The sequence below is a fragment of the Eleutherodactylus coqui genome, chromosome 10 (genome assembly GCF_035609145.1).
Source record: "Eleutherodactylus coqui strain aEleCoq1 chromosome 10, aEleCoq1.hap1, whole genome shotgun sequence".
NCBI classification, from domain to species: domain Eukaryota; kingdom Metazoa; phylum Chordata; class Amphibia; order Anura; family Eleutherodactylidae; genus Eleutherodactylus; species Eleutherodactylus coqui.
Genome location: NC_089846.1, coordinates 128,814,302 through 128,958,480, shown reverse-complemented (window position 1 = coordinate 128,958,480; position 144,179 = coordinate 128,814,302). Strand labels below are relative to the sequence as shown.

The following is a 144,179-nucleotide window of genomic DNA, read 5'->3' as shown; positions in this document are numbered from 1 at the left end:
CAAGCCCCAGGCCTGGCTAAATAGCCCTGACAAAATACCCACAGGTGAGATCAAGCAAGTCTGATCTAATACCACTTCCACCAGAGCCAGAAGACAGAAACACACCCCAACCTGCAATAGACTATCTAGCAGGAAAGCAATCTCAGGACCACCGCAACACCCTGGTTGGTGCTCAGCTGTTTTTGCAGTGAAAAGTTGCATCTTGCATGCATTTCTCCTGCAGGGCTTCTTCACATATGCGCAATTGTGCATGTCTCAGAATAACTTATTTGCGCCGCAGACAAGGCTTTTTTGCATGCATATTGGTGGATTTAACTTTACTTTTTCCGCCCGCAGGACACAAACACGCCCCAATTTAAATGGCTATTTATCCTAATGAGTTCCTGAAGTATTTTCCAGCGGAATTGCACATCTCCTAGTGTATTGCATGCACATTTGCGCCCCCACTACAGACTTCTATGGGGACCTTGCTGCTTTTTATTCGTGTGCGCAAAGAATACGAGCATGTGAACAAACCCATTGAAATCAATGGGCTCTATTCTCTGTGTATCGCACATGCAAATACATCCATATGAAGGAGCCTTTAGGCTAGCTGCAGACAGGCGTATTTTAACATATCCGCAAAACGGATCCCCAGTACAGACATGTTACAGATAACATTATAACAGTCACCGGTATTTCATCAGCATTTGATCCATATTTGCCCAATAGAAAATAATACCAATATGGGGCAAAAATGGGAAAAAAAGGTTTAGCTGTGTTTTTAAAAATCAGCCCTGAAAAATATGTGAACAGATACATAGAATTACATTAGATCCGTATCGTGGTCCGCAAAACAGGGACCAATTATGGAGGTAAAATATGATAGTCTCATAGCCGCTTTAGGGTGGATTCAGACGACCGTATATTGGCTCGATTTTCACGCCGAGCCGATATACGTCGTCCTCATCTGCAGGGGGGGAGGATGGAAGAGCCAGGAGCAGGAACTGAGCTCCTGCCCCCTCTCTGCCTCCTCTCCACTGCCTCTCCACCCCTCTGCACTATTTGCAATGAAAGGAGGCGGGACGGGGGCGGGGCTAAGTCCCCCAAATTAGGCCCGCCCTACTCCCGCCTCTCCTCATTGCAAATAGTTCAGAGGGGTGGAGTGGAGGCAGAGAGGGGGCGGGAGCTCAGTTCCTGCTCCTGACTCTTCCATCCTCCTCCCCCTGCAGAGAGAAATGACGTATATCGGCTCGGCGTGAAAACCCAGCCGATATACGGTGGTCTGAATCTAGCCTTAGGTGGTTTCATACATGTTGTTTAGAGCAGAAATGACGTTTTGCATTGTTTTATCCTAATGTTTCAACTTTTTTCCCCCCAAATATACTGCACCCAGATGATATGTAAAATTCAATAGTGAAATATCACATGCACAATAAAAAATGCTATTTTTTGTTTGTGGTGTTTTTTCCTCACTTTTGAGGTGATTTTTTTTCGGTCAATGGCAATTAAAAAAAACAAAAAACACAGAATACTCAAGATGTGGCTTTTTTCCTCAAACTTCTTTCCATAGACTTTTCAATAAAACTTGAAGAAAAATGAATATTAAAATGTTTGACTAAACAAAACTGTAAATGCATGAATATCACAATAATGTTTACAACTGAACCAGTATTCAGCTAGCGAGCAGCGACCGCACAGATCAGTGGGGTCTCAGCAGCCAGACCACCACTGATGAAAATTTCTAACATGTCCTTATTCCAACAAGGCAAATAGGAGAAGATGATTTTGGTAAACCTTGGCCACATTTTATCTTGTTTTGTGGCCACAAAAAAAGTTAGTTTACTTGTATGATAAAAGGGAGCTATTTGGCCTTTAGGGCTTATTTATACAAGCGTATATTGGCCGGCTCTGCTAAGCTGACTCCCCCTTGCCGGCTCCCCTCCTCTCTTCTTCCCTCCAGCTGTTTGCAATGGTAAGGGTCAGGACAGGGTGGAGCTAAGCTCCCACCCCCTCCCCCTGTCCTCAGCCAGCAATGGGAGGGGTGTGACAGTGTGGAGCTTAGCTCCGCCCCCTCCCATTGCAAACAGCGGCAAGGAGAAAAGAAGGGGGAGGAAGTTTAGCAGTCACACTGCTAAACCCCCTCCCACCTCCCTTCTCCGCCCGCTGTCATTAGCTCCCATAGGAGTCTATGGTAGTGGCTGTAGTCAGGCCAGGAAGATAGTTCCAGGACTATCCTTCCTGCCCGGTATAAAATCGCCTAGCCAGGCGCTTTTACACCGTGGGAATATGCCTGTGTGATCTGATGTATTGGAATCCAGTGCATCAGATGGTAACGTATATCGGCCGACCGTGAAAACGCCGGCCGATACTCACTTGTGTGAATAAGCCCTTTGGATGCCTTCACACGAGCCGCAGAATTCCATACATGTTATCTGGACCAAGAGTCACATGTCTAATACATGGATTGTGATGCGGATTTGCGGCCGAATCTCTGTGGATCAGCAGTTTTTAGCGCTGATGCAATAAATGGGACCTGATTCTATACGCCGTTTAATATATTCTGCGTTCTCTTTTCTTCTTCAGACTGGAGCAGACTTAGCAATGCGGATACAAAACATAACGGGCGCATAAACCTGACACCGTCCGACTCGTACCAGTCAACGAGATCCAACAACACCGCCTCTACGTCTAATGCATCCAGTCTATCAAGCTTCTCACCCGTTGAGGTTTATGAGAAGAGCTATGTAAATGGTGAGTAGGCAGCGATATTGGCATCTGTGCTGAATCCTTGCACAAGGCATTCCGAAGATGTGACTAGCGTCTTAGAAATCATATGTATCCTGTATGCGGGCCTGCAATATTACATTGTAGATAGGAAAGGGTTAAGGATGAATAATCGCTGATGTGTGCCATACATGTATGGTGTCTGTGTATGAAGCTGGCTCGGGGGCTAAGCCTGCTACATACACGGTGGGTGTGAGCTGTCTTTGACAGCTGACACCCGCCGGTAACAGCTGTGATCAGCGTTTACGCCGATTGTGGCTACTGACTCTTTAAATGCCACTGTAGTTGTCATGGCAGCCTGTGGCCTCCTGAAGGCCCTAGGATTGTTGTGAATGATTGCCTATGAATGCGTGCTCGTGGCACGTCTTGATAGACTAAGTGTAGAACAAGGGTTTTTTTTTATGTTGGCACTGTTTCAATTTAGCCTTTTAATTAAAATGGATCTGCACTTTCGGTGGTCCGCATAGATCCATTGACATCCACAGACCACAGGAAAGTTATTTGTGGCACTCACTGATACTTTAAATCACTTTATTGACTCTGTTGACTCAGGGGACCCCTTGAGAAAGCAGGTGGTGAAACGCGCATCAGGGTGCAGGAACGCACTGCTGGGATATTTGTAGTTCTTCTTATTTCCTTTACGCACATTGGGATTGAATAATTACACATACAATAAGCATTGGCTACTTCTATATATTTTATGCCAATGTATTGGCTTTCCCCGAAAATAAGACACTGTCTCAAATTATTTTTTGCCCCCCAAAAGGGCACAATTTCTTATTTTCAGGGGGGCGTATACTTACCTGGTCCACGGTGTCCTTATGGTCCGCGGCATCACGATGGTCTCCGGCAAGTGTCCACCCCGTCTGCCTGCTCAACTTCTTTCTGGCGACGGGGCTTTAAATACCCCGCCTCCAGCAAAGTGAGCGCTGTGATTGTCTAATCTCAGCGCCAGCAGCCAATCACAGCCGGCGCTTGATGAGCCAAACACAGCCATTCAGTGATGTCATTCACTGAATGGCTGTGATTGGCTCTTCAAGTGCTGGCTGTAATTGGCAAATGGAGCTGAGATTAGCCAATCACAGGGCTCGCTTTGCTGGAGGCGGGGTATTCAAATCCCCGTCACCAGCAGCAGCTGAGCAGGCAGATGGGGAGGACTCAGCCGTTTGCCGCAGTGCCGCCGGAGACCATCGGAACGCCGCAGACCAGGTGAGTATTAATTTTCTTTCTTTTTGGGGCACCTGAGATAGGTCCTATTTTGGGGGGGGGGGGCTTATATTTCAAGTTTCCCCCCAAACCCGATAGGTTTTACTATCGGGGTAGGACCTATTTTCAGGGAAACACGGTATTAACAGATTGTGTGAACCTGCTCATATGGACACTGTATACTAGGTTTTTAAAAACTTTTTTAGCAATCTTGAGTCCTACTAACATTCTATTTCTTATGCTTCTGTGTCTTGTGTGTTGGACTTGGTTTGATGTTCTCCATAGAAATGTATTTTTCAGTTCTTCTACTGCCTTGAGAAAGATAAACATCCTGAATAATTGGATTTTTTGCTTGCTTTGTGTAGGAGGAGGAATATTCATCAGCTCAGCTCATACAGCACCTTCATATCACACAACTGTCTACCCCAACAACAGGAGAATATTAACGTTCCTGGATTCAGACACTCGCTGAAACAGACTGAAAGAACGAGGTCTTTTAGAGCTTCAAGACAGCCTGATGATTTGAATTTTATAGAACAATATAATCTATCATTCATGTATATGTGGGTAGAAAACAGCGGTATAATATTCTGGAATCCTTTATAACATAAGCTAACTGCCAATTATTTATTATACCGTATAGTGCACTAAATAATTTCAGAAGCTACAGTAGTTACAGGTGTTGTCTACAGGCCCTTATACATGCAAAGATAATCGCTCAAACTGCCGAAAGAGTGAAAGATTTAGCGATGTATTTGCATAAAGTTTTAATGGCTTTAATGGCCATTAATACTTTATCATCTTCATTTGCATGTAAATGGTTCTCCAGGGGCTGTTTGCCCAGCCCAGCTGTGTAAACAGCTGCTGCACATTCCATTGTTCTCCTCGCAGCTGCCGGCAGGGAGAACATCCTGCAGTTTTTTGAAAGATGAGCAAAATGCATTCAAATGGAATGTATGTGCTCAGTCTTTCAGCGGCTGAAGGATGGATTTAATGCTGAGCTAGAATCCATCGTTCAAACGAAAAGTGCACGATGCCCGCATTTACATGTAACGATTATCGCTCATTTTTGGCTCATTACTATAGACAGTCCCTATCTGTCTTCTGACGAATAAGCTAATTCTGCTGCTGAAACTCCCACCAATCAGGTATAATCAGTGGAACTAACAGTAAGTGATCAATTTCCCTGCAGTGCCATCACCGGGAAAAATATGGGTTGGGAAGGGTATAGTTTATGCTTACAAAGAGCATCTAGAAGGTGTGTGAGGAGACCTATAAGGCCATCCATGCTCCGCTGGGAAATATGCACATGGGAAGATGGAACAATACCTTTGCAGCGCCACAGAGGCGTAACGTGAAGCTTCTGAGCCCCAATGCAAAGTCTGTAACAGGGCCCCCAAATATAATGCTTTATCCATAGTACTGGGCTTCTTATATGGAGGAAAGTGGCCTTATGGGCCCTTAAGGCTCCTGGGCCCGGGTGCAACCACATCCTCTGCAATCCCCTAAAGGTACGCCCCTGGCTCCACCTATTGGAAGACAGCATTCCTGCAAGTCAATGTTAAGCCTTTTTAAACAAGTCTTGTAACAATGACTGCAGAGGTATTGTTCCACCTTACCATTTGCATATTTCCCAGAGAAGCATAGATGGGTATATAAGTCTCCTTGTACACCTTCTAGGTGCTCTTCTTAAGAAGAAACAATACCCTCCTGACCCATGTCTATAGGCTTCTCACTAGCCAAGCCAGAAACCAGCTGCACACTAATGAGGGGCAATCACCCTGAAACAGCTGTCTGTGTATGGTTTCTGGCTTTGGCTTACAATTCCCAGTCATTGATACAAGACTTGTTTTAAAAAGTCCAACATTGACTTGCAGGAATGCTTCCTTCCAATAAGTGGCGCTGCAGAAGTATTGTTGCATCTTTAATTTGCATATTTCCCAGAGGAGCATGGATGACCTTATAAGTCTTCTCACACAACTTCTAGGTCCTCTCCTTAAGGAGAAACGATATGCTTCCCATTTAAAGGGGAAAATATTACACAGTGCTCACCGAAATCAAAATAGTGCATAGATATTCTAGGTCCTAGGTGAGAAATGTTCTTTGTAGTTACTCTCCGCTCTGGCTTACACATGAAGTTCCTAAATGGAGCACAACTACGACTGCCGCTGCCTTCAACGCAGGACTCTCTGGATCCTGTTTCTTGGGATTGGTGTGACTCCCGGTGGTGGGACCCACCAATTTACTAGTAAGTTATCCTCTATCCTGTGGATGAGGGATAAGTTGTTTTTTGTGGGACAACCTGTTAAAGTATGTAGTTAAAGGGAACCTGTCACACCAGATAAGCACCATAAACTAAGTTATGGCGCTCATAGGACAAAGGTGCTTATACTTGACAAAGACTGGAGTGCCCAGTCGAAACGTTGCAGGTGACGCAGTGGACTGATGTCTAGAATAAAGTTTGTATCATGAAGGATTGGATGTATCGTCATCCTCTTTTGCTTGCACCTCAGTTGTTGCTCTATACCACGTATGTATTTGGGACTGTAGCTCATAGGACAGGGAAGATGGAGTTTAGAAGTGTACTTTTAATACTTACGTGGCTCCCCGTTCCCTCGCTGGCACCCCTCCTACAAGTTGGCGTTCTTTCTATGAGCGCAATTCTTTTTTTTAGACAGTTGACATGCACTTTAGAGATGAGCGAGCACGCTCGGTAAGGTGAGTTACTTGAGCGAGCCTCGCTCATCTCGAGTAACTGCCTTCTCCTCCAAGCGTGCTCGGGGGTGCAGCGGGAGGCGGGTGAGAGCGGAGCAGATCTCTCTTCCCCCCCGCTACCCTCCACTGCCCGCCGCTCACCCCCATGGCCCCCCGAGCACGCTCAGAGGAGAAGACAGTTACTCGAGATGAGCAAGGCTCGCTTGAGTAACTCACCTTACTGAGCGTGCTCGCTCATCTCTAATGCACTTCCATTGAGAACATTGTGTGCGTGCGCTAAGTGAAGAAAAGAATCGCACTCACGGACTGACTTCCAGAGGTGTCAACGAGGAGCTGGGTAAAGATACCTTCACACAAGACAAGTGTCGGCCACATGAGCCCCCTACAGACATTCCACAGACGATCGCTCCTTGCTTTCACACAGGAGCGATAATAATTCCGAGAAGGCATCCGGAGTGGCCAGAGATCTCTTCCGGCTACGCACCTTCATTCACTGTGAGCAGGCAGTTGTTCAATCAGTGCGGGTCGGAAGGATTTTAAACAATTATATTGGAATTACTTTATTCAGTCCAACTAAAATAAAAATAAGATATTGAAATGGTCTCATTTTTCATCTAATCTCCCCTTTTTGTATTCTTTATGGATCTTATCGATGTAATGACTTGGAGTTTTCCTTTAAGTTCAGTTTGGTTGTTTTCTATACTTCTACAAAGGATTAAAAATACAACTTGTTTAGCAAATGTCAAGTTGCAAAGTCCCATAATGCTGCGTCTTTTGGAGGCTGATAAGCCCTTCGTATTTACGCTTAAGCGCCTTACAGATCGAACTGGCAGCAAACTGTTTGGCACAAATCGCAGGTCTGTGAGGACTTTGCCAAATATTCTCTTATCTGGCATAATGTCTTAAAAGCTACAAGTAAATCCATAACAGATTTTATGAAAGAAGTCATCCCAAGTTCTGTTGCCATGGCGATATATCCAATTATTAATCTTGCATCAGTGAAAGTAACATTTGCTTCTTACTACACTGAAGCTGCTGTCATTGCGCCATTTCTTCAGAGGACATCTGGTCAAGGAAGATGCTCAAACTGGGATAAAAACACAAACCTATTCCAGACGTCATTCTAATACTAAACCATAGGCATTTTCGGAGCAAACGAGTGTAAAATATGCTCCTGTTCTACGTGAAATCTAAAAATCAGTTTCTGGAAGAAGACGGGTTGCTGTAATCCTTGCTTTTAAGTTGACCAATGTCACAATGAAGAAAAAAACTCATTGATATTGACAGATTGCTGGAAAACTAACAAGAACTGAGATGCCATTGTTCTAAAGGGTCCAGGTCTGTGTTCCAAGCTGTTGCTGCCCGCGGCACTATGGGTAAGGGTGGCTATACACATTAGATAGCTATCGGCTCAACCTTGTTTGGCCGAAAGCTTTCTTTCCCCAAATCCCTATACAAATGCATCTTCAGCTCCACTGGGTTGTTGGTGTACTTAATGTAGAGAGGGGAGAAAGCCACTTATCTCCCAGAGAACAAAGGGATTGGGTAGTTGAAATCTAACTGTCCACTCCTTACCTCCCCTGACATCTGTCATTACGGGACAATTGAGAGACTCACATACAAATCAGCTGATGAAATCAACGCATTTGGCAGATATACATCTATTGTATATGGCCATACTAAAGGCCCATTTACACGCAACCATTATTGCTCAAAATTCGCTCAAAAGCCATCATAATCATTGTGTGTAAATGCTCCCATTTTTCACTCCTCGGCTGAACAATGATTTTTAGGTGAGAGAAGATTACACAGGTTGCATGCTGTGTTTGCTGTCCAAGTTGCTCTACAGGAGCTGCTGATTACATTGTATTCAGTAAAAAGCCATCAACAACCCCTTGGTAGAGCAAAGGAGCTGAATTCAGAGATTGGACCACCTGCTGTTTTCTGCATACAGCTCCTGGAGGCTCATTTACATGCAAATGAAGGTGATAAGCTTCTAAAGGACATTAGTGTCTACTAGCAGTTAATGCAAAACAATCGCACCAAATCTATCTTTTGTACGATTATCTTTGCGTGTAAATGGGCCCTAAAGGGGTTCTATTATTAAAAAAAAAAAAAGAAAAATTCTGGGGCATGGCTAAGCAGCCAAACCGGCCAGAAACATGTAGCAGGAGCTCCTGCTCTAGACTGCCAATAATAGCATCCTCATCTAATCCTGTAACTAGTGGTGACCATCTGCTGCCAGAGGAGAGGGAGAAGAAACTCCTGGAACGTCCTTGTAACTGCTACTGAGGCTGGAAGATTACTGGAAAGTGCCATGAGGTGAGCGCCGCCATATTGCGGGAAAGTGCTGACTGACCTGCCGGCATCTGGGACCTGGAGAGGAGCCCTGATAAGCCCTGCCAGGGCGGAGGAAGAGGCGGAGGGTCCGGCAGCAGCAGAGAGAATCGCTGGAGCAGAAATCTACCTGTGAAGAGAGCAGTTGTTGCTGACATAGCGAGGGGGAAAGACACAGCAGGATGATCCTTCATTGCATAGCCGTCAGGGTGGTGTGTAGCACCCAGCGGTCCCAAAGAGCCAGCCAGAACAGTGTATAGCACCCAGCAGGCCCATGTAACAGCTGATGGCACAGTGCACGCCAGGACTTTGTAATGCATCCTGAGGCTGCTGCACTGGGGGGCACACGGGGACTCTCTTGCATGCTGACCACCCATACTGTGAAATACACAACTGGTCCCCTATATTCATACAGTGACTCTTGCATGCTGATCAGCAATACTGTGAAACACACAGCAGTCCTCCTATATTGCTAACCGTGTGCACAGTGTGATGACCAACAACCACTCCATACTCCCACCAGGATGCCGTACCCCTGGCGGCCATTAGATAGTGTGACACCGGACAGCCTTCCTGTGCATGCACAGCTGGACGCAGTCTGATATTTACTATAGTTTTGGGACATCTTCAGGCCTCCTTAGGGAGCTTTTATACAATCTGCAAAATCCCCCCAAAGGCAAAAAGCACAGGGGTGGATCCATTATAGGTCCCACCAGACAGAATCCTGCAATTGATAAACTTAAGGCGTTCAGTAGAGAGGAAACCCACAGTGACCCTGAACCGGAATCTGCCTCATCCACACCGGGAAAATGTCTTCTGCGTTGGCTGCCAGCTCGGGATCGCCCGCTGGGTCAGTTCAAACTTTACAACTATCAGAGCAGCTATTATCAGCGATTCAAATATCCACCGCTATCTTTACGGGTAAAATTGGTGAGATCAAGGTGGACGTGAGCCTGCTGAGACAAGACCTCCAAAATGTACGGGCGCGGGTCACTAATACAGAGGCCAAGGTCTCCGTGCTGGATGAGCCATCTCTCCAATAGCAGCTACTGTGTGAGAGCTCATGCGGAAGGCAGCATTGTGGAAGCAAAAGGCGGACGATTTGGAAAATCGTTCACGGTGTAATAATCACCATGTTGTGGGCCTACCAGAAGCACTGAGGGGTAGAGGCCGGAGGAGTTTATGGAACCCTGGCTACGCGAACTTTTCCCAGATGCTTCCCTGTCGCAGGTCTTTGTGGTAGAGCGAGCCCACTGAGTACCCATGAAGCCGCCTATACCGGGCTCCCCTCCTAGACCCCTGCTGGCAAAGCTGCTCAACTCCTGGGATAGAGATGTGATCCTGCAAGCTGCTAGGAAAGAAGGTCTTCTTCGCTATGATAATGCTGCAATATCCATCTTCCCGGACTTTTCAGCAGATCTCCAAAAACAGAGATCATCTTTCTTTGGGATTAAAAGGCAACTCCGAGATCTCCAGCTGCCATACTCCATGGCGTATCCGGCACGTCTGCGAGTGGTGGATGGGGACCGCACACGTTTCTTCTCCTCTCCATCTGAAGCATGGCTGTCCACCAGGCGTCAACCAGAGAGACTGTAAAGTATACTTAACACTTCACTTTTTTTCAGCGACAGGGACATTCGTGTGGTATGCAGTCAGGCGCCCGAACCGCCATGTTGTACCCTAGAGACTTGATGCTTAAAATACTTGCTCTGCATTCATATACAGGACCGTACGCCCAGGATATATAGTCAAATGTTAATTGCTGTGCTATTGTGTGTTGGAGCTGCTGTCCTCAATTTTCTTCTTACTCCCTCTCCTCTTGCCTTTCCCTTCTCCTCTACCCCACTACCACTAGAAATTCTTGATTGTACAAGCTAGGGGGCCCTAGTTAATACTTTGTAGGTTAATGTTGGCCTTTACCTTTGTAACACTAAATATATACTACCTCAGGTATAGCTGAAGTATGGCAAAATATTGCTTTAATGTTACTAAATTGCATAAGTCAAATGTCTTATTATTATTTTAAGGATGCACAGAGATGTTACTATTAGAGATGAGCGAGCCTGCTCGGATAAGGCAGTTACTCGAGTGAGCATCGCTCTTTTCGAGTAACTGCATTCTCGTCCTAGCACGCTCAGGGGCGGCGGGGGGGAGAGTGAGAGAAACCTCTCGCTCCCCTCCCCCCCGCTACCGCCGCCGCCCTCCGAGCCTGCTCGGACGAGAATGCAGTTACTCGAGAAGAGCGATGCTCGCTCGAGTAACTGCCTTATCCGAGCAGGCTCGCTCATCTCTAGTTACTCTATGGTACACTGTAATTATGTTATTGGGAACCACGATGAGGCATGGGATCATCGGCATACTGCTTGTGGCCCTTTCCTGACAATACTTATCTGCATCCCCTTATGGCAGAGGTAGTCCTTGTGTCCTGGAATGCCAGGGGCATGGGATCGACCAGGAAACAGTCTATGATTGTTTTCCCTCCTGCGCTCATGGAGGCCGCACGTGGTATGCTTGCAAGAGACCCACCTTACACCCGACACTGTAAGAGCCCTGCGGAAGCCATGGGTTCAGTGGTCCGCTCACTCCTACCACACGTCATATTCCAGGGGTGTGCCCCTGTTAATAGGATGGTCCATTTTTGTACAGGCTAAAATCAATAATGATCCTTACGTTCTACTATGTTTTTATAACCCACCGCCTGAATCAACGGCCCCATTGGCTGATGGTATTGCATTTGCCTCCTTCTCACCAGAAGCTACAGTTCTTTGCATGGGAGATATATGATAATGGACCCGTCCCTGAACAGATTTGGGGGGATTGCTCGAGGGGAAGGAGATGCGGGCATGGCCCGGTTGGCCTCGATAATCTTGGTGACAGGGTGGTTAGATCTGTGGCGTGTATTTCATCCTAGACAACAAGAATTTTCCTGCCACGCTGCCCAGAATCACGCTCTTAGCCGTACTGATTATATATTTGGGTCCCCTTCCTTATTCCCAAAAAGTAGCTCCATAGAATTTCTCCCTAGAGGAGCATCGGACCACTCGCCGATTCCAATGGTTCTGAAAAACCATGGTCTGGAAGCCCCTAGGAGGTGGAAAATACATCCGTTGTGGCTCTCACTGTTTGGCCCTAATAATCGTTTACCGGACCAGATCCAGGTGTATTATGATGTGCATGAGGCATGCCCTGATGCTATTCTGGTATGGGAGGCTACAAGCCCGACCTTAGAGACTGCTTTAGGTCCTCAATTTCTTTTATTAAAAAAGCTACGGCGCAAGACGGAGAACTATTGGCAGAGCAGTGTCAGTCGTTGGAAAGAGACTTTATAGCTAACCCCTCTGACGATAATAGAAAAACATGGTTGCAGATTGGCAGGGATTATTTGTTATATTTAAGAGAAAAAGCCCAAAGGAATCTCTTTTTTTCCTGGCAGCCTTTTTTTTGAGCTGGGCAATCAATCACACAAGTTACCGGCCTTCATGGCCCGTCAGGAGACTGCCCCCCCTCTAGATACTGAGGGTTAAATCGGCTGAGGGAGTCGCACTCTCGGACCCAGCAGATATTCTGGATAGATTTCAACATTTTTATAGCACCCTGTATCAATCTCAGGTTGACTATTCCTCTACTGAACTTAGTTAACTATTTAGCAGACATAGCATTCCCTTAACTACAAGATATTCATAAATCTCTATTAGACTCCCCTATTACGATGGAAGAAGTTGTGGAGGCAATGACGGCCATGACCAAGGACCAGATGGTCTGCCGTTGGAGGTCTACTTACAGTACCAAGACGAAATTTGCCACAGTTGCTTTCTTTATACCAGCGGGTGTTTGAGAAGGGATGTCTACCGGAATTCATGTCAGAGGCCAGCATAGTCCAAATTTTAAAGCCGGATAACGATCTGGAAGAGTCTGGGTCATATAGGCCCATTTCTCTATTAAATACAGATTATAAGATCCTTACTAAAATATTGGCCTGTCATCTGAATCAAGCTATAAAAGAGATCATACACGGTGATCAGACTGGGTTTATCCTGGGAATGTCTACCTCAGACAATATTAGAAGGACACAGGTAGTCACGCAGGTGGGCTAGAGGTGGGAGTCGGACTGGGCCTTGGCTTCTTTGGACGCAGCTAAGGCATATGATTCTGTCGAATAGCCATACTTGCTAGTGGTACTCAGGAGATTTAGAGACTCATTTATTAAGTGGATCTCTATTCTGGATAGATCTCCGGTAGCCATGGTTGTGGTAAACGGTCTGACTTCCACCTCCTTCTCCCTACACAGGGGCACCCGACAGGGTTGTCCGCTCTCCCCCCTCTTGTTTGCTATTGCCATAGAGCCTCTGGCTCTAATGATTCGGCAACATGTATCCTACAAGGGTGTAAAGATTGATTCTAGAGATGATAGAATAGGCTTGTATGCAGATGACTTAATATCATACATGTCAGAACCTCGGAACACCATGCCATTGGCTATTTTCCTGATCGATGGGTTTGGGAGGTTTTCAGGCTTGCGCATTGATTGGCAGAAGTCAGCTTTTATGCCTCTGAGGCTCGAGGGTTGGCAGTTGGGGGGGGGGGTATTCCACAAATACAGGTTACTTCCCAATTTAAATACCTTGGAATTTATATAACTAGGGATGCTCTGAGCTTTAATCTGAATATTGCTCCTCTATTGACATCACTACAACATAAGCTCAAAACCTGGAGTGTCTTGCCGTTATCTGTGGCCGGTAGAATAAACCTTATTAAAATGATTGTACTCCCCTAATATTTATACTGCTTAGAGCACGCAGACACAATCATACCACAGGATTTTTTCAATAAGACCAATTCAGCGGTAGTGACTTTCGTCAGGGGTAAGCTAGAGCCAAGCTTCGCATGGAAACACTACAGCGGCCAAAAGACAGGGCAGGAATGGCGCTACCAGATTTTAAGCTGTACTACTTGGTGGGGCAACTTAGGTATATTCGCGAATGGTTGTCGGATTCTCCCCTCCCAAACTCTGAGTATCACCTTATGGTTTTCCCATCTGAAATGTCCCTCTGGATTGTTCTGGAAAAACCAGAGCTACTTGCCAAACAAATGCTGCCTGTTCATAAACTAGTGGTTAGAGTGTGGCAAACGTGTAAATCACTCACCAAGTATGTTCAGACACCCTTGGAAACCCCCCTGGGATAATAGAGCGCTCCCACACCATGTGAATTTACCAGACAAGCAGTACTGGGTAAACCTGGGAATCACCACAATTGTATATAATGCATCATTGCTAACTAACACCGACTAGACTTTATAAAAAGAACAGGGTGCCTACTAACCAATGTCATCGGTGCCAGACACCGGGCGCAAATTGTAATAATCTAACATGGAGCTGCCCAGAGATCTATGCGTATTGGAGGAAGGTCACAGAATTTCTAAGCCAGCTAATGGAAGGGGCATTTCTACTCGATCTGAGCATATGCTTATTGGGAGTCTTGGACGAGGAGCACTGGCAATTTTATGACCGAATATGTCTCATCAAAGTATTGTTGGCTATGAGATGGATGGATAGGCGGCCCCCAACGTTCTCAGGGTGGCAGAACATTGTTAATTCCACCTTGCCATATGAAAAGATAGTCTACAAAAATAGAAAATGCCCGGAGAAATTTAATAAGGTGTGGGGGAGATGGTGTGGCTCATCAGACGCAAACATTACACAGGATTTGCTTCAAGGCGTGTTGAGTAGGACTGTACTTGAGTCTGCCCAATAAAACGGGTATAAAGTGTCAAGATTCCAGTGTTATGGAAACTAATGTACCAGAGTGCTGTATTTATATATTTGATATGGATATTGTATCTGTGTAACTCTCCCTTAATTTGACGAATTTATGATGTATGCAAAGTTACTTAATTATATACTGTATGGTATATTTCCTGTTCAATAAAAAGAGTTAAAAAAAAAAAAAGAAAAATTCTATACTTACCTACTAAAGATGAGCGAACGCGTTCGTCCGAGCTTGATATTCGTGCGAATATTAGGGTGTTCGGGATGTTCGTTATTCGTAACGAACACCATGCGGTGTTCTGGTTACTTTCACTTACTTCCCTGAGACGTTTGCGCGCTTTTCTGGCCAATTGAAAGACAGGGAAGGCATTACAACTTCCCCCTGTGACGTTCAAGCCCTATACCACCCCCCTGCTGTGAGTGGCTGGGGCGATCAGGTGTCACCCGAACATAAAAGTCGGCCCCTCCCGCGGCTCGCCTCAGATGCCTGGTGAGTTAGATGAGGGACAGTGCTGTTTGTACCGGAGCTGCTGTAGGGAAAGAATTGGTAGTTAGTGTAGGCTTCAAGACCCCCCAAAGGTCCTTATTAGGGCCACTGATAGCTGTGTGTTGGCTGCTGTTAGCAGTGGCAAATTTTTTTTTTCTCAAAATCGGCAGTGCAGAGCATTGCACCCGGCATTAGGGACAGAAGTGCTGCATAGGCAGGGAGAGTGTTAGGAGTGAGTGTAGCCTTCGAGAACCTCAACGGTCCTTTCTAGGGCCATATTTAACCGTGTGCAGTACTGTCCAGGCTGCTGTTAGCTGTGCTGCATTTTTTTTTGCTTCTCAAAATCGCCTCTGCAGAGCATTGCACCCTCCATTGATACTGCAGGGAAAGAATTGTATAGGCAGGGCCACAACACAGTTGTTATTCATTGAATATACGCAGTGCTGCCTTTTGGTGCCAAAAAACGGAAAATAATTAAATTTGTCCTGCCTCTGTCCGTCCTAACGCCGGTGGACACGTGTGAGCTGCGTCTGCAACCTGTAAAAATCAGACGCACCCAGCTACGCTTTACTGCTGGCTTCGCCATTTGCTTTCCTTAATTGGGAAAAAAATACCTGCTCTGCCAGAGTTATAATAACTCTGCTACCCTCACGTTCTGTGACACATAAGCAGGGACACAGCACAGTTATTAAACTTCTCATGTTCATTGAATATACGCAGTGCTGCCTTTTGGTGGAAAAAAACTGAAAACAAATCTATTTGTCCAGCCTCTGTCCGTCCTAAGGGCTGTGGACACGTGTGAGCTGCGTGAACAACATTGCTAAATCAGACGCACCCAGCTACGCTGTACTGCTGGCTTCGCCATTTGCTTTCCTTAATTGGGAAAAAAAATACCTGCTCTGCCAGAGTTATAATAACTCTGCTACCCTCACGTTCTGTGACACATTAGCAGGGACACAGCACAGTTATTAAACTTAGATTATTCATTCACTAGAGGCAGTGGGGCCTTTCGTTTTCCAAAAAGGGAAAAAATTATATTTGGCCTGCAGTCTTGCGCCAATTTATTTCCTGCCTGTGAAATCAAATCACTGGTAATACAGCATGCTGAGGGGTAGGGGTAGGCCTAGAGGACGTGGACGCGGCCGAGGACGCGGAGGGCCAAGTCAGGGTGTGGGCACAGGCCGAGCTCCTGATCCCGGTGTGTCGCAGCCGACTGCTGCGCGATTAGGAGAGAGGCACGTTTCTGGCGTCCCCACATTCATCGCCCAATTAATGGGTCCACGCGGGAGACGGTTATTAGAAAATGAGCAGTGTGAGCAGGTCCTGTCCTGGATGGCAGAAAGTGCTTCGAGCAACCTATCGTCAACACGCAGTTCTGCGCCGTCCACTGCTGCAAATCCGAATCCTCTGTCTGCTGCTCCTCCTTCCTCCCAGCCTCCTCACTCCACTACAATGACACCTGCTCAGGAGCGGGAAGACTCCCAGGAACTGTTCTCGGGCCCCTGCTCAGATTGGGCAGCAGCGGTTCCTCTCCCACCAGAGGAGTTTATAGTCACTGATGCCCAACCATTCGAAAGTTCCCGGGGTCCGGGGGATGAGGCTGGGGACTTCCGCCAACTGTCTCAAGAACTTTCTGTGGGTGAGGAGGACGATGACGATCAGACACAGTTGTCTTGCAGTGAGGTAGTAGTAAGGGCAGTAAGTCCGAGGGAGCAGCGCACAGAGGATTCGGAGGAAGAGCAGCAGGACGATGAGGTGACTGACCCCACCTGGTGTGCAACGCTTACTCAGGAGGACAGGTCTTCAGAGGGGGAGTCAAGGGCATCAGCAGGGCAGGTTGCAAGAGGCAGTGCGGTGGCCAGGGGTAGAGGCAGGGCCAGACCGAATAATCCACCAAGTGTTTCCCAAAGCGCCCCCTCGCGCCATGCCACCCTGCAGAGGCCGAGGTGCTCTAAGGTCTGGCAGTTTTTCACAGAGACGCCTGACGACCGACGAACAGTGGTGTGCAACCTTTGTTGCGCAAAGCTCAGCCGGGGAGCCAACACCAACAGCCTCACCACCACCACCATGCGCAGGCATATGATGGCCAAGCACCCCACAAGGTGGGACGAAGGCCGTTCAGCGCCTCCGGTTTGCACCCCTGCCTCTCCCCCTGTGCCCCAACCTGCCACTGAGATGCAACCCCCCTCTCAGGACACAGGCACTACCGCCTCATGGCCTGCACCCACACCCTCTTCTCCGCTGTCCTCGGCCCCATCCAGCAGTGTAGTTCAGCGCACCGTCCAGCCGTCGCTTGCGCAAGTGTTCGAGCGCAAGCGCAAGTACGCCGCCACGCACCCGCACGCTCAAACGTTAACCGTCCGCATCGCAAAATTCATCAGCCTTGAGATGCTGCCGTATAGGGTTGTGGAAACGGAGTCCTTCAAAAGTATCATGGAGGCGGCGGCCCCGCGCTACTCAGTTCCCAGTCGCCACTACTTTTCCCGATGTGCCGTCCCAGCCCTGCACGACCACGTCTCCCGCAACATTGTACGCGCCCTCACCAACGCAGTTACTGCCACGGTCCACTTAACTACGGACACGTGGACAAGCACAGTCGGGCAGGGCCACTACATCTCCCTGACGGCACATTGGGTGAATTTAGTGGAGGCTGGGACAGAGTCAGAGCCTGGGACCGCTCACGTCCTACCCACCCCCAGAATTGCGGGCCCCAGCTCGGTGCTGGTATCTGCGGAGGTGTATGCTTCCTCCACTAAAGCACCCTCCTCCTCCTCCTCCTCCTCTGTCTCGCAATCAAGATGTGTTAGCAGCAGCATGTCGCCAGCAGTCGGTGTCGCGCGGTGTGGCAGCACAGCGGTGGGCAAGCGTCAGCAGGCCGTGCTGAAACTACTCAGCTTAGGCGATAAGAGGCACACGGCCCACGAACTGCTGCAGGGTCTGACAGAGCAGACCGACCGCTGGCTTGCGCCGCTGAGCCTCCAACCGGGCATGGTCGTGTGTGACAACGGCCGTAACCTGGTGGCGGCTCTGCAGCTCGGCAGCCTCACGCACGTGCCATGCCTGGCCCACGTCTTTAATTTGGTGGTTCAGCGCTTTCTGAAAAGCTACCCACGCTTGTCAGACCTGCTCGTAAAGGCGCGCCAGCTCTGCGCACATTTCCGCAAGTCCCACACGGACGCTGCCACCCTGCGCACCCTGCAACATCACTTTAAGCTGCCAGTGCACCGACTGCTGTGCGACGTGCCCACACGGTGGAACTCTACGCTCCACATGTTGGCCAGGCTCTATGAACAACGTAGAGCTATAGTCGAATACCAACTCCAACATGGGCGGCGCAGTGGGAGTCAGCCTCCTCAATTCCTTTCAGAAGAGTGGGCCTGGTTGGCAGACATCTGCCATGTCCTTGGTAATTTTGAGGAGTCTACCCAGGTGGTGAGCGGCGATGCTACAATCATTAGCGTCACCATTCCTCTGCTATGCATCTTGAGAAATTCCCTGCAAACCATAAAGGCAGCTGCTTTGCGCTCGGAAACGGGGGCGGGGGAAGACAGTATGCCGCTGGATAGTCAGGGCACCCTCCTGTCTATTTCTCAGCGCGTACAGGAGGAGGAGGAGGAGCATGAGGAGGATGAGGAGGAGGGGGAAGAGACAGCTTGGGCCGCTGCTGACGGTACACCGGCTGATTGCCTGTCATCCTTTCAGCGTGTATGGCCTGAGGAGGAGGAGGAGGAGGAGGAGGATCCTGAAAGTGATCTTCCTAGTGAGGACAGCCATGTGTTGCGTACTGGTACCCTGGCACACATGGCTGACTTCATGTTAGGATGCCTTTCTCGTGACCCTCGCGTTGCACGCATTCTGGCCACGACGGATTACTGGGTGTACACACTGCTCGACCCACGCTATAAGGAGAACCTGCCCACTCTGATTCCCGATGAGGAAAGGGGTTCGAGAGTGTTGCTATACCACAGGACCCTTGCGGACAAGCTGATGGTAAAATTCCCAGCCGACAGCGCTAGTGGCAGAAGGCGCAGTACCGAGGGCAAGGTAGCAGGGGATGTGCGTAGATCGAGCAGCATGTACATCCCAGGCAGTGCAACAGTCTTTAAGGGCCTGGCCAGCTTTATGGCTCCCCACCAAGACTGTGTCACCGCTCCCCAGTCACGGCTGAGTCGGCGGGAGCACTGTAAAAGGATGGTGAGGGAGTACGTAGCGGATCGCACGACCATCCTTGGTGACGCCTCTGCCCCCTACAACTACTGGGTGTCGAAGCTGGACACGTGGCCTGAACTAGCGCTGTATGCCCTTGAGGTGCTTGCTTGTCCTGCGGCTAGCGTCTTGTCGGAAAGGGTGTTTAGTGCGGCTGGGGGAATCATCACAGATAAGCGTAGCCGCTTGTCAACCGACAGTGCCGACAGGCTAACACTCATCAAGATGAACAAAGGCTGGATTTCCCCAGACTTCTGTTCTCCACCAGCGGACAGCAGCGATACGTAAGCAATACGTAGGCTGCACCCGCGGATGGAAGCTACGTTCTCTCTCACCATCCAAAACGGGGACATTTCTGCTTCATCAATCTGTGTCTAATATTCCTCCTCCTCCTCCTGCTCCTCCTCCTGAAACCTCACGTAATTACGCTGAACGGGCAATTTTTCTTAGGGCCACAAGGCTCACTCAAATAATTTTTCTGAACAATTTTTATAAGTTTCAATGCGCTTAAAAGCGTTGGAACTTTAACTTGAACCAATTTTTCGTTACACTGGGCTGCCTCCAGGCCTAGTTACCACTTAAGCCACATTAACCAAAGCGATTCACCTGCCATCTTGGTTGGGCATGGCCAATTTTTACTGAGGTACATTAGTACTGTTGGTACACCAATTTTTTGGGGCCCTCACCTACAGTGTAATCATAGTAATTTCTATGTTCTTCGCCTGCACTCATGGTACAGAAAGGTGTGTGGGGTTGGCCTACACTTTAGCTACATAAATGTAACTTGTGCCTTGGCTATACTAAGGCTACTGAAATTGAACTAAGACTGCGCTCCCACTATACTGCTGCTTCAGAATTGTTACTGGGGCCTGTCTTGAGTGCTACTATTGCTGACATGGAACGAAGACTGCGCTCCCGCTATACTGCTGCTTCAGAATTGTTACTGGGGCCTGTCTTGAGTGCTACTATTGCTGACATGGAACGAAGACTGCGCTCCCGCTATACTGCTGCTTCAGAATTGTTAATGGGGCCTGTCTTGAGTGCTACTATTGCTGACATGGAACGGACACGTGGAGAGGACACGTAGTGCCTCAAAAACATCCCCCTCCTCCTCCAACAGGGAAAACATTGTTGGCAAATGCCTTTGCATTGGTTCATCTGGTGGCAGTCCAAGAATTTCACCTTTACCGACACAACAAGAGAGCCCCCACACCATCCCCCCGCCACGGCCCACTTAATCCTGGCCGCATTCCGAAAACCAACAAAATAAAACCGTGCTACTAGGTCCGCAGTCACCACCACATTACCACCAACGCGGTTACTGTTAAGGTGCATATAACCACGGACACGTGGAGAGGACACGTAGTGCCTCAAAAACATCCCCCTCCTCCTCCAACAGGGAAAACATTGTTGGCAAATGCCTTTGCATTGGTTCGTCTGGTGGCAGTCCAAGAATTTCACCTTTACCGACACAACAAGAGAGCCCCCACACCATCCCCCCGCCACGGCCCACTTAATCCTGGCCGCATTCCGAAAACCAACAAAATACAACCGTGCTACTAGGTCCGCAGTCACCACCACATTACCACCAACGCGGTTACTGTTAAGGTGCATATTACCACGGACACGTGGAGAGGACACGTAGTGCCTCAAAAACATCCCCCTCCTCCTCCAACAGGGAAAACATTGTTGGCAAATGCCTTTGCATTGGTTCGTCTGGTGGCAGTCCAAGAATTTCACCTTTACCGACACAACAAGAGAGCCCCCACACCATCCCCCCGCCACGGCCCACTTAATCCTGGCCACATTCCGAAAACCAACAAAATACAACCGTGCTACTAGGTCCGCAGTCACCACCACATTACCACCAACGCGGTTACTGTTAAGGTGCATATTACCAGTCTGACTGGGGCATGCAGACACCTTGACAGAATGAATAGTGTGTGGCACATAGGTTCCCCATTGCTATGCCCACGTGTGCAGCTCCTGATGGCGGTGGCACAGGATTCTATTTCTCATTGCTTCTGTACAGCATTGTGGGCTATCGCCCCGCCCCTATTAAAGAGGGTCGCTGCCTAGCCGTGCCAACCCTCTGCAGTGTGTGCCTGCGGTTCCTCCTCATGGCAGACGCACTTCTAAATAGACATGAGTGTGGCGTGGCATGAGGGCAGCTGAAGGCTGCGCAGGGACACTTTGGTGTGCGCTGTGGGGGGGAGGGGGGGCGGTTGGGCAGCATGTAACCCAGGAGAAGTGGCAGTGGAGTGTCATCCAGGCAGTGATTGTGCTTTGTTGTAGCTAGTGTGGTGCTTAGCAAAGGTATGCCATGCTAATGAGGGCTTTTCAGAAGTAAAAGTTGTTGGGAGGGGGGGGGGCCCACTCTTGCCGCTATTGTGGCTTAATAGTGGGACCTGTGAACTTGAGATGCAGCCCAACATGTAGCCCCTCGCCTGCCCTATCCGTTGCTGTGTTGTTCCCATCACTTTCTTGAATTGCCCAGATTTTCACACATGAAAACCTTAGCGAGCAGTGGCGAAATACAAAAATGTTCTGGTCGCCCATTGACTTCAATGGGGTTCGTTGTTCGAAACGAACCCTCGAACATCGCGGGAAGTTCGTTCCGAATAACGAACACCCGAACATTTTGGTGTTCGCTCATCTCTATTACCTACTCCTTCCCCGTCAGTCTACCTACCAGATTACCAGATCTTCACCTCACCGAACTTTTTCTGTCTCCTGTAGACCGGGGGCGGGGGTAGGGGGGCGGTGTCACTTCACCTCCAGCTGGCTGATCCCTCTCTTTCCTGTGAGGTTACATAAATTGCGGCAGTCTTCTTTCTGCCAGCCAATGTACGTTATGACACAGCTCACAGGCCAGTAGAGACTGCTCATGCACACTGTCTCAGCAATAGATCAGAATTTGTTCCTAGGCATTGAACGCTATAGCACAGAGACATGACCTTTACTGACCCACCCGGAAGAGAATGCGAGGAATGCAGCCTTCATAACAAACCGGCCCCCATGCGGTGAAGTGACCCCAGGGGCACTGTAGAAGCTCAACCAGGAGAAATATAGAGAATAGAATTTTTTTTTTTTTTATGACAAATCTGATCTCCTTTAAGCATAGTCTGAATCCATATTGATTATTACATTGCATCAATATAGATAATAGAAAATGGTCAGCTGGTGAACTGAATTAAGCTGCACATTTAGCCTCTATATTTAAAGGCCATGGAATATTCAAGTTCTCCTACATTCAAGTTTCTGGCTCTGAGTTGTTCCCAACATTTATCACCTGATCTATCTCATGAACATGCACAATCCCAGCTCCTCCTCCTCTCTCCTCTTTCAGAGGCTGTGTAGCATAACCATGCCCACTCAATACTACACAGCTATCTTTCTGTCTATTTCATCTGAGTAGCTGATTGTCATTCCCCCTCATGAGCAGAAAATTCACTCAAAGTGAATTACAGCTCTTTGTAATAGTAGCTTTCTTTGCTCTCTGTCCTCCTGATCTTCTCCACCAGCCCCTGGCATTGTCATACAGCTCTCAGTAATAGCTCAGTGGAAAAGCAGTGAATGCACCTTCACAACAGGGGAGCGGGCTAGGGGAGGAGTCAGCCAGTTTACTTTGACAGAATTTGCTAGGATTTCAGTCCTCCAGTCTGCAGGAACCTTGGAAAATAATGCAAGCACAGAAATCAAACAATCAGAATTTTATAATGAAAAACAATTACAAAAAGTCTTCATTTCCAAAAACACATTGAATAAAAAATAGAGTGCAAAGCTGTACATTGCCTTAAAGAAGCTTCTTTTATGTTATAACTGCTGATTACTATGGCACAGCCAGCCTCGAGCTGACCGGTGTCCCAAAAGGGGTTGTTAAAAACTGCATATACCTTTAATGAAGTACAAGAATTTATAACTAGAGATGAGCGAGTATACTCACTAAGGCACATTACTCGAGCGAGTAGTGCCTTAGCCGAGTATCTCCCCGCTCGTCTCTAAAGATTCGGGGGCCGGCGTGGGTGAGAGGCGAGTTGCGTCGGGGAGCGGGGGGGAGAGAGAGATCTCCCCTCCCTTCCTCTCCGCTCTCCCCCGCCGCTCCCCGCCCCCCAAATGTTTAGAGACGAGCGGGGAGATACTCGGATAAGGCACTACTCGCTCGAGTAATGTGTCCTAGCGAGTATACTCACTCATCTCTACTTATAACCCTTTAATGAAACTATAGGAGAGAATACTGGAAACCAAACCTAAGGATCTATTGTGAGCAACATCGAGTTATGTCTGTTTCAATATTAATTAGCATTTTTTAGAATAATATGTTCAGACAGAACTTTTAATTACAAGCCGTGAGTGTGCCGCAGAAATGGTTCATAGTGTAGTACCTCTAAATGTCCACTAATGGAACATTGCAAAATGACAGGTAAATTGTTCCTTTATTTCAGTTCTTGGTGTAATAGGTATAATGCTCCAATTGGCTTTCTAATTGTAGTCTGCTGTTCCTCCTCTGCACTTCTTTACCACCAAATCAGGGCTGGAGAGCAAAGAGTGCAAATGCATTTGACCATTTTTTTTTCAAGCAAGATGAGTGAAGAAATAGAAACAATCTAACAGATAGAAGATAGGAATGGTCTGGGCACCAGGTAATAATGGTAATGGGCGCCTGCCCAGCCACACCAGTTATAATACACTTCAACAAAAGGGGGGTTTCTGCCCTAGAGTAGGTAATGGGGTTAAAAATAAAATAGTTTTCTGCCCGTTCCACTTTCCTCCAATCCAATGCCTCGACCGGGTCCCCTTGGCTGTTGTTCTCGCTGATACAGGGCATGATAACGTCAGATTCATCGTTCACAGGATCATTGCAGGTAATGGCTGGTTTCAGCAGTCATGTGTGTATGAACAGCTTGTCCAAAACCATGTGACAGCTCAGATGGTAGCATATATTGGCCGGACGTGAAAACGGCAGCCGATATACGCTCCTGTGAATAAGCCCTTAATATCTGAATAAAAATGTATAACTGTTACATACACTAACTACATAAGAAGGCAGGGTTCTTAGCATACATTTTGATCAAAAGAAGTGAGCCCATCCATCACGTCCAGGTGACCATTGTTTTAGATGGGTTACTAGCTCTAACAGACACCTTTCATTCGGTCTAAGCCCGAATGGATTCAGAGAAAGCAATATACCAGGCTATATATATATATATATATATATATATTAATTAAAGGGACTGTGACAGATGGGAGAATGGAGTGCATGACAGAAGTGGAGGCAGCCACTCCTCCACAAATGCAAATTAAACAAAAAAACAAAGTCAGTACCTCCAAGAAATAAATTAAATGTTCAGGTGCATGTAAGCCATAGCTGCAACAATTCCGTACAAGTAAAAACATATAGCAGATGGGTTTTGATCAAAATAAGAACCTTGTATTTTATGAGGTTAGTATATAGCAGTGGTGGCGAACCTACGGCACGCATGCCAAAGGCGGCACGCATGCCACAGGCGGCACACAGAGCCCTCCCTGCTGGCATGCGTTGCCGCTGGCCGCTCACCACATCAGTGAGTGAATAGGTGGCCCCTGCCGGTATTCACTCACTGCGCTGCTAGCGGAGCTGATCCCGGCCACACTGTGAGGTCAGTGTGCAGCCGGGTTCCTCCCTCTCCCCTGACATCTCCTCTTAGGTACCGCGAGAGCAAGGGGAGGAGGCGTCCGGCAGCACACTGACGTCACAGTGTGTACCGTGATGCATATTAACTTTTTTCACACCACTTCTGCCTTATTCAGCAATTCCAGCAACCTGATTGGTTGTTTGGGTTGGCTGATTCATAGTGGGGGCCGCTGGGGGGTGTCATTATCATGCTGGGAGCTGCTGTGGGGGGAGTCACTATTACCGCAGGGGCCGCTGTGTGTGTGTGTGTGTGTGGGGGGGGGGGCGCTATTACTGCTGAGGCTGCTAGGGGTGGGGTCACTATTACCGCTGTGGGGGGTCACTCTTATTGCTGAGGCCGCTGGGGGGGTGTCAATATTACCGCTGGGGGGGTGTCACTATTACCACTGGGGACACTGTGGGATATCATGATTACCGCTGGGGCCACTATGGGATATCACGATTACCACTAGGGACGCTATGGGATGTCACTATTACCGCTGGGGCCGCTATGGGAATGTCACTATAACCCCTGGGGGTTCTGTGGGATGTCACTTTTACCACTGGTAATATATATATCAGGACAGCTTCACTGTGAAAGTGCCCCAGAAATATTAGATTAGATAATCTGTTCTATTATTAAAATATAACTTTTATTATAGGACTTTATTTAAAATACACTAAATCACACCACTAAATGGCCCAGCACACATCAGGAAACTAGACGAACATAAACATACAAACACCCAAAGAACATACAGGACAGGGGGTAGGTATATCACCTTATCATGGTGATCCGCTATACCGATGTTAATTACCGTTCCTTTAATAGATTTCCAGGTACGGTTATATTACTATTTATACAGTGGTAATAACGGTATAAATTTTATTTCAGAAGGCTAAGGATGATAGACAAATAATATTTAATCGACGCGTTTCTTCGGCCCTGATGTAATAAGTGAGCCGATTCATCAGGATCAAGACGAATAGCCTCTGTCTTTTGTACTCAAATACCCCAAATGAAAAATGGTTCGTAGGGCTTATAGCACTTATATGTAGTTAGTTCGTGATTATTTCTATTGTCCTTCTAGAGGTACAGGTGGTCGGCGCCTGCGACCGATAATACCACTGATTTATACTGTATTTAACATGGTGGTATATTTGCCTGGGCACAGAATTGCCTGAAGTGTTTCTAGTACTTGTGATGGAGTAGTTCAGAGGGTTAAGGAGTGTAACTCGAGTATATGGGGATATCCCCTCTTTTTGCGATCAGAGCCGATGTTGGCACTTGCATCAAATATGTGGATGATGTGGTATTTGATGCTTATACACACATCTCCAAAGTGTTTATGCCCAATGGCTAAAGATCGCACTGTTTAATATATCAGTGTAAGAGTGCTCTGCTTTTAGGCTAGGAGGACTGATAGTCATCAGAGCATCCACTTAAGATAGTACAGAAAAAGCCCTGAGAAATTCAGATAGCATATGTCTCAGTTTTGGGCAATCTGTGCTTATGGCCGCCTGCAGACGAGCGGGTCGGATCCAGCAGTGAGAATTCTCGCCGCGGGACCCGACCCAAGAGCCTGCAGGGACGAGCGCGTACTCACCCGCACCTGGCAGCCCCGACTCTTTCATGTGCCGGCTGCGGCGCAGCCGGCGCATGCGCAGACCGGAGCCGGCGGCCGGGTGAGTGCGTGCCCCGCACAAAAATAGGACGTGCCGCGGTTTGTTTGCCGCGCGAGATTTCGCGCGGCCAAACCGCGGCCGTCTGCATAGGAGTGCGTATTGTAATGCACTCCTATGCAAACTTTCAGTGGCAGAAATCCCACGGGAAATACCACCACGGGATTTCCGCCCATGTGCAGGCGGCCTATCTAGTTGAAAGTCCTGACGTGCATTCAAGCCCTCGAGTTGGTAGAAACTATACTTGATTGTAGCCTCCAGCAAGAGCCCTGCACTCCTCAAACACCTCTATGTCTGCACTTCACGGCGTCTTAGCCCTTACTGACATCCCTGATAACCGTACCTGTAAATCTATTAAGGGAACGGTAATGAACATCGGTATAGCGGATCACCACGATAAGGTGATATACCTACCCCCTGTCCTGTATGTTCTTTGGGTGTTTGTATGTTTATGTTCGTCTAGTTTCCTGATGTGTGCTGGGCCATTTAGTGGTGTGATTTAGCGTATTTTAAATAAAGTCCTATAATAAAAGTTATATTTTAATAATAGAACAGATTATCTAATCTAATATTTCTGGGGCACTTTCACAGTGAAATTGTATTTCATTTAAAGGACCCCCCTGTCCCAGTGACGACTATATATCAGGACGGCGCACCACGGCAAATGGAAAGCAACCCAATACGGGCAATAAATCAAAAATGGACTCACCCGGTGTATAGTGGAGCCCGGTCCTGAGCCCCACCTACACCTCCAAGTCCTGGGTAGCCTTAATGTATAATGCCAAACGTCTCCCTGCGTATCCACAACATCCCGATGGGCTATATCAGGAGAGCTGCCAGGAATCTGTGTCACACTGAAGCCCTGTATAGTAAAATGAAAAAGTTCCTGCGCTCTTTTTGGATCCAATCTCACCAGGGAATGGAGTTACCAATATTGTGCTTGAGAAAGTCGCTATATGCGATGAAACGCGTTGCACTTGGTTACATGGAATAAAGGAGGATTTTTATATCTATCTATGCATTGGTAACTCCATTCCCTGGTGAGATTGGATCCAAAAAGGAGCGCAGGAACTTTTTTATTTTACTATACTATTACCGCTGGGGCCGCTGTGGAGGGTCATTATTACTGCTGGGGGTTCTGTAGGATGTCACTATTACCGTTGGGGTATGTTTACATGTGGTGGAAATGGGCAGGGCTGTTTCAAAATAGACAGGGTGCAGATTTTGACTGCTTTTTGGATGCGGAAATGCTGCAGAATTTTTCACAGAAATTTCCGCTGAGGACATTCTGCAGCATTTCCACATCCAAAAAGCAGTCAAAATCTGCACGCTGTCTATTTTCTAACAGCCCTGCCCATTTCCACCACATGTAAACATACCCCAGCGGTATGTGGGATTTTTTTTAGCGCACCTATACATGTGATGAAAAATCGCTCATGTGACCGAGGCCTAATTCTGCACAGTGGACACCGTCTGAAAAAATATGTGCAATGCCAAAATTGTGCTTTTTTTTGGTCCCCATGTGTCCAGGGAAAAATTGAATAAAAAGTGAATCCGAAAGTAGTATCTACCCCAAAATAGTATTAATAAAACTACAAGTCACTGTAAAAATGATCCCTAACACAACACGATCGACAACAAATTAAAAAAGTTAGGGAAGATCAAAAGATGGTGAAAAAAGCAAATTATTATATATTTTTTGTAAAGTCATACTAAGTAAAAATATATATGTTTGGTATCTCTGTAATCGATCTAATCCTCAGAATAAAGTAAACGTGTCATTTTTATTGCGCCTTGAACATCGTAAAAGCAAACGCTTGCCAAATATTTTACGGCTGCATTTTCTTCCATTTCTCCCCAACTTTGACATTTTTGCAAGTTTTCCAGTACATTATATATGTTACTTTTATTGATACCATTGAAAAATACAATTCGTCCTGCAAAAAAAGTCTCATAACTATGTAACCGGGAAAAATAAAAGAGCTATGATTTTTTGAAAGTGGGGAGGGAAAAAAAATGAGAAAACAAAAAAGGACTGCAGCAGGAAGGGGTTAAAATTGGCACATGGAACATCAGTCGTATTAAATTTCCCCTGAGTGTTTAGTTTTTTTGCAGCACCACCACCACAAGAGAGATTAAGCATTATATACTTACCATTCAAATCAATAGGTTGTCCTTTGTGGCAGCTTGGGAGTATTGAGCTGACTGGATCACTATCTTGTGTGGTCGCACCTCGGTAACTCACGTCCAGGCCAGATGTTTGGTAAAAGTCCATAAATCCGTCTTTATTACAGTAACATAACAGATAGCAAAAGTAACTTAATCTTCAGGGCTTATTTACATGAGCGTATTTTTCACGCTTTTTCACGGCCAGACAATATATGCTACTATGTGATGCACGGGCTCGGCGTATATGCCGTCAGGTGGGGGGAGAAAGCTTAGCTCTGCTAAGCTTTCTCCCCCTTTCCTTCCCCTCGCTGGCTCACCTCCTCTCTCCTTCCTTCTGGTTGTTTGCAATGGGAGAGGGTGGGGTGGGGGTGGAGCTAAGCTCCTGCCCCTTCCCTTGTCCACAGCCCCTCCCATTGTAGTCACGCTGCTAAACTCCCTCCCACCTCCCTTCTCCGGCCGCTGTCATGAGCTCCCATAGGAGACAATGGCAACGGCTGTAGTCTGGCCAGGAAGATAGTTCCAGGACTATCTTTCCTGCCCAGGCACTTTTATGCTGCAGGAATACACCTGTGTGGTGTGATGTGATGTATTGGAATCCAATGCATCAGATGGAAGCGTATATTGGCCGACCCTCACACTGTTGTTATAATACATCACAGGACATATGTACATATCAACACATCCCCGATCATCTGGCCTCTACATAACATACCACTTTTGCCCTCTCTAACATAACATAGTAACATAGTTTGTAAGGCTGAATGAAGACAATGTCCATCCAGTCCAGCCTGTCTATCCTACTGTGTTGATCCAGAGGAAGGCAAAAAACCCCAAGGGCAGAAGCCAATTAGCCCTTTTGGGGAAAAAAATTCCTTCCCGACTCCCTAATGGCAATCAGACTGTTCCCTGGATCAACCCCTAATAGTTCCTACCTTCCTATATACCCAAATTAACAATTAACCTAAGATTTATATCCTGTAATATCCTTCCTCTCCAGAAAGACATCAAGTCCCCTTTTAAACTCCTCTATGGATTTTGCCATCACCACATCCTCAGGCAGAGAGTTCCACAGTCTAACTGCTCTTACAGTAAAGAATCCCCTTTCTATGTTGGTGATGAAACCTGCTTTCCTCTAAACGTAGCGGATGCCCTCTTGTTACCGTCACAGTCCTATTGCCTTAAGCACAGAGCAAAAGTCTATCAGCTTTACCCAACCAGGGTGTCAAACTATGGGGCATCCTTCCCTGCCAGACTCATGGTAGTAGCTTGGTCTGAAACACTTTCACAGATTGGGGCACTAAGCTCAGCAAGACAGGAGCTCCTGCCACACCCAGACAGGTGTTCCCTGATTAATGAGCAGGCTACACCTTTTCTCTGCCAAATCTGAAACTGAAAGAGAGGAGACACAGATTAGATATTAGAAAATACTTTCTGACAGCGAGGGTAATCAATGAGTGGAACAGGTTACCACCGGAGGTGGTGAGTTCTCCTTCAATAGAAGTCTTCAAACAAAGGCTGGACGAATATCTGTCTGGGATGATTTAGTGAATTCTGCACTGAGCAGGGGGTTGGACCAGATGACCTTGGAGGTCCCTTCCAACTCTACCATTCTATGAAGTCAACTTTCGAATGACTTGCAGGAGGGCTATGTTCTAATAGGTTGTGCCCTAGAGGCATTGTACTATCTACCATCTGCATACTAAATTTCTCAGAGGAGCATTCATGGTTTTAAAGGTCTCCCCACACCGACTAGACGCTCTCCACAGGTAGAAACTATACCCTTCTGACCCACGTCATAGGCCTCTCACCCAGCAAACTACTGTACACGCACGGGGGGCAAAAACAAAAAAAAATACTGTCTGTGTATGGTTATCTTTTCCTTCTGGGGAAGATTTTGACTTTGGCTTATATTCTCAGTCATTGTTGCAAGGCTTGTTAAAATGTATGACATTGACTTGGAGGAAAGCTACCTTCTACGAGGATCAATAGAAAACAACTATTAGCGCAAAAAACTTTCTGCGCTCAGGGAATTGTAAGTTTCGACAACTGGTTATTGTCAAATAACAGAAAGGAGTCGCACTTACTCGGGAGGAGGGGGGTATGATGACAATAAGCCCCCTCCTTGAAGTGATGTCTCCTCACTGTCCAAACAAACGTCACGTTCCAAGCGTATTAATAAGACGGTATCACCTTTATTCCAATACACGATAAATATAGGCAACGCGTTTCTGTGCTCACAGACACCTTTCTCAAGCCATAATTGTGTTAGTAGTCGCAGCCTCTAACTGTCCTTCTCCTCCCACCAGTACCTCCTGGCGATGGTCCTCATGTACTTCAGGAGAGCCGGACTGCGTACTGAGGAATATTGAAAGAACTTCTTCCCAGCTCTGTAAGTTGCTTTTATTATACCAGATATATAGCCTGGATGTGCCATCAGTATGTGATCGGTGCCTTCAGACCGCTGGGATTCTCACTGATCATGTGTATGAAGGGGCTGCTGTATTTTGGCAGTCACAGCGGTCCTTTAATGGTCACCCAAGCAAGATCTCACCAGTCGCAGCTGCCCACCACAGGCGGCTCCCCTCCTCAGTGCTGGCTGCACGCGGACACTGCAGGGGTGGGGCTTCTCCTCAGCGTGTGGTGAGCCTCCTTTCTGTTATTTGACAATAACCAGTTGTCGAAACTTACAATTCCCTGAGCGCAGAAAGTTTTTTGTGCTAATAGTTGTTTTCTATTGATTTTCCTCTTGGTATTACTCTTTTATGAGAGACCCCAATTATTTCCGCAGCTCTCCCCCTTTGGAGGATTAGAATTGCATAGTTTTGTTCAACTGAATGACGATCCTGAGGCGCTGTCTGGGTACTTTTTTCGTGTGACCTTCTAAGAGGAGGCGCTGTAGAGGCATTGTTTCATCTCCCATTTGCATACTAAATTTCCCAGAGGAGCATGGCATGGTCCTGTGCGTCTCCTCATACCTTGGGAGAAACTATTACCCCTCCCGCCCTGTAACTAAATCACTATTACTCCTACTTTAGCCTCCATGCTAGAGATGCCCTGGCCCCTTATAGCTCTTATGCCCCCATCCTTGTCACGAAGAACTCATTGACTTATATTTCCTAGTTAGTAAGTGACTTTGGAGGAAAGCACTTGTACACCACTAGTGCCATCACCTTGTCTCTTTTATCACTTCATTAACCTTCATACTTCATGCGGCATGAAAGCCTATATTTAAATTGAGCTCCCAAAACCCTATTAATAATAAATGGAAATGACAGCGCACTGCCTTCCTATTCTAGTTGTTTAAAGCCAATTTACATTTTACAGTGTGGTGTATGAAGCCTTATCAGCATGAATGTATTTATCATCTGACATCTTCAATAGCGAGCTCTTGTATAGCAGAATTACATGAGCAGAGCCCACTTTGCACAATTCTTGTATGAAATTCAGTACTAATTTCCAGCACCTCCCACACTGCTCCGAGCTACTGTAACCAGACTACTGTTGGAAGACAATTCTTGAATCAAGGGGAGCATGCACATCGCAAGTCTGCAATAGCATCCAGAGTTATGCAGCTCATCATTTACACATCGCACGGGAGGAAATTATAAAGAAACCATATCATTCTAGGAGAACATGCCTGGAAATTCTCCATCACTTAACCAGACGTTGCCATCTACCACCAACACCATGGCACTGCTGAGGGTAGGGAATGGAAGTGGCACTTTCTACGGAGAAGATAGTGACGATGTCTCCCCTGGTTTGGAAATACTGGCCACAATTTCCATAACGTATGCGCTTATCATTTCCATCGGTCTCCTAGGGAACACAATACTTATCAAAGTATTTTTTAAGATTAAGTCAATGCAGACTGTACCCAACATTTTTATCACCAGTCTTGCTTTTGGGGACTTGCTTCTTCTCTTGACCTGTGTTCCTGTGGACGCCTCTCGCTATATGGTGGACACATGGCTATTCGGGAGGATTGGCTGTAAGGTTATATCTTTCATTCAGCTCACCTCTGTGGGAGTATCGGTATTTACCTTGACTGTGCTCAGTGCTGACAGGTAAGAAAGAGTTTCTATTTTTTCTTGTTCTGTCTAATAACTGGTACTTGTGTCTTAGGATAGATCTGTGTGTATCTCTGGTAGGTTTGGATTCTTTCATTGTCGATTTTTACACAATAGGGGTTGTATCAAAATTTAATTATCCTCTATCCACAGGATAGGGGGTGACTTGCGGATTGCTGGGGGTCTCACTGCTGAGACCTGCACTGATCTGAAGAATGGGGGTCTTGTGGCCCCCTTCACTTTCAATAGGACTGGTAAGATAGCTGAGCAGCACCCACTTGGGTATTTCCATCAGCCCCATTGAAATGCATAGAGTGCTGACCGCACATGTATGGCCAGCGCTCTAATCAGAGTGACGTCACTGTGGGGGTAAGGGGTGGAGAGACCCCTACAGTGACATGAGAGTGGGGCACAGAAGTTGTCCCGTTCTCAAGATCGGCTGGGGTCTCAGTGGTGAGACCCCTACAGCTCAGCAAAATTATCCCCTATCCTGTAGATAGGGAATATCTTGAAATTCTGGTACAATTGCTTTAACAAGCAAACTAATATTTTAGAATATTAATTGTGATGTTCCACACAAGAAGAAACCGAGCAACTTCAAGGGGAAATCGTACCTGGCAATGCAGCTCTGACGGAGCAATGTAGTATAGTACGAAGGACAATCAGATGAAGGGTCAGCTATGTAATACATCGATGGGCCAGGTTCAGCAGAAAACCCCCCTATGATGTCCACATGCCCTAATAGGTCGTGTAGAATAGGGTTGTCTTGATGAGACAACCTCTTTAGATGTCCAGATGTCAACTTGTAAGAGACCCTCATCGTCTAGTAACACATTATGATGATTTGTATCACAGGATTGAGTTTGTGATAATCCCATGCTTTTATCATAAGCACAGCTACAAAGGTCCTCTGTTTAAAAAGGATTCTGTTTTTGAAAAGGGCAATGGTGCTCGGTAATGCTTTCTAACACTTTCTACTACTGGGTGAAGAGTTATGGCACTTGGAATATGAACATAGCACTAACGGGCACTGTGCATGCCCACTGACATAAATAGATCATTGTTCAGAAAATTCTGGCATATTGATATTTTCCATCAGTATTAATGGGACTACCCTTAAAGGGTATAGGGGACAACGCTGTAGGGTATAACGTGTTGATCAGTGGGGTCTGACCAAGAACGGAGGTCCTGTGCATCCAAAAAAGAGCGAAGCGGTGGTCTCACATGCACGCTGCCATTCCACTCATTTCAATAGGACCTCTGGAGATAGCCACGTTTAAGCCCTTGAATAGAAGATTTTGTGGGCAAGCCCTTAGCCTAAAGGGTAAATGTACATGGGATGGATTGCATGCAGATGTTCCATACACGGAAGAATAGAGCAGCAGTAGGGTATGGCTGACCTGTTCACAGATGTTGGTGAACTCATGGACCCAGTAACTAGAAGACGGTCAGACTGGAAAACATAGTATGAACTAAGGAAGGGGATTACCAGATGAAGTGTACAGAGCAAACACAGGAGGGAGCTCACCTTACACTGTCCCTGATTGATTCTGCCTAAAAGCAGGGCTACAACCCTGACAAGAGTAACCCCACGCCTGGAACCTGACTAGACACCCTAAATACCCTGAGATAGAGATGGGGGTAAGGCCTCCTTCACAGGGGCGACAAAGTCGCACGATATTCACACGTTGCAACAATGCTACAAATTGCATGTATGTGAAGCCCATGCTTTCCTGTGGGTTCCATCACATTTACGATGTTTTGTAAAATGCGAAATTGCGAGTCAAAAACCTTGCAGGTTTGGTGATATGCACGCGACTCACGAGGCTTGGTGGCCCATATTTCACTATGGAGCCTTCCTCTCTCTTGCATCGTATTGCACGAAAATGCAGTTTTCGTGCAATTCGATGCAACTTTGACAGCAGGAAATCCTACTGTCAAAGACCTAAACTAAGACCTAGCTGCAAGAAAGAAATAAAAAAAAAAGAATACATCATCTTAAAAGCGCTGTCAGCTCCACCGCGTATTCTTAGCCAATAAAGTCAGCCCTAGATGAATCACTGAATGGCTGTGATTGGTTCATTGAGCGCTGGCTCACAGCTCTCAGCCAATCAGAGGCAGTACTTCCAGGAAGTGGGGATTTTTCAATCCCCGGCCAGGAGAGATGATGAAGAGCAGTGCCGGGGACTGGGGAGAAGATGCAGCGGAGCCGGACAGCGCTACTAAGGTGTATTCTTTTTTTATTTCTTTTTCCTGCAGCTAAGGCTTATTTTCAAGGTAGGGCTTATATTTCAGGAACCCCCTCCCCCAAATAAATCCTCGCAAGTGATGCTACAAAGTCGCGCGACTTTGTAGCACCAATTGCAACTTTGTAGTGCTACAAAATCATGGTATTGCCGTGAGAAAATTGATATCGCACGGGCCCCCGATGCCATTGTGTCACCCATGTAAAGGAGGCCTAAAGAAAAGAGAACAGAAGTGACAAGACAAGACTGAGTGACAAAGGGAAAGCAGCAAAAGTGAATGCACAGAACACTGAACTCTGGCCAGTATACAAATAAGCAGAGTCTGTATAATCCCAGGGCGGGGTTTAAAAAACCCGATAGGATGCCTATTATTCCAACCGGCCTATCTACAGCTAAGATGCTTGTCCCTCAGTGTTACAAACATAATTGTTCTGCACTTGTACCGCCAAGCGCATCACTTGGTCCCGGGGCTGATGCTGTGATGTCGCACCCGTGTCGATTCCTGAAGGGCCGTGACATAAAGTGGATGGGATTTTAACAAATACCATCTACACTGCAGAAAGCTTCCGAGCATAAATTGACCTATTGTGGTAATTTTTAAATCCACAGCATGGTAATTTATGTAGCAAATAGAGATGAGCGAGCACGCTCGGATACAGCAGTCACTCGAGCGTGCATCGCTCTTCATGAGTAACTGCATTCTCATCCGAGCAGGCTCGAGGGAGCGGCGGGGGGAGTGACGGGGAGTGAGAGAGATCTCTCTCCCCCCCCCCACATTCCCGAGCCTGCTCGGACGAGAATGCAGTTATTCGAGAAGAGCGATGCTCGCTCGAGTAACTGCCTTATCCGAGCGTGCTCGCTCATCTCTAGTAGCAAAGTTTTCCCATCGACTTCTATAGGTCAAAATCATCCACAAAAAATGTGCAATGAAATTCATTGTGAATCGGCAGCAAAATTCGCAATTGCGGATCCGTCCCAAGTGATTTTACACTGGAACCGCTGTGATTTAATGTTTTTTTACTGTATTGCCTTTTGAAGTGCTAAAGATGTTACATGACCCCCACGGCGGCTCTAGTGTTAATATGAATTGAATGCCGTCCTCACATTTTAACCCCTACTATCACAGATACATTCTCAGGGTACAAGCGTTAACACGTCCCATTATCTTGTCTTATTGTGCAGATACAGAGCTATTGTGAAGCCCTTGGAGCTGCAGACCTCGGACGCCGTCTTAAAGACCTGTGGGAAAGCGGTTTGCGTCTGGATAATTGCCATGTTGCTCGCGGCTCCGGAAGCCGTGTTTTCAGATCTCTATGAATTCAGCACCCCCGATAAAAATACATCATTTAAAGCCTGCGCCCCGTATCCAGTCGCAGAAAAAATATTGCAGGAGGCTCATTCTCTCATGTGTTTCCTGGTGTTTTACATTGTGCCGCTCTCAATCATTTCTGCATATTATTTTCTTATTGCCAAGACTCTCTACAAAAGTACTTTCAATATGCCAGCTGAAGAGTACACACATGCCCGGAAACAGGTGGGTTACCCTGACTTGGTGACTTGGTGAAAATATATCTTTAATCTTGCAGTTGATGTGTTATCTTTTTAGGCCTCCTTCACACGGGCGACACCGCATCCCTGCGAGAAAATCGCAGCGATGCCGCATCGCTACACCGTGCGATATCACTGCGATTTTCTCGCAGCAATACCGCGATTGTGTAGCGCTACAAAGTCGCATGTGACGCTATAAAATTGCAATACAAAGTCGCACAATTTTGTAGCATCATGTGCAAGGATTTTCGGGGGGGGGGGGGGGGGGCTTGAAATATAAGCCCTACCCCGAAAATAAGCTGTAACTAAAGGAGAAAAAAAATATATATACACATCACCTCTTCCGCGCTATCCGTGGCGCCGCCGCATTTTCTCACCAGGTTCTGGCACTGATCTTCTTCTTCATCTTTTGGCCAGGGATTGAAAAATCACTGGCTGCTGGAAGCGCTGGCTGTGATTGGCTGACACTTAGCCAATCACAGCCAGTGCTGGAAGAATGGCTGTGATTGGTTCAATCACTGCCATTCATCGAGCACTTGCTGTGATTAGCTAAGTGTCAGCCAATCACAACCAGCGCTTCCAGGAGGCGGGATTTTTGAATCCCCAGCCAAAAGAGAAGAAAAAGATCAGTGCCGGGACCTGGGGAGAAGCTGCGGCCGGGCTGACAGCTCGTCTAAGGTGATGTATGTGTGGTTTTTTTCCGGCAGTTAGGGCTTTGATTATAGCTTTGACAGAAGCATGCGCTACTGTCAAAGTTGCATCGCATCGCATGCAAACCGCGTTTTCGTGCGATGCGATACAATAGAGAGGAAGGCTCCATGGGGAAACATGGGCTACAAAACCTCGCGTGTCGCGGGCATATCACCGGACCTGCGAGGTCTGTGTGTCGTTTTGTAGCATGCTACAAAACATCTCATGTGTGAAGGAACCCATAGGAAAGCATGGGCTTCATATACATGCGATTTGTAGCATTGCAGCAATGCTACAAAATCGCGCGACTTTGTCGCCCGTGTGAAGGAGGCCTAAGGTGTCCATGGTTCGTCTTGGTCTCCATTACAGTCAGACCAAAGGGGAAGGTTTTTACTGCAGCAAGCAGCTCCAAAGCTAGAACTCGGTTTCTTTCACATAACCCATCACACATGTCAAACAAAAAGCCCGCAGGTCAAATCTGGTCTGCCTCCTGATTTTATGTGGCCTGCCGGCAGTGCATTGAACCTTTAAGGGGTTATCCAGGCAGCACCTGCCAGCACACACCGGGGTCAGAGCGGAAGTACTGCTCCAATCCCTGTGTAGCAACCAGCGCCCATAATTAAAGGTGCAGCCCTCATTGAAGCTGGTGTTTGGTTTGCGCATTAGACTCATCTCTTCATTCAGTGCATGAACACACTGTCCTCTATGTGTGTGTGCACTGAATGAAGAGATGAATCTGATGCACATGCAGAACCCCAGAGGAGTACCCCGGATACCTGACCTACATGTGGAGTTGGGAGAGTTAAGTGATGTCTTGTCATGGTGGCACTTACCAGGCTCCTTTCCCTGAGGGATGACACACAGCCAAGACCAGAGTGTGCCTGCAGACCACCAAAGACACCCCTAGGATAGGGAATGCCAATAAACAGGAGGATGGGGGCAGTGGTTGTCACGGGTGACGCTCTGGTTCCTACACACCGGAGAATAATCACAGACAGGGATTTCTAGTACCTCGGGTCCCTAGGAACGGTTAGGGCCCGGTATGAACTTTACTTGAAATAACTTATAGCAAACAATTATTACACGGCAATCTTAGATACAATCTTCACAGTGCAAGTAAGCAGAGAGGTCAGAGGTCAGGGAGGAAACACAGGATGAAACCGATCCTACAGTCCACATTATTTGCCGGGGACCGCTCCTGGACAGGGAGCACTCCGGAGGAGGAAGGGGGTAGGGTCACTCCACAGACACTCTGGCAGTATTTAATTTGACTTTTAGCAATGGCACCCCGCACTAGGAGACACGTGGGTGTAACTTGCTAACGTACTTCTACACGGGGATCCCAGCGTAGGCAACTTGTAAACTTGAATTTGTACCTCTGGAGTGGGCTCATCTTACAGAATTACTTACGAATGCTCACTACCAGATCTGGGCTCACTCCACTCACATCCAGAATACAGTCACTATGGGATATCTCACCTCCTCCTCCATCTTCACCACAAGGAAGCTGAAGGTGCTTCCATGTGGCTCTGTGTTAGGTGGCACTCTTGCTACTTCAGAAGATGGAAGACCCTTTTCTCGCTCTCAAGCACTCCTATTTATACCTTCACTCGTACCACATGACATGACAGACTGATACATTTACAGGCAGACTATGATTTCATTGAAGTTAACCTCTCAAGCGCCGGAGCTGTACAACACACACACTGGAAATAACAAGACAGGCTTGCAAAGTGCATCTACATGAAACAAACATGTATGACATTTATGAAGCGGATGTACTGGGTCACCACACACACACACACACACACACACACACACACACACACACACACACAGCGCTGGATTCTCGGATGGACAGCAAAGGAATAGGGAGGGGGCAAGCGAGTATTAAAAGCATGCCACCAGACTCAGCAGCCCCTATCCTATAAGCCTATAAACTTTTATGATGTTCACCTGACAGGCTCCCTTTAATGGATAGAAGAGAGTAAGTTCAACTGAGAGGAGAATATCAGTGACATTTCTTGTTTACTTAATTAAAGGGATCCTCTGATCCTGGACAAACAAAGATGGCCGCACTGCATCTCTGACTACCTGATGCTCAATGTGCATTAGTATGCATCTGTTGTCTAAAGGCCCTTTTACATGAAACAAACATTGTTAAAAAAAAACATTGAGTGAGAATGACTTAACGATTTCTCGTTTGAATCAGCCAGTTATTTATCTGCCTGTATAAACAGGCTGCTTGAGCGAACTCTGACATCACTCGCTCGTTCAAATGAGAAATTGGCAGGTCTTAAAGGACCCTAAGACAAGATGAGCAGCACTGGCCAATCAAAGCAGCTTGCAGCACGTATGATACATATTAATACAAAGTGTGCATCAACTAGTCAAAAAAATAACGTAGTAACATATTATGCAAGGCTGAAAAACGATAAATGTCCATCCAGTTCAGCCTGTTTCCACCTTCCCCTTGTTGATCCAGAGGAACGCAAAAAAAACCCAATGAAACAGAAGCCAATTTACCCCATTTAGGGGAAAGAATTCCTTCCTGACTCCATAATGGCAGTCAGAATAATCGCTTGAGCAACATTTGAAAGTTCTTACCTGACTTCAAGATATTTAATGTCTATATCCTGTAATGTTGTAGTGCTGCAAAAAGACATCTAGTCCCTCTTAAACTCCTCTATGGATTTTGCCATCACTACGTCCTCAGGCAGAGAGTTCCACAGTCTAGCTGCTCTCACAGTAAAGAACCCCTTTCTATGTTGGTGATGAAACCTGCTTTCTTCTAGATGTAGCGGATGCCCTCTTATTACCGTCGCAGTCCTGGGTATAAACAGATCATGGCAGAGATCCTTGTATCGTCCCCTCATGTACTTATACATAGTTATTTGGTCGCCCCTTAACAGTCTTTCCAGGGTAAATAATCTCAACTTTAATAGCCTCTCTGGGTATTCCAGTCCCTTCATTCCGTTTACTAATTTAGTCGCCCTTCTTTGGACCTCCTCAAACACTGTAATGTCTTCCCTGAGCACCGGTGTCCAGAACTGTACACAGTATTCCATGTGGGACCTGACAAGTGCCTTATATAGTGGAAGAATAATGTTCTCGTCCCTCGCCCCTATACCTCTTTTAATGCCCCCCAAGACTTTATTAGCTTTTGCAGCAGCTGACTGGCACTGATTGCTCCAGTTAAGTCTACAGTCCACTAGTACCCCCAGGTCTTTTTCCATATCACGTTTCCCCAGAAGTACCCCATTTAGTGTATATTGGTGACATCCGTCTCTCCTGCCCATGTGCAGAACCTTACATCTATCAATATTGAATTTAATTTACATTTTTTTTGCCCAAGCCCCCAGCTTATCTAGGTCCATTTGTAGCCGTACATTGTCCTCCGTTGTATTAATTGTCTTATATCATTTTGTATCATCTGCAAGTATTGATATTTTACTGTGTAGTCCCTCTATCAAGTCATTAATAAATATATTGAACATAATGGGGCCTAATACTGAACCCTGTGGCACCCCGCTAGCAACGGTGGCCCAATCAGAGTACGAACCATTTATTACCACCCTTTATTTTCTATCTCTGAGCCAGTTCCTTACCCAGATACACACATTTTCACCCAGTCCGAGCTGTCTCATTTTATATATCAGCCTATTATGTGGCACAGTATCAAATGCTTTAGAGAAATCCAGATATACGAGATCAATAGACTCTCCCAGGTCCAGCTTAGAGCTTACTTCATCATAGAAGCTGATCAGATTGGTCTGACCTGATCGACCCCTCATGAACCCATGCTGGTGAGGAGTTATTCCATTGTTCTCCTTATTCTAGAATGGCGTTTTTGGGAAACTCCTCAAATATTTTCCCAACTATTGAAGTAATTATTAAAATAGTGCGGCCATCTTTGTTTGCCGAGGACTGGAAGGTTGCTTTAACTATAATGTCCCTTTAAAGCAGTTAACCAATGACTGCATCAGATGTGCTCACATTCAGTCATGTACAGTAGCTCCTGCTGTAGAATTTCCTTAACAAGAACAAGTCTTTCCATTAAATTCTGATTTTCTAAATCTTGTTTAAATTTGAAATATTGCTCATTCTGCCAAGTCTAGAAATTTCCAAGCTGGAACTAATTATTTTTAATTTGCAACAGCCTAATTAATTATTAAGAGGCTAAAAATTACTGCAGCTCTTCCTATGGCTAATGAGTGGATTTGTTAATTTTCTGTGGAGATCACTTGAATTAATTGGAAAATGATTATCTTATATCTGAGCTGTTCACTGTAGACGATGCAGAGAATTATCAGTCTTTGTCCCCAAGATAAATGCAAAAGTGAGCCCATCTATGACAAAGTTGTTAACATTTTCTGGCATTAAATTGTTAATAAACCAATTTGCTAAAATATTCTATTGCTGTTAAGAGTATATGGTATTTGTGTAACATATGGATATGGAACAAAACATGAACATATGCTAACACAAAGTACGCCCCCACACCATGATTTACAGCTATTCCTGTGTGCTGTCAGAGGAAGCAGGACGTACAAGTTCTCGCTGAGTCTTGGCAGCATTATACTATATCAACAATAATATATATCCACTAGCTGATACACCCGCCTTCGCACGAGTTTAGTTGGTACAGGTGTTTACGTGCTGTTCGCACAGAAAAGTTTATGAAGTGGTGGTTACTTTAGAGGAACCGAGGAATAAAATATGTATACACAAAGAGGAGCGTTAGATTCTCCTCAGACTGCATGTACTGATGTCCCTCTGCAGAATGTGCCCCCCCTCCCACTCTCCTCACTTTTTACCATTAAAGGTAACGCCCCTTTGTATTCAAATTTACTCCAGACTGGAGGTTGCAGCCCCTTCTTAGCCTTAAAGGCATGCTCCATGCCTGCAGTTCATGGCCGCTTTCTTCTGCTCAGTAAATGCACACAGAGGCGACTTAAATTCTTTTTAGTATACGCACATAGAGGAACGTTAGATTATCCTCAGTATATACACATAGTGGTGAGGTAGAGTCTTCTCAGTATACAAATCATTCCTTTAGGCTTTAAGGTTTCTGGGAACAGAACTATGTCATGTATTGTGAATTTTTTCACGCTTAGAATTGAATATTGAAGTTGCTACCCCTTTACTTTTCTTATTTAGGATGTAAAGAATGGTCGTGACAAATTTCATGTTTCTGAGGTTCAGATGTGTGTTATTAGTTAAATTACATAGGGGGTCACTTACTTTTACACTTAGAATTGAATAATTAAGTTGCGAGCCCTAAATAGGACCTAAACAAGGCTCCTGCCAAATTTCATGTTTGCATGACACCGAGAAATTAGAGAATTAGATTAGGTACATTACATGGGTGTGCCAATACTTTTGCAATCAGCATTGAATAATAGAGTTGTGACCCCATTACTGTTCCTAGTTATGACCTAAAGAATGGTCATGCCAAATTTCATGTTTGTACGACACTGCGAAGTTAGAGAATTAGATTAGGTACATTATATAGAGGTGCCAATACTTTTGCAATTAGCATTGAATAATCAAGTTTTGAACCATTTACCTTTCCTATTTAGGACCAAAAGAATTTTCCTGCCAAATTTCATGTTTGTACGGCATCGGGAAGTTAGAGAATTAGTGGCGAGTCAGTCAGTCAGTGAGGGTTTTCCCCTATATATATATATATATATATATATATATATATATATAAATGATCTCAGCGTTGCCCACCATCCTTTGTTGTTCAAATACGGGAACGCAGGAGACCTGATGAATCCACATTTATTCACCCACATTATGGTTGGCATGGGATTGGCCATCTTAAATTACTAAACTCTATGCAGCTAAATGACCAGGACCTCTCTGTTCTCCCACCTGCTTTGTGGAATTCAAATATTTGAGCTGGATAGTGATTGATATTAGTGATTAACCCCTTAAGGAGCGCGCCTTTTTTCATTTTTTTCTCTCCACTTTCAAAAAATCATAACCCTTATTTATCCATCGACGTCGCTGTATGAGGGCTTGTTTTTTGCAGGAAGAGTTTTAATAGTACTATGTAAGGTACCATATAATGTACTGAAAAACTTTCTAAGTGGAAGGAAATGGAAAGAAAAACACAATTCCGCCATCTTTGGGTGTGTCTTGCTTTCACGGTGTACCTACTGCAACTAAACTGACATAACTTTATTGCTATGGGTCAGTATGACTGCGACAATATCACTGCTGTGCTACTTTTAATAAACAGAATATCTTTGGAAAAAAAGTAAATGATTTTCTGCCGCCATCTCCTGACCACCATAACCTTTTTATTTTTCCATTGACGTAGTTGTGTCAGGGCTCGTTGTTTGCGGGACGTCCCGTAGCTTCTGTTGGTACTATTTTGTTGTACATACAACTTTTTGACGGCTTTTTAAACATTTTTTCTTGGAGACGAGGTGCAATTCTGGAGTTGTGCATTTTTTTCTCTGACGATGTTCAACATGTGAGGTAAATAATGTTTTTTCTTTGATTGATCGGATTTACAGATGCAGCAATACCAAATTAGTTTTTTCTTATATAAATATGTGAATCTTTTTTTTTTTAAATTTTACTTTCTTTTATTTTTTAATAATTAATAAAAGTTTTTTGGTTTTTTTACACATTTTTACATTTTTTTAGTCCCACACAGGGGACTTGAACTTGCAATTGTTTGGTTGCTCATGCAGTTTAATGTAATACCATAGTATTACATTATACATTGATCTGACAGGCATTCTACCAAGCCACATCACTGGTATGGCCTGATAGGCAATTGGCCATGGCAGTGCTGTGGGCCTTTAGTAGGTACCAGGCTGCCATGGTAACCAAACGGCACCTTGTAATCGTATTGCCTTGGGGCCATTAGGGCCCCCTGAACTTCGATAAGGGCATTTAAATAGTTAACAGCTGTGATCACCGTTCACACTGAGGCCGGCTTCACACTGGCGATAGGCTATTTTGTGTTTTGCGAGAGTGAGTGAAAACGCATGAAAATGAAACCAATGATTTTTAATGGTTTCATTCTCATTTACGATGCCTTCACTGCACACTCACAGCGCTAAGAAAAAACAGCAGTATCGCCCATTGTTCTCAATGGGGCCGACGGCGGCATTGAAAACATAGGCAGTACATCGTGCTGTGACAGCTATGGCAAAGGACCCTTATCCTATCCATTGCTTTAAATGGGGCTAGAGCTGCTGCAGCCCCACTGAAAGCAGTGGGTTGCAGGTAAGCACCGCAGCGATAATTTTCGGGGAAGGGCTTGAAATATAAGCCCTTCCCTGAAAATCCTCTCTAGCTGTAAAGAAAAGTAAAAAAAAATTTTTAACTCACCCAAAAGAGCCGCCCGACTCTTCTCTCCGGCCCCGGCAGACGTATTCTGTCGCCTGGGGATTGAAATATCCCTGCCTCCAGAAAGCGCTGTCCCACGATTGGCTGAGCGATGTAACCAATCAGGGGCAGCACCCAGCCATCATTGATTGACAGGTGAGTGCTGCCTGTGATTTGCTGAGCGCTGTGACCAATGACAGGCAGCTCTCACCTGTCAATCAATGATGGCTAGGTGCCTCCCCTGATTGGTTACAGTGCTCAGCCAATTAGGGGCAGCGCTTTCTGGAGGCAGGGATTTATCAATCCCTGGCCTCCAGAAAACAGAATGCGTCTGCCAGGGCTGGAGAGAAGAGCCGGACGGCTCTTCTAGGTGAGTTAATTTTTTTTTTTACTTTTCTTTACAGCTAGAGAGGATTTTTAGGGAAGGGCTTATATTTCAAGCCCTTTCCAGAAAATCACCGCTGCGGTGCTTGCCTGCAACCCACTACTTTCAATGGGGCTGCAGCAGCGCCAGCCTCATTGAAAGCAATAGATATCATCGCGGACCTCTGCTACAGTGGGCGATAATGCAGCTTTTTCTTAGCGCTGCAGTGAAGGCTTGCAAATGAGAATGAAACCATTGAAAATCATCGGTTTCATTTTCATGCGTTTTCACTTACACTCGCAACGCAAAATAGCCTATCGCCAGTATGAAGCCGGCCTGATAGGGATGTCAGCTGCAAGAAACAGCCTGCACCCGCATCACATGGAGCGGGATAGGCTCCCAATCCCCCTCCATACAAACCCTGAACACACAGGACGTAACAGTACGTTTTCTGTCGTTAAGGATTTAAAGAGGGTTTTCCCACCGGAAAGGTGATAAATGCATGATCATTGGAATCCATTGCTGGAATGTTCATGATCACTAAGACAAGAGTCCTGAGTCCCCTCTTACACCTCACCACAGGACCAGGCTGAAGAGGAGTTTGCATGGAGCGGAGGTCAAGCATGTATGCTGCCACGCTCTACTAAAAGTATCAGGGGCAGAAACAGCCGTGCATCATGCCACTATCAGCCCACTCTATGGCTAAGTGCATACGCAGCAGAAATGCTGTGCTATAGATTTTCCATGCAGATTACAGAACCAGTCATGTGGATTAAAAATTGACCTGCAATGTGAAATTTAACATTTCTGTTGTGGACTGATTGTGGGTTCATTCTGAATTGTTCCCAGTGAGTTCAATATAGAACAAAACCCAACTGTGAAAGTATTAAGATGACCTGTGTTACACTTGTTACATCTTCATGCGAAGCTCGTGGACACATTGTGTCCTCGGTATCTGGGAGGGGTATGAGCGTTTCCTGGAGTACATATATAGTCATTATATCTGAGTGTTTGTACTTCTTATCAGATAATAAGTGTTATATTATGTATTATTAAACTTTTTATAAGGTTTTGTTCCTTTTAATACTGCGGAGGTGTAATGTGAGGCGTTGTCCGCTTATGAGAGATCTATTATAGACTCCTTTGTTCTAGTAACCTGGTTGATGAGGCTTTGATACCACCTGAGTATCAACTAAATTAAGGGATTACTCCAACACCAACTGATGTGGATTTCGCTGCAGGATAGAGTGGCTTCACACCAATGCCCAGGGCTCCACTTTCTTGCTCCGTTCGGAAAGGGGAATCCCCGTGGGCAAACGGCTCCATCTCAGGATGGTACTGAACAGCCCAAATGGACCCCATTGACTGTAATGAGCTCCGTTCGCTTACCCCTCAGCTACCCAGTCTTTAGTCAGAAACAGCGCTGCATGCAACACGTTTTCTTCCAATATTTTAAGCCAGATCTGCGATGGAGGTTCCAACGCAGAAGTGAAACCACCCCAACACAGATCCGCAAGTGCAGATTATGAAAGCATTGACTTTTTTCCTTTTTAACATAATCTGCAAGAAAAGGTGTACAATTTGATGTAGATTTGCCACTGTGGATTCCATCAGATTTGATGGAATTTGATTCATTCCATGTCAACTTACTCTTAAGGGTTAGGCTGGGCTCACACGGGCGTCCCGCAGCAGATTTTGTCTGTAAGCCCTGCCGGCGACCCTGCGTACTGGTGGCTTGCCGTCGGTCATGCGCAGTACAGGCTTATTTTTTGACTGTTTGTATTTCCTGTGCAATCGCTTAGTGATGATGCGGGTACCTGCGGCCCATACACAATGTTAATTGCGTATGGGCTGCAGGTTAGATAGCCTCTATTGACTTCAATGGAGACCGTCCGCGTGGAATCCATGGCAAAATAGAGCATGCGTGATTTTTCCTCTGCTTGCGGAATACGCACTTTGTATCTGCAAGTGTGGGTGAAAAAGCAATATTACGTTCTTTTAAATGCCTGCGTTTTGCCGCGGATCCTTACCGCAGGTTCCATAATCGGAATCCCATGTGAGCCCTGGCTTTAAGCATATTTCTCATGTGTCTGCTGTCTGTGTGCTCAGTGGATTTTACACTTACAGCAAGCAGATGAAAGTTAGTCAATTTGGGGCTATTCGTAAATGCGCAACTTGCACTATTCTGGTACAATTCAGATGTGACCAGACCATTGAAATTCAACTGAACTATGAAATACAGACAGAACATGGACAGCGTTCAATTTTTCTGGATGCAACATAGATTCACTGGCCATGCTTTATACATTGATACTTTGTTGCAAGCAGATAGAGCGCATGCTCCCTCTAGTGTTGTGAGAAATAATTGCATCATTCAACTCCATGGCTTTTTTTGAACATTCATCCATTCATCTGTCTGCCCTATTCATGCGACCCTTAGCATCCAGTGACAGCAGAGACTGCCTTGACGTGTTAATACTAAATCACATTCCTTGTTTTGTTTTGCAGATCGAATCCCGTAAAAGAGTCGCCAAAACGGTGCTTGTGTTGGTTGCTCTCTTTGCCTTCTGCTGGTTGCCTAACCATATCCTCTACCTGTACCGTTCCTTCACATACCACTCAGCAGTGAATTCCTCCATGCTCCATCTTTCTGCCACTATTTTCGCTCGTATACTTGCCTTCAGCAATTCCTGCGTCAATCCGTTCGCTCTTTATTGGCTCAGCAGAAGTTTTAGGCAGCATTTTAAAAAGCAGGTGTACTGCTGTAAGACACATCCCCCTCCACCCCAACCGAGCCCGACCCATAGCTGCACCAACACAGCCATAACTGCCATCAAGGGCAACATCCCCATGTCGGAGATCAGCGTTGGGTTATTAGGAGCTTATGAAATGAAGAGAGACAGCGATAGTATTTAAAAATATACGTGTGACATTTTTATAGTGCTAAAAGGAGAAGTGCATTCATCATGGGAGTCTGGGATGCGGTTATTCAGGTCATCAGACTTGGTCGGTCTGGATTTATGGTCATAACACGGGGGCTAAAATGTAGCCATATTATGGTCATCTGAATGAAGCCTCACATATCAGAAAAGGTAATAATTGGGTATTTTCAGGTAATTTTTACACCCTATTCTCTAATGTGCAAGGTGTGATCAGCGTTGTCAAACCTGGCAGTTCCCATAACACAAAGAGTAATAAAAAGGGGTGGTATAAGGTTCTGGGCACAAGACCAAATCGCAAAAATGCATATAATGCACTAGTTTCCAATATAGGCTGCTTTTACATTTTCTCCCAAGTGGTAATTTTAAGAACAACTGATCTAGAGGGGGGCTTGTACATCAGATTTAGTGGTATTCCTATCTTGGCCATTCATGGCATAACCACAGGATATGCCATGGGAGTCTGATAGATATGGGAAGTCACTACAGCTTCCAAGGTCATGCAGTATTACAGGGGTGGGGAATGTGAAAGGGTATGCACACAGATTGGGTTTGTATATTGCAAAGCTGACACATATATTACTATACGATCCACGCCAGAAATCTGGGACCTGTATTTGGATATCTGCGTTGGATGCGCTGTGTGTGCAGTTGTATTGTTATTTAATGGGACTGATATTCTACGTTTCTGCCTAAAATACACTCATTAACAATAAAAAAAATAATGTGCCCAGATGGAAACGTCAGATTTCTGCAAAACTCGGCATACAGTTATGTCCCAGGTAGGTGTATACAAGATTACAGTTGTGGTCTGATTAGACACTGCGCCTTGTCATCAGAGGCCATAAAACGACTTCCCGTTGCCCTATAAAAAGGCTCTCCTTTTTGTAGGATCATTGACCACTAGACGCCTCTATGATGCACTCAAAGACATTTTGCCCAGTTCGCAGACTTTGAGAGGGGCGCATCACTAGAATGAGAGACGTAGGATGGTTGTTTAGATGAACTGCCTGCCATATAGGCCATTCTGACCGAGTTGTTAGGAGATGTTGGGAGCAGCGGTTATATGAAGGCACACAAACATAGCAAAAAGGCTCTGGACAATCCAGACAAACCACCAGCAAAAAAGATTGTTTGATGTGTGGACAAGTTCAAGCAGATCCAAGTTTCACCATCCAGACATGGGTTGTATCTTCATTACAGACCCGTCTCTGCCTGGACCATTTCCAGGGGTCTTGTCTGTAACACTCTAAAACGGTGACCTTCGTTTGCAGTGGTGTCGTAAATATGAAACCTGGACTGCTATAGATTGGAACCATATCATCTTTAATAACTTCAGGTTCTGTTTGAAAGCCGACGACCGGTCTGGAGGGTCAGCGCATACAACAGTCACCCCCAGTAGTGGCACCAGGGACAATGACAGCTCATCAATATGTTCAGGACATCCTGCAGCCACGTGTGTTCCTCTCATGGCAGCTTTCAAGAGGCAGCAGGATAATGCTCGGCCGCACACACAAGGGGGTCATAGTCATGTCTCCGCCAGGTTGCCGCACTTTCTTGGCTTGCCCAGTCAGCAGATTTATTGCTGATCGAACATTTATGAGACTCGCCGGGATGCCAACTTCAGCAGCCTAGGAGCATCTAGAGGCCCAGTTGTAACATCTTTGGGCAAATGTGCCGCGGAATAACATGTATACATCCATGCCCAATAATATCTCATCATGTATCCAGGCTAGAGGCCGCCCAACAGGATACTAGAGCCTCCGTTGGATTGTTCTGTTTCCCCCAATATGCTTATCTTGTCACTCATATTGTAATCACATATATATCATCATTACGCTCACACATAGAAAGTTTCATTCGATTCCTACATGGTGCATTGTTCTTTTTTGACAATGAGTGTAAGTAGCATGCAACTTATTCTCACACTGATGTTTATTCTGCGGCAGTGCTAAAAATCCAACTCGAAAATTCATGTAGTATGTGACCAAAATTGTGGAAAACACATTCACATGCCTGGGATGTGGATTTTGACACAGAATCCAGTATGGGATTTGAAACCGAAATCTTTGTAAAATCCTACAATTGTGAATATACCCTAAAGCAGAAATAGTGTTTAGGAGTCGGGTGATTAATTCAGTGATTGCTATAATAAAAAGTGACAATATTGAAGAGAATAACTCAAACATGAAAAGGTGATTTTCTTTTATCGCCGCTGTTACATTTATTAGTGATTCAGAGGTCAGGGAATCCCCGGCCACTATACACAACCCCAGGTATTCTATATTGCTCAAGATCACAATACATGGAAATGTAAAATGTATCCATCAATGAGAAAACAGTTTACAGGTCAGAAAGTAAAGACTATTATCCCCTTTCTTAACTGCCATCCTGTGTACCATATTGGGATATAATGTATCAGTGTGTGTGATTAACTGTTTATATAAACAGTGGAGATCTTGTTACAAATAAAAGACTTGTTAGTAAATGTTGAGCAGCTGATTTATAGATACAGAGCCGTGTGTACGGATCACAAGGGGAAGAGCAATAAAGACAAAACGGGTTATGTACATTTTAATGTTACCTTGTAATTCTTATGTGTTACAATCTACAGAAAGGATATGTTCACGTAGTTTTTCTGTTTTCAGTATGCGTCAGGAGTACAGCTGAGCCCTGGACTTGTACATGTATAACCTTAAAGGGGTTGTCCCGCGAAACAAAGTGGGGGTATACACTTCTGTATGGCCATATTAATGCACTTTGTAATGTACATTGTGCATTAATTATGAGCCATACAGAAGTTATTCACTTACCTGCTCCGTTGCTAGCGTCCTCGTCTCCATGGTGCCGTCTAATTTTCAGCGTCTAATCGCCCGATTAGACGCGCTTGCGCAGTCCGGTCTTCTCCCTTCTGAATGGGGCCGCTCGTGCCGGAGAGCGGCTCCTCGTAGCTCCACCCCGTCACGTGTGCCGATTCCAGCCAATCAGGAGGCTGGAATCGGCAATGGACCGCACAGAAGACCTGCGGTCCACCGAGGGTGAAGATCCCGGCGGCCATCTTCACAAGGTAAGTAAAAAGTCACCGGAGCGCGGGGATTCGGGTAAGTACTATCCGTTTCTTTTTTTAAACGTCTGCATCGGGTTTGTCTCGCGCCGAACGGGGGGGGGCTATTGAAAAAAAAACAAAACGTTTCGGCGCGGGACAACCCCTTTAAGGCCTCCTTCACATGGGTGACAAAGTCGCGTGATTTTGTAGCGTTGCTACAAATCGCATGTATGTGGAGCCCATTAGCTAACGCTTAGACAATCACAGCAAGTGCTCGATCAATGGCTGTGATTGAACCAATGACAGGCATACATCAAGCACTGGCTGTGATTGGCTAAGCATCAGCCAATCACAGCCAGCGCTTCCAGCAGCCGGGGATTTTTTTAATCCCCGGCCAGAAGATGAAGAAGATAATCAGTGCTGGGACCCGGGGAGGCCTAAGTATGATGCCATTTTTTTTTCTTCCATTTTTGGTTTCTCTTTACAACTTTTAAGACATCATAACTTTTATTTTTCTATCTACGTAGCTATGTATTGTACCATAATATGTACTGAAATACTTAAAAAACATTTCTAAATATAGTAAAATGGGAAAAAGTTTTGGAGGGGTCTTGTTTTTATGGCACTCGACTAGAAGCCCAGTTTTTCAGCACATTTTTTTGCGCTGAAAAAGCCACCATCGGCTTATACTCGAGTCAAGGAAGGGTTAAAAAAAAACTAACAAAAAAAAACCTCTCAGCCGGCATCTGTGTCCCCCGCGGCAGTTCAGCAAGCTGCTTAAATTCTCTCCATTGTCCTCTCTGCTCGGCTCTGTCATCCCCCGCAGTCAGGCTGTGATTGGCCGGCGCTCGATCCAATCACAGCGCTTACTTACACAGCGCTGACGGCAGGGAATTTGAAAGCAGAGTAGGGAGAGGACAGCGGGGAGAATTCTAAAGCAGCTTGCCGTATGCTGTGTACTCGATCCAATCACAGCGCTTACTTACACAGTGCTGACAGAGATGGCCGAGCATAGAGGATGGCAGGGGATGACAGCGGGGAGAATTTAAGTAGCTTGCCAAACAGACGCAGGCTGGGAGGTGAGCATGGAGGGGTTTTTTTTCTTTACCCAGTATATACTCGAGTATAGCTAGGCTTATACTCGAGTCAATAAGTTTTCCTACTTTCTTGTGATAAAACTTATTGACTCGGCTTATACTCAGGTGGGCTAATACTCGAGTATATATTTATTTTGCTATACTGCTTCAAAAAATTAAATATCTTTAAGAAAAAAAAAAGATTTCTGCTGCTATCTTCAGGCTGCCCCAATTTTTTAATCTTTTTAACAATAGGGTTTAAAGGAGATGTCTCATGAAAGCATGTGGGGTTATGCACTTCTGTATGGCCATATTAATGCACTTTGTAATATACATCGTGCATTAATTATGAGCCATACAGAAGTTATTTCACTTACCTGCTCCGTTGCTAGCGTCCCCGTCTCCATGGATCCGTCTAAAATCGCCTCTTCTGGCGATTTTAGACGCGCTTGCGCAGTCCGGTCTTCTTTTTTCAATGGGGCCGCTCGTGCAGGAGAGCGCTTCCGTGTAGCTCCGCCCCGTCACGTGCCGATTCCAGCCAATCAGGAGGCTGGAATCGGCAATGGACCGCACAGAAGCCCTGCGGTCCACCGAGGGTGAAGGTCCCGGCGGCCATCTTCACAAGGTAAGTATGAAGACGCCGGACCGCGGGGATTCGGGTAAGTACTATATGTTTTTTTTTTTAAACGTCTGCATCGGGTTTGTCTCGCGCCGAACGGGGGGCTATTAAAAAAAAAAAAAACCTGTTTCGGCGTGAGACATCTCCTTTAATTTATTTTTTGGAAACGGTGACCAAATAGCGCGATTCTGGTGTTTTGTAGTTTTTTTACCCCAATAACAAGATGTGGGATAAATAATGTGTTATTTTAATAGATTAGACTTTTACAGATACCAAATATGCTTTTTTCTTTTAGCTTTGGGTTATTTTTTAATAAAATATCTTTTATTTTTTTGTCACATTTTTTACTTCTTTTTTAATCCCTATAGAGGGCTAAAACTTGCTATCATTTCATCGCTTATACCATATACTGCAATACTTCAGTATTGCAGTATACGGTATTTCTGTCTGCACAGTATCAAGACTACAGCTCACAATGTCATTGCCGGGGTTCATTTGGGACCTCCAATTGCCATTCAGAGTTGACAGCGGCATTTATTTAGGTAGCAGCAGCAATCACTGATAGCAGCAGCAGCACCGATTGAGGCTGTTGTGGCCAGGAGTCAGCTGTCAAAGACAGCCAGCATTCGCCGTGTATGGAGTTCACTCTATACAAACCCCGCACACCTGTGTCATACATATACATCCTGGGGCACTAAAAGGATAAAGCTGGGGAAAGTATAACAGAGGGCATTTTGGCATCTCCATCTTGGCTACCATCAGATTTTTTAGCATAGTTGGCTGTGCCAGGATCACGGAAAGTTGAACCAGAAATAGAACTTAAAGAACATCTGCATGTCTTAAATAGAAGCACCTTATTGCTATGGCACAAAGTCAACTACAATTAGTCTGTGGTGTCAGCATTATTAATTGCCAGCATATTTTATTTACCCCAACAGCGGTTGTACTGAGGTAATTTTACGAAGGTTTTGTATGTAGCACATAACCAGATTCAAAGGTCTTTATGACCCAAACTGATTCCAGATACAAGACATGATACTGTGCCTCAGAACACTGGCCAAGGTTAGGGTAGGTACAAATTGGGAAAGCTGGGTAGTTAGGCTGAAGGTCAAAATCAAGGATCAAGGAAGACACAGGCACATCTTCATAGAACCACTAGAAGCCTATTGCTCATGCACCTTCTAATGGGGAATGTGTACCTTAAATATCCCGGGAAGGGGGAAGCAACTAGATAGGCTGGGAAAGGAAAAATTGGGTATGTGAACTGGGCATTTAATAGGCAGGAAAAGAAGATAACCAGAAGGATACTGATGGTCACAATGTGTGGGGGGTGTGGGGAGATGATGCAAAGCACTGCGATCAGTGACCATAACACTAATTCTTGTGACACAAAAATATGCAGTGGCCACCTGCGTCAAAGCAAACCTCTACAGCTTCTTATGACATTTTAGGCAAGGTGACTGCTCCTAATACGGGATTTACATCTAAGGACCCTGCAGGCACAGATTAGACTTCAGCCATCAATTAGGCCGGTGCTTAAGGATTCGTTTAAACAGACTAATTTCAGGCCCTTTGTAGCTATTCAGTCACTAAGGTGGAGCCTCAAGTGTAGCAGCCACAAGACTGGAGAATAGTCAGATGGAAAGCCAGGAGTCAGCAACAGGTAATCACAGTATGCAGTACAAGGGATGAGGCGGGTAAGGTACTCAGGAGAACAAGCCAGGAGTCTGCAACGGGTTATCTTGTAGTAATAGCAGGCAGAAGCTGGCTCAAACACTGTGGAGCAGAATAATCTTGCACTGAGGGAGTGGCAGGGCCCGGCTCCAATCAAGACAGAGGCAGGGTCAGGACTAGGAGGCAGAAACTAGGTTAACAGGAAGATAGAAACAAGGCGGGGGAATTTGTCCAAAGGCCTGGATAGCTCAGTGGAGAAAGCTGCCGAGTGGAGCGCAGGAGGTCCTGGGTTTGAGCCCTGACATCCATGATGTGTGCCAATGATATGCCTAATATTCAATTGGCTCTAATTCCAAGGGCCTTCCCACAGGCCAAATTAAACTGTATGAGAAAAAACAATCAATAATACGATTTTCCGTACCTCATAGACTGCCATTATTGAAAGCAGAATATCCCCTTTCTACATGAAGATCTGCTGCTAACAATGGTTTCACAGAAAAGATGTTCTCAGGAAATCACACGCAGCATGCTCCATTTTCTGCGGGCCTCCCGCAGGCTTCTATTGAAGCCTATGGAAGCCGTCCGTATACGCAACACACCCGCAGCTGAATGTCTGCTCTCCGGCGCGGGAGAGCAGGAGTTAAAAAATAAAATAAAAAAGGGGTGCACGGTGCATGCGCGTGGCACGCTGACGGAAGAAAGAAGATACAGCCGCGACGGAGGGAAGATCCGCAGCGTCCGGACAGGTAAGTAAAATCAATTTTTTGGCCTCATGTCCGCGGGAAAGGAGGGACCCGCTGCGGGATTCTGCATGGAGAATCTGCGCGGGCCCGAATTTCCTAGTGGACATGAGGCCTAAGTCATATATTTCTGCCACGTAATTTGCTGTAAATTCAAATGTGGATTTAGGCCAGTTAATCCGGCCTCTGACGAGATTCTGCACAAATCTGCGTTCAGAAGAAACATCCATCAAAAATCAACTTTTGCCAAGAGCAAAACCTGATCAGCCCAGACCCCGCACTCTGAAAGGGGAGGTGCATGTAAGCCCAACCCCATTCAATTTAAATTTGACAATTTACGGGGTTTAAAACCAAAAGTTATAAACCTAACCCCGATACTCCATATGCTCATTAACCAGCGCATGTCTAAATGTTATTTATATAGTTCAAGAATGTGGTGAAACATGAAACACCTTTCTTCATAAAACAGAATATTGGCAGAACTCCAAATGAGTAAATCAAGAGTAAGCTGTATTCACCCATGTAGCCTTGCTGCACAGATGAAGAAAGTTCACTCTCACTGTTCTGATCTGGAGGTCTGCCAGTATTCTCACTGATCCTGTGCCTCGCACCTATCCTTATATTTGCACAGTGCTACTTTAACAGTTCACACGTCTTCCTTCTCATACCAGGAGATTTGTAATTTCTTTATATACTATCTACAAATCTACAGTGAGAAAACATGGAGGCCTTATCCGCATGGGACAATTCAAGTCACAAAAATTGAGGCAAATGCGTGTGCAAAAGCCACTGTGGGAGAGTCAGCTCAGGTAGAGTGCGGGATTGCAGTGTAAACGGCAGTCAGAGACCAGGACACAGGTATAGTCCAATACAGGCTTGGCCTGCGTTTATTAAAAAGTTCACAAATCAAATAAAACACGCCTTAGCTTTTGGCATATACAAAATCCTGCTCCTCCAGCACTAATTAAACAGAGTCATTTCCATGACTACACGACACGGCTAGCTGCAGCCGCACGACCATAAAGTACTTTTGTACAAAGTCCAGTTTCTTGGTCAGGAACTCAGCGTCTCTTGAGACCAGCAGCTTCCAGCAAAGTTTGCTGCACCCGGGCCCCCTCTGTCTGCAGCCTTGCAGACTTTATGGACCCGCTAATTGTACAGCCTCTGCACCTGAGCAGCTTGCTTCACCATAATAAGACCTGGAGTGGAGGGAGTGGAATAGACAGCCCCACTACCAAGCCTGCCATCCATTCCAAAAAAAAACAGGCCCAAACATGTTTTACAAAAACATCTCCAGCAACTTCCTTTGCTGGAGATCACCTTACATCTTGGTTTTCCCGTGTCTCACGTAGTGAGATACGAACTCTCTTCATTCCTAACGGGTTTAATATCTGAACCCAGGTGGAATATAGTGACTATCCAGAATTAACCCCTTCAGTGTCTCACACCACATTAAGGGCTCAGTCAGACGAGCAAATTTTTAACGTATGTATAGGTGCGTTTTCAAAACGCATTTATTAAAACCAATGCTTTCCAATGAAAGTGGTCACATGTCCGTTTTTTACAAGCGTTTAAAAATCACTCAGCATTTTTCAATTTGCACAAAAATGCGTTTTTTGTGTGAATCGATGCAACGTTGACAGTAGGAAATCCTACTGTCAAAGCCCTTTAATATGCCCTAGCTGTAGGAAAAAAAAAATAATAATACATCACCTAGAAGTGCTGTCTATTCCGGTGTGTCTTCTCCCTAGGTCCGCGGCACTCTTCTTCCTTCATTTTCTTCTGGCTGGGGATTGAAAAATCCACGCTCCTGGAACCACTGCCTCTGATTGGCTGAGCGCTTTGACCAATCACAGCCATCTTTCAATCCCAAGCCAGACGAAATGAATAAGAACAAGGAAGAAGACATGCCGGACCCAGACAGCACTTCTAGATGATGTATTTTTTGTCTCCTTTTCCTGCATGTAAGGGGTTATTTTCAGGGTGTCAGGGAAATTTCTGCGTACAGCACCAATCAGGCCCACCCCAATGCCCCGCTGCCGGCGGTAAAGAAGAGACACCACACACGGAGATCTGGTATAGTTCCTCACACGGGGACATGACTGCGCGCTTTATTACAGATTACATGGGATCTTATACCCTTTGGTCTCATCACTAGGAATGGGTAAAGGTCTCATTGGCTCAAATTCACCGCATAACCATATATGTAAAGTCCAGATTTCCGCCTGAGACAGTGAAAATTATATATGTAGTTGAACAGTCGTTATCTAGATACGGCGCTTCTGGGAAAACAGCCAAGCACACGGCCTTCGTATCCGGTTCTTCCTTGCGGTGTTTAAGATACATTTTGTCTTCGCCTTGCAAGGCCTTTGGAATATCTGATGTAAGGCGACAGATTAAGTTTTTCTCATTTTAACTTTGAATAGAATTTGCATACAGGTATAAAAGCATAAAAAACATATGGCAATATATACATATACCCTCACAGGGGTAGGGCTATATGTGCGAATTTTACAATCGTGCGACCGCACAAGTGCGAGTAAAAAACGCGTCTGAAGCTTCGGTCACGCAGGTTTTCTTACATATGTTCTGCGTGTTTTTTTCACGCACCTTTACATGCGTGAAAAAAACGCTGGTCTGACTAAACCCTAAGAGTTGACAGGTCGACGGGTTCTTTCTGCAGTTCAGATATTGAAATTCACACATTCAAAAAATTTGATTCTGATGAACCTTAATGAACTGCTGAATTGATGTGGATTCTGATGTGAGTTCCAATGTGGAATCCACACAAATAAGACTGTGTGAACAGGGTCTAGCTCCTCCAAAGCATCACAAGGCCTGCCGTTACTATAGGTAGAGAACTCAGCTAATGGTCCAAATTACTGTAAATATAAAAGAAGTTCCTTTATATGTTACCCTGTCCCAGCACTATACAAGTACTACACTGAACAATCACTGCATTAGGAATAGCTGCCACGTGACACTTTGTGATCATTAACACGGTACTATGTGATAGCGGCATCACGGTCTGTTCTCATTTGACGGTCAAGAGTAAATATGATGACTTGTGTATGACTGCAGGCAGATTGTTGGTGCCGGGAGGTGTGGTGCCAGTAGTTCTGAAACAGTCACACTTGTTGGCTGTCCCCAAACTATGGTACCAAGAGTGGTTAAACTAGTCCAACAGAAGATCACATAGTGGCAAACCATGTATGCTGGATCGTAAAGGCAAGCGTTGGGTGGCACGTCTGGTATCTTAGCAATGATATGCCACAGTGGACCAACTCACCCAGCACCACATATCGCATTGGCCCAGGAAAGATATCAATGGACCTTGGATACATGGCAGAAGGTCAAGGTAGCCTGGGGTGACGAGTTATATTTCCTGCTGAACTATACAGATGGCTGGTTATACATTAGCCATAATTGGCATGTATATTATGGGCGCATCATTGAGGCAAGTGATCGTTGTGGTGTGATGGTCAGTGGAGCATTTTTTTGGCATGGTCTAGGACTGTTGATCATGATACCACAATCCTTGAGTAGTGCATGCTACAGTGACCTGTTAGTGACCATCTGCGCCAATATCCTCAGAAAGTCTTCCACAACCACAGTCCATGTCATCGAGCACAGATCATTAGAAAGTGGTTGGAGGAACACAACAATGAATTCTCCTTGGCCCCCAAACTGACCAGACTATACCCCATTGTACATTCTTGGGATATGTTGGCAAGGGCTGCGAGATCTGCATCCAGTTATCCAGTTACCCTGGCATGGGGCGAGCTGAGTGTGGAGGATATTTGTCACATTGTGAAATCAGTTTCCCAATGCCTGAAAGCCGTGATCACCCAAAAAGCTGGACTATCCCGTTATTAACCTATTCCCGCTATAGGACGTACAGTTACATCCTGCAGGGTTGGGGTATATATGAGGAGAGATCGCGGGGCGACCTCTCTTCATACAACGCGGGCGCTGACTGTTTATTACAGCTGACACCCGAGAGCAATAGCTGCAATCAGCCGTGCGGCTGATCAGCTCTATTAACCCTTTAAATACCACTGTCATTTCTGACAAAGGCATTTAAATCCCTCGAACGATGTTCGGTGGTCCCATATGGCTCCCACCCGCGATGAGATTGCAGGGAGCCGTGTGGGTGTCATGGCAGCCAGGGGCCTTCTGAAAGGCCCCAGGGCTGTCTTAGCAGACTGCCTATCAAGCCATCCCCGTGGGGTGGCTTGATAGACTGCCTGCCCAATTGCAGTATGATGTAATGCTATGGTATTACATCATACTGCAGGAGCAATCAAAGCATCGCTGGTTGTGGTCCCCCAGGAGGACTAAAAAATAAAGTAAAAATAAGATGAATGAAGTTATACTACTGTGTTTTCCCAAAAATAGATCCTACCCTGATAGTAAGACCTATCAGGTTTTCGGGGGAGACTTGAAATATAAGGCCTCCCTCGAAAATAGGACTTAACTAATGTGCCCATAAAAAAAAACAAAAAAAACCCAAAAAAACAATACTCACCTGGTCCACGGCGTCTCGAAGGTCTCCGACAGCGCTGTAGTGTCGCGGCGTCCTCCCCCAGTTGATCTTTTGCTGGTGACGGGGCTTTGAATACATCACTGACATCACTGAATGGCTGTGATTGGCTCATCGAGCACCAGCTGTGATTGGCTGCCAGCACTCGATTAGCCAATCACAGCGTTTGCTTTGCTGGAGGCGGGGGATTCAAAGCCCTGTCACCAGCAGAAGACAGCTGTGAGATAAGGATGATGCTGCGCCGCCGTCGGACACCAGCGGGAGGCCGCGGACCAGGTGAGTATAAGCCCCTCTCTCCCCGAAAATAAGACACTCTGCCCTTTTCGGAGCAAAAAAATAATATAAAACAGTGTCTTATTTTCGGGGAAACACGGTAATTGTAATTTAAGAAAAAAGTTATAAAGGTTTAAATCACCCCCTTTTGCCATATCTATAATAAAAAAAATCTAAATAATAAAACAAAAATACATATTTGGTATCGCCGCGTCCGTAAAAGTCTGATCTATCAAAGTAATGCATTATTTAACCAGCACGGTGAATGTCCAAAAAAAAAAATGCCAGAAATGCACTTTTTTGGTCACCTTGTCTCCCAAAAAACATTGCAATAAAAAGCGATCAAAAAGTCATATGTATTCTAAAATGGTGCCAACGTAAACTACAGGAAGTCTCACAAAAAATGAGCCCGCGCACAACTATGTCGATGGAAAAATTAAAAAGTTACTGAGCTAAAGATGGCGGTAGAAAATAATTTAAAAAAAATTGAATGTCTTTGTAAAAAAAAATAATAGTACGGCAAAATAAAAAAAACTATACAAGTTTGGTATCGCAGTAATCGCACCGACCCATAGAATAAAGTTATCATGTTGTTTTTATTGCAGTTTGTGCGCCGTAGAAACAAGACGCACTGAAAGATGGCGGAATGTCGTTTTGTTTTTCATTTTACTCCACTTTTTCAGTACATTTTATGATGCATTACATAGCCTCATTGAAAAATACAACTCGTCCCGCAATAAACAAGCCCTCATACAGCGGCGTCGATGGATAAATAAAGGAGTTGCGATTTTTTTGAAAGAGGCGAAGAAAAAACGTAAATGTAAAGAAAAAAAAAAGCTGCGTCCTTAAGGGGTTAAAGTGGGTGTTCCTAATGCAGGGATTCTTCAGTGTATATTCATATTCCTGTAGCCAAATCCTGCCGAATGACCCTATAAAGAAAATATATATTTTTTTAGTGCGGCCTAAATCCCCAGCATCCCTTCTACAAGGAGGACATCTAGTGACGCCGTGCGCACATAGTAGAGGACAAGATGTAGCGAGCAACGCCTTCACCGCAGGAGCTGCCAGCATTCTCTACCCTCTTGGTGAAGTCCATGGATTTAAAGGGGTTGTCCCGCGCCGAAACGGGTTGTTTTTTTTTTTTCAATAGCCCCCCCGTTCGGCGCGAGACAAACCCGATGCAGGGGTTAAAAAAAAAACCTGGATAGTACTTACCTGAATCCCCGCGCTCCGGTGACTTCTTACTTACCTTGTGAAGATGGCCGCCGGGATCTTCACCCTCGGTGGACCGCAGGTCTTCTGTGCGGTCCATTGCCGATTCCAGCCTCCTGATTGGCTGGAATCGGCACACGTGACGGGGCGGAGCTACGAGGAGCCACTCTTCGGCACGAGCGGCCCCATTCAGAAGAAAGAAGACCGGACTGCGCAAGCGCGTCTAATCGGGCGATTAGACGCTGAAAATTAGACGGCACCATGGAGACGAGGACGCCAGCAACGGAGCAGGTAAGTGAATAACTTCTGTATGGCTCATAATTAATGCACAATGTACATTACAAAGTGCATTAATATGGCCATACAGAAGTGTATACCCCCACTTTGTTTCGCGGGACAACCCCTTTAACCATCATCTTATATACAGTAGACTCTCCCCAAAGCCCCCGGGCAGGTGGAACAGGTTAGGAGTCAGGCGAGTGTTCCGCAGTCATGTTCCAGGCACCGCATACACAGGGGGAAGTCAGTAAGGCACTCTGGGAAATTTACAAAACCCGGCATTTCCAACAGCGGGCTGAGGGCGGTTTCAGACGGCCTTTTGCGCAGCTACACTCGCCGGCACGGAGCGTGGTAGCGCATGAACGAGGTTTTTCTCCGCACCAAAGCGCAGGAGGTTGAAAAAAACTGTGGGAAGATAGCGGCTGCCGTATCCTTCCCGCGTGTCGCTAACACTATATATAGCGCAGGTCCTATCATACCTCGCCCGTACAATTAACGGACACGAATCCCGCTAGTGAAAAAAACAACTGAAATCTGTGGTTTGTTTTGTCCCATCATACGGCCGTGATAATAACGGGACTAAGACACGCTCATGCGCTTAAGCCCGTAGGCGGGGCTCACATGATCATCATGGGAGCATGACTCCGCCCTCATCGCGTATTACGCGTGACAGAGCCCTATTGTTCTTTATGGGTGTGTATGAAAATTGCGTATGTGCGGCGGTTTATACACACGTTGCTAGGAAACGAAACAAGAAAAGTACAAAAAAAAGAAGAGAGCGGGATGCCAGCGTGCGTGAGATATGCCATCCTGCACGGGCATACGCGCTCACGCTCCATACACCAGTAGAACACGGAGCTTTCTACGCAGCGTCTTACCAGACGAGCGCCTGCCCTTAGTATGATTACCGCCGCCTCGCGGTCCGCTGACTTCCTGACCACACCTCTTTATGTATTCAACTCTTCCGCGACCCCTCCGTGCGCCTTCTCAGAAACGTAAACCGGGTCCAACCTGGCACACATTTCTCGTATTAATCTGCCAGTCCAGGGTGGCCACACCCCCTCCTGACGAGGCCCGCCCATTTTTGCAAAAAAGCGGTGGAGCCGGCTTAGAAAGAAGTTGCAAAGTTTTGCAAAAACACCCACGTGCGCAAAATTTTCAACTTTTTTACACCAGAGACGGGTATAAAATGCTTCATGAAGTCTGCCCCATGTGGGCAGCCGAAGATAAGAAAGTTCCAGAGACTGAAAAATATGGCAGAATTAACTAATTGCGCTTAAGTACGACTTCGCCCGGCGCTCCGTGCATGTCATACATGAAGCGGCGTGCGCCTCGTCGTGTATCCGCCACATCCCCGGCTCCTCTGTGTATACATTATATAATCCGTGCCAGCTTTTGGAGTAAATTACATATAAATGGGACCGTGCAGCGTGGCCGATCCCCCTCGCCGGCAAGCCACACCCACTTTCCAAAAAAATGGCAGGGCGGCGCAAAGGGAAAAACCGCAAATTTTCTGCACAAATACCTGCTTGCAAAAAAAAATGCCACTTTTTTGCAGCAGACACTGGCACAGACCATTTTATGTGTGCCCCCCATTGTTATACCCGTGACCCCATAGCCAAACGTTACGCCCCTGCCCCTCACATCACCACTGGACCCAGAAACCACATACAGAGGTTTTCCCACATTCTCATCTATTCCCAAACCAGCAGTTGCCGAACAACCACCAAATTCCCGCTGCTTTCTGTGGCTTCCTCCTGGCACAGAGCTGCAGGCAGAGGACACCACAAACGACACCCTCAGAAGCCCGCCTTTTACACTACTCGGTCACATGACCGTGCTAAAACTTGTAGCGCATGCGCACTTAAGACCTGAAGTCTGCACTTGCGTCGAACTGACGCATGCGCCCGAGCTAAGATGTATTGCGCATGCGTAGAGCGCACCTGGAAAGTGCAGGGGCTCCGTGTGATATTAGATAGGGCTGAGGTCCGCCGCGCCGCTTGTCTGTACCGTCATTAACCCCTTAGGAACCGACATGGACAGCAACGAGGCGTTTTACGAGCAGCTGCGGCTCCAGCAACTGTACGGCAACCGTGAGAAGGAGGAGGGGCAGGACGGCCGGACCTTCAGGGACCCCAGCGATGGCACGGAGTATGAATGGGACCTGGAGAAGAAAGCCTGGTTCCCTAAGGTGAGTGGACCCCCGCAGCAGAATGGTACAGTCCTTCCCACAGCCCCTTGTAGGATAAGGCAGCTTTATAGGAGGCGACCATCGGACGAACCGCGAACGCGGACTGTGGTCGTCCCGTGTAAACATGGCGACCGGTCACTAGTTATGTCGTATCGGCGCACCAAACAATAGTCGCTGGCTGATCACAAGTCGCCCGGGGTGACGTCACAGGCGCTCGTATTTGAACGCCATGCGCACCCCGTGCGAGCGGCAGCGCAGCCAGCGGCTGATGAGCGGTGGTTGGTGTGCGTAACCGTAAACCAATGACTGACGCCGTACGTTTTAGTGACCGAGCGACGGCCGCTTCGTGCACCTTCATCTTATATTGCGCATTATATACGCGGCTATAATAGTCGGTAAATCGTGGCAATTCAAATACGGTATTTTTTTTCGCTGTTCCGCTTGCATATAATATGTGCGAGAAAACCGGAGGCAGCATGTATTGTATCGCCTATTGCGCACGATGGCGCCTGCTGCACTATGGGTGCTTACAAACACTACGTACGCGGTTACGTTACGTCTGTGCGGCGGCGCTATGTGACGTTGGTACGAGATGAAGAAACCAGGAATCCGCCGCGTGGGAAAAACGTGTCGACACGCCGCTCCACGTCCCGGTAATACGCACTGTTTTAGCACGTGTCCCTGTGACCGCCAGGCGCTGTTTACGTTGGATTATTTTTTTTTTTTTTTGTAATGCGGGGTTAGTGACGGAACTTTGTTAAATAATGGCGCAGGTGACGTTCTCCTTATGACGGCGGTGTGCGACGGCGTGTGATGTCATGTGATCTCTACAACAGGTCTGTGAAACCTAACGGGCCGCAGTTGTGCCAACACAATCATGGGCTGGAGCCGCTGTGACATTGGCGCCATCTAGAGTATGTCCGCCGTTACGTAGACGCACGTACGAGGTGGGACGCAGACGCTGCTTTTCATTACGCCGCCTTGCGGTTATCAAACGTCCGGGACAGTGGGGGGAGGGGGTCTTTTCCATAATAGTTTCTGCTATACTTTGGTGAAGTTTTGTGAAACTTTTGAAATATCAGAGAGACATGTCAAAAGTTTTAATGAGTGGGATCCCACTGCTGAGACCCCGCTGATCCCACTGCTGAGACCCCGCTGATTCCTAGACCCCCTTAGCTGTCTTTGCTGTTTTTCTGCACCCCCCGGCAGCTGAAGGCGGCCGTATAGAAGATGCATCTACACCCCTATGGGCCGTCCTTAGCAGCGGGCCTCCGATAAGACCTGTGGCCTTGATGGTAGACCACAGGTATAACCATAAACCGAAAGGACCCCATTATACCCAATCGGGTCAGTTTGCCATAATTCAGATGAGCGTAGCCCATACTCACCGGCACGGAGCGTAGTTGCGCCTGAAAGAGGGGAATTTCCTGCCCTTTGCTGGCTTTTCAAACTCTGTGCCAGAGCGCAAAAGTTTGAAAAAAGCGGCGGGAAGATACATGCCGCCCGATATCTTCTGCACGTGGTGTTCACTACATCTGGGAAGGATCCTATCACTTCTTATCCACACAATTAACGGACAAGAATCCCGACACCCCTGAAATCCTGTTGAAGTGAGTGGTTTCGATTCGCCCCGTTACGCGGCCGTGATTAAGGCAGTGTTGGGGGATTCCAGTTCCCTTTTCCATTATGGAAGCAGGGAAAGGAAAATCCCTGGCCGAGCGAATCCGTTTCATGATGGAACCAAAGGATTGCCCAACTGACCCCGTTGACTGTAATGGGGTCCTTTTAGTTTCCGTTGAGCTATTTGGTATTTTACCGGACTTGTTCTTCTGGCATTTCATGGCGGATCTGTGATGGAACTGCTGAACGGCGGCTCTGAATGCAGATGTGATCATAGCTGAACCCCTCAGCGTCCTGAACTGCACTCGTATGTCTTGAACAGCTCTCTGATTGTGAGATTGCAGGGTGTCCTGGCAGCCAGGAGCCTTGTGAAGAGCTTTCTCTGGCCTGCAGAAATACTTCAGTACTGCAGCACATTGTATTGCAGTGTATTATAGAGGCAATCAAACAATCGCAGTTAAAAGTCCCCTGTGAGGGCTTAAAAGGGTTGTCCCGCGAAAGCAAGTGGGGTTCAGCACTTCTGTATGGCCATATTAATGCACTTTGTAATATACATTGTGCATTAATTATGAGCCATACAGAAGTTATTCACTTACCTGCTCCGTTGCTAGCGTCCTCGTCTCCATGGTGCCGTCTAATTTCAGCGTCTAATCGCCCGATTAGACGCCCTTGCGCAGTCCGGTCTTCTCCCTGGTGAATGGGGCCGCTCGTGCCGGAGAGCTGGTCCTCGTAGCTCCGCCCCGTCACGTGTGCCGATTCCAGCCAATCAGGAGGCTGGAATCGGTAATGGAGCGCACAGAGCCCACGGTGCACCATGGGAGAAGACCCGCGGTGCATCGTGAGTGAAGATCCCGGCGGCCATCTTGCTAAGGTAAGGAAGAAGTCGCCGCAGCGCGGGGATTCGGGTAAGTACTAAACGTTTTTTTTTTTTTTAACACATGCATTGGGTTTGTCTCGCGCCGAACGGGGGGCCTATTGAAAAAAAAAAAAAAAACGTTTCGGCGCGGGACAACCCCTTTAAAGCAGAGGGCAAATAGGATTCTCGAATTATTAAAAAAAATATTAAAAAGTTTTGAAAAAAAAAAAATCTTTTCCCATATTTGTTTTAAAAAATCAAAAGGAAAATAAACATTTGGTATTTCGATGTCTGTAAAAGTCATAGCTAGTAAATCAAATCCTACTTGGTGAATGCCATCATAAAAAAAATATATATATAATATAATGCTAGAGTTGCCTTTTTTTGTCACTCAATTTCCAAGAAAACAAATAAATGAGACGCGACGGAAAAAGTCACATGTACCCCAAAATGGTACCGAAAGAAACCGTAGATCGTCCCGCAAAAAAAAAAACTTTCACATGGCCGTACGATAGAAAAATAAAAACTTCTGGTCAGAAGATATTTTATATATTTTTTTAAATAGTGCTACAAAAAAAACCCCTCAAACCTCTATACTTTTGGTACTGTCGTTGTAGTCGTACTGACCCTAAGCATAAAGTCATGATGTCATCACTGTGGTTGGCGTCCCCGTACTTCAGGTGTGCCTGCAGGATTCTTGCTTACGTCTTATTCTCCCCGTGACACTTCCTTGACCCCTGACAAGTACATGTGGATGTCCCGTTTCCTTGCAGAGGCCTGAGATGGTAAAGGTGTTCTTGCTTCTGCCCTTATGATCTACTCCTCCAGGAATGAAGTAGGTTGGCGGCGGCTCGTTTCCCGGTATTACATTTCCTGCCCTGTACACCAGGCCGGAGTTGGATGAGCTCTGAGGTCTATTGCAGTCATTGTGACAGCTGTGATCCTCAGTCATTTGCCTGATCATAACTATATATTTGTCCGGCCCATTATATGTCTTGCTTTAGTCAGGCTTCTTAAAATACTCTGTTTCTGACAGCTGTAAGGTTGTTTTGCGGTGCATCTGTCATGGGATTCGAGACCCTGATGGGAGCTGAGAGCGAAGTCCTTGCTCTCCGACCTCTGCACACATTCAGTCTTCACTAGACAGATGGGTATAAAGCTGCCCATATACTTTAGATAACTGTCGGTTGATCACTCACTTGGCCAACAGTTACTCCTCCCAATCTCCAATATGCATCTATGCTCGATTGGACTGATATCGCAAGTCTTCTGATTTGGGGAAATACGCCGTTGCTGTACCCTTTCCGTAGTGGCTTATTTCCCTAAAGAACAAAAGTATGGGGAATCTTGAAAGCCAACATGCCAATCCCCCCGACCCCTAAAATCTGCTGCCAGGGGAAAGTCAAAACAGCCCAATACACATTATATGGTTGGCCAGTCCAGTCAAAATTGTTGGGTTTGGCCATTGTTAATGTCTGATTACCCGAAGTTGTCATCTGACTTGGCTGCTTTCGGCAAAAGTAGGTGATGGTGTTTGATGGTGCCCATAAACAAAGACAAACATCCGACTGATTTTTTGACTGGATTGATCCACTTACAGCGATACCTTGGGTTAAGAGCGCCTCAGCTTACAAGCTTTTTGACTTAGGAGCAGGCTCTCTCCCGAATTTTTGCTTTGACTTAAGAGCAAAAACTTGGGTTAAGAGCCTTGCTCTCAATGGGGCTGCAGCTGCTGCCGGTGGCGCCATTGAAAGTAATGGTCTGCTGACAACCTCTGCAGTGATTTTCGGGGAAGGGCTTTAAATATAAGCCCTTCCCTGAAAATTATCCATAGCTGTAGTAAAAAATATATACTCGCCTGTCCGCCGGGGCTCAGGCGTGTCTAACCGCTGCTTGTTCTCCATTTTTAATCCCTGCCTGCTGAAAAGTTTCAGAGCAGTGCAGGGAGAACAAGCGGCGGCTAGACGCGCCTGAGTCCTGGCAGACAGGTGAGTATATATTTGATTTATTTTTTTACTGCAGCTAGGGATGATTTCAGGGAAAGGCTTCTATTTAAAGCCCTTCCCCGAAAATCACTTGAGGGATGCCGGTGTCCTGTTGCTTTCCATGGGGCAGGGGCAACGCCATCCCCATTGAAATCAGTGGGAGAGCTTCATGATCCGGAACGGATTAGTGGCTTTTCCATTCATTTCAATGGGGAAACTGGTTTTGAAATAAGTGTTTTGGGTTAAGAGCTCCATCACGGAACGAATAAAACTCTTAACCCAAGGCACCACTGTATAAGCTTTTCTGGCCACTTCATTGGTAGGCTACACTGAAGCTGTCTTGGGCTGTAGTCACATTGGCATTGGAGGTTTCATTTGCAGTTTCAGTTGCATTTTCCATCCTATTTGCCAGAAAAGGCGTACCACGCTGTGCTTTTATTTTTCCGTCTTGTAAAATGACAAACGCCATGACAGAAGCCTACAGACCCTATTATAAGTCAGTGGGATCCGTTGGGTGTCATTGGTGTCTGTCATGCCCACCCATCCACCACAGTTGAACTTCATCTTTCTTCAGCGGAGGAGCAGAAAAACTGAATTCGTAACGCAAATCTGAACTTTGCTTCAAGGTGCTTTTAGACGGAACGATTATCGTTCAAATGAGCAAAAGTGAATTCAGTCTAAATGTAAGCCAACAACTGAGGGATTATCCTCCACCGTTCAGTTTCTGCCGGCATAAAAATCATCGTTGGCTCATTTATTGTCGTTCCATTTAAACACCTTTCGTTCAGTGTTTCACGTAGCGAATGTGAAACCCTGAAGAGAAGTGAACAAGTCAACGATGAATCTGACAGCCTAATGGGTTACACAGGCTTGAGCGGGCGATGACGTCACAAGCTTGAACGAGCGGGCGATGACGTCACAAGCTTGAACGAGCGGGCGATGACGTCACAAGCTTGAACGAGCGGGCGATGACGTCACAAGCTTGAGCGAGCGGGCGATGACGTCACAGGCTTGAGCGAGCGGGCGATGGCGTCACAGGCTTGAGCGAGCGGGCGATGACGTCACAGGCTTGAGCGAGCGGGCGATGACGTCACAGGCGTGAGCGAGCGGGCGATGACGTCACAGGCGTGAGCGAGCGGGCGATGACGTCACAGGCGTGAGCGAGCGGGCGATGACGTCACAGGCGTGAGCGAGCGGTTGATGACGTCACAGGCGTGAGCGAGCGGTTGATGACGTCACAGGCTTGAGCGAGCGGTTGATGACGTCACAGGCTTGAGCGAGCGGGTGATGACGTCACAGGCTTGAGCGAGCGGGTGATGACGTCACCAGCACGCGCAAACGAGATTGTGCCGTCTAAAAGTAGCCTTACTGCACTTCATTAACGTAAACCTAAACACGCTTGATGGAAAGATTTCTTTTTGCTTCTTTTAGACAGGCCACATTCTTAGCTCGATTCATTGAGCGCTGGCTGAATCGCCTGTTGATCAGCACTCTTTTCGGATTGTATTTACGATTGTCCGTCCTCATGGGCTTAACTACATCTGTGTTCGCACAGAGAGATGTAATGTTGATTGGTGAGCGATCAGTGGACTGATCGTTGGTCATTTTACACTTCCTATTGTTAGAACAGGAATTTGAAGGAAGGTCCAGGCCTGATGAGCAGCCGTGTAAATGGACCCTTAGGCATCTCGTTGCCTTCTACCATCCTGTGGCAAGTCCAGACCACGGGCTTAAAGTTTTGCTACGGCTGTCTAAATTTTTTTGTCCTATTTTTGTGGTTGCATTATTGAAAGTTTTTATTGCTGTTTGTAATATAATTCCATTTTCTTTTAATTAGATAACAGAAGATTTCTTGGCGCTGTATCAAGCGAATTATGGTTACAACGCTCCTGAGAATGCTGAGCCTTCTCAAGCACCGAAGGAAATCAAAGAGAAAGAAAAGCCGAAGATAGACCCCAAACCTCAGCCAGAGCAAGGTGAACCGAAAGCGAAGGGAGAGAAGAGGAAAGGTGATCCAGGTAATGATTATATCCTTTATTAAACTGGACCCCAGGGTTTGGCTTCACCAAAGAAAAGGATTTTTTAGATGGGACTGAATCCCAGTTTGGCTTCAGACTTAGGCAGCCTGCAGCCGGTCGGAAATTCCGCAGCGGAATTTCCGCCCCTGGAAGCCTGCATAGGATTGTGTTAACAAACGCAATCCTATGCAAACGGCCACGGTTTGGCCGCGCGGAATCACGCGCGGCAAGCAAACCGCAGCATGCTCTATTAGAAACGTCACTCACTGGCCTCCGGTCTGCGCATGCGCTGGCTGCCCGGCAGCCGACACATGAAAGAGCCGGGGGCGCGGGTGAGTACGTGCCGCTCTCTGCAGGCACTCGGGTCGGGTCCCGCGGCGAGAATCCTCGCTGCCGGATCCGACCCGCCCGTCTGCTGGCGGCCTTACAGCTCTCACAGGTCTAATGCCTCATGGACACGGGTGAGAAGCATCCGCCCCCAGATTCCGCAGCAAATGTCTTCCATAGCATGCTATGGAAAAGTCCTTTTTTTTTGGTTATGCACACAAGCGTAAGCCAATTGCGGATTCTTCTTGCAGGTGAAAAAAATTGCAGCATGCTCCGCTTTCCTGCGGTGTCCGCACGGACAGCTTCCATTACAGTCAATGGAAGCCACGTGTAAACGGGCTGCAGATTCCGTGGGAAATGCAGGCGTTTAAAAGAAAAATCTGTACTGTGCTTGTCTGAGGGCGAACCGTGCGGACCACCTGGAGTACAGATGAAGATTCAAGCTAGCTGGTACGAGCGGATGCTGCTGCTGCCACCCGGCCGCCGCCAGGGCCAGATTCTGCATGCAGAATCTGACTCTGCTGTGTGCATGCGGCCTTAGACTGCTTATACCTGTTAGATAACTGTCTGCAGAATGCAGAATCTTGCCCAAAACCCGCACATACACACGGACGTTCAGCTAGGCAGATGCAGCACTGAGTCTCCTGTATTTACCTTCCTCACCTTTCTCTTGCCATCTGCTTACTTTGTTTAAGGGGATTGTAAGCGAGTCCTTTTAGGGCTCCTGAACACGGGCGGATTTGATTTGCAGAAACCGAGACTGGCGACTGTCCATGGATTCCACAGCAAATACTACCCATAGCCTCCTATGGAGACCCGCTGCTTTCTGCACACAAGCAGAAATTTCTGCTTGTAGCAGAAAAACCGCAGCATGCTCCATTCTGTACAGTTTTCCGCACCGACTGCTTCCATTGAAGTCAATGGTAGCCTTCCAACCTGCGGCCCTTCTGCAGTGAGCACTGCAGAAGGGTCGCGGGATTCGCGACATCGTCTAGAGCTGGCGCGGCTTTATCTATACTGCGCATGCCCACCGATGCTCCTGCAGTAAAGAAAAAGAATCTTGACGGCTGAGCGTCGTCACCGGTTGGGCACAGGGTCAGATCCTGCTGCGGGATCCCGCATGCCATATCCGACCCTGTCGTGTGCAGTAGGCCTTAAATAGAACCTGTCGGCACATTTGGGCCACCCTAGCCACAGATATTTGACCTGTCAGTCATACTGTCCAGAGCAGGGAGAAACTAAAAGCCAGCAGCTCATTTTAGCTTCTAAAGCAAATCTAGACTATTTCACACTACACTGCAGATGTAACAGTAATATGATAGAATTACATAGGAATACATAATGTAACTGCTGACTGCAACTTTCATGAGATTACAGTGGTGATGGTTAACAAAGTTTGCAGATGAGGCAGTATTTTTTAAGTAAACTACTTGCATTTTAAGGCAACGGAAGCCATTGTGCATGACGGATCAACACACACAGATCTTACTAAGTCCCTGCAGAAGAAAATGATGCATCATATCTGGTTTGTTGCATTGAGCTTTCCTTCTTAAGCATTTAGAAAGCCTCATACTTGGTTGGCAGTCTCTCCATTGAAGTTTCTGTCTAGGGGGTGTACAGAGCATTAATCAGCTGATTTCTCTCATGAATGCACACAAGCTTTGCTCCCTCTCCCCTCTCCGTTTTCAGCAGCTGTGCAGCATAAGCATGACCACTCAACACTACACAGCTATTTCTCATTCTCCCTTTGAGTAGCATCTGGTCCGGTCCCCCTCACTGCTGATAATAGCAGAAAATTCACCCAGAGTGAATTACAGCCCTCTGTAATAGTAGGTTTCTCTGCTCTGCTGTCTGTCCTGATCTTCTCCACCACCCCCAGTATTATCATACAGCCCCCTGTAAGCTTAGTGGAAAGGCAGTGAATGCACCTTCATAACAGGGGAGCAGCTAGGGAAGGAGCTGTCAAGTTACACTGTTTGCTAAGATTTCAATGTGGCATGGCTTGTTATATTGCCTGTCAGATTGCGTTCTAATGTAATGCTATGGCATTACCTCATACTGCAGGAACGATCAAGGTATTGCATGTTCTTGTACCCCCTGGGGACAAAAAAAAGTAAGTCTGATCTATCAAAGTAATACATTATTTACCTCACGCGGTGAACGTCGTCAAGGACAAAAAAAACACCAGAATTGAGCTTTTTTTGGTCACTCTGTCTCCAAGAAAAATGTAATAAAAGCAATCAAAAAGTCATATGTACTCGAAAATGGTACCAATTGAAGCTACAGGACGTCCCGCAAAAAAATGAGCCGTCACACAACTATTTCGACAGAGAAATAAAAAAGTAAGGGCTGTCAGAAGATGGCGGCAGTAAATCATAAAAAAAAATATATCTGTAGGGGGGAAAAAAAATACAGGTAGTAAAGCCAGAAAAAAAGCTACATAAATTTGATGCTGCCAACTACCGACCCATCTCAAACCTCCCCTTCATCTCCAAACTACTAGAACGGCTGGTTTACTCCCGCCTTGTAAGCTACCTATCAGAGCACTCTCTCCTAGACCCCTACAGTCTGGCCTTCGACTTCAACACTCGACAGAAACTGCCCTTACAAGGGTATCCAATGACCTACTGACAGCCAAATCAAGGGGCGATTACTCCCTACTGATCCTCCTCGACGTCTCCGCAGCATTTGACACTGTTGACCACAAACTCCTCCTCAATATGCTTCGCTCCATCGGCCTAAAGGACACTGCTCTCTCCTGGTTCTCTTCCTACCTATCTGACCGCTCTTTCAGTGTCTCCTTTGCTGGCTCTACCTCCCCTCCTCTTCCCCTTGCTGTTGGGGTCCCCCAGGGCTCTGTCCTCGGCCCCCTTCTTTTCTCTATCTACACAGCCCCTATTGGACAAACCATCAGGAGTTTTGGCCTCCAATACCACCTGTATGCTGATGACACCCAGCTATACACCTCTTCCTGTGGCATCTCTGCACCTTTACTCCAAAACATCACTAACTGTCTGTCCGCTGTATCTAACACCATGTCCTCTCTCTACCTAAAACTAAACCTCTCTAAAACTGACCTGCTGGTATTTCCACCCTCCACTAACCGACCTCATCCTGACATCTCCATCTCAGTGTGTGGCGCCACCATAACTCCTAGACAACATGCCCGCTGCCTTGGGGTCATATTTGACTCTGATCTCTCTTTTACCCCCTACATCCAATCTCAGGCCCTAACATGTCAGCTGCACCTCAAGAACATTGCAAGAATCCGCTCTTTTCTCACTGTGGACACGCTAAAAACGCTTACTGTTGCCCTCATCCACTCCCGGCTCGATTATTGCAACTCGTTGCTGATCGGCCTCCCCTGCGCCAGACTCTACCCTCTCCAATCCATCCTGAATGCGGCAACCAGGCTCCTCTTCCTGTCCAGCCACTACTCGGATGCCTCTGCCCTGTGCCGGTCACTGCACTGGCTGCCCGTTAAATACAGAATTCAATTTAAACTCGCCACCTTCATCCACAAAGCCCTCCACAGTGCAGCGCCCCCCTATATCGCCTCCCTCATCTCAATCCATCACCCAGCCCGGGCTCTCCGCTCTGCTAACGAAATCAGACTGAGCGCCCCTTTAATTCGAACTTCTCATTCCCGCCTCCAAGACTTCTCCAGAGCAGCACCGGTCCTCTGGAACGCACTACAAAAGGCTATCCGGGCAATCCAGCACTCGCAGAACTTCAGGCGTGCTCTAAAAACGCACCTCTTCAGGGAGGCATACCGCATTCCCTAAACAAACCCCTCTGTACTCCGCCTGATAACATGCTCCCTGACCTACTGACTGCAATCCCTGCTAGCCACCATAAACGGCTCCTGCAGTCATACCGATTCTGCCGTCACATGGCTAAATGTCTGACCATTGTCTATGTGTATAGCATCCCTCATTCTCCACCTCGCCATACAGTGCACATCTCCAGCCCCTTTACCTTCTGTATCCCCCCATTACTTGTAGTATGTAAGCTCGTTGGAGCCCCTCACCCCTACTGTTTCCATCAGCTGATTACTATGTAACCGTGGCTCTGTAATTTTTGTATTTTGTCTTTCTGTATCCCCTGTCTATGTAAGCGCTGCGGAATATGTTGGCGCTATACAAATAAAGTTTATTATTATTATTATTATTATTAAATGTACTGACCCATAGAATAAAGTCATCATGTATTTTTTTTGCTGCAATGTGTATGCCGTAGAAACAAGGCGCACTCAAAGATTGTGGAATTTCGGTATTTTTTTTTTTTCCATTTCACTTCACTTAGAAAGGAAGAAACGAAAATGGGGATGGAAAAAAACCTGAGCAGATCTTCCTCTAGTGACAATTCACATCTATTCAGACACATGAGATGCTGCGCACCGCTCGCTATACAGCTGAATCCCTTTAATGTGCATGCATAGCAGTGAGTCCTTGGAAGAGCCCGGGATTACACATCTGCCTGACTTTGGTCGGCTGCCTTGGGCTACTTGGAATGAATATTAGCAGAGTGAAACATTTAATTTTATTCTTCTAAAAGAAAAAAAAATGCAAAAGTTGAAAAATTATAAAAACTGCACTAAGAATGACCTTTGTTTGCATTTAGTTATTTGTATTCCATTTTATATGTAAAGTGATGCATCGTGATTAGAGATGAGCGAGCGTACTCGGATAAGCACTACTCGCTCGAGTAATTGGCTTTATCCGAGTATCGCTGTGCTCGGGTCTGAAGATTCGGGTGCCGCTGCGGCTGACAGGTGAGTCGCAGCGGGGAGCAGGGGAGAGCGGGCGGGAGAGAGAGAGAGAAAGATCTCCCCTCCGTTCCTCCCCGCTCTCCGCTGCAGCTCCCCGCTCCGTGCCGGCACCCGAATCTTTAGCCCCGAGCACAGCGATACTCGGATAAAGCCAATTACTCGAGCGAGTAGTGCTTTTCCGAGTACGCTCGCTCATCTCTAATCGTGATCAGTATTTCTGAAGGTGACCTTATTAAAAAGTGTTTATGTTCTTTAATTACAGGTTGGTTCAATGTGGAAGATGAAAGAAACACCAATGTGTATGTGACAGGTTAGTGCCACGGCCTGCGCTCACACGGGCCGCCGATGCTCATGATGTTTTGGGTCTAAGTAGTCCTTTTGTATTTTTCTCTGTGCTTTTACAGGACTGCCTCCTGATGTTACAAATGAGGAGTTTATCGACATTATGTCTAAGTGTGGTATTATCATGCGCGATCCGCAGAGCGAAGAATTTAAAATCAAGCTATATAAGGATAAAGAAGGGAATCTGAAAGGCGACGGCCTGTGCTGCTATCTCAAGGTCCGTAGTCGCTCACTATTGCTGGTTTTAGCTGAATGTTGAGTCATCTTAGTTGTTCTGATGATTTCTGGTTACGCTTTTTCCAATTCTAAACTGTCATAAAAACGAAACGGCGTTCCCCAGCTGGGCCTTGCCTAAAATAACAAACAAGGGTATACTATCCTCTCCTGGGACGCAGCTGGCGCTGGTATCGACAGTGACCTCTGGGTAGATGGACTGGGTGGACCACTTGGCCTATCAGAGGATTTTTAATAACAAAACCCCTTTAATTTGATTCTGTACATCATTTAACCCATTAAGGACCAGCCACTGTATATATACGGCGGCTGGTGCTGGGCTTTGAGGACCACCGATCGTAAAAATACGGCGGTGCTCTAAGTCTCCTGACTCTGCAATCAGTCAGAGGCAGGAACGGGTTATCAGCTGTTAGTGACAGCTGATAACCCGGAGCAGAAGGCAGGAGGGGTTTTTAACCCTTCCTGCCTTCTGCTTCCCCGATGTACAGTGCTCAATGAGCACTGTCGGGGCAAAGTGAAAGTAAGAAGTTCTTTCACTACGGGAGCCTCGGGGGGTCATGTGACCTCCCGGGATTCCCTGCTACTGCAGAGCTGGAGGGTCAGACTTAGACCCTGGCAGCTCTGCAGGTGACTAATGTCACCACAGGGGTTGCTTTCCCCTGTAACTGAGGGTCCTATGGACTGCCCAGCTACAGTGGGAAAATGTCAAATAAAGTTAAAAAAAAAAAAAAAAAGTGAGTGTCCCCCAGAGGTCTTATATGACGCCATGGGGGACACAGATAGTAAAAAACACAATTACATACATAAGTAAAACAAAACAACAGAATAAAACAACAATACATACAAAAGAAAGAGAATAACACAAAGCAGACGCCAACAAAAACCGTCCCCGTATGCGCCCTGTAAACCAAAACCATATATACTATATATCAAAACGTCCGAAACAAATAGAGGAACCCGTTTCCATACTTTATTTTAGTGTAAATATAAAAATAATTTTTTTAAAAACTATAAATGTTAAAAAAATAATTTTTTTAGCATTTTACCCCCAATAAAACTAAAAAACGGAAAAAAAAAGTCAGTGAAAAAGATATTAAAAAAATAGTCCTATATGTCACGGAAAAAAAACGCAGCAAAAATAATTTTGGTAGCTAAAGGAAAAAAAAGGGAGCAGTAAAATCGCCACATGGGTAAAATCCCTAAAAAGTGTCTGGTCCTTAAGGTACAAAACAACCTGGTCCTTAAGGGGTTAAAGGGACAGTTTGCAAATTCCCTAATTTTACCCTGCAGGCAAAATCTAATGAATTAAGGTAGTATGTATGGAGCCTTTTATTCTTTCTGTACAGTATTGACACAGTTATCTGTGCTCTGGTTTTATAAAAAGGTTGTTCTTCTACATTTAACCCTTTCTAATCCACTATCTGACGTCTTTCTACATTCTGATTGAGGCTTGTACAGCTCCAATGTCAGAAGATGTCCGACAGGGTATTCTTACCATCTATTGCCAGACACTCTGCTGTCGGAGCCTCTCCGGCGCACACACAATGACTTTAGCCAGCAGATGGCACCGTTGTATAACAGCAAAAAGAGAAAACCTTTTAGGAAACCCTGAATCCAAAATCGGATTGGAAAGGGTTAAAGGGATTGCACCAAAAATTATTTTTGGATAGCCTATATGCTGGATAGCTGATAAAAGTCTAATCGGTGAGGTCTTACTGCTCTAAACCAGATCTAAATCGATCCTGACAATGGGGGGGTCTGTGTCACCCACTTCTCATCACTGCGAGGTTGCGGCACTCACTCGCAGTAACATCAGATTGATTGGAGCAGCGATCGCGCATGCACACCTGTCCATTCATTTCATAGCTGATTGCAAGCCCTTGGCTATCTCTGCAGTCCAGTTGAAAATGAATGGTGCAGCTCTGTGCATGCGTGACCGCCGTTCCATCCAGATATACGGCTCATCAGCCACGCAGACTTTTCACTGGCCTACCACCGAATGAGATATGAACCCTTTTTAATATACCCTCCTATACACTCGTGTGTAAACTGCTTATTTACACTGGGCCACCAAAGAACATATATAACCCCTTCCAATAAATCTCCCCCTTTTCTACTCTCAAACACCAAGAATGGTGATATTAAAGGGGTTCTGACACAAATAATGTTTTTATGCTTTAGCAGCCATTGTTCCCTGGTCTGCCTAATGGACCCAGGGAACCCACGGTTTAATGGCTGCTAAAGCATAAAAAGATAATACTTACCTTGTCTTCTGTTGTTGTTGACATCGGGGGGGTCATCTCCCGGCAGGCGCTGTTCCTCCTCTTCTGTCTGCATGAGCCGCGCCGCTCCGGGATCGCGCGCATGCGCAGTGGAGAGGTGCCCTCTGACAGGAGTCAGGACGGGCTGCGTCTCCACTGCGCATGCGCAGCACTCCGGAGTTCAGCCGGACGGACGTGCCGCCCACAGCAAGCACTGCTTGTGACGTGCTTGTTGTGGGCGGTCCGTCCGTTCACCTCGGAAGTGCCGGACGGACCAGAGCAGGAAGCGGTCTTTTTGACCGCTCCTGCTCTGCTTTAAAGGCACAGAAGAAGATGCCGGCTGGAGGGGACATGCCTGGCGATCGGGCCAGGCCAGGCAAGGTGAGTACAATTTTTTTTTTTTTTTTTTGATGTCAGAACCCCTTTAACCCTTCTGTTTAATATGACTTTTTTTTTTTGTTTTCCATTGTCTAAATCTGCGAGTGTCCTTGTAATCTGAAAACAAGGGGTAACGCATGTCGCTTATGTTCATTTATACCTGCAGAGAGAATCTGTTCCGCTAGCTCTGAAGCTTCTCGATGAGTATGATATCAGGGGGTACAAACTTCATGTTGAAAATGCTAAATTCCAGTTGAAAGGAGAGTATGATGCAACCAAGAAGAAGAAGAAATGTAAGGACTACAGGAAGAAGATGTCTCTCCAGCAAAAGTATGTAGCTGCCCGCCGCTGGATACAGCCTGTCTGTTCTTGGATTGTAGTATCTGTTACACTGAACGATCACTGCATTAGGCCGCCTGCTCACGGGTGGATATTTGCTGCGGAACCCTTGACGGGCGTCTGCACCATGGATCCGCAGCACATTACCGCCCATAGCATGCTTTGGGTAATTGATTCTTCCTGCACACTTGCGAAAAACCAACTGAGGTTTCTGCAAGCAAAGAAAGAAATCGCAGCATGCTCCATTTTTTGCGTGGAATCTGCGCAGACTGCTTCGCTTGAAGTCAATGGAAGTTGCCCGATCCGCGGCTCGTCCGCAATGACATTGTGGAAAGGTCGTGGATTCCGCGTCATCGCTAGGCAATGACGTGGGAAAAGCAGTAGTTTAAAAAAATAAATCTGTACTGCGCACGTCCAACAGCTCGCCCTGCGGACTATCCGAAGTACAGATAAACGTGAAAGCAACCAAGTACACGCAGATGCCGCTACTCCCATGGCCGGATTCTGCATGTGGAATCTGCAGTGTGCAGGAGGCCTTAAAGGGGTTGTCCCGCGAAAGCAAGTGGGGTTATACACTTCTGTATGGCCATATTAATGCACTTTGTAATGTACATTGTGCATTAATTATGAGCCATACAGAAGTTATTCACTTACCTGTTCCGTTGCTAGCGTCCTCGTCTCCATGGTGCCGTCTAATTTCAGCGTCTAATCGCCCGATTAGACGCGCTTGCGCAGTCCGGTCTTCTCCCTGGTGAATGGGGCCGCTCGTGCCGGAGAGCTGGTCCTCGTAGCTCCGCCCCGTCAGGTGTGCCGATTCCAGCCAATCAGGAGGCTGGAATCGGCAATGGACCGCACAGAGCCCACGGTGCACCATGGGAAAAGACCAGCGGTGCATCGTGGGTGAAGATCCCGGCGGCCATCTTGCTAAGGTAAGGAAGAAGTCGCCGCAGCGCGGGGATTCGGGCAAGTACTAAACGTTTTTTTGTTTTTTTTTTTACCCCTGCATCGGGTTTGTCTCGCGCCGAACGGGGGGCCTATTGAAAAAAAAAAAAACCCGTTTCGGCGCGGGACAACCCCTTTAAGCATCACTGGTCTGGAACTTCTTGTGATCAGCAACATGGTACCATTTGATGGCCGCAACGCAATCTGCTCTCAAATGCTGACCTCTCCTCTGTGCGGTAGAAGGCAATATTCTGCAGTCACGAGTAAACATGGTGATTTGAGTAACTTTGGCCATGAGCAGACTGTTAGTTCCTGGAGGTGGGGGCGGGGGGGGGGGGAAAGTATTTTGCTTGAACTATGGACAGACATCCAATAAAAGATCACATAGCAGCATGCCATGTGTGGTGTATCCTACAGGTAAGTGTCTGGTAGCACATAAGGTATCTGAGCAACAACGTCCCACTGTAGATCAACTGACCCAGCAATACAAAAAATGACCAATTGCGTCAATTGGGGTTCAATAGCTGAAAAACGTTGAGTGTTCTTGATGACCCTGCATCAACGTTAACTCCTTACATGGGCCCAGGAAAGGCATCAATGGACCTTAAACACATGGCAGAAAGTTGTTTGGAGTGATGGTCCCTCTTCTTGCTGAACCATATAGATAGTTGTCTGCATCTGGTGTAAACGGCATGAAGCTGTATCCCATGGGTGTAGTGTTGGGGTTCAACAGATTGGTGGCAGCAGTGTCATGGTCTGGGGAGTGGATTCCTACAATCCTTGAATAGTGAACACTACAGGTTCCTGTTAGCTAACCATCTGTACCCATATCTTCAGGAAGTCTTCCACAACCACACTGCCATCTTTCAACAGGGTGACACTCGGGGGCATTAAGCTTGGATCAGTATGGAGTGGTTGGAGAAACATGACAATTTTCCACACTGCCTTGGCCCCAAACATACCAGACTTGTAACCCCATTAAACATGTTTGGGATATGCTGGTAAGGTCTATGAGATCTGCTGCCACTTATCCACATCATTTGCACCACCTAACGGAGCTACTGCAGCGGGAATGGCTGGAGTTGAGTATAGAGGATGTTCGTCACCTTGTGGAATCTGTTGCCTGATTTCAAAAAGTCGTGATCGCCTAAAAACGTGGACCAACCTACTATTGAGTAGGTGTTCCTAATGCAGTGATCGTTCATCGTATAGCATTAAAGGGTTTGTCCCAGCAGGATTTCTTAATCATTCTGCTTATGTTTTGTAAAACTGGGGTGGCTCTACATGCGGCCCATAGTGCCATTCTCTGTGGCCTCCAACTATCTGGACAGAATATGCTTGTCTGCATATGGCTGTTCACATGTATTCTCTATGTTGGAGAGAAGAGGAGTGGACTACAGCTCAGCGGCAGCTCTGGGGAGGTACTTGTGGTGCATTGTATAGCCACCTCTGGATCCTTCATATATTAGGTCCCTCAACTCTTCTTTTGGCACACCAGTATGGCTGAGCGCTGCCTGTGATTGGCTGAGCAATCAGCCAATCAAACACAGCGCTTTCAGCCAGCGGCGATTTTTAAATCACTGCCGGCTGAAAGATCTTCAGTACAGAGCTGGGATCCCACGCCGCAAGACCTGCCAGACCCCGACAGCGTCGACAAAGTGTGTGTGTGTAATGGGACCTGAGCCACTCTTGCACGTCACATGGGATGCAACGGAGACTAATTTTTCTTTTGAACACTTGCCAGGCGGAGTCCGGCAAGGGGTGAGTTAAGCCGCGGGCGCCCATGATTGTCTATGGGCGGCTTGAACTCTGGATCATCCGCGCGGGTGCCCCAATGCAGATTCCGGAATTCAAACCTGCCCATGGACATGAGCCCATAAACAGCAGGAGGATCGCGTTAAAGCAGTGATGGATCTAACTTCTATAAGAAAGATATAATGGATCCTGGATATTATTTATAAATGTCACCAAGAAGAAATCTTTCATATTTTGCTGTGGTGTGTGGGTATCTAAACTTTTCCAACCCCCTGTCTTTCTTCCTCCTTTTCTCAGTTGTCTCTGACATTAGGAAGTAATAGGATGATTAGGATCTAGGTTCTGGGTAGAGTCGTCCTTGTCAGGATGGGTGCCCCACATGTTTCATCAATAGATTAGTATCTAGGAGACAAAATGGGGCATAACCGGCTCTGGTATAAATTATTTTACATTATTATTTACATGATTGAAATAAAAGGTATGTTTTATATTATAGCATAAAACGTCTATGAATTCTCTATATAATATTTTGTGATCTTGAACGGTTCTGGCTGGAGACCAATATTTCTCGCAGTTCTGTGCTATCCTTCAGATCGGTCATCAATACTTGAATGACGGGGTCCACTGCTTGGGATCCTCGCTGATATGCTGTTTGCTGGGCCGTCATCAGTGTGGACAGCACTGGAAGCAGATAGTGCTATCCTTATTGCAATGGCCTGGGTTGGTATTGCAATGAGTTCAATGGTAGCTGTGCATGCACTACCGACTTGGGCTGCTGTAATGTTGACAACAGGCCTGCCCATCAAGTTATCAATAGCTGATCGATGAGGATCCCAAGCAGTGGACCCCAGCCGATCAGCTATCGATGACTTGACCTAAGGATAGGTCATCAATAGTAAAAGTCATGGGCAATCCCTTTAAGTATAGTTCTGATACTTCTTGGAGAATCTGCAGTCCTGCACAGAATTGCTCCTTTCTCTCTCTCTCTTATTTTAAATCCTCTCGTTTTCTTGGTTTGCAGCCTTTAGTCACTCAATTGTTTCTTCTTTTCCAGACAACTGGATTGGAGGCCGGAGAAGAAAAACGATTCAAGGAAGCGTTTTGAGAGGGTTATCATCATCAAAAATATGTTCCATCCCAATGACTTCGAGGTGAGAAATTATTTCGGGAGGCAAACCTCAGGCTCACACAGTCGCTCACTCCCTGGTCTTTAATGGAGTTGTATTCGTTCTTGCTGATGTTGTCCCTGCGGCCTGTAGGGGTCGCTGTTGCTTTAGCAGTTCTGTCTGATGGTAACATAAGAAGAATGATAAGTGTTGTATGTAATGGAGAAGGGTCATTTTAATTACTAACTTTGTATCCACAGGAGGAATTCTTAGAATTTTATTTTATTTCTCAATGCACAATACTATGTATGTATGTATGTGTGTGTGTGTATATATGTATATGTGTGTATATATGTATATGTGTGTATATATATATATATATATATATATATATATATATATATATATATAATTTTTTTTTTTTGATAGTCTTCAGTATTACCAAATGTGTGTCAAAGGGAAGGTGATTACGGAGTCAAAACCTCCCATTGGTGGTGCACTTGTGGCTCTTGCTGTTTTTGTGTGCTGAGAATTGTGACGGCAATCGGAAAATGCACTGATCCCCACTGAGTTCACATAGGGTAGCTACGCTTCATGCATTTTCTTAAAGGGAACCTGTCGCCTGCCTAAAGCATTATAAACTAGCTTATGGTGCTGTTATGGCAGGTGACGGGGAGTCGGGTGCTGTATTTTTCCTACTCGCCCACTTCCTGTAGTGCCCGCCTGTGAAGTCCACATACCAGCTGAAAATCTGACTTTTCAGAGTCCCATGCGCGCACTCTCCTTTAGAGTTGTATAAGGGCGTGCGATCAAGACCCTGAGAAGAGTCAGATTTTTGGCCGACACGGACGTTACAGGTGGGAACCAAGAAGCCGGAAAAATACTTCACCCTGTTATCTGCCCTAACAGCATCATAAGTTCATTTCTGGTGCTTCAGGCAGGTGACAGGTTCCCTTTAACTATAAAAGAAAGCTCTAAAGGCTAACATATGGCTGACCTTTTCTTAGGATAGGTCCTTAATAAGTCAGCTGCTCGGAGCTCCCACTGATCAGCTGTTTGAAGTGACTTTGGCCTTTGGATGAGCGCCAGTCCATACCAAGCTTTGCCTGGTGTAGCAACCTAGTCCCATTCACTTGAATGGGAATGAGCTACTATCATGCCATGTGCCAATGAACAATACTTTGTATGTCTGAGAAGAGGTCACTGGGAACTCTTAATAAGCTGATCGGTGCGGTCACAAGCAGTGGAACCCCATCAATGTGATATTGTTGACCTATTTTGAGGATAGGTCATCAGTATTATAGTCCTGGAAAACCCTTTGGCAATCTGCTGTAAATATGCACCACAGGGTGGCACTGCCACAAGAGCCATGCCCGTACCTTCAGCAGCAGATGTCTGCTATATGTTGCAGCTGACACTGTATTGCAATGGCTAGGATTTGAGTGAACTTCACTTCTGGTTGTTTAACCCTTTGGATGCTGTGGTCAATAGCAAATGCCACATCTAAGGGGTTAGTGCCCTCACAATGCAATTTGTAGTGAGAAGTTTGGTTGCAGTGGCAGAGGAAGATCTCCATGTTAGCCATGTGCGAGCCTATTGGGAGCTGACAGATGACTGAATAGGATGCCTGTCGGTGTAATACTGACAGACAGACATACACTACAGTGTAGTACACTGAAGTATTGCACTGTAGCTTGTCAGCTATCAGTGAATTGCATTTCCAAGTCCCAAAGGAAATTCGATGTTATGGCCAGATCTCCCCCACATCCAGTACTAGCAGCCTGGAGAGGTCGTATTGGACGGCTCCATATGATGTCTGCTTTGGTTGCCTACTTTGCCTTTATCTTGGTTAGTACTATATAACTATTACTTTTACATAGATTATAAGTTTAGGCTCTGAATGAAATTCTAGTAATGTGTTAGTAAAGTTTGGGCCATTTAGCAATCCCCCCCCCCCCCCCCCAATTTTTTGTATGTGTATGTATATATATATATATATCTCCAAACAAATGTATTTATGGAGTATAAAATTGCCATTCTATTTCTTGTCTGTCATTGGGGGACACCGCAGGACCTTGGGTATAGCTTCTGCCACTAAGAGGTGGCACTAAGCATAAGAAGTGTTAACTCCTCTTCCTAGCTATACCCTCCTGCAGGCATTCGGCTTCTCCATGTGGTAAAGGCTGTAACAGACAGAATAAATACTTGACAAAGTGCTGTTCTCCGACAGAATAAAGTTACCATATATGCCCCACAATAAAAAACAAAGCCCAAAAAACTATTTTGTGATCGCTGGATTTTTTTTTTTTTTTTTTTTTTCAGTTTCACGCAAAAAGTTTTTCAGTACATTATATGTTCCTAGAAAGGGTGCCATAAAAAGTAGAGCTTGTGGTCCAAAATACAAGTCCCCGTACAATCGCGTCAAACTGAGAAATTAAAAAGTTATAGCTGTCAGAATGTGGTGATGGAAGAGCGGAAAAAAAAAAACCTGTGCGTCTTCAATAACCAAAAATAGCTGAGCCCTTCAGGGGAGCCGGCGCTCCTGGGGGAGGTGAGAGCAGCGAATACACCAGCTGTATTCTCATATAGTGTGTACATGGGTCCATATACGGAAATCAGTGCAGTGTGCCCACTAATTATTGGGGTATTTGCATTAATTAATCACTGCATCATACCCACTAATTAGGATATTTGCATTAATTGGGGCATGGGCCATGTCTTTCATTAAGAAAAATGCTTTGCCTGATGACAAACGGACTGGCTTTCTGGATTTGCACGTACCAGTCGGACCAGATTGCTGTATATTTTACGACCCTGTGGAATGTGGGTAGGGCGCCATCCTCAGCCTTCAGTTCTTGCTGCGCTGCTGACAACAATCAGGTAGACGGCAGTTATGTCTATAATAACCAATCGAGCCAATCGGAGCCTCGGTCCTGCGTGATTATCATTGCCTACACCGGCATCACACTTATTACATGACTGGAAGGGTTTATGGGAACCTCTTAGAAGTTGGCAGAGTTTTGCTTTATCCTAGTTAGTTTCTTTTAGATGTAATCCTTGCCATAGAGCCATACGATAACGATGACACGAGGGATGTGATGCATTTTATTTTAAACCTTGCTGATTATTATCGGACCATGTTTCTGAAACGTGTCGCTCTCTTACCTTGATTACACTAGATTTTACTCAAGGAGCTCCTGTCGTTACACAATGGCAGCTTACGAACTGTGCTGATCATGTACAATGTTTCCTACAGAGGATTAAGGGATTGTCCCACCAGGACAGGAGATAACTAGCCGATCAATCGGGTCCCACCACTGGTCCCAACAACGGAGGTCCCCGCAGGAATGGAGCCGCTTTAGAGCATGCACGCTGCTGCTTCTTGTGTTGCAACGGGACTGTTTGTGATAGCCGAGCGCATGAACTCGGTCAGTCCTGCTGAAATAAATGGAGCTGGGATGCGCATGTGTGATCATCACTCAATCATTCGGGACCATCATTGTTGTCCCATTGGTCAGACCCTCATCACTCAGCTAGTAACCCCTATCCTGGGGAAAAGGGGGTAACTTATGTTAAAGGGGTTGCGCCAAAATAGATTTTTAGCACCTATCCTATAGGTGATAAGTGTGGTGGGGGTCTCACCTCTGAGACTCCCAATGTACACAAGAATGGGGGTCCCAGTTCCCACCTGCAGTGACATCAGATTGAATGCAGTGGTGGCTGTGCATTATCCATTCCTTTTAATGGAGTTGACTGGAATTGCTGAGTACAAGCACTTGGCTATCTCCAGCAATCCCATTGAAGATGAATGGAGCCGTACCGCGCTGTGGATCAACCGCAGAAAACGCATCCAAACCGACACTATATAGTGCACTAAAATATGCTGTGTGTGAACGCTCCCTCAGGTCAGAGCGTTGGGATGATTGTTACCCCCATTCGACATCTCACAATTGGTTCTCGCTAATCCTCAATACCTCTCCTTGCAGGAGGATCCTCTTGTGCTGAATGAAATCCGTGAAGATCTCCGCTCAGAATGTGAAAAGTTCGGGCAAGTGAAGAAAGTTCTTATATTTGATGTAGGTATTTGGGGTGACGCACCCGCCGACACTTGGATAGTATCGGTTTTCTTCACCACTTTTCGTCTTTGTCTTTTCTAAGCGCCATCCGGATGGAGTCGCATCTGTATCATTTAAAGAGACAGAAGAAAGTGATGCGTGTATACTGGCTCTAAATGGGAGATGGTTTGGTGGCCGGCAGCTGGTTGTCGATGCATGGGATGGAGTAACAGATTATCAGGTATCGAACAACGTCACATTTTATATCATTGGATGGGAAACTGTAACTTGAACAGGCCTCTCCGCAAAGATCTCTCATTGCACAACCTACTAATGTTAATTGGTCCCACAAACAGCCAAATGAGCCGATGCAAGAAAATACCCGGAGGGCTTATTCATACTTCACAACTCAGACTACTTGTTAGTTCTCCCTACCTGCCTTCTTTCAAAAAGCATCGTCAAAGTCAATGTGGGGATGCTAATGTAAGGTGGGGTCCGGCTCATTAGATGGATTGGTGTAGGTCAGTACATATGCCAGTAGCTAAGCAAGCAGAGCAGCTGATGTGATCATACACTGGCCATTGAGAATGAGGATCAATGAGACAATTACAGGGGTTTTCCAGGCAAATGCTATTGATGTCCTATCCTCAGGAAAAGTCATCAATTGTTGATCGGTTGGGGTCCACCGTTCGGAACCCCAGCTGATCCGGCGCCTGCTGTCAGTACCACAACATACTGAGTGAAAGCGGTTAGCTCTGACCCCCTGTATAGTGGCCAATGCTGGTAATTGCAGACTGGGGTCTTATTAAAATCAGTGACAGCTGTGACTTTAATTACCAGCGCCAGCTACTATATGGGTGTCGGAGGTAACAGCTTCCGCTCTGTACTCCTGTGTTTTCCAGTGCTAGAAGTGGGCACCCGATCAGTTGGGGTCCCAAGCAGTGGACTCCAGACAGTCCTCTATTGATGACCTGTCCTGACGGTAGGTCGACAATAGTATTTGCCTGGAAGGCCCCTTTTAAGGGGTTGTTCCATGAAAAAAAGTTTTCCACAGGATCCTAAGAAGGGAAGTCCAGAGCGTCCCACAGTGAAGGCAGCGGTGGTTGCACGTGCACGCCATTCCTTTCAGTGGGACCACCAGAGATATCCAAGGACCTGAACTCCGATCTGTGGTGGTTCTATTTAAATGAATAGAGCGGCAGTGTGTATCTATGACTACCACTGCCTTCATTGCAGAACAATTGGGGAACTCTGCTCTTGGTGAGAGTCCCAGCAACCAGACTTATCAAAGTTTCTGGATTATTAGATTTTAGATTAAAATATTTTCACTGTATTTATCTAGCATTACCCATGCTTATAGCAGTAATGACGCCCACCCTGGCCCTAATGCAGAAATTCATAGGGCATGTCTTATAAAGTTTGAGTTTTACCTGTCCTAGCACTATTTGAAGGGAGTCTGTCAGCTCCCACACGCGGTCTAAACTGCAGGTAGGATGTCATAAAGCAGGAGATGCTGAGCAGGGTGATATATAGTTTTATAGGGAAAGATTCAGTATAACTTGTGTTTTATTCATTTATAGCTCTGCACATTCTGAGGTGAACAGTCCAATGGGCGGAGCTATTAGTGACTGGCAGCTACCATTGTATGCCCAGTCATATACACACAGCTGTCAGTCACTGATGGCTCCGCCCATTGGACTGTTCACATTAGAATGTGCAGAGATGTAAACGACTAAAACACAACTTAAGGCCCATTTAGACAAGATTATCCCTCAAAAGACGGCTTTTGAGTGATAATCGTTGTCTAACTGCACTGACATTGTGCAGTTTTCGTTAAGCCGTCGCTCATCGTCATCTTTCTGCATGCCGACAATGAGCCTTATCAGGGATTCACAGCGGGCTACAGCTGATACTATTGTTTCAGCTGTATCCCGCTCACTGATGACAGGCTGGGTATGAAGAACAGAGCGGTCCAGCTGCATTCTCCATACCCCGCACGGAGTGCTCAGCTGTTTAACAGCCTGGTGCTCCGAGGAGAGAACAGCTGGATGCAGAAGACTAGCGGGGACACCCCTCTTGTCTTCTGCAGTGTTCGCTCGGAGCGCTTGGCTGTATAACAGCCAGACACTTGGAGCGGGGAACCGCTAAATGCATAAGACAAGCGGGGACACGCTGCTTGTCTTCTATATCTGCCGGGCACTTGGTGCAGGGAACAGCTGAATGTAGAAGACAAGTGTGGCCATCCCGCTTGTCTTCTGCATCCTCCGCTCGCAGTGCAAGGGGATCGCTCAACAATTGACTGATCATCTTCCGCTGTAAATGACACATCGATTGTCGCTTGAAAGACCCCTTTTGAGCAATAATCGTTGTCTGAATGGGCCTTTTATGTTGAATCTTTCCCCATAAACCTATATATCAACCTGCTCGGCTCCTCCTGGTCTATAACATCAGGCCTGCAGTTCGGACAGCATGTTCCAGCTGACAGACTCCCTTTTAATCCACTTTATTAATAGCGTGGAACTCCTTTAACCCCTTGAGTGGCACGCCCGGAAATTTTCCGGGACGAGCTCCACTGCCCATAGCGATAAAGCCCGGAAGATTTCCGGGCCATGTATCACTATGGGAGCTGCAGAGCACAATGCCACAAGCTGTGACAGTGTGCTCTGCCTGCACAGACCCACACAGAGCAGTGCAAGGGCTTTGAAAAACCAGCAGAAGATATTGCCGATATGTCGGCAACCTCCTGCTTTGTTTACAGGTTGCCATAGAGACCATCGGCTTGTCAGAAGCAAGTCGATGGTCTCTGTGGCAGGGAGAGCTGGTGCTGGGCTGTCAGAGGACAGCTAGGTACTAGCTCTTACAGCAGAGATCAGAGAAAACCTCCGATCTCTGCTGTGTTAACCCTTTACATGCTGCAGTCTATGTGACTGCAGCATATAAAGGGCTGTCACTGCAGCATGTAAAGGGCTGTCACCATCGGACCCCCGGAATGTGATCAGGGGTCCTGATGGGTCCCTGTGGAAGTCCCCTAAAGGGACAAAAAAAAAAATTAAAAAAAAAAAAAAAGTTAAAAAATTATATAAAAAAAAAATAAAAACACTTGTCTCCCTTTACTTTGTAAAAAATCAAACATAAAATCACACATGTGGTATCCATGCGTCATAATGACCCAGAGAAGGAAGTTAATACATTATTTAACCCCTTAATGACATGGCCCCTTTTTTTCCTCCCCCCTGTTTAAAAAATCACAACTTGTCCCGCAAAAAGCAAGCCCTTATATGGCCATGTCAATGGAAAAATGAAAAAGTTATGGCTCTTGAGACGCAACTACAAAATTTGTTGAAATTCAATGATTAGACCATTTTAAAAAACCTGCCCTGGTGGGCACGACAGGGTGGTAGGAAACCCGCCACTCAAGGGGTTAATGCCCTAAAATACCCATGTACTGTTGGAGCCCAAGTAATAAAGAGTAAGTCTTCTCCGTGTTGTTCTGAGTGTCCTAGTTGGCCATCGGCATATAGTTGTGCTGTTACTGAATATACCTGATCTCCAACTCTTGTGTTACAGAGGTAGGTTGTTTTCTGTTGAGCTGCTTCTATAGCTATGTCATCGTATGTTGTACTCCTAACCATTCATAATAACCTGTAATTATCCTCCCCGCTCCGCTGAGTGTCATTCACTCTTTGCAGCGCTCCATTCATGTGGCTGTGATTTCATAGATGCAGGAATGTTTTATAAGACTCTGTCAAAGCTGATTCAGCCTCCTGGAATTGGCCTGTTAGTCAATTCGTAAACTAACCTGTGCCGTACTCTGCGCCTGTCCTGAGATATAACACATCAGCAGTACTAGTTGTCCAGGACAAGATACTAAGGAAGTAGGTCACATGTATTTATTTACTCCATAAAGGGGCTCTCCAGTTTCTGTAATCAGAAAGCAATGTTAGCGGGGGCGGATAAATGGGAACACCACTAATATCCTAAATGAATGGCCATGGCTCCACTGAACTCAGTGGGCCTATAAGCATTTTCGGTCTGTGATCATTCTTAATCCCGCCAACAGTTTAGGACGAGCTCCGTTTGTTCTGTAGGAAAGTGACATTACAGTTTTGGCTGAACAGAGCTCGATCTGCTTTAGGCGCCCTGTACACGGGCGGGATTTCCCGCAGAATTTCCACCCGTGCCCGCCTAGGATTGCATTACAAAGCAAAACGCACGCGGAAAATAAATTGCGACATGTTCTATTTCTATGCGGGTCTCGCAGAGAACCGCTCAGAAATGTCATTTCCAACGCGGCGGCTCCGCTCTGCGCATACTCCGGCTGGGCGGCAGCTGGCACATCACGGGGGGGGGGGGGGGGAGAAGACGTGGAAGAAGGTGAGCCACACTGGTCACTGCAGGGGCATGGGTCGGATCCCGCTGCGAGAATTCTCGCAGCAGGATCCGACCCGGCCATTTGCAGGCGGCCTTAGATGGTTGTAAGTCCAGTTCTATCACTGCTACCTACATGCTTTTCAAAGCATTGTTTATGGTGTCTTTTCAAAGATTCTTGCTATGCTGGTAGCTCTTACAGGAAGGGGGCTACAGCCGTTTGAAGTGGGGTCAGGAAAACTGAACTTACAGTTGTTGTTTTTGAGTGGGTGTGCAGAGTAGATGGGGAGACCAGTGATAGCAAAGAGAATCTGTGATTCTCCAGTATATCCCCTAGTCCCAGGGGAGAGGTAACATGGATTTTTGTTCATGTAGCAACCCCCCCATCAAACAGAGAACCCATTTGCTCTCTGATTGTCCCATATGGTTTTTTTCCCCCTCCAGAATAGGAGTGAAAAAAAATGAGGATTTGCTCAACTTCTCCTCAGTCCTCCAATCTCCCCCACTGCCATGCCTTATGGACTCCTGACTGGAGTCATTACATATTTCTCCATGCAAGTCTGGACACAGAAACCTGTCCAAGCTTACATGCAGTTTGCGGCTATGGGCCCATTTCTAAGTGGTCTTCACATCGATATTGGATAGGAGCAGTTAGGACTCAGGAGGACAGGAAGGAGAATTGCTAGCGCATGCCCGACCTGGAGTGACTTTGTGAGTTAGGGCTCCCACACACTTGGGTTTTTCGTTTTTTTTTTTTAATGCAGATGTCAATGGGACTTTCTAATGTTAAAAACGCATCGCACAAAAATCACAACGCACAAACTTGCGATGCGTTTTTTTTTTAAACATTCGAAAGTTCTATTGACATTCGTGTTAAGAAAGCACAAGTGTAAGTTAGGCTGTCACAGAACTCGCCCACTGCCCCATCATCCGTATGAGCCTGTCTGTGAGCGGAAGCTCCCTTATGGACTGCATTCATAGCCAATCTGGGCTGCCGGTTGGACCCCCTTGATCTAATGTCTATGGGCATGTAGATCCTAATGTCTATGGGCATGTAGATCCTAATGTCTATGGGCATGTAGATCCTAATGTCTATGGGCATGTAGATCCTAATGTCTATGGGCATGTAGATCCTAATGTCTATGGGCATGTAGATCCTAATGTCTATGGGCATGTAGATCCTAATGTCTATGGGCATGTAGATCCTAATGTCTATGGGCATGTAGATCCTAATGTCTATGGGCATGTAGATCCTAATGTCTATGGGCTTGTAGATCCTAATGTCTATGGGCATGTAGATCCTAATGTCTATGGGCATGTAGATCCTAATGTCTATGGGCATGTAGATCCTAATGTCTATGGGCATGTAGATCCTAATGTCTATGGGCATGTAGATCCTAATGTCTATGGGCATGTAGATCCTAATGTCTATGGGCATGTAGATCCTAATGTCTATGGGCATGTAGATCCTAATGTCTATGGGCTTGTAGATCCTAATGTCTATGGGCATGTAGATCCTAATGTCTATGGGCATGTAGATCCTAATGTCTATGGGCATGTAGATCCTAATGTCTATGGGCATGTAGATCCTAATGTCTATGGGCATGTAGATCCTAATGTCTATGGGCTTGTAGATCCTAATGTCTATGGGCTTGTAGATCCTAATGTCTATGGGCTTGTAGATCCTAATGTCTATGGGCATGTAGATCCTAATGTCTATGGGCATGTAGATCCTAATGTCTATGGGCATGTAGATCCTAATGTCTATGGGCATGTAGATCCTAATGTCTATGGGCATGTAGATCCTAATGTCTATGGGCATGTAGATCCTAATGTCTATGGGCATGTAGATCCTAATGTCTATGGGCATGTAGATCCTAATGTCTATGGGCATGTAGATCCTAATGTCTATGGGCATGTAGATCCTAATGTCTATGGGCATGTAGATCCTAATGTCTATGGGCTTGTAGATCCTAATGTCTATGGGCATGTAGATCCTAATGTCTATGGGCATGTAGATCCTAATGTCTATGGGCATGTAGATCCTAGTGTCTATGGGCATGTAGATCCTAGTGTCTATGGGCATGTAGATCCTAGTGTCTATGGGCATGTAGATCCTAGTGTCTATGGGCATGTAGATCCTAGTGTCTATGGGCATGTAGATCCTAGTGTCTATGGGCATGTAGATCCTAGTGTCTATGGGCATGTAGATCCTAGTGTCTATGGGCATGTAGATCCTAGTGTCTATGGGCATGTAGATCCTAGTGTCTATGGGCATGTAGATCCTATCTGACGCCTGAACAGTTCTTTAGGATCGGTATTATTTAGGGTAATGCGCAATGATTACTGCATTGGTTGTCTAATAAGCTGTAACGCAAGGTTTTCTGACTATTGGTTATTAAATTCTTCTTGAAACAGATTGAAGAGACTTCTCGAGAAAGAGAAGAGCGGCTCAAGGGCTGGGATACCTTCCTACACGGCGATCGGCAAAAAGCTTCTGAGAATGCGAGTGAGGAAAAGTCGCCAATTTCAGTAAATAATGGACAGTCTGAAAACAAAGAGGACAACAGAACAGAACCGGCATCCGATAAGGACAGTGTAAAACAGCAAGACAAGCAGGAGGCCGAGCGGGCCGAGAACGATGCTGCATCCACAGACAGCAGTATCGGCAACAGTGATGACGAGGATGGCGAAGGACAGTCGTAGAGCGTGACGTTTTTGAGCTTGCTGCCTGTAGCTGTGTCAGTTACTTTTAGGGTGATTTTGGTGTAATACATTCTGAGATTTGGCTAATTTTATATCTATCTGATTCATTTTGCTTAATTATTACATTGCCCCCCCCCCCCCCTTCATAGAGCAGGTCTAGTTATGTTACAAAAATGCTCTTGAAGGGATTTTCACCTTTTTGGTTTTATGATGGCTTGTCCCTTTGTACCGCAACTACCACATTTCCACAATGAATGGGCCACCTTTTTATTAATGTATTGGATGGTCCATTTTGGGGTAAGTTGTTCACAGTAAAATTGTATTTGGGGATGGCAATAACCAATCCCACTAAATAATATATAGAAAGCAGTCCTGGTGGGCTTGTGGTGGTCAGAAACCAGAGCATAAAACCATATATTATATAGTGGTTGGAGCGCACATTCACTTGTTAAGCACAATACTCCCCATGCCACTAGAAAACACTGCTATAACATTTATGTATATATTCAGGCCGCCTGCACACAAACGGATTTGCATTGCAGAATGCGGAGCGGGCATCCGACTCCGGATTCCGCAGCAAATACCACCCATAGCATGCTGTGGAAAAGCGGGTTTTCCTGCCCACGAGCGGAAATCAACTGCCACTTTCTAATTGCGGAGGAAAAATCGCAGCATGCTCCGTGTGGACCATCCGCGGTACAGAAAAAGGAGGACAGGTACGCGCAGATGCCGGCTGGGCACAGGGTCTGATTCCGCTGGGGGCTCCCACATGCAGAATCTGGCCCGGTCATGTGCAGCCGGCCTTAGGGGAGAATTTCTGAAGGCCATCGTTTTATATGCCAGTCTAAGTATGAATCTCGCTGGAGGAGGATGTACTAAATCCATTAGGAGATGCAAACCACTTAATGGAGTGTTCCCAAAATTTACTTTTATTATCTAGCTCCGGGGGTCACCACTGAGACTCCAACTAATCCCGAGAAACGGGGTACTATGCCTCTTTCTCTGCACCCCCTACAGGAAGAGGATGAATGGAGTGTTGGGCAAGCATGTGCAGTGCGTCTCCATTTATCTTCCATGGAACGGCCACAGATAGCCAAGCACTCTTGTACTGCGCTATATTCATCAGCCCCAATGAAATGAATGGAGCGGTCTTGCACATTTCGTGATCTCTGCATCACTGCGCAGGAGGAGGAATGGTGAAGTGAGCCCACACTGAGGGGGGAAATGGGAGCACCATTCTTTGGATTATTGGGAGCTCTAGTTGTGAAACCCCACTCCTCCCCTCCCCCCATCACCAAGCAAACTTTTATCACCTATTCTATAGATAGATGAGTATTAAAATACAATTTGGGGAACCTCTTTTTAATACATAGGGTGCATCTTGCCTTGTCAATTGAGCCAAAAAAGTAAATTTATGCCAGCTCGGAGTCAGAGAACATTTCTGATATAGTTTACACCAGTTTCCAGCATAAATTATAGCAAATCTGTCAAGTTAAGGTGAATACAGCCCCCCCCCCTCTTGCTAAACCCCACCCACTTTCCTTTAAAATTGCTGTGAATGGCACAAAACTGAAAATCACTTTCTTTTTGTACAAAAGAAGCCTGCACCAAGATCTGCAGCTTTTTAACACTATTTTTGCTTTGATAAATTCTTTCCTGAATTAATTTTTTTTTTTTTACTTCTAAATTAAAGGGGTTTTCAGGATTAGAATTTTTTTTCCTTGCTAAAACCCACCTTTAACACATGCTCTGTGGACTGTCTTTTTTATTTTTGTTTTTCCTTCATATTTCAGCTCATCATCATTTAAAGGAACACAGGAAATCCATAACACACCACTTCCACCCTTTATCTGCTCCTCTATTTTTTTTAACTGTTTTGTCTTATTGCAATTAAAACTGAGAAATATTTTTAAAAAAACCTTCTGTATGTATTTCTGGGGCTCGGCCATGCCCTCCCTCACAGTCCTGTGCATGGCTGAGATACAGCTGCCTGCAGCCGGAGCCTCCCCCCCTTCTACATCTTCTGCAGCAGGACAAAAAGATTAAGCCCTGCCCCCTTGGTGAAGCCGGCCCCCTCTTCAATGGGAGAATATCCCTGGTGTTCTGTGCAGGATTTCTACAGGTCTGTGTACTTCAGGAACAGGCAGAACATACTGCAGGCTGACACATAATGGGAATGCAGGATTATGTCCTGTTTACCTTTTATCGGTCTCTTCTAGCTGTAGTCTTCCTTGAATGAATGTAAGCTCCAAGACAAGACACAGTCCATGGACAAGAGTGTTTTTTGGTTTTTTTTTTTTACCAGAAATGGCTCCAACCACTTTCCCGAATTGTGGACAATTCCACATGCTGGAATAGAACTAGAGGTGGAAATCCCCTCTGGAGTGGAGAAATGTAAAAGCTCGTTGAGATAATTGCCTTGTTCCCCTAAGACAGTCTTGCCCATCAGCCTGGACATACCGTGTCTAGGACTGCTTTCTCCGTCTTCTATCTCTTGGACTGGATGCACGGTAGTGTTGGCCATGAAGATTACAAGAAACAGGAGACCCACAAGAAGTTACCAGTATGTAGAAGTATATATATCATCTTGCATCAGTCTCTATAGCAGGGTGGAAAGTATTTTGGATTATACTACTTACTGGGGAAATTATAAGGCCGCCTGCAGACGAGCGGGTCGGATCCGGCAGCGAGAATTCTCGCTGCGGGACCCGACCCGAGAGCCTGCAGGGACGAGCGCGTACTCACCCGCACCTGGCGGCCCCGGCTCTTTCATGTGCCGGCTGCCGCGCAGCCGGCGCATGCGCAGACCGGAGCCGGCGGCCGGGTGAGTGCGAGCCCCACACAAAAATAGGACATGCCGTCTGCATAGGAGTGCGTATTGTAATGCACTCCTATGCAAACTTTCAGTGGCGGAAATCCCGCGGGAAATACCGCCGCGGGATTTCCGCCCGTGTGCAGGCGGCCTAAGAGTGCTGCACTGACTTTTACATGGGGCGCCCGTGTGTCAAAGCATCTTATCTGTTTGCTAATTGTTGTCACACTTCTCGGCATCAGAATATAATTGATCTGCCCTAATATCTCAACCGGAGATCCACATTTTACTCCTCCGTGTTGCAAAAAGGAAGTTAATTGAGTTAAATTGGGTAAAATATTCTTGATTATTTTTTTTAAACCTTGTAACCAAACCCAATCTGAAGCCCACGTAGCAAATCAAGTCGGCAGTAAAGAGACCTTATGAGAATTTGCCAGCAGCCCCATAACTGGATGAACCCGTTTGTATCGCTCTCATTTTTAGTATGATGGTTATAGACGTAGTCTGTCTTTTTGAAGTTAAGAAAGGGATTGTTTGTGCTTTAAGTGTCAGTTGTGTGATTTTAGGTTTTTTCTTAGACCAGTTCATAAACTTAAATTCATCAAAATATTTTGTAGGCTTTTTATTTGAAGTATTTTTGTTTTTCTGCTTGTTTGTACTATGGGAGCAGTAAACAGACGTACGCTACATTATATATGTGTATGGGTCTGATATGTTAGAGTAGAGCCTTTAGTAAAGGGTCCTTGAGCTGAGAGCTCTCGCAAAGAAACTATGCTGATCAGTAATGTATCTGAACCTTATGGCCCTGACTATATTTTTGTAAATTGGAGTCTCAAGTGCGAGCTACTTTGGAAGAAGCACTGGTATCATGCTTGACTTCTCACCTATGCACATCGCTACTACGACCCCACCCCCATTGATCAAAAAACAAGGGTCCTGTGTCCCTCTCTCCTGACTGTGGGTTCACTGCATCCCCCTTAATAAGGAGGAGACAATGAAGTGGCGCTTGCATATGCACCCCACCACATCATTCCTCTAGACAGGTGCTAAAAGTTGCTTTTGGGGGATACTCTTAAGGCCTGGGCTGCACAGGTTTTTTTATGTAGTGCTGCTGATAGATTTTAACTCTTGAGGGCCAACTGCAGTCCACACAATCTCATCCAGCTCAGGTTTACTTTAGGGTGTGTTCACATATAATAGGAAAATCCACTGTGGATGCTGATGTGGATCTGCATCAAAATCCACATGTGTTAAATGTGGGTTTTAGCAAGGATTCTGCCCCTTAGACAGCAATTGGAGCTCAATCAGTTAAAATCCGCCAATAGCCATACAAAAGGCCTAAATATGGAGACTTATGATTTCAAGAATTACGTATAACTTTTGGACTAGGCCTGCAAGATTTGGGTACATGCAGTAGAGGATGTCCATTCACCTTCACTGCTCTTTGGACTACATCATTTCTTGTACCACCTTTCCTTTATAAATGTGCTCTGATTGGGTAGAGTTGAGTAAACCATCGAGAGACACCTACGGCGACTGCTTATCTCCCCCAAGAACAAAAGGATCTGCTGTTGAAATTCAACATACCCAATCCACCTTTTCCCTGCCATCCTCTGTACAGGGAGTATCGGGAGGCTCTCATACAACTTCAGCAGCTGTCGGTAGAACAATACAGTTGTTGCTACCGATTCTCCCATATACCTAACCACTTAGTTGAGCTGACTGTTCATGATCTGACAGTTGGCTGGTCCTGCCCAAACTGGGTTCGGACAACTTGTCTAATGTGTATGAGGGGGGGGCTTTAAGCTAGTCAGCCGGTCCGCTGAGATGGACATGTTTGACTATTATACATATGGGGCATTAAGCGTCCCATGGTATAGTCTTCTTGGAACGCGTAGAAAGCCTGGTCTCAATGCTCTTATAACTATATGCATATCAGAAAGTGGACCCCCCCTCTAATTTTCAACCTATTGCATATACACTTTGTATAACAGATGCCTAGAATGAAGAGGAACTAATATTTTGTATACACAGTCATCTGTATACCCTAACCTGTAACAGTTTGGTTAAATGTGTGGGTTGTGTCTATTGCGATGAGAAAACCGAAAACTAGATATTGGAGTATAATGGCTATAATGTAACTTTATGGAAGACTTCTTTATGTCCTGCTGCTGACTCATCATTATTTGTTCGCTGTCGGACTGGAAGGAGTTTGCGCTTCCTGTTTTATGGGAAAGGAGCTCGGAACCAAAAACGAACCTTTTGTTTTTATTTGGGAGCCTCTGGCCCGTGGTTTACTGAACAGAGCAAAATAAACTGCTGACTTTTAAGTTGTGTGCTTGGTTTATATCCTAAAGGCTTGGCTCACACCCCAATATACATTGCAGTGACTTCATGTATTCATGTGATCAACAACCTGTTTCTCAGTATCATGGATTTTGCATGTTGGAGTTCAATGTACATCCCTACTAGGTTCAGTTCGCTGAGGGTGGGCTCTCCTAGAATATACTCCCACTCTTCAGTAAACTGGTTCTAACACATTAGAGTATACACAATCCGGCCAAAAGTAACTGGACACCTGAGCAAGAATCAAAAGTAGTAGTTATCTACATATATTAATACTTCGTGGGGCTGCTTTGGCCCCAATGACCGGATACTCTCCATGACATACTTTCTACTAGCCTCTGATACACTTCAGCATGTATTTCCCTCCATTCACCTGCAAACATTTGGTGTGTTCTCAAAAGAAAACAGATGCTGGTCCTATTTCCTGACCCGATGTTCCAGTTCGTTCCCAAGATGTTCAGAAGGGTTCAGGTCGGGACTGCAGCCAGTTCAATTGTGGAACATCCATATCCTCAAACCAACGTAAACCAGCGTTGGATTTCCAACAAGGCACGTTGTGTTGTTGGAAGTATGGCCGACCATTCCTAGAGTATTCTCACATTGTCAGCAGCACATTACTGTCTAGAATGTCAGGGTACGCCTCCGTGTTCATGGTTCTTGGCCCTTCAACCAACAGACAGACCATGACACGTAAAACTTCTCAAGACCATAACAGAACCTCCACCGTACTTAAAGGGGTTGTCTGAGAAATAAAAAAAATTAAATAGAAAACCCAATCTATACAGTAGAGTAAATCGCTAACTGTACACCTATCGTCATTTCTAACCGCTCGTTTGTCTGGGAAATCAATGGGGAATGGAAATGGCTGCTGAACACAAAGACCTGCTAGGTTGTATCAGGACGGAGCTGAGCACCTATCTAAAGGCCCTTTCAGACGGAACGATTATTGTTCACTAGAGATGAGCGAGCACCAAAATGCTCGAGTGCTCGTTACTCGAGTCGAACGTTTCGTAATGCGCTACAGCTCGTTTCGAGTAACGAACCCCATTGAAGTCATTGGGGAATTAAGCATTTTTCAAGGTGACCCATAGGGGATGTTTCCCCCTCTCTCTCCCTGAGTATGCTAATGCTAGATTGAACATCAAGCTCGGACGAGCATGCTCGCTCATATCTATTGTTCACTTTCTCTCGGTTGGACTATTTTTGGAACATTTGGACGATGCTTGTCTTTGGCTACATTCACATCGCCTGTGTACATGTAGCCAATGACTAGCAGCAGTCTAGATTTTTTTTTTAGCTAGACATTGGCCAGTTTTGATGTTTTGCATTCCACCTAATTTTAGTTTTTAAATGCTTTTCCTGTACACTCTAAATAGTGTTCAATCTACTTTAGAGGTCGCTACAGATGGGATAATATCAAATAGGGGACTTAAACCATAAGAGCTTCTGTACTGCAAAGCGTTGTCGCTCATCATAGCGATCAAAGGCCATAGCAGGCCCGGGCACCAGTGTATGCCATCGGATTACTAGTACATGCTCTGATTGGGTCACCGTTACTAGTGGGGACCACAAGGGGCAGTAGTGGGCTCTATTCTTTGTAATATATTTTTAATGACCTGGTAGAAGGATTGCACAGTAAAATATCAATATTTGCAGATGATACAAAACTATGTAAAGTAATTAACACAAGAGAGGACAGAATGTGGCTGCAAATGGATCTGGATCAGTTGGGGAAGAAAAGTGGCAAATGAGGTTTAAGACTGATAAATAAACTGTAAGAAGAGTGGGACTATGGAACACCATCCTACCAAAAGTAATTGGACACTAGAGATGAGCGAGCACCAAAGTGCTCGAGTGCTCGTTACTGGAGTCGAACTTTCAGTGATGCGCGAGAGCTCGTTTCGAGTAATGAACCCCATTGAAGTCAATGGGCGACTCGAGCATTTTTGTATATGACTGGTGCTCCGCTAAGGTTTTCATTTGTGAAAATTCTAGCAAATCACCAAAGACATGTAAAAAACACAGAAATGGATAGGGCAGGTGAGGAGCAACATGCAGGGCTGCATTTCGGGCTCCGAGGTCTCACTATTAAGCCACAATAGTGGCAAGAGTGAGACCCCCCCCCCCCCCCCCCCCGCACTGTCAGCATAAAGATTGTTCTCCTCTGCCACAGCTGTAACAGCAGAGAAGAACGATGTTAGCCCATTGAATTCAATGGAGCCGGCAATACAGCCGGCTCCATTGAAAGCAATGGGCTGCCGGCGAGCGCGGGATGAATTTTCGGGAAGAGCTTAAAAATATAAGCCCTTCCCTGAAAATCATCCAAAACTGTGTAAAAATTTAAAAAAAATCTATACTCACCTTGTCCCGGCAGACGGAGTTCAGCCGCGGCCGGCCGGCAGTTCTCCTGAATGACAGCTGAGAGCTGCCCCTGATTGGTCCCTGCGCTGAGCCAAATCAGAGGCAGCACTCACTCACCCATTCATGAATTCATGAATGGGTGAGTGAGAGCTGCCTCTGATTGGTGAGGCTGGGACCAATCAGAAGCAGCTCATTCAGCAGGCGGGGATTTTAAATCCCCGGCTGCTGAATACTACTCACAGCAGTTCAGGAGAACTGCCGGCCGGACGCGGCTGAACTCCGTCTGCCGGGACAAGGTGAGTATATTTTTTTTTCTAATTTTTACACAGTTTTGGATGATTTTCAGGGAAGGGCTTATATTTTTAAGCCCTTCCCGAAAATTCATCCCACGCTCGCCGGCAGCCCATTGCTTTCAATGGAGCCGGCTGTATTGCCGGCTCCATTGAATTCAATGGGCTAACATCGTTCTTCTCTGCCACAGCTGTTACAGCTGTGGCAGAGGAGAACGATCTTTATGCTGACAGTGTGTGTGTGTGTGTGGGGGGGGGTCTCACTCTTGCCACTATTGTGGCTTAATAGTGAGACCTCAGAGCCCGAAATGCAGCCCTGCATGTTGCTCCTCGCCTGCCCTATCCATTTCTGTGTTTTTTACATGACTTTGGTGATTTGCTAAGATTTTCACAAATGAAAACCTTAGCGGAGCACCAGTCATATACAAAAATGCTTGAGTCGCCCATTGACTTCAATGGGGTTCGTTACTCGAAATGAACTCTCGAGCATCACTGAAAGTTCGACTTGAGTAACGAGCACTCGAGCATTTTGGTGCTCGCTCATCTCTATTTGCTACATCTGTAGGTAAAACTAATGGTAAATCTAATAAGGAATCTTATATTTTAGGTCAAGTTTCAATTTTCCCTTTATATAGGAAGTTTGGAAATATTAGGAAGATACTTAGGATTCCAAGCGGAATATTTCTGAGTTAATCAAGCAGCCCGGCGTACGCTCCTGGGTGTAGATCACCTTTAGGGTGTCATTACCAAGTGCAAATCCCTAAATTACAGCTGTCAGTGACTGCCGCGTTGTGTAACCTAACCTGGAATCTCTCCGTATTCAATGTCTGGCGGATACATCCTAGCGATCGTCACTTCCATGTAACCTGGATAGTGTCCAGCATCGTAGTAGCATTCAGATGATGCTTTGCTAATGACTAATCTCAGCATATGATTGAAGTCTATTTTTACTCTCTCAGTCATGCTGAATACTCAGTTTGACTCTCTTGATGTTTGCACTAATTAGTTATGTAATTTGAGGAAACTAACAGTAAACGAGCAGGAATTCCAGAATGCCTTATAAGCCATTGATTGCATTGCAATTAACCACCTAACTGCCCAATGAATGTGTAAGACAATAAGGCGATACTTTGGATGGTTGCTGACGTCTGGCATCTGTCTCCCATTTTAATAACAGCAATTAGTGCCTTTTCTGACAACACAAATATGTGATTTATTAGCGGTTTGCTCCTCCCTATGGGGTTTCTTCGATGATTAATTTCTCTGCCCATCTCTCTGTTCTTCTAGCCTGAGTGGTCACGGGCCGAACATGGCAGCCTCACCACTGTAGCGGGCATGTGAATGGCACATTTAATAGGCGAGTTTATTATGTTATTACACACCCTACTCTAGTGCCCCTATTAGACGAGCCGATTGATTCTCATTTGAAGAAGGAAGTAAAGGGATTTTCTGTGAAAACACCCTGAACTGTGAATTTGGGATGGGTGGGGGTTGAACTCCTGTGAAAGGGATTGAGCTACAGTACGAGTACGGACCTGCCTCTGTCTGGATAAACACTAAAGGGGCCGCGCTTCTTAATGAAACATCATGGCACTTTCATTTGGTGATCACCGGGTTTAGACCTCCTTACACAATGACATTTTCATTGGCTAGTCTCTTCTATTAGACCTCATGGATCTATTAGAAGGACTAGCCAATGAAAATAATCTATCACCTCTCATATGGATAGGTACCAAATGATCGATCGCTGGTGGTCTGACTGCTGGAACCCCTTGCGATCATGAGAACAGTGCACCTTGCGTCTGTCCAATGAATGGAGTGGCCATACCCATGATTGACCACTGCTCCATTCACTTCTATGGGGCTGATGGAGATGGTTGAACACTGCACTAAGCTGTCTCCATAGATAATGGAGTAGTGGTCATGCATGTGCATTGCCACCCCATTCATCCAGCAAACTTTGGATGTACCATTGTTGGACCCCTAGCAATCAATCATCTATCATACATCCTGTGGATAGGTAATACATTATTTTCACGAGATAACCCCTTCAAGGCTCTATACTACTTCCAAATACTACAGAGATGTGAAAAAGTCTATATGGCCTCTCCTGTACCCCTACGATTTTTTTTTCCATTGGATTCTGTATGTAGCCAACAGACAAACAAATAATGGTGCAGTCCATGTATGACTATGTCATGACTAAGAGCGCTGAGTGTGTTTTAACAGGATAGGGTGTTATTTGGATTGCATTTGCAGAGACTATGAAGCTTGAATGAAGAATTTGCAATTTTATCCTCATTCCTGTTAGATGGATATTTCTTCGCTTTTATGTCTTCATTGGTCTTGCCAAGGTCTGTCCATGCTCTGGAGTCGGAGGAGGGGAGTACGCATATGAGATGGTTTCTTCTTGTTCTTTATGGAGACTCCATCGGATGCAGTATTTTGGCTCTATTCTCCTCTGGTAGCCTTGTTTCTAGTGAGATTGACCCCATAGTATGGCACTGCATAGAACAACATACAGTGGCACACGGAGTACTATGAAGCAAAGGGCATTAGCTTTGTTACCGTAAAGCCTTCTGCTCATTCATCCCCTTCTGAACAGAATAGCATGACAACACACATATATATTAAGATTAGTGATGAATAAACTTTTGAAAAATTTAGCCGATTTACCGAACTATTGCAAAAAGTTCAGTTTAATCCATATTCATTCGAATTGAAACAGAAGTTCACCAAATCCCTAAAACTGGCGTATAACATTGTCTGGGAGCCATAAAAGCCCTCTGCAACACTCTGAGAGTATTATGGCTCTTAGACAGTGTTAAACACCAGTGTTCAGTGTTGAGTGTACCAAAACCAGTAGAAGCCTGTTTCGGCTAGAACTTTGCGAAAAGCTCAGTTCAGGTTTATACCAAAGCAAACATTTAGCAAAGTTTGACCCAAAACACGGTGCTACTGGTTTGGTTGGCTCAACATCATTAGGACTGATGCTTTTTGAATGCATTGGAAGCTGTTCCAAAAAAAAAGGACCTCCGAAATACCAGTGTGACCCGAGTCTTCTAAATGAGTAATGTCTAATCGGAGGCAATAATGCAATCTCTTTTATGCAGATGCAGAAGAAGAAGTAACCAAAGTTTACACTCCCTCGCCATGTTAATTTGGTTCATTGGTGAGATTTGTAAATCTCACCACCACCGGCTATACAGATATCCTCAAGTCCCCGACATGTCCTGGCCGGGTGGTGACCTTCGCTTACACTGGACGCTCTTCCTATTTTACAAACTTTACTTCGTTATCAACAAAGGATCCTTGCAGTAAAAGCTTCTGGCTTATTGTTCACCGCAGCAGACACCCAGCAGAACCCATGTTCCTTGTTCCTGGTTTTCTAGTTTGGGTGCATTTCATACATTCCTTGTCACTGGGATGGAAACGCCTTTAACACCAGAGAGGAAGATTAGAGCGGAGCTGTCAGGCCAGGCATAACTGCTCAGCTTTTAGGAGGATCACATCTCACCTGTGTGCCCTGGAACTGGAGGGTCACACATAGGATCATGCACAGGAGTTGTACATGGGAGCAAAGTTCATCTCTACTTATCTGAAAAGGTAATCCCAACATCGGGACAGAGTTGTAAACATTTATGATGACACATGTATATCTGTATGTGTTGTGTGACCTGACATCCTGCACTGACCATCCATGGAGCAAGCATTTCAGAAGATCCTATGGAGATGGGATATTTTACTCCTATTGGAATTGTATTAGGATGCTACATATTATTAGATTTGCACTGCAGCCAATTATGTCTTTCAGCTCTTTATTGGAAAATATTTAGCAGAACTAGATATTAAGCACATTTGCAAAAGTTATTCATTCATGCTACTTTATATTACATTTCAGGTATGTTCTATAGTTGTCAGCGCTGTTGAGCAATCCGAATCAGTGGAATACTGTTTTGGGTAAAACTTTGCTAAAAGCTTGGTTCAGCATGAACCTGAACTGAACTTTCAGCAAAATTCTACCCCAAACAGGGTTCTACTAGTTTGGTTCATTCAAACTAGTCTTGACCACTTGTGTATAACACTATATAAAAGCCATAAAAACCCTGTATAACACTCCCAGGATGTTTTGGTGAACTTCTAGTTTGATGAACTTTTGGTTCGATTAGAACGAATTCGGATCAAATCTAACTTTTGGTGACCTAGCCAAATCGAACTTTTCAAAAGTTTGCTCGTCATTCGTTGTCAGCATTGATATAGTATTTTACCGCATGGGGCGGCTCTCATTTTCATTCATTTTTATATCCTTATTTCCAACTCATCACCATTTGTTAATATATTTGTGCCAGTGAGGCTTAAAGGAGATGTCCCGAGGCAGCAAGTGGGGTTATACACTTCTGTATGGCCATAATAATGCACTTTGTAATATACATTGTGCATTAATTATGAGCCATACAGAAGTTATAAAAAGTTTTTTACTTACCTGCTCCGTTGCTGGCGTCCTCGTCTCCATGGTGCCGACTAATTTTCGCCCTCCGATGGCCAAATTAGCCGCGCTTGCGCAGTCCGGGTCTTCTCCTCTTCTCTATGGGGCTCCGTGTAGCTCCGCCCCGTCACGTGCCGATTCCAGCCAATCAGGAGGCTGGAATCGGCAATGGACCGCAGAGAAGCCCTGCGGTCCATGAAGACAGAGGATCCCGGCGGCCATCTTCAGCAGGTGAGTATGAAGACGCCGGACCGCCGGGATTCAGGTAAGCGCTGTGCGGGTGGTTTTTTTAACCCCTGCATCGGGGTTGTCTCGCGCCGAACGGGGGGGGGGTTTAAAAAAAAAAAAACCCGTTTCGGCGCGGGACATCTCCTTTAATATCCTAACTAATTGTCCCGAAGAGCAATAGAAGGAACACACTAGAGAGTTCAGGTTGTTTTTCATTACATTTTCCTTAGATACCCCACTTAAAGGGGTTGTCCCGCGAAACAAAGTGGGGGTATACACTTCTGTATGGCCATATTAATGTACTTTGTAATGTACATTGTGCATTAATTATGAGCCATACAGAAGTTATTCACTTACCTGTTCCGTTGCTAGCGTCCTCGTCTCCATGGTGCCGTCTAATTAGACGCGCTTGCGCAGTCCGGTCTTCTTCTTTTCTGAATGGGGCCGCTCGTGCCGGAGAGCGGCTCCTCGTAGCTCCGCCCCGTCACGTGCCGATTCCAGCCAATCAGGAGGCTGGAATCGGCAATGGACCGCACAGAAGACCTGCGGTCCACCGAGGGTGAAGATCCCGGCGGCCATCTTCGCAAGGTAAGTAAGAAGTCACCGGAGCGCGGGGATTCAGGTAAGCACTATCCGGTTTTTTTTTTTTAACCCCTGCATCGGGTTTGTCTCGCGCCGAACGGGGGGGGCTATTGAAAAAAAAAAAAACGTTTCGGCGCGGGACAACCCCTTTAATGCCTTGGGCTTTGAGGAAGCAAAATACACCTGTAGAATCAAAACTGACCATTTGGTATCATAAATCTAATGATATGTACAGCACAAAGTTGTCATATCTGAACTATCTGTCAAACAAATGGTAAATGCGTTAATGAATGCAAATGATAATATATCCTAGATATAAATATGTCCTTAACTGGTGCCACTTGGAAAAGCCTCCGGGCAGGAGTGGAAGGTTTGGATTATGGAGGAACGAAGGCCCCCTGTCCATGGGCGTGATTTCGACGGCGGTAAATCGCCAGCGAATCATGCAGTCTGAAGCTTTCCATAGCGTTGCTATGGAAAGCGCCAGCTCCGTGTCCACGAGCGGAGAATCTATGCGATTCTCCGCTTGCAGCCGACAATTTGCAGCATGCGATAGGCTGACCGCGGAGATTCGTCTGCCGGCTCCTGTTCCCGGGTGGTGGCTCCTGCAGTGAAGATTCCCCACGGGACTTCGCAACACCCATGGACAGGGGCCCTAAAGGTACATTTACACACAATGATGATCACTGAAAATTCGCTCAAAAGCCATCTTTTCAGCGATAACGTTCTGTGTGTGCCCTTCGTGCACTTACCGTGCACTTTTTCGTCTATCGCTGAGTTCAACTCAGCTTAAAATCCCTCGGGACTGACAAGAGGGACTGCACGCTGAGTTCTCCGCAGGCAGCAGTGATAACATTTTTTCAGCTGCTGTCCTGCTGCAGAACAATAGCAATGTATTTTGAGAACAGACCACCCGCTGTTCTCTAAATACATGCTAATGAAGCTAGTTAGCTTCTAATGGGTTGATTAGCCCATCAGTAGCTAATGCAAAATGATCTCTCAGAACTGTCATCCTCTAATGAATTTTGAGTGATCATCTGTGTGTGTAAATGGGGATTTAGTCTAAGGTCATTAGCAGAGCACAGAGCATGGGTATGGTGGTAGACAGAGATGAAGGAGGAAATGTAGGGTGGTGCAGCATCGTGGAGAGCTTTATGGAGGTAACCGGATCCAAGGAAACTTGTTTAAGACTTTTTTCCCCTGTTATGTAAAATTGTCCAGAATTGTTTTTTGTATTGCCCCCCCCCCCCCCCCCCCGGTATTAGACGGCTACAAAACAGGACAACTTGTAAGTAATGTTGACCATACACAGCTAAAATCTGGTATATGAGGGCAGTGATGTCCAATGAATTTGTTGTCTTCCAATCCTACCATCGTTTTCATTTGGGTGGTTTGATGGGATCCAATAATACATTGCGTCTTGGAACAAGAAGGAACCAAGAATAATTGGCACGGCTAACACCCTCCATCTCTTTTCGCTTTACTTGTTAGAATTCTTTAAGAGCAGTTCACCTTAATAACCACCTGGGTTTATGTAGACTATTTGTTTTTGTGTGAAAAGGACAAACTGGGGGTGAAGGGGGGGGGGGGCTTCATTCTAAAAAATGACCATATATTATTATAGAACTTCTTTGTGCTTGAAGATTGCCTGCAAATATGAACTAAAGGTTTGTGATGGAGTCCCAATTCAATACATTAGACAGTTTGAGGCTACATGCATACGGCAGAGTTGTGCGCGGTGCCTATACGGAATCACGCTGACGGCCTGTGCTTCTATGCTATAGACCTCAGGTACTAGATGCTTCGTATGGTGCTGTATTACAGAGGTACTCCCCCCATTGTTTTTAATACTTAGTAGGCCCATTTGGATGACACATAGGAAGAAATCATTAAAGACATTTTTTTAGTATGACTTGACATTCCTGTTTGGTTTGTGAAGTTGTTGCTCGGAATACCAATGCCATAAGTCGGCGTGCCAAATCTTCACTCGTTACCTTCCTGGGTATATTAGGATGCTTTCACATCCAACAATTATCATTCAAAAAGATTACTGGATCATTCCAAATGGAAGATAATCATTCAGTGTAAACACAGCCAAGGATGAATGATCATTTCAGTTCGTTGGCTCATTCGCTAATCCTTTGGTTTAAACGCTGATTGTTCAGCCATTCTCATTCAGTGGTGCAGCAAACTGAACAATCCTGGTAAAAAAAAACAACTAAAAACCAATTTCTCTAAGTTTGCTCATTCGCTCGAGCAAGCGATTTCTGGCTACATGTAAAAGCACCCTTACCTATGCTGGACTTCTATAGACAAGGTGCAAATTGGTTATTTGACATGACTGACTTTCCAAGTGTTACCAATGACTGCACTTGACAGTAAAAGTCGAACTCAATCAAGTTTTCCACAGATATCAACCTTCAGTCAACATCTGTCATTTATTTATCTCTTGGCAGAAAATAGTCTAAATATTAGAGATGAGCGAGTATACTCGCTAAGGCACATTATTCGAGCGAGTAGTGCCTTAGCCGAGTATCTCTCCGCTCGTCTCTAAAGATTCGGGGGCCGGCGGGGGGCGGGGAGCGGCGGGGGAGAGTGGGGAGGAACGGAGGGGAGAACTCTCTCTCCCTCTTTCCCCCCCGCTCCCCGCCGCAACTCACCTGTCGCCCGTGCCGGTCCCCGAATCTTTAGAGACGAGCGGGGAGATACTCAGCTAAGGCACTACTCGCTCGAGTAATGTGCCTTAGCGAGTATACTCGCTCATCTCTACTAAATATGTATTTTCACCCATCTGAAATCTATAGCACATGTTCAGCTGCATATGTAGACTCCACAAGACAAAAGTAGCTCCTGTAAAATTAGTATTTTCTGCCATAAGAAGGTGTCCGGATTAGAGATGAGCGAGCATACTCGCTAAGGGCAATTACTCGAGCGAACATTGTCCTTAGCGAGTACCTGCCCGCTCGGAAGAAAAGATTCGGTGCCAGAGGGGGGCAGGGAGAGCGCGGGGGGGGGGGGGGGGGGAATGGAGGGGAGATCTCTCCTCCCCCGCTCCCACCTGCTCACTCCTGCAACTCACTTCTCACCCACGCCGGCACTCGAATCTTTTCTTCCGAGCGGGCAGGTACTCGCTAAGGGCAATGCTCGCTCGAGTAATTGTCCTTAGCGAGTATGCTCGCTCATCTCTAGTCCTGGGCCTCAGGAAACTGGTTCGAGCACCAAAGTGATGAGGTCTTCCCCGTCTACACAGCATGGAAACCCCAATGGGTAAGAACTATAAGATGGTAGATGACTATAAACTTCAGTCAGAGCCTAATGGATTTTAACAAGAAATTTACCTAGAGGGACCCGTTAAATTTTACTTTTTCCAGATTTGTGATATTTTCACCCAGAATTTTTTCTTTCAAAAATGGAAGACAAGGAATTACCGAATCGATGTAGAGAAGAAGTTTGAAGAACTCGCCCACGAGTTTTGTGATTCATATTGTTAACTTGTTGGTTTAACCTCTCCAAGTACTTAGACTTTAAACTTTCCGTCTTATGTGATATGTTACCTTTTTATACTGTTTACTAAAGAAAAAAACTGTATTATACTCTATAATCTATATTATAGTCTTCTGTATCAAACGATAGTTTGTCCAACATGACTGGCTGCTAGTACTAGTGTTTCCATAGAACTCCTATGACAGAGCACTCTTAAAGGAAGTCACCAGCGGACTACCATGATATGGTATTTGATACTTGTTAAAGAGAAGAGAAACAGTGTTCATGCATATCTTATAAACTTTCTGACTCATCATATCTGATTATTACTTACCTTTGGGTACCCCTTTCAAAGGCTAATGGAAGACAAATGAGTTTCATAACGCAATGTCAACAAGGACTCAGGTACAGAAGTAGCAGCTTGACTTGAAGCTCCTGGGCCCCAGTATTAACCCTTTCCAAATCCACTGTCTGACATCTGAAGACATTATGATTTAGGGTTGATACAGCTCCATCGGGGTTCTCTTACTGTATATTGCCAGCCTCTCTGATGCCGGAGCCTATCCAACGTGTCACCTCATGCAGTACTGGCTTTAGCCAGCATATAGCGCTGTTGTATAACGGTAGAAAAAGAGTAAGCCCCCTAGAAAAACCAGGATACAAATTGGATTGGAAAGAGGGTTAAATCTATAACAGGGCTTTTCGCCTATCATCTACCAATTAGAATACTGGTATCTTCTTTTGTGGAAGAGCCCTCCCGACCACACGACCTGGTGAAACTTACACCTGTGCACCCACTCTAGCTAAACCCTTGCTTACAACTTGCAGACCAGCACAGCCATAGCATTGGGATGTATTATCGTACCAGATTTTTCAATATAAGGGTGCATTCCCACGAATGTATATCAGCTCGGTTTTAACGCCGAGCCGATATACGTTGTCCTCATGTGTGGGGGGGGGGGAGGATGGAAGAGCCAGGAGCAGGACCTGAGCTCCCGCCCCCTCTCTGCCTCCTTTCCACCCCTCTGCACTATTTGCAAAGAAAGGAGGTGGGGCGGGGCTAATTGCCGAGAATTAGCCCTGCCCCCGCCACGCCTCTCCCCATTGCAAATAGTGCAGAGGGGCAGAGAGGGGGCGGGAGCTCAGTTCCTGCACTTGGCTCTTCCATCCTCCCCCCCTGCAAACGAGGACAACGTATATCGGCTTGGCGTGAAAACCGAGCCGATATACGTTCGTGGGAATGCACCCTTAAGGAAATGACATGCACTTGAGTAACCCTGTTGCACAGCCACTTAAATTCGTTATTTGACAACCCTATGCACATGTATAAATGTATTTTAACAACTTTATTGATTCATGACTCCTGATATAACTGTAAGAAGAAAAGGAATAGGAAAAATACTTAAAGGGATTGTCCATTTGTTGACTATTGATGGCTTATCCGCTGGATAGGCCATCAATACTAGATCAACAGAAGTCTGCTGCTGGGACTCCCCGCTGATCAGCTGTTTACCAGATGTGTTTGTGCATAGAGTTGACTTTTGCAGGAATCAGACAGCGCCATTCCCTCTGCAGTGGCCAGACTTGGTATTACACCCATTCACTTCAATGGGACTTTTTCATGTAATGCCAAGAACGGAGCTGTCTGCTTTCTGCAAAAATTATCTTAGTACACAAGCGCACCAGCCCAGCAAACAGCTTATTGGCAGGAAGTCCAGGTGGAAGACCCTCACTGACTGATCCTATGGATAAGCCATCAATAGTTTACAACTGGACAACCACTTTAAAGTCAAAAATAAGGATAGCCAATAGATATTGATTTGTCATTAGGGGTTGCATTATGCTGGCTATAAATGTAATGATAATTATTGACTGGTTAACCGCTATGATTAGGATTCTGGTACTACTGTGTTTCCCTGAAAATAAGACACTGTCTTATACTAATTTTTGCCCTAAAAGAGGCACAGTGTCTTATGTTCAGTGGGTGTCTTATACTCACCTGGCCCGCGGCATCTGAGTCCCTCGTGCTGGTTTCCGGTTCTGCGGCAGGCTTCCATGTCCTCTGCGCTGACATCTCACTCTCTTTTTGTTGACAAGGCTTTGAATACCCCACATCCCACAAGTGAGTGCTGTGGATCGAGCGTTGATGGGTTTTTTTTCATGTAGTTTAGTTAGGGCTTATTTTCAGGGGAGGGCTTATATTTCAGGAGCCTCCCTGAAAATCGTAGTAGGGCTTATTTTCAGGGAAACACAGTAAAACAATCTGATGTGTTCCGCAACTGATGAGAATCACTGCTAAACAGTTAATGAACAATGATATTTATGCATTAACAAAAAACATCTCTCTTCGAGTGATTTAAAGGAGCCATAAATATAATATACAGTATATCGGCTAAAACCACCAATTTTGGCAGTAAAGGCTAACCTCCTAAGGACACGCTCATTTTTTGTGTTTTTCATTTTCGTTTTCCCCTCCCCATTTTCAAAAGATCTGCTGACAAAAGATTTTCTTCTGCTGACAGAGCTGTCTGAGGACTTGTTTTTGCAGTTGTCTTTTTTAATGGTACTATATAATTTACCATATAATGTACTGAAAAACTTTAAACAATTTCTAAGTAGAGGGAAATGGAAAAAATATGGAATTGCGACATTTATGGAAGATTTATTTTTACAGCGCTCACGATGTTGTAAAAATGACACACTAACTTTACTTTGTGGGTCAGTATGTGTAAATTTCTTCCCTCTTGTTACATGTGCTGCTGGGATCTGTAGTTTTAAGCTTCCTAGCAGCACAGCCCTCACAGGGTTAATTGATTGAGCTGGCTGGGTGTGGTACTTCCTGCTAGCCAATCTCCTGGGTCTGTGCTCACATATAAACCCAGCTCCTGGTCAGTCTCTGCCTGGTGTTCAGGGTGAGCAGGCATGAATCCTTGTCTGGTGAAGTTTGCTGTGTGACCTGCTATCTGTGTTTTGTTGCAGCTTGCTGTGTGATCTGTGCCTTGCGGTTCATGGCCGTTTGTACGTTTATTTTGTGTCAGTTTGGTCTGCTGAGTTTGTTTGCTATGTCTGCGCTAGGTTGACCCCTAGGGCCCTCTAGTAGATGTGTCTTGCTAGTGTAGGGACTGCAAGATACGAGGGGCATTGCTGGGGCTTGCAGCTTAAGTTCATTGGCCAATGTATGAACTAATGCCTTGCATTTATCTTCAGCTTATCATCTATTAGTGTCTGCATTGTGGCTGCTGTATGCTGTGTATTCTGGCTCTGTATGTCCTGTTGTTCAGTCCCTGTTATGTGGCATGTGAATGCATCCTGTTCTGGTGTGTGGTTCCTAAGATCAGCTAGGGCCCAGATCCGAAGACTGCTGGGGTGCCCTTATTGGGGCAATGTCCCTGCTTAGGTAGGGCCAGGTCATCCTCCTGTGTAGCACAGGGTCAGTTTGCCAGAAACCTGTGAACTCATCCAGTCCCTTTTGGGTACGATCGTGTGGGCCCTGTGCTTCGTTTGCCCACACGATCATAACACCTCTCGTGTATGAGCGCATTGGATTTTTTTTTTTTTTTTGCTATAGCTACTGGTTTTCCCAAAAAGTAAGCTCTACCCTGATTTTTGGGGGAAGCCGTGAAATATAAGCAGCCCCCTTCCTGAAAATAAGCCCTAACTAAAGTACATGGAAAAAAAACATCAATACTCACCTGGCCTGCAGTGTCTGAGTCCGATGCTCTCGTTGTCGTGTCCTCTGCACTGAGATATCCTCTTCTTTCTGCTGACGGGGCTTTGAATACTCCGCCTCCAGCAAAGCGAGCACTGTGATTGGATCTAATATTATGGCCACCCTAAACCGGTGATTGCTGTTCCTGGTCTGCCACTTACTGCAGATGATTATATTGTAATGGATTCCACTATCACCACACCATCATTCATGGTCATGTCATAACAATCTTAAATATAAATAGTCGTAGAGGTTACATCCAATGGATCTTATTATCTATATAGAATCTTCCTGAATCAATTACTGTGGTTATGGCTAAGACTGTGTCAATAGATGAGGGTTCCCATTATAGTTATGCTGCTTACAAATTGGTTTGCATTCCTCCTAGTAAAATATCTCTGCAAGAGTTTTACATAATGTCCAGACCGTGATTTGGGGGTCTAGGCCCATGTGAACCCAATGCAGGGAGGTTATGCTAAGTTTGCTAGATTGTATAAAGCGTTGATGACACTATTATTAAATGCCTCTCCAATGATTTTTAAGAATTCATTATAAAGCTATTCCAAATGGTGTGTATGTACAGCAGAACCTTAACTAACATCATTAATCTGTCCATAAGCAATGGACTTTAGTAGAAATCAACGTTAGTTGAGGACATTATTTCCATAGGAATTCATGTAAATCCAATTAATTGGTTCTGGAAGTTCCAAAATCACAACAAACCCCATTTAATAGAGAATAACTCTGGTCTTTAATACCAAAAACAATAACAATACTGAATGAATATAAAGCACAACTGGAAAGAATAAATTAACATTGCAGGGACATCATTATAGCAGTAAGTATCACTGTTATCTGTGGTTTGACAAAGGACTGCAGTATTTATTTGCAAACGTTTCTATACTGTACTCATCTGTACAGTACTTACATTTTGCAGTACAGTGGGGATTCAGGAGGCAGGCAGCGTTCAGCCGGCACTTTGGGGATTCAGCTGCTGTACTGCGTCAGGAGGCAGGCAGACACAGCAACGTTCAGCCGGCACTGTGGAGAGGGGAGGGGGAGGAGTAGGCGCGCGCTGATGCAGGAGAAGCAGGAATTGCGTGGTATCAGCTGTGTGCTGGCTCACTGAGCGCCGCTTGTGGTCATGTAGCGGTCGGCACCCTTATCTGAGGAATGCAACTTTATTTGAGGGACTGCTGCTGCCCTGACACATCAACCTAAGTTGAAAACCGCTTTACTTAAGAGCAATGCTACTCATGGTGTGTGTCTGAGAATATATATATATATTTTAGTGTCTTGGATAGTCCTACTCTTCTGTCTGAAACTCCTGACTTTCTCCTTAGAAGGTCAAGTGATCTCAATTCTGACCGGTTCAGATCTACTTGGTTCTGTTGTCTGAAACTAGTCAATTTCTCAGTCTGTGTGATAGCTGGACTTTACCACAGAAGCTGCTTAGAGGGGAACACAGACACTCATGTCAGTTACTGATGGTCACACGTTTCCTGTCACACAGTCATAACAGAGATCACGGCTCATTTTCCTGACTGTGTACTTACTGTCTGTAGCTTATTTAGGTAAAAATAGAAGGTAATGATAAATAAACTGTCCACCTCAGCAGGCATAAATGTTATAGCCACCATCAAGATGCTGCCTGATAAGCATCAGATAGGGGACTGCACTGCAAGGAAGTGGCTGCAATATACAGAGGAGACCGCCAGAGTGTGACTGGTAAACGTAGCACATAACATAGGCCTAGCCTTGGAGAGTTCACATACTGTAGAAGTGTATTGTGCAATTCCCTCATCTCTATACAGAATAATAACATGATATTTTGGCACGCAGGCACTGACTGGCTACAAGACATGGAGGATCTGAGGAAGAGCCCAGCTGACTACAGGGCTAAGGAGCAGCCGGTGCAGACAACGGAGATGGGCTCGCGCTGTGTGGTTTTCACTTATTATCAGGGGGACATTAACAGTGTTGTGGATGAGCACTTTTCTAGAGCATTAAAGAATACAAAAGACCCTCAAGACTTGAGCACAAAAGGCAGAAACGAGGACTTTCTTCAGAAGAACAGTGAGTATCGTTGGGCTTGCACTCCCGTCTCCAGTTCTGTGGCACTTATTAGGAACCGCTGATGATGGGCAGCAGTTTCAGAGTAAGGTTCATGATGACCCTGCAGAGATACGCAGTGGAAAATCAAAGATCGCGCCATTTAGTGCAGATTTTGACAATGATGTTAACTGGAATTCACACCCTAAAGAGGTAGAATCCACAGCGTACCCAGTGCTATAATTGACAAGCTGTGGATTAAAAATCCGCACCGCACGTCAATTTCCTCACAGGTTTTGTGCAGACTCTTCCAGTATCTTTACAAGGTTATGAAAATCTCATCCACTTTGCTGCTCCTGTAAATGCCACAGATTTTCCCGTGCGGAGGGTCCACATAGAAAATCCATGGCAAATCCGCCCTGTGTGAATATAGCCTAAGAGTCCATTTAGACGGGACGAATGTCAGGCAAATGATGCCCGACACTTGTCCCTGTGTGTCCTCGCTCCCGTGCTGCTGCACAGGAGCTAGTATCGCTGGCTCACAGCAGGGTGGCAGGAGGAGATTTCTCTCCTCGCACTCCCTCGCTCCTCTCCATTGACTTAACATAGCAACTGTTTAGTACTGAACGGCTGCTATTTACACTGAGCGATCAGTGATCAGCTAATCGTCCATGCTGCATAAATGATGAGCAGATCGCTGATCACTCAGTGTAAATAGCAGCCGTTCAGTACTGAACAGCTGCTGTGTTAAGTAAATGTAGAGGGGCCAGGGAGCGCGAGGAGAGAAATCTCCTCCAGCCGCCCCGCTATGAGCCAGCGATACTAGCTCTCGTGCAGCAGAACAGGAGCTAGTATGTGCGGAGAACAGTGTCGGGCATCGTTTGGCTGACATTCGTCCAGTCTAAATGGACCTTTACAGCCTCTGGATGCAAAGTCATTCCCTTGCAGCTAATTGAGATCTTGAAAGTGGTGAGAAATTGTAGTTGAAGTTTAATAAGATTTCAGAACTTTTCATTATGCCATGATTACATTTAATTTGCATAAGACTGAAAACCTGTTTGTTTGTTTGAAGTTACACATGAGAAGATTTCTTGTAGAAAAATCCCTTCCATCCATGTGAATGGGAGTGTTTCTGCAGCGGGTGCATGAATTCCTGCAAGCCCCATTTAAAGGAATGAGTCAGTCACAGAAGGTTCTTCTGCTGGGTGTGAATTCACACTTCGTGAGTGTCCATCCTTAAACATTATTTTGTTGTAAGGGGATTCTGTCACCAGGCTCATGCTGCCCAAACTGATTCTCACCAGCCCACTGCAACATAGCGCTGTTTCAGAATAAACACACTTTGAAGTTTGACTTAGAGCTGAGCTTCGAGTCACGGTGGTGGGTCACCCAGCCTCTCCCTGCTCACGTCATGTAGACTGACAGCTCTCTTCCCTTCTGTATATAGGGTGAGAGCTGTCACTCTGCATCGCCAGTGTGGCCGGCCTCCATGATTGGGAGCTCAGCTCAGAGTCCAACTTCAAAGTGTGTTTATTCTGAAACAGCGCATTGTTTCAGAATAATACTTGCCTGGAGGCACAATACATATCTGTCCTGGTTTCTTGCTGCCCAAGGTTCAGACAGCATGACCTGGCAACAGAATCCCTTTAACCCGTTTAGGACCAGCCACGGTAAATTTACGGCGGCTGGTCCTGGGCTAAGAGCACCGCCATAATTTTACTAAGTCTCCTGCCTCTGCAATCAGTCAGAGACTGGAACGAGTTATCAGCTGTTAGTGACAGCTGATAACCCGGAGCAGAAGGCAGGAGAGGTTTTTAACCCTTCCTGCCTTCTGCTTCCCCGATATACAGTGCTCAATGAGCACTGTATGGGGAAAGTGAAAGTAACATGTACTTTCACTACGGGACCTCTGGGGGGGTCATGTGACCTCCTGGGATTCCCTGCTACTGCAGAGCTGGAGGGTCAGACTAGACCCTGGCAGTTCTGCAAATGACTAGTCACCACAGGGGTTGCTTTCCACTGTAACTAGGGCTCCTATGACGCCCTAGCTACAGTGGGAAAGTGTCAAAGGGGAAAAAAAAAGTGTGTATGTCCCCCAGAGGTCTTATATGACATCATGGGGGACATAGATAGTAAAAAACACAATTACATACACAAGTAAAACAAAACAGAATAAAATACATACAAAAGAGAGAATAACAGACGCCAACAAAACCGTCACCGTATGCGCCCTATAAACCAAAACCATACATACTATATATTAAAACGTCCGAAACAAAGAGGAACCCGTTCCCATACTTTATTTTAGTGTAAATATAAAAATAATTTTAAAAAAAATTAAGTGTTAAATGATTTTTTTTTTTTTTTTTGGCTTTTTACCCCCAATAAAACTAAAAAAACAGAAAAAAAGTCAGTGAAAAAGATATTTAAAAAAATAATCCTATATGTCACGGGAAAAAAACACAGCAAAAATAATTTTGGTAGCTAAAGGAAAAAAAATAGAGCAGTAAAACCGCCACATGGGTAAAATCCCTAAAGTGCCTGGTCCTTAAGGTACAAAACAGCTTGGTCCTTAAGGGGTTAAACCTACAGTATCTAGGTAAAAAACATGATTTTTAGTACTGTATATCTTGATACTGGTTGGCGCTCACTTTCTCTGACACACGGATCTTGATCCCCTTCATATATGTAGATTTAAAGCACAACTTTCTGTCTGCAGCCATCTCTGGAGGGGACATGTGAACTTACAGAATACTGTACTATTCCAAGAAAAGAACTTGTCCCCCATCCAAGTGTCTGATCGGTGGGCATCCAGCTGCTGGGAATTTCACCAATCATGAGATCACATGATTGGAGCAATGGCTAAGCCTGCACTTTGCCACTCCATTCATCTCTATGGGACTGCCAAAGATTGTTGAGGGCTATACTCGGCTCGTCTCTGGCAGTCCCATAGAGATGAATGGATCAGTTGCTTGTGATCAGAGATGGCTCCATTGACATGAGGGGACATGGGACTTCTGTTCTCATGGTCAGTGGGGATCAGTCCCAGCGGTCAGACCTTCAATGATCACACATTATATTTGGGTTTCCCCCTTAAAGGAAACCAGTCAAGTCTTATAAGTCCAATAAACTAAGGTTATCGGCTCATAAAGAGGCTGCTGAGTGTGATTTGTTTTTTATACTCGCCTGCCTCCCGTTTTCCTCCCTGTCCACCCAATGTTCTCCCAATGTTCTCCCATTATGGTGTCCTCATTAGTTTATGGGGCTCCTTGGACTTGACAGATTCCCTTTTAAACACTGAACTCCATGGTATCTGCAGGCAGACAGAATGTGTAGTCTTCAACATACGTCTTTATGAGAAATTTGAAGCTCTATATTAAAAAAACCTGACTTTTCCCGCCATAAAGTTAATTAACAAATTGACCAAAATTTTGGACTTAAAATGACGCAGTGCTAAAAGTTGGAAATTTACTTTAAAGAAACAGAAATGTTTTATTGACTATTTCTAACAATTTGGTTTTGGATGTGATACATGGTTACGCAAATTTTCTAAGATGTCCATGATTTGTATTCACGATGTGAACTTGTAGCTCTCAGTATTGTTTCTATATTACAAAGAAATTGAAGAGAAAATTACGTTCCCTTTTGGTAATTATGAACTAGAGAATCTCAACTTGGTAATCTTTGTGGGTATCAAGTTAGTTCAGAGCAATGAAAGGGATAATGTCAACTTATCTGGTAGTCTAGGGTAGTGGAGGGATTAATATCTGGTGTCCAGTGGTTGGATCACCTCTCCAAATTCCATGTCTTCAGGGTGGTGTCTCTGAGTAGAAGCTAAATATGATATGCTCATCACATTCAGCTTCCTGTGCTTGGCAGAAAGGTCTGTGTGACTGTAACTGAACAGCACAATGTCTCCGATTGGGCAGAGTTCTTCATGAGAAATCTGTGCCATCACTAAGGGTCCTTCTAGATGGGACAATTCTCAGGTGCTAAAGCGCCCAACAGTTGGCCCAGTTATTGGTCCTCTGCTTTAATGCGGGAGCAATAATCGTTCAGAAAGTGGAGGTGTAGCGGGACAGATCATTTCTGGCCACTCCCTCATTCGCAGTAAACAGTTATAATAATACAAACTTCATCAGTGGTCTACGAGAGTAACTGTGCTTAAAGTAAACTCATGTGTAATTCTTATGATTCTTTCAGCAAATAACATGATGGCAGACGAATTCAACTGGGGCAAACCCTACCAAGCCAACCCTCCTGTGTTATCGTCACTTACCTCTCCATCCGAGCACTACTCATCCGCAGTATACCAGCAGCCCCAACAGCATCACGCTCAGCCTTCGGATTTGTGGCATTACCACCATTTCGGACCTCCAAGCCATGTTAGTTCTGTGTATCATCATCCCTCTGTCTCAGAGTTTCAAATGGTACCAGACCCCGATGGAAAATGTAGTAGTTCATTTCTCAATCTCCTACAACCTGAGAGATACCAAGGCACTTTGCAAGAGTCCATTTCAAAACCAGATATCCTCACATCAGCAGTTGCTGCGTCGCCCATACCGGAAAACCTCAATCAGAGAACAAACTCGCAGACAGGTAAAGCAGATTTATAGAATACGGTAAAAGGAAACTCTCTTTAATTAACCTCGTAAATACTTCTCCATTGTCTAAAGCCTAAAGGCAAATTATCAGAAATTTACATATTAAAATCCAGGGTATTTCTTTAGTACCATATTTAACATAAAATGTAAAATCTATTGTGTTACTATAAATGTAGCTGGAATATTTCATTATGTTTTTGTACACTAAAGCGCGCATAGTAGATTGACATTTCCTGGTTTCTGTAACTCACTTGTGAGCTTTGCTGTATAGACTGGGACAGAATTGGCAGTCATCTCATTATTATACACTACCGTTCAAAAGTTTGGGGTCACCCAAACAATTTTGTGTTTTCCATGAAAAGTCACACTTATTCACCACCATGCGTTGTGAAATGAATAGAAAATAGAGTCAAGACATTGACAAGGTTAGAAATAATGATTTGTATTTGAAATAACATTGTTTTTACATCAAACTTTGCTTTCGTCAAAGAATCCTCCTTTTGCAGCAATTACAGCATTGCACACCTTTGACATTCTAGCTGTTAATTTGTTGAGGTAAGCTTGTGAAATTGCACCCCACGCTTCTAGAAGCATCTCCCACAAGTTGGATTGGTTGGATGGGCACTTCTGGCGTACCATACAGTCAAGCTGCTCCCACAACAGCTCAATGGGGTTCAGATCTGGTGACTGCGCTGGCCACTCCATTACCGATAGAATACCAGCTGCCTGCTTCTGCTGTAAATAGTTCTTGCACAATTTGGAGGTGTGTTTAGGGTCATTGTCCTGTTGTAGGATGAAATTGGTTCCAATCAAGCGCTGTCCACTGGGTATGGCATGGCGTTGCAAAATGGAGTGATAGCCTTCCTTATTCAGAATCCCTTTTACCCTGTACAAATCTCCCACCTTACCAGCACCAAAGCAACCCCAGACCATCACATTACCTCCACCATGCTTAACAGATGGCGTCAGGCATTCTTCCAGCATCTTCATTTGTTCTGCGTCTCACAAACGTTCTTCTTTGTGATCCAAACACCTCAAACTTGGATTCATCCGTCCACAACACTTTTTTCCAGTCTTCCTCTGTCCAATGTCTGTGTTCTTTTGCCCATCTTAATCTTTTTCTTTTATTGGCCAGTCTCAGATATGGCTTTTTCTTTGCCACTCTGCCCTGAAGCCCAAAATCCCACAGCCGCCTCTTCACTGTAGATGTTGACACTGGTGTTTTGCGGGTACTATTTAATGAAGATGCCAGTTGGGTACCTGTGAGGCGTCTTTCTCAAACTAGAGACTCTAATGTGCTTATCTTCTTGCTTAGTTGTGCAACGCGGCCTCCCACTTCTTTTTCTACTCTGGTTAGAGCCTGTTTGTGCTGTCCTCTGAAGGGAGTAGTACACACCGTTGTAGGAAATCTTCAATTTCTTAGCAATTTCTCGCATGGAATAGCCTTCATTTCTAAGAACAAGAATAGACTGTCGAGTTTCAGATGAAAGTTTTCTTTTTCTGGCCATTTTGAGCGTTTAATTGACCCCACAAATGTGGTGATCCAGAAACTCAATCTGCTCACAGGAAGGTCAGTTTTGTAGCTTCTGTAACGAGCTAGACTGTTTTCAGATGTGTGAACATGATTGCACAAGGGTTTTCTAATCATCAATTAGCCTTCTGAGCCAATGAGCAAACACATTGTACCATTAGAACACTGGAGTGATAGTTGCTGGAAATGGGCCTCTATTCACCTTTGTAGATATTGCACAAAAAAACAGGCATTTGCAGCTAGAATAGTCATTTACCACATTAGCAATGTATAGAGTGCATTTGTTTAAAGTTAGGACTAGTTTAAAGTTATCTTCATTGAAAAGTACAGTGCTTTTCCTTCAAAAATAAGGACATTTCAATGTGACCCCAAACTTTTGAACGGTAGTGTATAGTGTTACTATTTTGGCTTAATGACATTTAACAGTGTAAGGCCATATTAAGATGGCTCAGTGTGAGTTGCTACCGAGATTCTCAGGTGCAAAGTGCATCAGACAGCACATGGGCACAAATCTGTGTTCTGTTCGATCCCCGTGGGCAGTAGACATGGCATGCCTAATGCTGGTCTTAGACCTAATGCACACGGCCATGACGGGCTCTGCAAGCAGAATACTGCAGCGAAGTCCGTCACAGTGTATAAAAAAGATAGGACCTGCTCGATTTTCCTGCGCAGGTGCACAAATGTACGTTCAATGCACCGCATAATTCTGATGGGGAAAAGAACACATCTGGACCTCATTAGGCTAAATAGCCTTTTAAATCTGGACGGGGGGAGGGGGGTTGGGTGCACAAATGAACAGGCCCTGCGAGCGCACAAAAGTGCAGTACAAGGCGCAGACATGCGCGCAAATCAATCTCCTTCATAATGCAAATACGTTGTGCTGAAGCATGCGCATTTGTGCATACGCCCGCGTGAAGGAGCCTTTAGATAAATGTCCCCTGTGAGTCTCTACTAAGCTGCTCTATTTTGTTTGGTTTACTGCCAGGCAGCCTGACAGACCTCATTGTAGTCAATGGAGTCCATCGGGCATTGTTCATGTCCATGCTGCGCTGGATCTGGCACTGACGTGATTTTCGTTGTTCACCTCCCATGACTTTGCCTTGAATAATGGAAGTCTCAACACACCTGTGAACAAAACCTGAACTCTTAGTTCACATCTCTGGAAAGAGCAGTTTAGAAACGCCTTGTTGTCAAAGGCAATAAAACCAAAGTTTAACAATATATACATCTTTTAAACTGAATCTATTTTCTTGAGTAGTGCTCAGCAAACCGAACCAGAAGAACCCTGTTTTAAGTCGAATGTTGTTGAAAATCCAGTTCCGAACTTTAGGGGGTTTGTTTCTGCCAAACTGGAAGTTTAGAAAAACTGGCATTGAACACTGTCTGAGAGCATGGTGGTCCACTTTGTAAAGCTCCATGCAAATGTGGTCTTGGGTCAAATTTGAACCGAGGGTCCCATTGCTGCAGGGCAATAATGCTAACCACTGAGCAACATCCACTGAAGAACCACCAACATCAATATTTCAGGGTTCCTAAACTGTGTTCAATGCAAGTTTTAGGGGTTTTATGAACTTCTGGTTTGGTTTGCACTAATTTGGACACTTTTTGACGAAATTTGGCAAACTGGCTGAACCGAATTTTTGAAAAACTTGCTCATCATTATTGATGAAGACTAGTCAATCTGAAAGCTTTCTGTGCATGGTGGAGTAATGGATCATTTCAGACTGTCAGCATTATATACCAGCAGTTGTACCTCTTGTCAGAGGTGACAAGAAATTATAGCTCCATCCACTGTTGGATAACCCCCAAGTTTTTGGAATTTGTGGTTTATATGAAAACATATAAAGACCATCCATTCCCAACCATCGTCCTTTGTGAATATACCCATGATCAACAAACGCTTGATTGGTTGAATGAAGAATGAACAATCTTCATTGGTTTGCAGTATATTTGCCCATATAAATGAGGATAGGCTGCTGACAAACATGAAAATGAATGGCCGCATGAACACTCACAAGTAGTAAATGATTGTGCGATCAGCTTGTTATATTGTCAGTGGCTGCCTCTACAGACAATCGCTCTACCTGTCCAAAATGACCCCAACTCAATGCAGCCTACTATTTTCCAAAATATATTCTTAGGAATTGCTCAAACTATGTGTAAAATGATTTATTGAGTTAGGGAGGATAATGTGCCGATGGTTGGAGGTAGAGATGAGCGAACGTGCTCGTTTAGAGCAATTACTGGAATGAATAGCACTTTTTTCGAGTAACTGCCTACTCGGGCAAAAAGACTCGGGGGGGCGGGGTGGAGCGGGGGGGGGGGGGGTAGCAGGGGGAATCCCTCTATCCTCCTCTTATCCAAAGTTTTCCATTTGTGTCATTCTTTTTAAGTACATTGCTTGTTCATTTTTGTGATTCTCTTTTCTTTTCTCAGGTCTCCATCCACAAGATAGAAGAAAGGAGTATTTCCATGGACAAGAAAGAAGGAGGGATTTATTCTTTTATTAGGTGCTGTTTTTTGTTCACTTGTGACTAAAGCAACATTTTTGCTTAATCTGTTTCATTGTTGTATGTGAAGGACTTTGTGCCGAAAGAAAAACCCCTCAAAGTGATAGTCATGGAAATAGATCTATAAAATATACCTGAAACTGCTTCCACATTTAAGAAGTGCTTCGTTCATGGATGGTGGTTCCTTGTCATGATAACACGGCCCCAGCAGCGCACCGAACATTGAAGATTACGGGTAACATTTCAGTTTTAGGGTAATGTTTCCAAGTCAGGGCATTCCACTGAAGCAACCAGAAACAAGAACTGTCCAGTTTGGAGATCGTCCAGTTGGGAGAGGGCAAAGCATACATTAAATCCTATTAGGACTTGGGGGATATTTATTAGGACTGGCGTTTCATACACCAGTTTTAATCAAAAGTCAGTTTGAGTACAATGTGTCAAACATATTACATTTTATGAATTTGGCACAAGTTTGGCTGTCACTGTGCCAGAAACTGAAATCTAAAGGTTATTATGAGCAGGCATGAGGTTCCATCCTTCCAACAAAAGTTCATCCACTTTCGGCCAAACCTCAACACCATTTTTAGAAGTTACAAGATGCTTTAGAAGCCATAACGTTTAGCACAAGTATTGTGCATGCCAAAATTGTGACTTTATCATATCATTAAAGTGTTGTAAAGTTCTTGACAAACGCTCCCCAAAGCGCAGTGTAGGTATGATGGACTGCTTGGAAGACCCTATCAAACATCTTGGAGTTGCAGGCTGGGAATTGCTGGGATGAGAACAATAAATTTTTGGGTGTTCCCCATGACAAAAGGGTTGAACATCACTAATGTAAGAAATGGGTTACCGTGCCTTTGCAGGTTAGGCAGTTTGGCACCTCAAAATATTAATTGCAATATGAGCAATATATAATCTCAGGTTATAATGGTGGTAAAATACTGTATACAGCGCCAGATTGTGAACGTCCACCTAAATAAAGCATTCAGAAAAATAAAAACTGGGAAAGGGACTTTTTTTTATAAGATCTTGAGAAAGCTTGATGTTTGATGTTGTAAATGTTGTATCTTTAACTGCTCTTTGGTTTTATACTTTTAAACTCTCTCCACATACCATAATTTGTGGACCATAATGCCCAGCAGATGATAAAATACCTCCAAGATCATAATTAAGAATAGATGACAAATGTTGTTGGTTTCATATGACAGTAATGCAGCCCAGGTCGATGGCTTCCTTATTACAGCTGTAACCCCCTGGCCTTTGAACCAGGCATGGCTCACCATAGACCCTACCTTTAGTGCAACTGTGAGTCGTCCATGTGTTGTGGCCGAAATATGGACCTTAAAATGTGGTCACATTTGGGAAATTACATAAAAAGTCAGAAAGACACAGTATTTGCTTTTGCTTGTAAAATATTTGCATGACCAAGAATACTCTACATCTAATAAAGCAATACTTTGAAAACCTTTGCTTTGAAAATTGTGTTTTTTGCATATGACAAATGCTAAGTGACAAAATAGCCCCATGACATCCGCATAAGGGTACATTCACATGGGTGAGCGTGATATCGGCCCAATATCACGCTTACCAACATGCGACCTTCACGCATGTGATAGGATCGCAAGTGTCTCCCATTGACTTCAATGAAGAACATCACATGGCATGCAAGTGCCATGGGATGGCTTTTAAGGTACCATTGAGAACAATGGACTGGGCGTTCCGATGGAACGCCCAAAGGATAGGACGTGCTGTGATTTATTTTCCTCACAGCGATTGATTCGAGAAAAAAAAAAACTGCTGGTGTGATTGAATCCATGCAAAAGAATGGATTTCATTTTTGTGCACGTTGCACAAAACTCATGTGAGAATCACCCTCATGTGAATATCCTTGTTGTATGCCTACTATTGGATCGGTTGCTCATAGATTGATTAAAGACAGATCATTGTGGATGCTTTTAACATTTATGTTGGAGTCTTCCGATTTCCCCCCCCCCCACCCCCCCCAAAACAAGTCATTTCTTGCAAGTCTCCACACAATGCTAGAGAGCCAGAGAGCCGTGCACTTCAAGGATGGACAGCTTATTGCAAGCTGCTTAAACACCTGAGAAAATGAGAAGAGAATGAAAAAACAGATAATTAAAATATATATTAAATGTCTCAATTTTGTATTAACCCTTTCCAATCCACTGTCTGATGTCTGAAGACATTCTGATTGAAGCCTGTACAGCTCCGATGTCGGAAGATGTCCAGCAGGGTGGTATTACTGTATATTGCTGGCTACTCTATTGTTGGTGGCCTCTCCAGCATGTCCCATTCCGCAGTACTAGCTCTAGCCAGTAGATGGCGCCATTGTGAAATGGCAGAAAGAGAGAGCCCCCAAGGTAACCCTAAATCCAAAATTGGATTGCAAAGGGTTAAGGCAATATCAAAAGTGTACATGCCACAGGATACATTATATAGCTGCAATGCAAGGAGTGAAACTTGCACAAAACCTGCATCAAAATCCAGATATCATGTATGCAGACTTTAGTGTGGACTATCGGCTATATATAATGCAAAAAAAAAATAGCGTCCTCCGGCTTGTAGAGTACAGCTGTACATTATAGAAACCCGAGGAACACTATTTTTTACTTCAATTGCAAAATTTGTGTTGCAAAATACATCCGTTAAAAGACTATGGTGTAAACTTTTATGGGATTGTACCAGATTCACAAGTTATCCCCTAAGATCAGGATAAGGGGATAACTTGCTCATCGATGGGGGTTGCACTGCTGAGACCCCCACCAATCTTGACAAGGGGGGTCCTCTCTCCCCATTCCTCCTGCCTGTGGGCTTACTGTACCCCATGCAGTTAGAATATACGGCCGCCATTCCACCATCAGGGCTGGCGGCCATGCTGCACTTTCTTTTTCTATCTGTTTAGCCTAGTGGGGTATCGTCCCCTATACTTGCTATGGCTCACACTTTCTAGCTCTCGCTAGCCTCTATCCTAGTTATTGTTGGAGACTTGGATCTTAGGTGGCAAACTTTCTGTGAGCACCATAGTTTTTCAAGCTGAGAATACTCCGAGATGAAGGGTAATTGCAATTAGCCACATGTTAGTACTAAAGAGGAATCATTGGCATTGCTGGAACTCTGATGCCTAGGTGCACAGTATCAGCCCTATGGTGGTAACTGGATTTCCCTAACCCTTGGGTTCATCCACCATCGGTATTTATCAATTCTATTTTACTGATGGTTGATCTCCGGGTTACAATAATAACCATGCTGTCAGTCTATCAAGACCCCTAAGCCGCCGTACTTCTGTTTTGAGCGCTGGTCCTGATGTTCAATATTGAAAAACCTATGCTGTCTTCATTATCTGATAGCCCTGCCCAGACCTGAGTTTTTTTTTGTTAGGGGACAGATATTAGGGGCTGTAGTGAGACAACGCTTCCCCTCTACATATATATGCTGACCACCTGGTTCCTGAAGAGTTGCAGGTCCAACTCAAATGCATTAAACCGAACCTAACGAACTTAACCTGTCGTAAAAAAAACATCTCTTACATCCTTGATGCAGCTTGGCTGCCCCCCCCCCCCCCCATAGGAGGGATTTCTTAACCAAGCTGTGTTTGTTTTAGTTGGCATCAAGTTTTGAATTGTCTAGGCTAAGTTAGTTTTAGTAATTTTCTCTAATCGATTGGCTCAGATTGTTCTATCAAGGTGGGCTGATCCTCAAGGTCCATTTGTAATTACTTAGTATCGACTAATAGTGCTTTCCCCCTTTTTATAAAGTTACCCAAAACACTCATCTGAATAGTGGTCTTGGGGAGAAAGTTCCATCTGATGTTTAGTCCGTGAGTATAGTTATGACGGATCCACGGGGGTAATAATAAAGGATGAGGAATCCTATCTATAGGGTTGTCTCTGGTGAAGAAAGATAGACGCAAAATCCCGCTGTGTGATACACAGGAACACGAACACAGATCTACTTCATTGTCCGTTGTTTGTCTTCTATGTTAGTCCATGGCCCAGAATTTTTAATATATAACAAAGTATTGATTTTAGGGTTCTTCATCTGTAAAAATCTACGCAGTTAGAAGGAGACTGAATGGAGTGATGACACAACGGCTTCGTTCACCTGACATAAGGACAATCTCGACACCTTCTGCTTGAGTTAACACCATCCTTCACATTGCCTGTAATGAAGAAGAATCCCAGTGTTATCATGAGAACGAACAATGTTATGTTAAAATGAAGCCCACCATTTCTTTTCTGGTGGAATTCTCTGCCAGTCTGATATATCACACACCTACCTTCTCACTGGAAAGATTAGAGTTGAATCCAAGATGGCAGCCTTCAAAATGGCCGTCATTTTGGTGACATTGCCTAACAGGTTTCCTCCTTCCCATGCAGCTTGCATGCAAAATTGAATCGCTGTCTGCCAAGCTGTTTTCATTCTATACGGGTCTTTCGAAACAATTGAGGCATCCTCTATTCTACAGACACAGCAGTTTGCATCATAAAAATATTCTATATAAAAGTTTGACTTTTTAGATCTCATTTTTATGCTATTTGGTTAAAAAGAAACTGCAAGCAGATTTCCATAACCGGTAAAATTGAGCTAATATGGTCATTTAATATATGAGCGCAGTTCGTTATTTCACTCTGCTCCCTGGTCCCTATAACAAGTCCATGGTAGAGTGAGTGAACGGCGCTCTGAAAAGAGTCGGATTTTTATGCCACGTGCCTGTCACGTCCCCTAACAGCACCATTACTTAGTTTATGTGAGGCTACGACAGGTTCCCTTTAACCCGTTTAGGACCAGCCACTGTAAATTTACGGCGGCTGGTCCTGGGCTTAGAGCACTGCCGATAGAGCACCGCGGTAATTTTACTAAGTCTTCTGCCTCTGCAATCAGTCAGAGACTGGAACGGGTTATCAGCTGTTAGTGACAGCTGATAACCCGGAGCAGAAGGCAGGAGGGGTTTTTAGCCCTTCCTGCCTTCTGCTTCCCCGATATACAGTGCTCAATGAGCACTGTGTGGGGAAAGTGAAAGTAACATTTACTTTCACTACGGGAGCCTCGGTGGTCATGTGACCTCCCGGGATTCCCTGCTACTGCAGAGCTGGAGGGTCAGACTAGACCCTGGCAGCTCTGCTAGTGACTAATGTCACCACAGGGGTTGCTTTCCCCTGTAACTAGGGCTCCTATGGACGCCCCAGCTACAGTGGGAAAGTGTCAAATAAAGAAAAAAAAATATGTGAATGTCCCCCAGAGGTCTTATATGACGTCATGGGAGACACAGATAGTAAAAAACACAATTACATACATAAGTAAAACAAAACAACAGAATAAAACAACAATACATACATAAGAAAGAGAATAACACAAAGCAGACGCCAACAAAAACCGTCGCCGTATGCGCCCTGTAAACCAAAACCATACATACTATATATCAAAATGTCCGAAACAAATAGAGGAACCCGTTCCCATGCTTTATTTTAGTGTAAATATAAAAATAATTTTTAAAAAATTATAAATGTTAAAAAAAAGATTTTTTTAACTTCTTACCCCCAATAAAACTAAAAAACGGGCAAAAAAAGTCAGTGAAAAAGATATAAAAAAATAGTCCTATATGTCACGGAAAAAAAAAACGCAGCAAAAATAATTTTGGTAGCTAAAGGAAAAAAAATAGAGCAGTAAAACCGCCACATGGGTAAAATCCCTAAAAAGTGTCTGGTCCTTAAGGTACAAAACAGCTTGGTCCTTAAGGGGTTAATTGCTATCTGTGCTCTATTATTATAATGCTACAACAGTGTTTGAGTTTATTTCTAGGCTGCGTTATATTTTGATGATGTCACAATCAGAATTCCTTGGCTGCATTCTATGGTGATGATTCACAGACATGTTTCTGTTCATTCCTAATTGGCGTTCTGTTACGATGAGGTAACAGTAGTGTTGAGTTTATTTCTAGGCTGCATGGTATTTTAATAATAGTGTTGGGGTATATTCCATAATTGCGCTCCAGAGTGATGATACAACAATAGTCTGCATGTTTATACACAGACTCTACTATAGTCTCACTACCGTGTTTGTATTTCTTCATCTGCCGACTTCTGTTGTGATGATGTCATCAGTAGTATTTGTCTGTATTCCTAAGCTGTGTTCTGTTGTCACAATAGATTGTGTCTTTAATTGTAACCTGTGTTCTAATGTGATGATGACATAATGTTAATTTTCTTTATTTTGAAACGTTTTAGTGCGATATCACAATAGTGCTTTTCTTTATTCGGGCTGTTCTATCTTGATGAGGTCACAATCATGTTTAGCTTTTTTTCCCCCCAAAGCCGTGTACTCTTGTGATGATGTCGCATGAGAGTTTGTATTTATTTCTAGGCTAAGTTCTATTGTGGTGAAATTAAAATTGGGTTTGCCTTTAGGGCTAATGCCCACGGACAGATTATCGCTGCAGAAATCGCGGCCAGACAACCGCCAAGAATTCCGCAGCAATAACCATCTATAGACATGCTATGGTAATCGATTCTCTCCTGTCCACGAGCGAAAATCAGCATGTTCTAATTTGTATGGAAAAAAACGCACAGGCGGCTTCCATTGCAGTCAATGGAAACTGACCATCCTGCAATTATTCTGCTGTGAGCCGACCCGGCTGTGGGCATGAGTCCTTACTCTTGGGTTGTGTTTAGAGATGAGCGAGCATACTCGTTTAAGGCTAAGCGAGTAACAGTCCTGTCGAGTAGCTGCTTACTCGACCAAGCACAATGCGGGGGGGGGGGGGGCAGCGGGTTGGATCGGGGGGGGGGGGGGGAGAGAGGGAGATCTCTCACTCCCCCCCCCCCCCGCATTGTGTTTGGTTGAGTAAGCAGTTACTCAACAAGACTGATACTCAATTGAGCATCAGCCTTAAACGAGCGTGCTCACTCACCTCTAGTTGTGTTCAATATCAATATATTCACAATAGTCTGTATCTATATTCCTAAATTGCACTTTATAGTTATGATGTCACAATAGTGTTTGTGTTCCTTCCTATACTAGGCTTTGTTCTATTATGGTGATATCGCGGTCATTTCTGATATTTGTTCTTTTATTTTGGTTACCTTTTTTACAACATTGAACACTAATGCAGCCTCTAGCACATCCCAAAGGGCGGCTGCACACAAGCTGATCGCCATGCACTATCTTGGTGTGTATATGCGCACAATACGCCCCAAGATAAAGCGTGTTGTGATCTTTATTGCATGCATATCAATGTGTGTGATTCGTAGCATGGAAGCCTGCGGCACATTGGTATAGCGAATTCCGCGCACAAAACCCGCATACGAAATATGCTGTAACAATACGTTCGCGTGAAGAAGCCCAAAGTGGTGGGCAGCAGAGGACCTGCACACACGCTACTGCTCTATTCACAAAGGGATCGCTGAAGATAGCGGAACGCTTGAACTCTCCTATCTCCAGCAGTCTCACTGAAATGAATGGAGCGAAGACATACATGCACATCCTCGGCTACTCGCACTTCAGATGTGATGAGACTGTATTCTCACGATCAGTAGAGATCCCAGTAGTTGGACCCTCATTGATCAGCAAGTTATCCCGCATCCTGTAGATAGGGAATAACTTACTATGGTAGGACAACCCCTTTAAGTACATAAATTTAGTATTTGGTCTACCAGTTATAGCCCTTTTACATGGGATGAGAATCTTCCGATTCTCACCCGCTCGATGGAACAAGTTGGTGATGTCATCACCGGCTCATTTGCTCTTAGGCAGCTTGTTTAGAGTCTCAATGAGAACTGTGCAGTCCTCGGGCACTTATTGTTCAGAGCTTCATTTTCCTGAACGATCCGTGTTTAAATGGCCCGATAAGTGCCCGGGCCAACGTTAGTTTTTATGCTGGCTGAAACTGAATTGTTCGGTCGTTGACCCGGGTTTAAACTGAATGATTATGGTTCAGTTTTGTTCATTAGAACAATTTTCTGAATGATCATCGTTCCATCTAAACGAGGCATTACTAAGGAATAAATACAACAGATGGTGATAAGATGAATCATGGGCCCATCCCAAAATACCTTTGAAGTAATGTTAAGCCAGATATTTGTCTACATATGAAAACAATATGGTAATTGATAGCCGTTCTATACTAGAAGTATTCTATTTAAGATTCTTGGAACTTGAAACCTGATGATTCATAAATGTCACGCAAGGTATAACAAGGCAGGTAGAACACTGAGGGTCCAATCAGGGGCGTTACTAAAGGCTCAGGGGCCCTGATGCAAAAGGTGAGCTGCGGCCCCCCCTCTATCTGTATCTGTACCCGTACCCATACCTAAACCATGCTGCACAGAGACATAACTTGAACTTTCTCGGTCCCAATGCAAAACATGTAACAGGGCCCCCAACTATAATGCTTTATTCATAGTACTGGGCTCCCTATATGGAGAAGAGAGGCCTTATGGGCCCCCTAAGGCTCCTGGGCCCGGGTGCAACCGCATCCCCTGCATCCTCTATAGTTACGCCCCTGGGTCAAATAGAAAAAAAATCTAAATGTTCCAGTTGTCCTGATGGTGGTTTTGCTTCTCCGCATATGTTATCTTCATCTAGGACATGAATGGCCTGGTATTGCTTGCCCTTCCTTCCAACCAAGACCAGTAGAACAATCGACATACCCCTTTTTCCATTATTGGTGCAGTACCTATGTTCAGGGGAAGGCTTGCTTATGAAATCACCACCATCATTACTATTAATTGGGGTCAAGCTAAGCAAGGGCCCCTTCCCCATGAAATCAACCTTGATTTCAACTGATCTGGTTGCCAATGTTCCCAAAACAGAATTATAACATTTTTAATGTCTTGGCCTGATATGGTGTGGTTTGTTATCAAAACTTTGCCCTCATTTGTATATATTATGTACCACTATACGTTATGCCTCACTCATCATCACCATAGCGTCTACAGAGTGGGCCATGGTAAAGTAGCCCAGTTCCACACTTTTATGAAAGCTATCTAAAGAAAATTCTATGTTTGTGGCTCATAGCAACCAATCATAACACAGCTCTTATTTCTTATACCGCTTAGGGAAAATGAAAGCTGTGCTCTGATTGGTTGCTATGGGCAAGGGATATTTCTTCTAGACAGCTCTCTTACATGTATGGTCCCTGGCTAATTTCCTAGCCTACCCTGTACAACAAACTTCACTGGAATGTTGTTCACTGGGAAATCTTTTAAGTAGATGCGCTAAGAATAAAAGAAAAGCCTGCAGAGGATATTTAAACATTTACGCCATAGTCTACAAAAGTGTTAAGTTTGCATTTTTTTCCCATTACTGTATGTCCAGTAGACCGCTGCAGACGACGCTACTTTTGCCATAAAAGAGCAATGGAAACCTGATGGAATTCCGCTGTACTTACACTTTCACAAGATGTGTTCAAGGGTTGCATGAAATCTGAAAACTGTGACTGTTTTCTTCTAGAAAGTATATAAAGCTGGTACTTGAAAAAGGCCTATGTAACGGAGGCCGAAACGCGTCGTGCTAATAAAGCAATGGAAATTGGAACATCCTCGCTCTTAGCGATTTCTATACGCCGTCTGGGATTAGGGGTGCCTGGGATCAGGCACCCCTGTGAAGTAAGTTCTTTGCCTGGTTATTCTATCTTTGACTAATATTACACTGCTGGAGCGCTGAGAGTTTTTTCTCTTTTGTACTAAAGCTGAACTGAAATACTAGACACAGACAAGAGTGGTGTTATTTATGAAAGAAAGAACCCAGTTTTAGGCCGCGCTCACGTGAGTGTGTCAGTACTACGAATTCTGCGCATGTGTTTTGCAAGTGGAAAACACTGTACCAATTTCACATAGGCGGCTATGTTACCACTTACTCGAAATACGCGAGCAAGAAAAATTGCAGCATGTTCTATCTTGGCATGTATTACGGCACATACACGCCAAAGGTAGTGCATGATAATGAGTGGCACACAGTAAAAACCCTGATCCTGTGTAGTAAATGTCCTGTTGGGGCCCTCTATGTTTGAGAAGCAGGACAAAAACTGAAAGCGAGGATGAGGTCTCACCACCACACAATTGAAGAGAGAAAGACAGAACTCCCTTTTCTAGTCACGGACACAACATAGAATACATGAAAATTCTTATACTTAAAGGAAATTTCAGATTCCAAACCCACAGAAGAATACAGAAGAGTACAAACTTATGACAACTTTTGACACTTACAACAGAGGTTTAAACTCCTCAAGAGGATTCATGCCCCCCCCCCATGTCCCTTGGAGCTCCCGCCGGAAGCAGGAACACCACACCAGCGGCCACTGACAGAGCGTGATAGCCGGCAGCCGGTGAGTGCAGGAGCAGAGCAGCCAATGCACACAGCACTCTCTGCATTAGGACAGCACCTATTTTGAGAGGCAGTGACCTCACAGCGCAGGACACTGCCCTGGGTAAGACGCAGGTACCGCATCCTCCCTCAAGCTGGGAGCCAACATCAGTGGCACTGTGACACACAGTCGGGTTACAAGGGTGGAGCACAGCGGCACATCAGTCACATTCCACGCCGGTTTTGTCCGTAATCCATTCAAGCACCTTCCAGGAGCTTGCCGTATCTAGCCTATCGGGAGCTAGGGGTGTGAGAGGGGCGTTCCTCCTGTCAAACCCCTAGCTTTCGGTGTCGGCAAAACACACCAGTACCCTCTCAAAGAAATATATCGTTTTCGGGGGGGCTCTTAGACAATGTTATACACCAATTGTAGGGGTTTGGGTGATCTTCTGGTTTGGTTTAAACTCATTTGAACCAAACTGAACCTTTTACAAAAATTCAGCAAACCAGTCAAGCTGAACTCTTTAAAGGTTCACTCCTCGCTCCTGCTGGGTATGACTCAGCCTGAACACTAATCTGAAGGACAACATATAATAGACTCTTAATGTGTCAGGAGGAAACGACACAAATTAATTTTCAGTTTCTGATCGCTGCATACAAAGTAACTTCAGCTGCTAATTCTTTATATAGAATGAAAGTTACGGCAAACTTCTATATTTCGGTGGCCTGGATTATCTATGAATACATTTACCTGTAGTTCTTCATATATAATAATTAATCTATATAAAACTGAACTATTTAAAAATAAATAAAATAGGAAAAAAGTAGTTTTATCTACTGTACTTCAGACATATACCGTGTTTCCTCAAAAATAAGACCCTGTCATATTAATTTTTGCTCCAAAAGAGGCACTAGGTCTTACTGTGTTTCCCCGATAGTAAGACACCCCCGATTGTAAGACGTATCGGGGGTGTCAGGGGGTCGGCCAATGTAAGCCGTACCCCGAAAGTAAGACATACCGTAGAAAAAAAAAAAATCATTACTCACCTCCCCCGGCGTTCTGTCGCGCTCCGGCAGGATGTCGCTCGCTCCTCGTCCCCGGCGCAGAATTGCTTTCTGAATGTGGGGGCTTGAAATCCCCGCCTCCAGAAAGCTAATACACACGCCGTCAGCCAGTTACAGAATGGCTGTGATTGGCTGAAGGCGCACGTGGCTTCAGCCAATCATACTATTCAATGACATCATTGAATGGCTGTGATTGGCTGAAGGCGCACGTGGCTTCAGCCAATCACACCCATTCAATGATGTCATTGAATGGCTGTAACTGGCTGACGGCGTGTGTATTAGCTTTCTGGAGGCGGGGATTTCAAGCCCCGCATTCAGAAAGCAATGCTGCGCCGGGGACGAGGAGCGAGCGACATCCTGCCGGAGCGCGACAGAACGCTGGGGGAGGTGAGTAATGATATTTTTTTATTATAAGACATACCCCGAAAGTAAGACATAGTGGGGCTTTTGGGGATAAAAAGAAAGTAAGACACTGTCTTACTTTCGGGGAAACACGGTATTTTTGGGGAATGCTTTATTTTACTTACCTAGCAGGCTCAGTCCAAGTCCCTCCCACTGCTCTCCAGAGCCCCGGCTTTGTTCCTGCAATCCTTGGCTGCCCACAGAAGATCACTTCCTGGTTATGGGATTCATAAATCCCACCTCCACTAAGCGATGGCTATGATTAGTTCATCAAGTGCTGCATTGATTGGCTGATCCATGGTGCTCGAAGAACCAATCACAGTCATCATGTCATGGAGGCAGGATTTATGATTTGACTGAGCTGCAATGGCTGTGATCGGTTCTTTGAGCTCTGCTCAGCCAGTTGATGGAGCACTCGATGAACCAATGCGATGGCTGTGGTTGGTTCTTTGAGTATTGCTCAGACAATCAATGCAGCGCTCGATGAATCAATCACAGCCATCGCTTCGCGGAGGCGGAATTTATGAATTGGCTGAGCAGCTCAGCCAATTCATAAATCCCGACTCCATGACATGATGGCTGTGATTGTTTCATCAAGTGCCGTGGCTTAGCCGATCAATGCAGCGCTCAAAGAACCAATCACAGCCATCGCTTTGTGGAGGTGGGACTTATGAATCTTGTAACCAGGAAGTGATCCTGTGTGGGTGGCTGAGGACTGAAGCAACCGCATCGGGGCTCTGGAGAGCAGCGGGAGGGACCTGGACCAAGCCTGCTAGGTAATGTATTCCTTTTTTTAATGTAATGTAACTAAGGCTTATTTTCAAGGCTATTTCAAGACTCCCCGGAAATCCTAAAAAATCAGCTAGGTCTTATTTTTTGGGAAATGAGGTATGACTCAAACATGGGTCCATTTGTAGAGGGATGTTAAACTACCTTTTCGTAAAGTTGTTTATTCACTAGTGATCTTAGATGGCTGCAATGGCTGAGATGTAGCACTTACTGATAACACCTTTCCATTGCACAGAAGAAGATGACAGATAATAACCACAGGCAGGTATGGAATACTCAGTCCCATGTATTACTATTGTTTGGTGACATTTTTGCCGCATCGACACAAGTGTCTTTGTGTATGTCCATTAATGCAAACACTACATTTATGTACTCCTGATGAGAAGGCTGAAGATGGATTTAATATCTTTATATAAATGGTCCCTATTAAGATCCCAAATTTGGTGCCAAAGGATACGGGAGTGAACAAGAGGCACTGCATGTGAACTGGGATAATCCTTTTAAGGGAATGTGATCCGAAAGTTCAATTTTAATGTATAGACTTAAGAAAAGTTAATATAGGTTCATTAAGAGGAATAATGTACGGGGTTAATGGCAATCACGTAGAATCTTGATCCTGGCATTTGAAGGACTGTTTGTTGGGAGTCATGAAGGCATTTTTCCACTCTATGGCAAATTGATCTATGATGGATGGCAGAGTAATCCTTAAAGGTCCTGGGCCTCAAAATCTGTAACAGACCCCATTTACTGTGTGCTAGTTATAATACTGGTATAGTCTCATGTGTCAGGAGCGCCCATGTGCCTCTTCAGAGACCAGGATCCAGGATGAACTTGATGGGCGCATGTCTTCTATTCAAGCCTCTACCAAAGTAACTATGTCTGAACTTTGTGTAGAACTCTTCTACACTGGCTCACTATTGATTTTGATGAGGTATGTATGTTCTATTAGTCTTATGTTTGCCCATTTATTGCATCACTGTTACTATGGAGATGCTATTTTGATGATGAGACAAATAACCCTGAAAACAAGTAGGACCTTCAATGAAGTTCAGTGTGAAAGTGCCAGGAGCTAGGATGCCAACAAGTGTGATGTGTGTCTATTTGCTGTGCCCTCTGTGGGCACCCTGGCTCTTGCACAGGCAGTGGTGTAACAATGGGGTCACACTCCGTGCCTGTCCTTATGTAACCATGTCACGTCATTTATAGGTGGCGGGTCATCTCATTCCAGACTGTAGGGCATAACTTTGTCATGTGATTTAATAGATCTAAAGTGTACATTGACCCACTACTGTATTCGATTGCATATAACGGAGAGCTTCTTGGCTACTACTGCCCTATCAAATACAGAAAAATGAGTGGTAGAAGTAATATGAAAAGGTGCAATAGAGTAATATATGAACTGATCTAAAAAAACATAGGTTTAAGGGCTCATGTCCACGGGCAAAATAAGAATTAAAATCCGCAGCAGATTTTAGCTCTTCTCCTGCCCGCGGATCCGCACCCCATAGGGATGCATTGACCACCCGCGGGGTAGATAAATACCCGCGGATCGTCAATAAAAGGAATTTAAAAAAAAATGGAGCATGAAAAAATCCGGACCATGCTCCATTTTCGTGCGGGTCTCCCGCGGGGACGGCTCCCGCGGGCTTCTATTGAAGCCTATGGAAGCCGTCCGGATCCGCGGGAGACAAAAATCAGAGTTTACTCACACGCTCCGGTTCTTCTCTTCGCCGCGGCGCCATCTTCTCTCAGTCGCGGCCTGATCATTTTGCTTCGGGCCGGCGCATGCGCGGGGCACGTCACCGACGTCATCCTGCACATCCGCCGAGCCGAAGAAAGAAGATCCGGCCGCGACGCAGAGAAGATGACGCCGCAGCGAAGAGAAGAAACGGAGTGGATGGGAGGTGAGTTTATTCTTATTTATTCCTCTTTTCAGCGCTCATGTCCGCGGGGCAGGAGGGACCCGCTGCAGATTCTCCATGGAGAATCTGCAGCGGATCTGATTTTCCCCGTGGACATGAGGCCTTATAGTCATCATGTTAAACGAGGACTCTAATTTAGCTGTCATCCTTATGGCGCTTTCCCGAATTGTAATTGACTTGTCCTGATGATGCTTAATACATAAATGTGGCATTTTAATTATAGGAGGGAGATCAGCCGTAATGTCGCTGGTGCATCTGTTCAAAAAGAAGGAGATTTATGGTTTATCATGTGCTTTTCTAACCTTCCGTTTCAATGATCACTAAGTGATATTATTAATATATATTAACCATTTTATTACTCTGCAATAGCATTCTTATACATTTCTCTGCGTTTTCTTTTTGTCATACATTTTTGTGGTCCTATCTAGAGATGAGCGAGCGTACTCGGTTCGGGTGTTTTTGCACTCCAGCACCGCTTTTTCCGAGTAACTGACTACTCGGACGAAAAGATTCGGGGGGCGCCGGGGGTGAGCGGGGGGCTGCAGAGGGGAGTGGGGGGGGGGGGGGGGGGAGAGAGAGAAAGCTAAAGCCAATGTCATTAAGAACTATCTCAAGTGTAAAGTAGAACAAAGAGTTCTGGAAGTGATGATATGGCCCCCACAGAGCCCTGATCTCATCATCATCATCATAACGTCTAAGAGATGCTATTATGGAGCTATGATTCCCCTAATATAAATTCCTCAAACATGCTATTATGGAGTACATCAAGGAAAATAACTGTAAAACTCTGTATCAGCATGGGGTTGGGAGAGATCGCTCCTGTCAAACCAATCTGATCAGCTTCTACGAGGAGGTAAGTTCTAGACTGGACCAAGGAGAGTCACTGGATCTTATGTACCTGGACTGTTCCAAAGCGTTTGTTACTGCGCTGCATAAAAGGTCGGTATATAAACTGATAATGCTTGGTCTGGGCGAGAATGTGTGTAAGGGGGTAAGTAACTGCTCAGTGATAGAAAGCAAAGAGTGGTTATAAATGGTACTTACTCTGATTGGCTCACCATTACTAGTGGGGGACCACAGGGGTCGGTTTTGGGCCCTATTCTTTTTAATATATTTATTAATGACCTGGTAAATGGATTCCTCAGTAACATATTAATATTTACAGATGATATAAAACTAAGTAAAGATATTAACACAAGAGAGGATGCAAGGAGATTGCAAGAGGATCTGAATAAGTTGGGGACTTTGGCAGAAAAATGGCAAATAGGGTTTAACGCCGATAAATATAAAGTTATGCACATGGGCAGAAGAAATACATGTCACAATTACATGCTAAATGGGAAACCACTGGGAAACACTGACATGGAAAAGGACTTGGGGATTTTAATTAACTGTAAGCTTAACTGGAGCAACCAGTGTCAGGCAGCTGCTGCCAAGGCAAATAGGATCATGGGGTGCATCAGAAGAAGTCTAGGGGCACATGACAAGAACATTGTTCATCCTCTCTACAAGTCACTGCACATGGAATATTGTGGACAGTTTTGGGCACCGATACTCAAGAAAGTCCTGTTTATACCCAGAACTGTGACTGCAACAAGGGGGCGCCATCTACGTCTAGAGGAAAGAAGGTTTCAACACAGACATGGTTTATGGTCAATCACCTGGAGCACTGGCCTATTTTTCACACATTCTTTATCTGCATTTGCACTTCCGAAATCTACATCAGGGTGCCATGATGCTCTCCTCCTTTGGATGTCTGTGTGACCTGGGCAGGTTGATCCAATTACTTACAGCCAAACTAATTACGTACAGGGACTTCAGGTGTAACGGGCTGCCCCACCCCGGGTGGTCCGCTCATGCCAGGTTAGTCACTTTTTTTTTTTTTGCTCTAAACACCTATGTACTTCTTTACCCCAGGAGTGCTGCCTTTTTTACTATATGTTATGGTAACTAATTACTTCAGAAGGGTTGTTGATCCAGGGTTTATTCTGATTGCCAGACTTGGAGTCAGGAAGAAATTCTTTTTTCCCCCCCTTAAATGAGGAAAGTTAGCTTTTACCTCATTGGGATTGTTTTTGCCTTCCTCTGGATCAACATTGTGGAGTGAGGGTGGGTGGGATGTAATAGGCTGAACTACATGGACGTATGTCTTTTTCAGCCTAACATACTATATTACTATCATTGAGTCTGTTTGGAATTACATAAAGAGACAGAAGGATTTGCACAAGGCTAAACCCACGGGAGATCTGTGGTTGATTCTCCAAGATGATTAAAAAAAAACTCCCTGCAGAGTTCCTTCAAAAACTGTGTGCAATTGTACCTAGAAGAATTGAAGTTGAGTTGAAGACAAAGGGCGGTCACACCAAATATTGATAAAAGCATTCTTACACGACAGCATTTTTCCACACCTGCCTAAAACTTTTGCACAGTTCTGTATATGGGATGGTAAACTAGCTATATGTGTTCACATTTTGTGCTCAAGTAGTATCCAAGTATTATAAATGAAATCCTTTTTTATTGTAAATTTTAAAATCAATGGAAAATATTTGTTGTAAAGAACTTCAGGGGACGAAATAGAGGAGGGGTGGGGTGTTGGAGCAAGAATAAAATGGGAGCCCCTCCTAGTGGTGGTTTAATCACTGTGCCATCCTTGTAACAGGACAGTCACCTATTTCTACTGGAAGAAAGGAGACAACTTTCCTCTACTTTCCCCTTCCCTTACTTGCTTATGTGAACATCATATAAGAGTGAACCTTGTGTTGGATCACACTAGCCATAGAGAAGTTATATGGGGGCCTTGGGCCTCTTGGGCCCTTTCATTAATGGGCCTTGTCTGCCTATATGGTTTATAAAGGATGTCCACAGGAGCAAGAGATCTTTTCAGCATTGCATGAGTCTATGTGTGTGGAGCATGCAGTAATGCAGCATTAAAATAACCGAAGGGAATCAATTTAAGACAATTGATCAACAATTTGACCAATGTTTATTAGAAGGGGGAAAACTCAAGTATAGTCACTGTGTAGGCAGCCCTGAGATGTAATGGGGTTTACAATGACGGATGGATGCCTCACTAACTGTTGATGTTAGTGAGATTGTTGGTTTCCTCTTACCCAACTTTACAAAGCAAAGTGTTAGAGTGCAAAAATCCATAGTTCTGCAGTATGAAAAGCATCCAATTTATCATTCTATACCCATTAAAGGAGTTGTCTATACCCATTGAAGGGCTGTCACAGTGCAGAGGGATCAGCCTTATTCTCATCTGCACAAGGAAAGACTAGAAGCAATGGGATGAAACCGAAAGGGTGGAGACACAGATTAGATATTAGATGGTAAGGGTGATAAATGAGTGGAACAGGTTGCCACGGAAGGTGGTGAGTTCTCCTTCAATGGAAGTGTTCAAACAAAGGCTGGACAAATATCTGTCTGGGATGATTTAGTGATCCTGCACTGAGCAGGGGGTTGGACCTGATGACCCTGGAGGTTCCTTCCAGCTCTACCATTCTATGATTCTATGAGAACCCTGCTTCTAGCCCATGACCAAGTGTCCACATACCCGATCTACAGAGAATAGAGATGCCTTTACAATAAAAACAAATTCACAGGTTTAGTCGTGCTTTGAAGTTCATTTAGATGCGTTGCTTATAGAGATGGAAGGACAAATCCAAGGACACCTACATGAGCCGGGGCTGTAAAGGACTTGTATAGATGCATATTTATGACCGAGGTACAATATGACACTTCCTGTGAACTGGTATTCAAAAGATGATACGTTGGAAGATGCTGTTAATTTTCTTTTTTGTATGTCTTATCCGTTCCTTCAACCCGAAAGACTGGTTTGTAGCACGGAAAAAATGTGTAAAGGAAATGATATAACCTTTCAGACATCTGGGTTGGATAATTAATGTAGATAAGGATGAAAGAATGGGATGAGATAATGAGATGAGTCGATATGATAGACACATTTAAACCTTTTGATTGACAAAAAGACATCTTACTGCCTTGCCCTTGAAAAGACTTGTTCAGAGATTTCTGCTGGATGGAAAAATCCATAGTTCTACAGAATGACAACCATCCAATTTATTTTTCTATATCCATCCTATTAAAGGGGTTATCTATATGACCCATCAGGGCAGATATTCTGGCATAGAGGGGGTCATGCCAAAAGTCATGAGACAGGAAATAATATTCAGTAGGACCCCTTCTATCCCGCAGAGTGCAGTAATTCAATATGGCATTGACTCCACAAGTGAGCAGAAGACCTCTGGAGGGATGTTGGGCCCTGCTGTCTGTACGTCGGTGGTATTTGTAGGTGTAGGATCTTGGGTGCAAATAGACTTCTCCACCACATCCCATAAATGCTTGATTGGGCTCATGTCAGGGGAACATGCAGGACCCAGCATTCATAGGAAGTCAGACAATAAAGCTCCTCTAACCAATTTTGGACAATTGGTGTCCAATGGCACAGTGCACTATCCTGCTGGAATATTCTATCATTGTGCGGGTACATGAAGTCCATGATTGGCTGCAAATGGTCACCAAGCAATGAAATTAAGTGATCACCAGTGAATAACGTTTATGTGGACCAGTCATGTCAAGAAAGCACACCCCATACCAGTATAGAACCACCATCAGCCTGCGCAGTGCCTTGTTGACACCGGAGTTAATGGCATCAAAGGTTTTGTGCCACACGTGAAGCCTACCATGAGCCTAACAATTTACCTAAAATGACATTCTTATGATGAAAAATTGCTAAGAGCTGGCCACAAGGGTTCTCA

General features: G+C 45.2%; 3 protein-coding genes across 3 annotated transcripts; all 3 read left to right on the top strand.

Moving 5' to 3' along the window:
* Positions 1 to 32,622: 32,622 nt before the first annotated feature.
* On the top strand, positions 32,623 to 48,173 carry BRS3 (bombesin receptor subtype 3). The gene is made up of 3 exons (XM_066582116.1): positions 32,623 to 33,053; positions 36,485 to 36,836; positions 47,766 to 48,173. Exons 1-3 carry the CDS (start codon positions 32,623 to 32,625, stop codon positions 48,171 to 48,173), a joined length of 1,191 nt encoding a protein of 396 aa, XP_066438213.1.
* Positions 48,174 to 63,563: 15,390 nt separating this feature from the next.
* Positions 63,564 to 99,054, top strand: HTATSF1 (HIV-1 Tat specific factor 1). Its single transcript, XM_066581821.1, has 9 exons — positions 63,564 to 63,849; positions 70,148 to 70,328; positions 75,689 to 75,736; positions 75,831 to 75,985; positions 78,808 to 78,971; positions 82,732 to 82,828; positions 86,770 to 86,859; positions 86,942 to 87,079; positions 93,625 to 99,054. The coding sequence occupies exons 1-9, from the start codon at positions 63,694 to 63,696 to the stop codon at positions 93,910 to 93,912; spliced, it is 1,317 nt and encodes a 438-aa protein (XP_066437918.1). The 5' UTR covers positions 63,564 to 63,693; the 3' UTR covers positions 93,913 to 99,054.
* A 6,112-nt stretch (positions 99,055 to 105,166) lies between these two features.
* VGLL1 (vestigial like family member 1) lies at positions 105,167 to 126,371 on the top strand. Its single transcript, XM_066581820.1, has 4 exons — positions 105,167 to 105,327; positions 116,052 to 116,285; positions 120,465 to 120,860; positions 124,833 to 126,371. The coding sequence occupies exons 2-4, from the start codon at positions 116,072 to 116,074 to the stop codon at positions 124,904 to 124,906; spliced, it is 684 nt and encodes a 227-aa protein (XP_066437917.1). The 5' UTR covers positions 105,167 to 105,327; positions 116,052 to 116,071; the 3' UTR covers positions 124,907 to 126,371.
* Positions 126,372 to 144,179: the final 17,808 nt, after the last annotated feature.

Coding starts and splice junctions, on each gene's coding strand:
- BRS3 (XM_066582116.1), top strand. CDS start 32,623: ATGCCTGGAAATTCTCCATCACTTAACCAGACGTTGCCATCTACCACC. Junction 33,054..36,484: donor ACTGTGCTCAGTGCTGACAG/GTAAGAAAGAGT, acceptor CTTATTGTGCAG/ATACAGAGCTATTGTGAAGC. Junction 36,837..47,765: donor ACACACATGCCCGGAAACAG/GTGGGTTACCCT, acceptor TTTGTTTTGCAG/ATCGAATCCCGTAAAAGAGT.
- HTATSF1 (XM_066581821.1), top strand. CDS start 63,694: ATGGACAGCAACGAGGCGTTTTACGAGCAGCTGCGGCTCCAGCAACTG. Junction 63,850..70,147: donor AGAAAGCCTGGTTCCCTAAG/GTGAGTGGACCC, acceptor TCTTTTAATTAG/ATAACAGAAGATTTCTTGGC. Junction 75,737..75,830: donor CACCAATGTGTATGTGACAG/GTTAGTGCCACG, acceptor GTGCTTTTACAG/GACTGCCTCCTGATGTTACA.
- VGLL1 (XM_066581820.1), top strand. CDS start 116,072: ATGGAGGATCTGAGGAAGAGCCCAGCTGACTACAGGGCTAAGGAGCAG. Junction 116,286..120,464: donor GGACTTTCTTCAGAAGAACA/GTGAGTATCGTT, acceptor TGATTCTTTCAG/CAAATAACATGATGGCAGAC. Junction 120,861..124,832: donor GAGAACAAACTCGCAGACAG/GTAAAGCAGATT, acceptor TTCTTTTCTCAG/GTCTCCATCCACAAGATAGA.